The 142401-nt window shown below is 43.3% G+C and overlaps 5 protein-coding genes, 2 long non-coding RNA genes and 1 pseudogene across 15 annotated transcripts; 2 read left to right on the top strand and 6 right to left on the bottom strand.

Moving 5' to 3' along the window:
• Nucleotides 1–125: 125 nt before the first annotated feature.
• Scn4b (sodium voltage-gated channel beta subunit 4) lies at nucleotides 126–13199 on the bottom strand. The gene is made up of 5 exons (XM_046438676.2): nucleotides 12927–13199; nucleotides 5692–5864; nucleotides 4510–4738; nucleotides 2445–2574; nucleotides 126–651 (listed from the first exon to the last, which is right to left on the bottom strand). Exons 1-5 carry the CDS (start codon nucleotides 12985–12987, stop codon nucleotides 558–560), a joined length of 687 nt encoding a protein of 228 aa, XP_046294632.1. The 5' UTR covers nucleotides 12988–13199; the 3' UTR covers nucleotides 126–557.
• A 9562-nt stretch (nucleotides 13200–22761) lies between these two features.
• On the bottom strand, nucleotides 22762–35140 carry Scn2b (sodium voltage-gated channel beta subunit 2). Its single transcript, XM_046438753.2, has 4 exons — nucleotides 34859–35140; nucleotides 27600–27766; nucleotides 27102–27312; nucleotides 22762–26458 (listed from the first exon to the last, which is right to left on the bottom strand). The coding sequence occupies exons 1-4, from the start codon at nucleotides 34926–34928 to the stop codon at nucleotides 26259–26261; spliced, it is 648 nt and encodes a 215-aa protein (XP_046294709.1). The 5' UTR covers nucleotides 34929–35140; the 3' UTR covers nucleotides 22762–26258.
• Nucleotides 35141–43737: 8597 nt separating this feature from the next.
• Jaml (junction adhesion molecule like) lies at nucleotides 43738–73733 on the bottom strand. 7 transcript variants are annotated; one of them, XM_058577168.1, is made up of 15 exons: nucleotides 73307–73733; nucleotides 73098–73186; nucleotides 72853–72952; nucleotides 72589–72740; nucleotides 71261–71327; nucleotides 68703–68810; nucleotides 67644–67706; nucleotides 65161–65315; nucleotides 61538–61763; nucleotides 56880–56992; nucleotides 54018–54252; nucleotides 50761–50896; nucleotides 48107–48167; nucleotides 46394–46480; nucleotides 43738–44192 (listed from the first exon to the last, which is right to left on the bottom strand). In XM_058577168.1, exons 7-15 carry the CDS (start codon nucleotides 67684–67686, stop codon nucleotides 44124–44126), a joined length of 1125 nt encoding a protein of 374 aa, XP_058433151.1. In that variant the 5' UTR covers nucleotides 67687–67706; nucleotides 68703–68810; nucleotides 71261–71327; nucleotides 72589–72740; nucleotides 72853–72952; nucleotides 73098–73186; nucleotides 73307–73733; the 3' UTR covers nucleotides 43738–44123. The 7 variants fall into 7 exon arrangements, 6 of the variants coding, with proteins under 6 accessions (XP_058433151.1, XP_058433150.1, XP_058433152.1 ...); XM_058577167.1 differs by lacking the exon at nucleotides 71261–71327; XR_009226190.1 differs by lacking the exons at nucleotides 43738–44192; nucleotides 71261–71327 and adding an exon at nucleotides 47723–47968.
• Nucleotides 62864–64654, top strand: LOC131423955 (uncharacterized). The gene is made up of 2 exons (XR_009226191.1): nucleotides 62864–63186; nucleotides 63544–64654. It is a non-coding gene; the product is annotated as an uncharacterized LOC131423955 (long non-coding RNA).
• Nucleotides 73734–73866: 133 nt separating the features above from the next.
• Nucleotides 73867–92106, bottom strand: Mpzl3 (myelin protein zero like 3). Of its 2 annotated transcripts, XM_046438646.2 has the most exons (7): nucleotides 91920–92106; nucleotides 86470–86636; nucleotides 82806–83016; nucleotides 81263–81428; nucleotides 79400–79463; nucleotides 77871–77972; nucleotides 73867–76543 (listed from the first exon to the last, which is right to left on the bottom strand). In XM_046438646.2, exons 1-7 carry the CDS (start codon nucleotides 91990–91992, stop codon nucleotides 76517–76519), a joined length of 810 nt encoding a protein of 269 aa, XP_046294602.1. In that variant the 5' UTR covers nucleotides 91993–92106; the 3' UTR covers nucleotides 73867–76516. The 2 variants fall into 2 exon arrangements, with proteins under 2 accessions (XP_046294602.1, XP_046294603.1); XM_046438647.2 differs by lacking the exon at nucleotides 77871–77972 and having other exon boundaries at nucleotides 91920–92069.
• Nucleotides 92107–93076: 970 nt separating this feature from the next.
• On the bottom strand, nucleotides 93077–103827 carry Mpzl2 (myelin protein zero like 2). 2 transcript variants are annotated; one of them, XM_046438648.2, is made up of 6 exons: nucleotides 103445–103823; nucleotides 102450–102616; nucleotides 101942–102152; nucleotides 99748–99895; nucleotides 96704–96776; nucleotides 93077–94584 (listed from the first exon to the last, which is right to left on the bottom strand). In XM_046438648.2, the coding sequence occupies exons 1-5, from the start codon at nucleotides 103500–103502 to the stop codon at nucleotides 96716–96718; spliced, it is 645 nt and encodes a 214-aa protein (XP_046294604.1). In that variant the 5' UTR covers nucleotides 103503–103823; the 3' UTR covers nucleotides 93077–94584; nucleotides 96704–96715. The 2 variants fall into 2 exon arrangements, with proteins under 2 accessions (XP_046294604.1, XP_058433155.1); XM_058577172.1 differs by lacking the exon at nucleotides 93077–94584 and having other exon boundaries at nucleotides 96703–96776; nucleotides 103445–103827.
• Nucleotides 103828–111275: 7448 nt separating this feature from the next.
• Nucleotides 111276–112153, bottom strand: LOC124088825 (acidic leucine-rich nuclear phosphoprotein 32 family member B-like; annotated as a pseudogene).
• Nucleotides 112154–126164: 14011 nt separating this feature from the next.
• Nucleotides 126165–141990, top strand: LOC124088861 (uncharacterized). The gene is made up of 5 exons (XR_006850485.2): nucleotides 126165–126465; nucleotides 130895–130959; nucleotides 133745–133913; nucleotides 140842–140914; nucleotides 141604–141990. It is a non-coding gene; the product is annotated as an uncharacterized LOC124088861 (long non-coding RNA).
• The last annotated feature ends 411 nt before the right edge of the window (nucleotides 141991–142401 follow it).

Genomic DNA, 142401 nt, shown 5'->3' with positions numbered 1-142401 from the left:
GAGGGGAGCTCCCCATTTCAGGGTCTGTGAGAGACCAGTTATCCCACCAAATCAAGTTTGCCTCATATTGTGGACCCCCCCTCCAGCAGCACCCCCACCCCAAGGCCTTCTCCAGAGTCCTTTAGCCCCCTCCCACCCAAAAGGGTTTGTTCCCCACACAAGGCTCCAAGGTCCAGTTTTTGGGGCAGGCTCACTGATCCCCCAAGTCCCTCTTGAGGAGAAATCAGAAGGAAAATCAAGGTCCTGCTCACTCAGTGGGGGGAGCCAGAAAGAGCCCCCATCTTCCCAGGTGTCGGGGGACCAGCCCCGCCTTTCCCTTTCCTGAACTTTTCACAGGCCCCCTTCCCTGGCCAGTCCTTGTCCCTGGGAAGCCCTGGCTGGGGAGGGTGTGGGGCAGGCTGGGCAGGACACTGGTTTCTCCCTGCCCGGGAGGACTACAGTTTGAGCCAAGCAGCAGATGTCTCAGGCACGTGGGTTCTACAGACGGACGGGCTCAAGCTTCAGTGTCAGGATCAGAAAGCCAGGCCCCCTGCAGCTGCTTGGCCTGAAGCAGGGCCTCAGACTTTTGTGGGTGGTTTCTCTTCTGCCTTGGAGCCAGGCAACCCGTTCTCCGTGTTGTCATTCCCAGAGGAACTCACAAGACACTCCTTCCTGGGGAGGGAGAGAGAGGTGCACAGGTGAGCAGAACAGGGGATGAACTGGGGAGGGAGCCACGGTCTCTGACCTTCTAAGAGCTAAGGAAACCGGAGGCCAAGTCACCTGCCTCTCGATGCCTTGATTTGCTCATCTATAAAATAGATGGAACCCTGACACCTTCTTCATGAGATGCTGTGAGGAGTAAGCATATCTAAAAGGGGAAATGGACTCAACAAGGCCTCGCCACCACCTCCTTGTCTCAACATGGCCACAAGGGTCATGAGGGTCAGGTTCAGGCTGTACCACCCCAAGGGGAGGGTCCAGGCCAGCAAGGAATATTCTGAGGACGTAGAGCTCTTTCCCTCAGTCCCACCAGGCCCTTCTCCCTGAGCTCTGTGAACAAAGGCAGGGGCATAGCAGCCGTGGGTGTGGCCTCAAGGATGGCAGGTCGGGCAGAGGGTGGTGGGACAGGATAGAAGGCAGAGAAAGGAGACGTGGTCAGCTAGGAAGACACCTCGAGGGCCGGACCCTCACCCCTGGCCGCCCTGAGCTGGACAGGTTCTGATATCAGTTTACCCTTTGTCCACAGCAGAGTCCTGGAGGATGGAAAGAACTCATGCAAAGTTTCTCCTGGACTTTTACTGCAATGTCCCTTTCCTTGCTGTTCAAGGGACCCTCTCAGGCTTCCCTGAGGCCTATACTCAGGGCCTCCAGCCTCTCCCACCCAGTCCCTCTGTCCCATGGCCAGACCCTTTGATCTTGAGGAGTGGGGCTTGGGGGCCTGTGAGCCCTCACCAGTTCTCCAGTGGCGTCAGAGGGAAGCCACTTGCAGCTGGGCTCCCAGGCCCCCAAGATCTGACCTCAATCCCTTCACAGACTCTTCTCCTTTCCTTTACCCAAAACCCGACTATGACAGAAAAGGCCTTGCTCCCCAGACACGCGCCTACTGCCCGGCTCTGCCTTTGCTCTCAATGCTTCCTCCACCTGGGCCACCTTCCCCTCACTGTCCCAGGGATGAAATTATACCAACAACAATACCCAAATATCACCCTCTTCCAAACTCTGCAACAACACCTTATCACACCTGTTTTTGCTGGGATCCATCCCCTCTGTGCCTGGTATTACATTTACTTGTGCATGCGTCTTGTCTCTTTCACCAAAGGACAGAATCGTTCCTTCCAGAATGTCTTACAGCACCTGGCACAGTGCCTTGCACACGGTACCTCAAAAATAGCCACCAAGTGAAAGAATGAATGAATCAACTCTAGAGATACTCAATGAGCAAGAAGGACATGGTGGCAACAATTTTAGGGTTGAGGCCAAATGTGTCAGAGTTCAAATCTCTTTCACTTACTAGCTGTGTGGCCTTAGTCATGTCACTTAACTACTCTGAACCTCACTTTTGTTCATCTATAAAAAAAAAAAAAAAAGTGATAGGTACTCTATAAAATACCTGGTGGAGCACTTAAAGTGTGGTAGACATTTGATGAATGATAGAATGAATTATAATCTGTAGCAATCTCCTGGTGTACCAGTGTCCTAGCAAGAAAACACTTAGCATGTATTTATGTACATAACGATCCAGTGTGTTCCACTAATACAGACTGGGAGGATGGGGAAGAGCCCCGAGAGGGGGATGAGAGTTGCAGGGATAGCAAAGGTGGTGGTGGGACTCGGAAGGGAGGGTGGAATGAAGAGACGGAAGGAAGGCTGCGGCTACCAGGGGCAGATGAAGGTGAAATCAAAGGAGCAGGAGATGGGAGGGGGGTGAGTTGGGGACCCAGAGCCTGCCAGGGAGGTCAACTCACTTTTTCTCCCGGGTCTTCTTGAGGACAAAAGTGATGAACTTCTTTAGCAGCAAGATGAAGATGAGGAGTCCAATGACTCCACCCACCACGGCCAGGATGATGACTGTCACTGTGTTGTCCACTTCTTCCACTGTGTGGCCAGAGCAGAGAGGGGAGGGCGGGGAGGGGGAGGAGGAGTCACCTGGAGCCAGCACCATGGAGGGCCAGGGCCAGCACCACCCACCACAGGCCACCGACCCTCTCCAGGCCTACAGCAGGACAGAGGAGAAGCTGGAACATCCATCCGACTAAGGAACAATAGGACCCTGTCCCCTCACCCTCCTCATGCACACCCTCCCCAAAACTCACACACACGTTTGGGATGAATCAGAATTTGAGGTTTGAGCCACAACTTGACCCCCAAATTGTCATGTGAGAATTTCCTTGCCTCTTTCTAGGCAAAGACAACCTCACGGTGTCCTCTCTTGCCTCCTTCAGACTTTGGCCAGCGAGGCCTTTCTCGGCCACCCTGCAAACCCCCCACCCGCCCTGCTGCTTTATCTTTCTCTGCAGCACCAACACCACGCACGGATCTCTCTTTTTAAGTCACTCCTCCGCTGGCAGGAGGGGAAGGGAATTTCCCAAGGAGCAGGAACGTGCCCATCTTCTCCCGCTGGGCCTTGAGCATCTAGAACATCATCTGCCACATGGAGGGTGCTCAGTACACACCTGTGAGTGGATGAATGACTCAAAAGGGAGACCTTAAGGGACTTTGTGAGGAGCAAAGAAGAGAAGGTAAGTGAGAGCTCTTCACTCAATGCCTGGCACCCAGAAAGCCCCCATAAATGTTGGTCCCCTTCTCTCCTCTCCAAAAAGGCTGAGCACAAAGCAGAGTGACAGAAACCCAGACAGAGAGGAAGAGGTGACACTATACCAGACCTCACTCAGATGACTCCAGGCTCCGAAAAGGCTCCCCAGATCGCCTCTGGCTGTGTCCTTGGTACTGCCAATATTGAACCCATGGTGTCCCCCCTCTCCAGGCACTCCATGTCCTCCAGGAGAGCAGGGGACCCCCAGGGACACACAAAAGGCAGTAGAATTGGAGCCCTGGAGTAGCTGCCCTTCCCCTGTGCTCAGCTCCTGAGGCTCCCTAGTTTTGCGGGCTCTTCCGCAGGGTGAGGCCCAGCCTCGCTTCTCCCCTGCTGCTTATCACTCCCTGTTTCTCTAAACACCTCCAGCCTTAGGGTCCTGTGACCACCTGGCTCCTTATCACATCCATCCTTACTGTCTAATTGGTCCACCCACCATCAGACTGCAATTCCCTACTAGGAGATAAGCTCCCAGAAGGCAGGGACCATGTCTTCCATCTCCATTATAGGTGCTGCCATGGATGTATATAAGTCATCTGCCACATTCCAGTTATTCATTTTCTTATCCTCTGACCTACCCTGAACTGTACATGCCTCAAGTATACTGTGTATCATCCATAACATGTTTTAATACAATACCTGACATTCAACCAATATTTGCTAACAGAATACACAATAGTAACAGTCATCAGCATTTACACAGAGAGCTTAACTAGCCATTCATAGATAGTTCCTCCAGCCATCACAACAACCCTAGCAGAATGCAGCCATATTCCCATTTTACAGACCAGAAAAAAAAAGGTTCAAAGAGGCTAAGTGATTTCACAAGCCACTCAGTAGCAGAAGTGTTTACACTCCCGGATGTAACTCAGATACAATTCCAGTAACTTTTTTTTTTCCCCCTGTACTGGGGATTGAATCCAGGGTCACTTTACCGCTTAGCTACATCCCCAGTTTTTTCTATTTTTTATTTGAGACAGGGTCTCATTGGGTTTCTGGGGGTCTCAATAAGCTAGTGAAACTGACCTACAACTTCCAATACTCTTGCCTCAGCCCCCCAAATCCCTGTGCACCACCACACCAGGCGGCTCCAGTAACTCTTGAAAGTGTAAGGTCACAGAAAGCACCAGTGCAGGCCACCGTGCCATTTCACTGTACCACTGAGATACCCCCAGCCCTTCCCATTCCACTGCCCTCATCCCAACCCCACTACATACATTTATCAACAACTTGGAGGAAGATGGTGGCCTGGTGCTGCAGGTCATTCTCCTTGGGGTTTTTCACATGACAGGTATATTTGCCTGTGTCGCTGAACTCCAGGCTCCTCAGCAGAATGGAAATGTTGTTCATCTTCTCCTTAGTGGTGCCCTCCAGAGTGATGCGGTCATCACCTTTCAACTTCACCCTAGGGTCGGACTTCTCATTCTTCACAGTTCCATCTATGAGCTGGGTCACAAAAAATTCAGAGTGATCAAAGGTCATGACATCACTCCAGCCCCATCCTTGGGGGCCTTCCCTGTCCAGGTCCAGAAAGAGCCTCCCATGAGAGGTGTTTCACCTTCCCAATTTCCTCTGCCAGAGTCAACAGCTCTGCCTGTCAAACCTGAATTCTGCCTGTTTCAGGCCAAACCCAGTTCCTTTTATTAAGGTCTCCTTGGAATGCAGCACATTCTTACTGCTCTCTTCATAAAAGCTTTTACATAATGACTCTACAGATACCGCATGCATTTCCCTCTGCACTTCCCACCCTGTCTTTCTGACACTGAGTCCCTTGCTTCACTTAATTCTGCTCCTCCATCAAGACCCAAGTCAAGGCCACAGCTCTGTTCTTCAACACCCTCTTAGGTCAGTGTTTAATTCCATCCAGAGGAAGACATGTCACTTCCCTGGGTCAGCCTGAGGCCAGGTCCCCTGCCAGGCTGCACAGAACTCAGCCGGCTGATTCACCCCTCACCCCACGCCCTTACTGTTCCTCCAGAGCCCCTGCTCCACCCCAGTTTCCTCGCTCCTTCCCTTCCAAGTCCAGCCACCTCCTTCCTTGTTCGTTCTCGTCTCATTCCCTCTCTCCAAGGCTTCCAATGGTCTTTCAGTCTCCTGTTGTTTAAATTAAACTATCAATTTTTACACAAGCAATTCATATTATGGATATTTCATAAAACCAGACGGACAACTCTAGCCAAGAATTCTAACAGACCCCAAAATTCTGGTCCCACCATCTAAACGTCCCTCCTGCCCAGAGTCTGTCTGGAAGAAATCTGGAAAAAGGGGTAACAAAAGTTGGGCTCTGGGGACCATCATAGTGGGGCTCAGCCCAGAACGACCATAGTCTGGGATGGGAAGTGAGCGATAGAGAAGGGAAGGAGAGACTGGACTGTCCTGACTGTCCCTACACCACTTACAAGCTTGAATATGTCAGTGCTATTGTAGGTCCACCAGAAGCGGAGGTTCTCGAAGCCAAAGCAGCTGGAGAAGGTGCAAGGCAGCAGGATCTCCGTGCCATTGACAGCATAGATGGTAGTGGCCTTTCCCACAGACACCTCCAGCGACAGGGACATGGGGAGCAGGAGGAGACCTGTGTAAGGAGTACACTCTGCATTGGAAGCGGATCCTCAGGCTGGGCAGAGTGGCTTAGCCAGGAAGGGAGGCCTCTGTCACCCTCAGTGTCAGCTTCACTAGAATGATTCTTTTTACTCCAATTGAAATGGTTCACGTAGATGGGACTGAATTCTGGGCCCTTAGTACCTCTTGTGACACTCTAATTGGCCACCAGGGGTCACCCCAACCCAAGAAAAGGAGGGTCGGCCGTTTTGCCGGGGAATCCTCGCCCCCGCCCCGCCCCCTCACTTAGAGACGCAGTCCCCGAAAGTGCCCAGGGACCGCGGGCGGTGCGCCCTACTGCATGCCTGGGAATTGCCCTAGGACGGTGCACCTCGTTGTGTTTGCGGAATCTGGGGGTGGGGGAATGCGGGATAGGATAACGAGAAGAAGGAAAAAGCAGTCGCCGTTGTCCCCGCAACTGTCCTGCAGCCTCTCATCACCCAGCCCTGGAGACTCCTACTGGGCCCCGAGGATCTAAGAGAGACATCTTTGGGCCGGACCTTGCTTGATCATCTGAGGCCAGCGCTTTCTGTCCATCGAACGAGATCCTAACAGAAGGATGATGGACCGAGAGGGATGGCGGGGCGCGCACAGCTTGGAAATGGGCAGCAGCGAGGGCGGAGCGAGTAGAGCAAAGATGGAGAGAAAAGTAAGAGTGTAGAGACGCTGTGGAGGCAGATTCCCGAGGCACTGAAATGCACGCCTGCAAGCGGGGTAGCCTCGGGTGACCTGCTGTTCCCTCCCCCTCCCGAGAAGCGGGGCCTCCCCGCCACACCCTGCAGCCACGCTCTGCCCCTCATCCCGGAACAGCCGCGATGACCCCAAAGTTCTGCACAATCCCTCCGCAGTCGCAGTGCGTCCAAACGCCCCCGAGAGGCGACTCCACTAGCGGCCGGGATCCCTCCTCCTGAATCCTTGTAAGGGCACCTGGCCCCCCTCCCGCCCTGCACATTTCTCTAGGAAACCCCGCTCTCAAGGTCGTTGGGGAAAGGGGATCCGCAGCTGGACGCATAACTCTTCCTGCCCCTAGGGGCGAAACGAGTGTTTTCTCCCACCCTAACTCTCAGGAGGCCTTTAGGAATTAAGTTAGACAACTCCTGCCGCATCATACTTCAGTTTCCTCTTGTTTTGCCCACAGGAGAGTATGATGTTCTTGGTATTTTTGAACAATGCTTTCTAAATGACGGCGAAGGGGCTCCAAGGAGAGCTGGCAGCCCTGCTCCTGATCTCAAAAGGTCCACTCATTTTCGTGTCCCTTTTGCTTCTGGCAACACAGTGGAGTCCTTGTACCCCACCAGTTCAGAAATTACACCCATGGCCCAGTAACCCAATCACGACCCCTGCCACTGTCAATAATAGCAGTAATAGCTGATATTTATTGAGCATTTATTATGCGCCTGGCACTTTCCACCCTCACTCCTCTCCTTTGAATGGTATATACTATTATAGATCCATATTCAAAATGAAACAATAGAGACTCCAAAAGTTGGGTAACTTATCTAAGGTCAAGGAGAGAGACACTGCCACCATCCCATAGTTCCAAAGCAGGAAAATTTCTCCTTGCATCCTAAAATAGCCAGGTTTGCCCACCAGGACTCCAATTAGTGCTGGGATGTTATTTCAATTAACTGTCATTTTTTTGGTCAGCTCCTGTGTGCCAGGAATTGTTTCAGAACAGTAGTTTGCAAATTGAAAGGAATCAGAATCACCTGGAGGGCAGAAAGTCAGCAGGGCCCTGGAGCTACTGATTCTGTAGGTCTTCTGTGGTGCCAGACAGTTGGCATCTCTTCAGAGCACCCCAGCTAATGCCATGGGTGTGGACCACACTTTGAGAAGCACTGTGCTAGAGGACTTATACTGTATTAACCACAACTTTTATTAGGATGTCAAAAGGTAGGTATAATTTTTTTTCTCATTTTACAGATAATTAAAATTGAGGCTCAGAGAGTAGTGACTTGCCCAGGGGCCAAATGGTAAGTGGCCAACCTGGAACTGAACATTTACTGTACTACAGGATAGATGTTTTTATATAGTGTCCCATTTAATCCTTTAATAATCCTATAAGGTATTCATGGGCTGGAGATATAATTCAATTGATAAGAGTGCTTGCCTCACATGCACAAGGCCCTGGGTTCAAATCCCCAGCACCAGAAAGAAAAAAAAAGATAATACTATAAGGTAGTCATTATTTTTATTCCTAATAAACAAAAAGAATGGGTTCAAAAAGATTAACTTGCCAAAACCACACACCCAGGAAGTAGACAAACAACTTTCAGAAATATGTCTGCTTTTCACATCTCGAAAAGAGCAGTTGTCAGGGCTTAGAGTTCCTTGGAGCTCCTGGGTTTCCCTCCCTTTTACCCTCCCCTATTCCCACTCCCCCACCTCCAGAAGTGAGTGGGGGCGGGGCAGGAACCAGACACAAGATTCCACCCTCTTGTCTGGGGCCAACACCAGAGGATGGCTTTCTAGCCGGAGACCCCACACACACACACACACACACACACACCTCTGCTCCTCACCCCTCCAACAGCCTCCACAAGGCTCAGGAGAAAAACAGCTAGATTCCTGCTAGCTACAGGGTTTCCTTGGGACTCCAAGGGGGCCGCAGGTCCCACTCCAATGTTCATTGGCACTCAGGCCCGAAAACCTGGGTAATGGAAAAGATGTGAGAACTCAAACCCCTCCCCAATCCTGGCCAGGTATTCAAGAGCACAAAAGACGCACATCAAAAGGGAAATGCTTTGGGCTGCTCTAAATGGAAGCAAAATGGAGCAAAAGAAAGGTTCAATATAGAAGACACTATTGCTTTAAGGTCTGGCTCACAACACAGTGTGCATTTCTGCCTGATATGGATGACTTAAGTCTAACACACTCAGAACTCTAGGAGGAAAACACTGCCATTCCTCCTTAGTCTGGGGGTGGGGGTGAGGGAAAGAAGCAGAGATGGCTTCCACTGAGTCCAGGGCCCCACCCAGGTTAAGGCATCCTAGCTTGACTTCTCCACCATCCAGCTCTCCCAGCAGGGTGTCACCTGTGAGGCTGTGCTGCAGGGATAAGAGAGAAGAAGGGTGCATGATTCCCCTGAGGCCTCTCAGAGGGCTGCTTCAGCAGATTGACCAGGCCAGGGGAGGACTGGTCAGCAGACACCACGCAGGCCCACTCTCCCTCTTGACCTTGAGAAAATCAGAAGTACCACATCCAGCATGCCCATCCCTAAACTCCACCGCAAAGGATGCCTATAAACTTTCCTACCTCCTGAACTTGGTGTGAAGCCAAAACAGAGATTTTAAAACACAAGAAGGGTTTGAGTGAGTAGGCACCCCACAGAGAGAAGAGAATGGTGTTTGAATGTGGAGAGGGGGCACGGTTGTCCCCATCTTAGACTTGGGTATAACCAGGGCACTCCTAGCTTCCCTTAATGACCAGTGTCAGCCAAGAATGTCTCCAGGCTACTCACACATTGATCTACACCTTCACCATGTACCACAGCTTGGATTATTTCCATGCGGCTGTTTCCCTGAAGTAAAGGACTTTCTTTGCTTCATCCTAAATGTGATACTTTAGAATGTCAAGGTGCACATGTGTGTTTGGGAGTGGGAGCCTCTTTCTGATCCTGAGCTGCTTTGTCTGGATTTTCAAGTTTTATTAAAGTAAAAAAGTATTCAGCATACTAAATATTCACACCAGCGGGACTCTCATGGCAACAACCTTACAGACCAAAGCAAATGGCAGGCAGGAAATATTCTGCCCCCTTTCCCCACATCCAGGGATCAGTAACACCCCCCTTCTCGGGTCAGGGGGAAGAAAGAGGACAACATGGTGCCCACTCTAAGTTTAGCTCTGAGGCTTAGCTGGCATGGCAGGCGGAAATTCAGCTGAGACACTCTAAACCTAGGGGAGTCAGAGAGGCTCAGAGTGAGAGCTGGGAGGCAGAAAATGGGCCGAGGACAGCAGGACAGGACCCCTCCTGAGGGGGAGGCCCTGGGGGCTGTGGAGGCAAGGCTGGGCCAGGCAAAGCCCTTGGGCCCAGAGACATAGGAAAAATTACAGCTCCCTTGCCCTAGGCAACCTGCCTGCTTCCTGCCCACACCCAAGTGCTTTGCCAGGATAGAAGCATGCCCCTGAGACGACAGTGGATGCTCCGCGGAAACCAGCTTTGCAAACAAGTCCAGACAGTGTGCCTGTCCCACCTCTTATAGACCAGTGTGTTGGCCCAGACCATCCATAGCTTATGCAGATATCTCCTACCTCCCCTCAATGACCAGCCACAGAGCAAGGTGGTTCTCTGAGCCCAGAATCTACCCAGATGCTGATCCCACCAGGCAGTGGCCAATCAGAAAGGCTTCTCTTGTCCCCACAGGTCTGTGCCTCCAGAAGATTTAGAAAGAGAATCAACCATCCTTTCCAGATCCAAACCCATCTTCTTCCTCCACTGCTCCCCTTGCCTCTCCTCTTCTCCAGGAACCCTGGCTTCCCCTTGCCATTTTCTTCCTCTGAGTGAGAATGAACACCCTCTTCTTAATTGCATTCTCATTAAACAAGCCCTTAATAAATACATACCAAGGGAAAGAGGGTTGTGCAACACAGCACCCTCACAAGTGATAATTAAACACAGATCACAGCAATTAAGCAAATCAGGGAACAAGGAAGGGGTGAGCAGGACAGATATATTACCAGTTATATGCTTAGGAAACGTCTGGAACCCACATAAACCTCAACCACAATGATATGGCCTTGGAAACTACTTCTACTTTAACAAAGGGCATCTTGCTGGGTTGTCCAAACTCACTGTAGTCTCAGCCTATGGCACTGGGTTTGGTATGGGGAAAGGGGAAGAGGACTCCCAGGAATTGACCGCTCTGGACCCAATGTCCCCTGCTGTGAAAACAGCAGTTCTGGGTCCCCCAAACCTTCATCCTTCTATGCCATGCTCCAGAGCCTCGCTTTTCCTCAGCCCAAAGCCCAATGCCTACTGACCTTCCCCCTCACCATAATTCTGATAAAGGGAGGCAGCTTGGTGGGCCAAAGCCCAAGAGGCTGGATTCTGTCCCATTGGACCATTCATTGAATGGTCATGCAGCCTTGAGCAAATCACCAACCCTTTCTGAACCACGGCTTCCTCATCCCCAGAAGAGTTCCATGCTATGGTTTCCAAAGGTCCTGCCTGCTCTGATGCACCCAGGCAATTGCTACAGCTCGGCTATCCAGTCCTCTCAGCATCTCCCCCACAGGACCCACAGCATGGATGTCCACAGTCTCAAACTCAGAGCAATGTGTCTGTGAGGGTTCAATCAGTAACTGCTTGGGAAAGCCCAAAGGGAGACCCTGTTTGAAGTCCCTCTGCAAAGCAGAGAGGCAGGGGGCACAGTTGGTGGGGCCTGCTGGCCTCCACAGTCCTTGGAGGAAGTGGGGCTTCCACCTGGAGAAGTATACAAGATTCAGCCTCATTTCCCCCATTCCCAGCCACGCACGCGCTCGCTCACACATGTGCAAACACGCAGTTCCCAGGTCTCCTGATTGCCCACCGAAGCCTAGTTTTATGAACATTCTAATAGTCCTAGGCCTGGCATCCCACCACCAACCAAGCACAGGAGGCATAGAAGCTCACAACATAATGTGGGGGTAATTTGGCGACTGGAAGAGTTCCAATGTCTCAGTGACCAATGTCTCATTACCCCTGCCATAGCCACAGTGGGAACCTGGGCTGATCTGAGAGGGGATGAGGAGGAATTTGTGTGAAGTGGCACTCTGCCCACCCCATGAAGAGAAGCCTCAGGTGCCAGAAGCTCATTTCGTTAGGGTCCCTCTGAAACCCACATGACATCTGTACCAAAGGTCTTCTGTCCAACTGCAGGGATGTAAATAAGCCATAAGTGGCTTCCATCCAGCTTCAGGGATGTCAATTATCCAGTGGCTCCTGAGTAAAGATATCCTCTGGCTCCCTCCACCTCGAGGTACTGACATAACAGCTGGATGCAGTTTACAGATGCAGAAACAGTAGCAGCTTCCCTTGGAGGTTTCTGTCCCCAGTTTTCAGCACAAATACCTCTATCATGTGCCTGACCCAATGGGGAGGGGAGAGCTGCCCAAAGCCAAATCTGAGAAATATAAACAGGAAGGGGTACAGGTGCCAGAGATGGAGTCAGCTTACATTGAAGTCCAACTATGATTTATGAGGAGATTACACTCGGCTAATAAATATCATCCCCCAATCTTCTGGAGTTTGACCCTCAAAACTATCATGTGCATATTAATAGATATTTATAATACTCCATTCCCTCTGTGTCCTCTGGCATGTCCCCTTAATCTTCATAGTCACCCAAAAATGAAGATCCAGGAGCAGGATAAGCAGGTCCTCACTACAGAATCTCTTAACAGGAAAAGAGACAAGGCCCTCCCTAAAAGGTGGCTTTTGAACGGTCCTCCAAATCCTTCCAAGCTCTTCCAGCACCTGGTGTGGAGCTGTGGGGAAAGCAGTAGCGCAGGAACAGAGCGGGGGAACCTGAGGGGAGGAAAAAAAAAAAAAGGCCTGGGAGGAAGGAGATCCCCCTGGCCCCCGTAGCATGCCTGATGCCTGGGAAACACGCAAACCGCTCTGAGCAGGAGTGGAAAGCACCATCCCAACAATCACACCCACAACCCACCTGGCATCCCCTACACCCAAGGCACAGACCCCCTCCCGTAGCATGCCTGAGCCTCTGAACTCCGGAGAGCCCCGCTGCAGTCTCAATACTCAGCTCCAAAAGCCTGGAGCTGAAAGCGCCAGAGACAGGGAAGGAAAAAAAAAAAAAACTCATCGCGAGGCTGACGGGCTGATGGGCTGTTGCGGGGGGTGGGGGGAGACGTACGGTCCCCAGAGAGCACAGCCTCAAATCCAGGCGACCGGCGGGAAAAGGGTGGCCACCGTACTCATTCTGTGCAGCGCTCCAACACCCACCCTATCCAAGGCACCCCTCTTCTCCAGTGTCCCCTCCTCTGGGTGGGGTGGGGGAAGGAAGAAACGAGAGAAGAGACCAAGCTGGGGCTGCCTTACCCAAAAGCCCAGTGCCCAGCCATCTCGCCAGGGCTTTGCCTCGGTCTCCAGCCCGGGACATGGTCCTGTTCTCTCCGGAGCGCGCCGAGGGCGCAGGGATGGGATACTGGGCACCACCGCGCTCTCAGCCCGAGGTCGGCAGTCGGCCCCGCAGCTGCCTGGGAGCTCTGCGCCGCGGGTCCGGGCTCGGGAAAAGTTAGCTGGCAGAGAGCGGAGGAGGGGGAAGGAAAAGAAGAGGGAGGCGCGCTCGCCCGCCTCCTGGAGCCGGCTGCGGGAGCCGGGGCTGAAGCGAAGGAGGAGGAGGAGCCGGAGCAGGAGGGGGAGGACGACTGAGCGAAAGCCGCGGCGAGGGAGGCTGCGCCTCTGCTCTGGAAGCGCTCCAGCCGCAGGAGGGGCGGTGGCCGCGGCGGAGCCCAAGGCACCCCCGCCTGCCGCGTACCCTGCCCCGCGCTCCCCGTTTCGTGGTCCTGGAGCCCCAGGACCAGGCTGAGCACCCAGTTTCCTCTCCAGTCGGGCTAGGCTGTGCAGCTTGGCACTGCAGGGCCGGTCCGCAGCCTCCCGCATCATCCCATGAGTCGATCTGCCAATTAGGAGCATAGTTTAGGGGGAATAGTGGTGGAGCTTTTCGTTTGTTGGAAGGCTGTTTTGTTCTGCTTGGGGAGTCCAGGTACGGTAGAGATTCTCTCTCCCGGGACTGCCAAGGGACCACTAGATTGTCCGCAGCGGGCGCTGCCGCAGCCGGTGGGCGTGTGCCGGCTTGCCCACTGCAGCCGCGCCTCCGTGGCTGCTGGACGGACGCGGCGCGCGTGCAACTCTAGGACCCGCGCCCGCTGTCTTCAACCACGCTGCTCATCCGCTCCGCGAGTTGCTTTGGACCGCCAAAAATCCATTTCTTCCCATGGAAAAGGGCCCCTGCCCACTGCCCACCAACTCCCTCATTTCTTCATAGACTCCTTGGAAATCACCGTGAGAGAGATCCTGGTGATAGAGGTGGCCAGATGCTACCCATCCATCCCCGTCTGATCTGTGGCCAGCACACCCCTTTACCCACCCACAGCATCCCTACCCCATTAGTCACCTTCCTCCAAAAGCTTCCTAGTTTCCTTCTGAACCCAATCCACAGAGAGTCCATTTTGCCGCCTTCTTGAGGTGGGAGTGGAGGACCCCAGGGTCACTACTAGGTCAGAGGGCTAAGGTGACACTTGGAACCAGCGGGGATTTTCCCTGGTACAGTTCTGAGTTAAAATTAAGCAGTGCTCTCTGTGGTGGGTGTCTTCCTCAGCACCCCTGCCCAGCCATCCAAACCTCCAGTATGTATCCTCTTTGCTATCTGGAGACAGGTGCAGACTTAAAAACCTGGAGCCTCCACACCTTTCGGGTTCTGGCCCTTGCTGCAAGCACACCACAGCATCCTCAACCGACCACCCACCTTTTCAACCTGGGGGGTCCTTGGTAATTTTCAGAGACATCAGGAACCCATGGGTTGTATGCAAAATGATAAATATCTGTGTGAATTTTGCGGTTTTGCTTCCTTCTTCAGCATCACTGTTGCGGTAGTATGGTGGTACAGTGACTCTGACAGCCTCACAGTTACGAAGTACACTCACCCAATCTTCTGGAGAAGACTTTGCTCCACACCTGCAAGGTGGTGAACACAAGATACTTATCTGGTAGGATTGTCAAGAGAAATCTGACCCTCAGCCCTGGACTCCAGATTTTGGAGGACCTCATGCTGACTCTCCTCTGGCTATGCCCCTCCTCATTGAACAATAAATCCTTGAGACCACAGGGTGGTGGACATGTAGCTCCTCCCCTTCTAGATTGTTTCAAGGATCCAGGACTCTGAAATTTGCTCTTTAAATACCCCGAGCAGATCTCTTTCCCAGGTCCATCTGCCCTCTGAAAGCTGACTCTACCAGGCATACATGCACCCAGACACCCAGGAAGTGGTCAAGGGACAACTGTTTGCAAGTCATGGGGAATGGAAGGACTCTGGCTTGCAAGTGGAGCCTTCCCAAGCATGCACAACATCCTGTTGTTTCAGGACCTGGGGAAGAGGGGTGTGTGGAATAGGAAACCAAACAATGGGGAAGGGAGCTCCAACCCTGGATTTACTAGGTAAATTTACTAGGAACTTTCTAGGTAACCTTGGGCCACATCTCTTGGCGCATCTCTTCATCTGTGAGGTTTGAGGGTTTCCTAAGGACTCTTCCAGCCCTAAGAACGAGTGAGCAAAATTGTCTGAAAATCTCATTTTAGTACTGATCTTCCAGGCTATCATGAACGAAAAGACAAAGAAGAAAAGATAAATTTTAACACTTTATTATCCTAATTTACATTTCCATTTGCAACTCTTGCCCCAAGCCTCCAAAACCTCAGAAGTGGACCTGGCTGTGAAGACTTAATGTGATGTCACTGCTCGTCGGAGAAGAGCTTAGCAGAATGTTAGGCACAGTGCACAGCACATTTGAACTCAAAGAGGTCTGTGGCCCCAAAAGGGGAAGCCATGTCCAGGTCAGCAGACCTGCCCTCTGCTTCCCCCGGAGGTCCCCAAACTACATTGACCGGCAGGCATCCACGCTGCTGGCTTTATTTTTACAACAGCGTCGTGTTTCTCAGAGCAGTAGGCTGAGGTAAGAGAAGAGGTGAGCCAAGGGGAAGGAAAGTGACCCTGCCCGGAGAAGGGGGGTAGAGAAACAGAGCTCCAGAGATATCTTTAGATCCTGGTGGCTGAAAACAGTTGCCAGTTTCCTGCAGTGCCCTCTTCCCCACCTTCCCTCCTGTCTCCCTTCTCTGGTTCTTAGGGCTGGAAGAGTACTTAGGAAACCCCCAAACCTCATAGATGAAGAGATGGGCCCAGAGAGGTGGAATATGTGGCCTAAGGGCACCTAGGAAATTCCTGGTAAACCCAGGATTGGCGCCTCCACCATTATTCATTCGGTTTCCCCACTCCACACCCCCAACTTTCTTCTAAAGAACACCAGAAAAGCTCTGCAGCTGGGCAAAGAAAAGTGATTGGGAGATGCATTAGCGGCTAGAGGATTCTTAATTTATAGAGCACTTTCCTCAAAAATTCTCAGAAACCTAGTCCATTAGCCAGGCACGGTGGCACATGCCTGTAATCCCAACGGGTCAGGAGGCTGAGATAGGAGGATTGTGAGTTCAAAGACAGCTCAGCAATTTAGCGATTCCCTAAGCAACTTAGTGAGCCGCTGTCTCAAATAAATAAATAAATAAATAAGGGCTGGGATGTGGCTCCGTGGTTAAGCTCCCCTAGGTTCGATCCCCAGTACCAAAAAAGCAGAAATCTAGTTCCTTGATCTAGCTAAGAGGCTACTCCTAAGGATGCCAAGGGAGAGGGTGACAAAGGTCAGAAGTCCCTCTTTCCTCCTTTGGAAAACCCTTGATGAGTACTCCTGAATTGAGCCTCTCTTCACCCAGCTCAAGAGCCCCTGGATAGGGCAGAGGGTGAAGCACCTTGGCTCCTGCTGAAAAGTCTTCTAGACTTTGCAGGAGTGATGTGTGGGGACAGGTCCTGTGGCTGTAGCCCCTATTCCTGGGGCCTGACTCCTGGGGGTGGGGTAATGCACTCAAGTCTGGGTGGCCTGGCTCAGAAATACCTTAAAGAGCAAGTTTTCAGGAATGCAGAGGTGGATTGGGCCCTTGCCAACAATCTACCAGAGAACTGTCTCAGGCTGGTGGAGACAGAGCCTAGATTTAAGAGGGAGGAGGTGGTTTCCTTGGGGATTCAGGTAGGGCACAGTTAGCACAACAGTCTTCTCTGAGACCAGGCAACAGAAGCAGCTGGTTGCTTCCTCCCCTGTCCTCTTGGGGGCTAGATGAGGGCAGGGCTGAGGGAGGGAGGCGAAGGAGATGGCATTGCTGTTTTCTAAGTGGGAGGCAGCTTAGAGGGGAGTCAGTGTAGGGTCAGAGGTCGGGTGGGTTTTCATGGGGGCAGAGCTCCAGCTGCCAGAGTTGCTGTTACACCAGAAGGCACTGACTTTCTACAGGTGACCAGGGCAGGAAGATGGAAGGCCCCTTCCCCTGTCAGCTCTCAGCAAGCCACCAAGACCCCATGCAGGGGGGAAGGGAAGCAGAGAGCTGGATGAGGTCTCCAGAGCTATTTTGAGAGGAGTTCCTCCTAAGTAGCAGGAACCTGGCAGGGAACCTCCTCCCCCTCTGACTCCCCCCTTGCCCTTGCCCGCCGCCTCCCTCTCCCGCCTCCTCCCCCAGAAACCCTCGCGCTCCTGTCGGGGCATTGCAGGTAACCAGGCAGCTTGGTGGCGCTGACTAGGCTCCTGGAGCCAGAGGAAATGGCTCTGCAGAGTACTCTTCCACACCCCCACCTCGTCTTCAGCCTCCGATCAACACCAAGAGTCACCCCTGCACCTCACCTACCCTCCTCTTGTAAACAGAGCCCCAGTCTCAGAACAGTGAAACCGCAGGCTCCAGATTCTCTGCATTGAATTAACTGCCTGCAAATCCTCTGCTACTCAGGTCGGGATTGGACGGACACTACCTGGACCAATGTTGGGGATCCTCCTTCTAGCACACCTAGGTCTGTTCTCTGTCCCTCTCTACTCACCATCCCCTGTTCCAGCTCAGAGTGCCCACTGACCCCCAGCCACAGTCTCCGTTTTAGTGAAGTTGGGCAGGTGCTGAGGGGGTTAACAGGAGAGCATGCACCAAACCAAGCGGCAGGCATGTGGCTTAGCAGTCTAGTAAGGAACACTGCATGGCCACTTCAGCCTCGCCCTGGCTCCCCAGAGCCCCCCTGGCATCAGGAAGTTGGTGTAAACATAGACTCTTCCTGAACCCTCCTCCCAGGGAGGCTCCTTCCTTTCCTCTCACTTAGAGTAACTTTCTAGGGGCTCTGGGCACAGACAGGTAGGCAGCCACCTCCTCCGTTCTCCCTTCCTCTTCTGTTTTCTGCCAGGTTCTGCCCAAACATCCTTTCAAAGGGGGATGGGGAGCCCCAGACAGATGAGCTCATTGGAAAGAAGAGAGCAGAGGGAGGAGGGAGCTGAACTATCCCAACCACAGAGATGCTCACCGGACAGTCCCAAGCTGGAGAGGGGTGTGTGCCCACTTCCAGGAGCAGGCATCTGCTTCCCTGGCTGCAGCTCAGACATAGGGTGAGTCCTGGGCATCTCTTTATTCTGGGCCACATTGGGGTGGGGTATGAAGCCCCTGGTACATAGTCTCGGTCCGTCACTCTACCCAGCAGCCTAGAGCTGTGTTTACCTCTCTGCTGTGTGGGTCACTATGTCCCCCTGCCCTGTCAATGGAGGAGGGGGCTCAGGGGGGTTGGAGGATGAAAGCATTGGAAATGTTTGTCATTCATTGCAGCCTGCTGCCCATGGAACTGCCATGTCAGCTGAATAGCCAGTTGTCCTCCTAGAACCCTAGACCTGGTCCTGCCCCTGAAATGGGCACCTGAGACAGAAGCACAAAATGGTGTGGAGTACTAGGCAGGACTGCCTGGTCCATTTGTCCCTTGTGAACATTTTAGTGTGGGAGCAAGGGGTCTTACAAAGTTGGGGGGGTCTTCGAGAGGTGGAGGAGGAGAATAGGGAGAGAGGAGAACCTGAGAAGGAGGGAGGGGGAATGTAAGAGCAGTGGGGAGTCTTCCTGGGGTAAAAGGCAACTTCAGGAAGTTGGAGTGTGACTCAGGCTGAGGAGGAGGGGTAGGGACAGGGAAAGAACTGGCCAGAGGTGAAGAAGAGGATTCACAGGCTTTTAGTAAGAAGGGAGAGGAGTCAGAAGCCATGAGAAGAGAAGGTGACGAGCAGAGGCCACTGCTGCTTGCACAGAGCCACGGGGTCGAAGGGCCAGGCTGCGTGGGGGTGAGCTATCCGAGGCCCACTGGGAAAGCTTTGCTTCTGTTCCCAGACTCTCTTACCCTTTTGTTGCAGTCCTTGGTCATTTTGAGGTTGGTTCAATCACCCTTCCCCCACCCACCCCCAAGTCTCTGGAAGGACAGGAAGCCAGGCCACTGATCTTTCTCAAGGTGTGCTGTGGGGCTTTGGCCTCACATGGCCCTGTGTTTGACTCCTGCTGTTCAGTTGCCTAGCCATGTCACTTTGGTTATACTTACGCTTAATCCAGAAGAACAGAACTTCAGATTCCTCAACAGCAAAACTGAGAAAGGAATGTGTGTTTGGGAGGTCGCCCTGAGGATTCAGTAAGCTAATAGACATACAACACCCAGCTCTGTGCTGGCCGGGGTACCAGCTCTCTGGCTCTTCCAAAAGAGTCAGTTCCGGGGCACACATGCTACTGTGAGCATGCTGTGGGGGGCGGTGGCAGACTGGCACAGCTGAGAGGATTCAGGGAGGAGGTGGCAGAAAGGACTTTTATCTTTTGTATCCAGTCTTGCCTGGAAAGACAAGGGGAATCTTTTCCATGACTGGTGGCCAAGGAAGGCAGATAAACTGGGCCTGATCTTTAGAAAGAGGCTCCCCAAGGGCACTGGCTTCAAATTTCCTACCCTCTCCCAGTCCATTTCTTACTATATATAAGGGTTTGCCAACACGTCCCACCCCCACCATTGATAGATTGGGTAAAGAAGAATTAGGTAAAGGAGTCCAAGGATACTGAGGTAGCCTGGGGGAGACCAGGACTGAGTAAGATGGTAAAGGGACAGGCATGAAGCATATTTGTTTTCAGACAAGCAAGAGTTAATCTTGCTTCTATGTCCTAAAATAAGGGCTGCTGAGGGCCATTGTCAGTAATTTTGAAGGCCATCTAAAAGTATGTTCTGATATATGAATCTTCTCAATGACACCCCCGAGTTATGTTTAAATATCTTCCGGGATGGGGATCTCATTACCTTGGACAGTCAACACTCCGCACAGCTCCGATTTACATTCGATCAATACCTGCCTCTGCAGCCAGTCCTAGTGTTTTGCCCTGGGGCAGAATGGGACAAGTCTATTCCCCTATGTGTGGCCACAGTCAGGCCACTGCACTGGCAGCTCTGTCTGCTACACCCTCCCCTCCTGGCCAACACCACCTTCCCCTTCCACCCACTTCCCCACAGGAAGGGCTCTCAGTCTATTGTGGCAAACATTCCTCATCCCTTCGCCACCTGTTAATGGGGAATTCGTCCCAGTGGAGAAGCAGAGGCAGCTGTGGTTGGAGTAAAGGTGACTTTGCCGGAACTCTAAGGGAAAGCCCCTCCCATGGAATCCCAAGTAGCCAGGCTAAGTGTCCAGTGTCCACTTGCTCCCCTTTGCCAGCGCCTCCTGGACTTTCAAGGTCATTACTGCCAGAGAAAGGGGAAAGCTGGCCAGGCATGGTAATCCCAGCAGCTTGGGAGGCTGAGACAAGAGGATCATGAGTTCAAAGCCAGCCTCAGCAAATTAGCAAGGCTCTGTATCTAAATAAAATTTTTAAAAGGACTGGGGATGTGGCTCAGTGGTAAAGCACCCCTGGGCTCAACCTCTGGTACCAAAAAGAAAGAAAGAAAAGGAAAAGCTGCATCCTCAGGCAGCCCACCCTCTCACCTCCAGTTCATTTATCCTCCCACTCCCTATTCATCTCCACCACCTCCACCCCAACAGTTCCCCCCATTTTCTAACCAGAGGTCCCCACAGTCCTGCAGGAGATTGCAGTCCTAAGCCAGACCCCATTGACTTCCCCACCAGATCTATGGACCATGTTAGGATACCAGGATATGGGTCTCAACTGGGAGTCCTTACCCCTAACCTTCCAGGGCTCTAATCCACTAGGTAGCCAGAGCCTCTCCTGAGAGGTAATTGGCACTCTACACATCAGCAGGGCTTCAGGGAGAGAGCCTATAGGAAGGGTGGAGGACAAGCCACCTGGTGTCTCTGAGAAGCATGAGTGAGTGCATCTTCTAGATCAGGCCAGCAGGGGAGGGGCTGGGCAGGACCCTGGACTTCATGTGGCTGTGTTGTGCCAAGTGCTAGGCTCAGCCCTAAGTGTAGGCTGTGGAAGAACAGCAGATTGGGAGCCTGCTGCAAGATCCCAATTTTGTGCTGAATGCAGCATGTGGCCTTAAACAAATATGGCTCTCAGTTTTCCCTTCAGGATTGCAAGGGGTGCCTGGGGTATTTCCTGAGGTCCTCTCATCTCTGATGTTGTAAATATCTATTTTCTTTCTCCATTCTTTTCCTTCCAGATTCCTATCCCACTCTGGCTATCCATTGGGATGATGAAGGAGTGGGGATTAGACCTCCTTCTTAAGTCAGGGACACCGGAAGCAGGTGACCAACTCTGAGCACCTGGGTGGGAGCTAGTCCTTCCCCAACAAGGCAGCTCACACTGCAATGAAAACTATGTAGTTATCCCCGTGGCTCAGGAAGCTGAGGCAGGAGGATCACAAGTTCAAAGCCAGCCTCAGAACTAAGTGAGGCCCTACGCAACTTCATAAGACCCTGACTCAAAAAATAAAAAATAACCATTGAGCGGGGAATGTGCTCAATGGTTAAATGGTTCAGTCCCTGGTATCAAAAAGAAAAGGAAAATTATGGAGCTCAGTGGTGGAGCACTTGTCCAGCATTCATGAGTCCCTAGGTTTGGACCCTAGCACTGCACAAAAACAAAATCCAAAACAAAACCACCTCACCCAGCCCCAAGCAGACCAAAGAACATAATTTTAGGAGAGGTGTCTGAGCCAAATCCAACTCACAGAAGCCAGGCTCAGCCCAGGTTCTCCAAGTGTTCTTGGAGAAAAGCCCAATGAGTAAATTGCTGTTGGCCTGGCTGAATGTTGGGGATCTGTGTCTACCCAAGAAGGAACCAGAGACTCCCTCCCTGGTACCTCCTCTGCTATGTTTATGTCTCTTGATTCCATTTCCCTATCTGTTAGGTAGAGAAGCACCCTCCCTGACCTCCCACCCTTGGAAGGACTTGAGGTTCCAGAGAACAGAATCCTCCCACAGCCTGGTGCTTTGGTTCTGTTGGGCACCAGCCACTTTTGTTTGATGCTGCCACCTCCTTTCTGTCATCTTGCTGAGGGAGCAGCTGTAGTGATTTCAGGTGTTACAGCTACCAGTGCTGAGAGCCTACTGGAGTTATTCCTCACCACTAACCACTGGGTTACCATGGTCTCTGGGTCACTAGGGAGCAGACAGAAATGGAAGACAAGAGAAAAGTAGGTATTTCCTTGCTGTTTAGTAAGTTGAAGCTTTTCTTATCTATCAAGGTGTGTGTGTGTGTGTGTGTGTGTGTGTGTGTGCGCGCGCGCGTAAAGGAGAGAGAAAGGTCTTGAACTTCTTAAGGCTGACTCAGCACTATGTAAATAGGGTAGAGCTGTGCATATGGAGATGGAACAGGAGCAACCTGACACTTCCCATCAGCCACCCTCCTGGTGAAGTTGCATGAGGGCACACTCTGACCAGCTGTCATCTATTTTTCCAGAATCCAGAGCAGGCACAAGAGCTATCTGCCTGGTCAGACACTGTTGAGAAAGAGGGAGCAGAAAGGATGGCCCAAATGTCCATGGAAAGAACAGGCAACATCCATGGAACAGTTAGCCTTGTGCGTTGAAGGATTGACTCAGAAATAATCAAGAGCCCTCCCAGAAGTAGCAGCTCAGCCACCTTATCCCAGGGTAGTTCCCAGAGTGGGCAGAGTCCTGCAGGATTCTGGAAAGTCAAAGGGCTGAAACATCTGTAGACAACTGGGGAATAGATGGACATCCTTGTGAGGCAAAAGCTTTGAGTTCCGCAGATGCAGATCTGGCAGCATCAATGAGATGGCCAGGGAAAGTACACCAGGCTCCCCATCAGGTTCCCCGCCAGGTGCCTGGCAAAGGCTCAACCTACCCCACTCTGCACCCCTGAAAAAAAGCTATACTCAAGAGATGTTCAGGGGAGACAGTGTGTTTATTGTAGCCAACAGATCCAAGCAATCAGTCAAACTGCCAAAGAAACTCAGTCTGCTCCCAGAAGCAGAAACATCCCTGCAGTTGGGTCCCAGAGGACTGTTTAGACTTCTCTCCCCTCCCAACCACCAAGCAGCACGCAGCACGTAAACCCTAGAGGTGCAAAAGTACTACTTATGCAGCCAGGTTTCCCCCTCCAAGTGCACAAAAAGCAATAAGAACATTCCATAATTTGCCTTTGGTGAATCAACTCAAAACATTGAGAAGTGATTACACCCTCTCCCCGCAATGTAAGTTTGGGGGTGGGTGTCATGAGATGTTTTATATTAGTATATATAATATATCTATACCTATACAGAGAGGCTATGTACAAATGCATCAGCAAGCTTCAGTAAAGGAAGACATCAGCAAGAGGCACAACAAGGGACACAGGCTATCTTTCCTTAAGACACAAGTAGGAAGGAAGATTTCTTGATTCATCACCCGTTCCAATTTCCTATGACCTGGGACTATCTTTTTGGACCTGACCAGTATTTCCAATTATGAATCTGCTTAACCTAACCTTGTCAATATTTACCAGCCCAACTCCTCCAAGGAGACTCACAGAGAGAAATGTGGATCAAATCAACTTCTCCTTCTTAACAATTGGGAATAACTGTGATGAGTCCATAGCTAGAGGGGCAGATAGCTATTTCCAAAGCCAGTTCCAAGGCACCTCAAGGCATTTCAGTCCTGAAAAATTGTGCTTTGTTCTTATAAGCTAAATCCCATGAGTTAGCCAGCCCGTCTCTTTGCAGTGGCCCTTAATTAGGAGGGAGAGATAGATAGGGGGGAGGTGTGAGAGAGCAGGAGAGGCAGGGGTGGCTGAGAAGCCAGCAGACTGAAACCAGCAGAGTGCAGTGGTGGGAACATGCAGCCAGAAGTGGAGCTAGTGCTCCACACTGCAAGGAGAGGACCAGCTCGCTGGCCTAACCTAGGAAGCAGGGCAGAGTATCAGCTGCTGTGGAAACATCTCACCGGTTCCCCACCTCGACTCACAGAAGCCCCAGTTTGCTCCCAACCTCACTGCCTGGGGGAGGCAGCTCAGAGACCCCCAGAGGAAGGTCTAAGAGCATATGAGGGCCAGCTCCTGGGACAGAGCTGGCTCCTGACCCAGCCCCACCTGCTTGGGCCCCTGGGCCCACGGACAGGCATTGCTTTCCCTGGGTCCCACACTGTCAGGGAAAAGAAGGAAAAGATCCCAGGAGTCTTGGGCTTTTTAAAGGAGGGTTAGGACTTTTTTAATGAACCTAAGGAATCTTGCAAACAATCTGCCTAAATGTTATGAGTCCTGGAAAAAGAAAAGTTCCCAGCATTGAAGCAGATCCTCATATCCTGGGACAAGGGGACATGTACTAGACGACCCAAAGATTATATCTGCAAGCTGCAGAAGTATATCCCACCACCCTTGGTCTCAGTTGGCTGAGGTGCCCACCACCCTTTCCATTCCCAGCTGGGTGGCTTGAAGGATGGGTGGCATCACCTGCTCCAGGCATCCTGGTGGTGTGGCTCCCCGCCCCCATTGGCAGTGTGTTGATTGGCAGTTAGGTACTGAGCTAATGAATTGAGAATTTCCAGAAGGGCTGGACTCACCCAGGAGTTCTCTGGCTATTTACCTGTCCCTCGTCCTGGGCCCACTCTCCCTGGCCTCTGTACTCTTGTCTCAGCTGTACCTTCCCTCTTCCCTTCCCAAGGCCCAGATTCTCAAATCCCTTCCTTCTCCCCTAACTCTAGTTCTAGAAGAAGTGGCTACAGAGATGGAAGTAGATGCACCAAAAAATTAATGTTGGTCCTACAGTGCTGACCTGGCAGTCCCCAACTCTGTTATGGCTTTGTGTGTGCCCCTGGCACCCCACATGGTGCCTGGCACAGAGCAGACGCTCAATAAATGGTTGTTGAAGTGAATTAAGCTGAATCTCCCATATGCTATTTCCCTCTCCCCAAATGGACCATCTCATGGGCAGAGGCAGGGATTGGTCCCTGAGTCTGTCATGATGCCATCTCCACCCCCTTTCCCCAGACTCATTCCCTGCCCTGGACACCTAACTCCCTGAGCAGGACAGGCTGAGCTCCTGGGAGAGGAGAAGGACGAATGCCCCCCACCTCCAACCAGGCCCCAGAAACTCCACCTCCAGGAAAACTATGGCTCTGTGGACTCAAACTGGAAACCAAGGAGCCAGAGAAGGGGGCAGGACCCTCGGTTTCTGTCACTTGAAACCTCAGTTTCCCCATTCAAGGGATTTAGTTAGTTGACCTCTGAGGATCTTTCAAAGTCATATACTCTTGAGTCAGCAGTTTCTATCCCTGGCTTACTCCCTCTCTGAAGGCCCAAACCATTCCACTGTAAGGTGAATAAATGGCAGTGAAAGTTGGCTTCCCACTAATGCTACTTTGTTTCCCACAAAAGGAGCTGCTGGGGCTGCAGGAACAGGGCTCCAGATGGACCAGGCAGGCCACAGGGCTCTATGGCTCCATGGCCTCCTCTCACACTTCTCTCCAGCCTTCCCTTCCTTCCTCTTGCCAAAAGCTAGATGGAAACCCTATTGGGGACAACCCTGAAGCAAGCTGCCCTCCTACACGTACCTTCTCCTTCTATCTGAGCCTCGGGTACTCCTGGCTCAGGAGAGGACAGTAGCCCTGTTGGAGCAGGCACTCTGCTGCCAACCCCATTCACAATGGAACCCCACCTCTCAGTCCCTCAGCCAACGATGGTGGTCCCTAGGGTGGAGCACAGCCCTTCCCGGAGCTGCTTTTCCAGTACTGTCCTCACCCACATCCCCAAGGGATCAGTAGCCAACAACACACCCCATGCCTCCTGGGGGAGCAGCTAGTGATGGAAACCAGGGCCAGCACGAGCTCCCTGGGCCAAGGCTGAGTCCAGGTTTGTCCAGCCCTGCTTTCCTTCAGAAATGCACAATCATCCCTGTCACATGATCCCTCACACAACGACAGGACTCCATCCTCACCCCCAGCCTGACGGGTTGCTCTGGGCTTGAGCAGCCAGAGTAGCACACCAAGGCCACAGCCCAAGCCTTCTCAAGAAGGCTGCTCAACACAGGAGACCCGCCCTCCCCTCAGTCCCTCTCTGAAGCCATTGCCAGACCAGGCCCCGGCTGTACCACCACTGCCCACCTCCCCCATCCTCTGTGGGACCTCACAGGCCTCCTGCCTCCTCACAGAGACTGGCAGGTTGGAGCCCCTTCTGTCCTCTCCCCAGGGCCCACACATCCCAGACGCCATGGCAGGTTCTCAGATGGAAGAGAGGTGGGTCACCCCTGGTGCAGGGTGGTGGGGTACGAAGTGAGGGGTTCAGGAGGCCCCAGGTCAACCCTGAGGTCCTGCTCAAGAAAAGCACACCAAGAGGGCAGGCAGGGTCACGCTGTACAGGGCAGAGGTGGGAGGAGACAGGACGCGGGGAGGGGTTGCAGGGCGGCTGCCCGTTACTTGGCACCGTCATCCGCGTTGCCCTCGCCATCCGTCTTGCCGTCCTCCTCAGTCTTCAGGTCGTCCGTGCTTAGTTTCTGCTCCTTTTTCCTCCTCACGCACTTGACCACCATCAGCACTAAGATGACCACAGCCAGGAACCCCCCTACGGAGGCCCCCACGATCACCGCGACCGTGGAGTCCCGCTCCGGAGGCTCTGGTGGGGGGTGGGAAAAGAAAGTTTGACTCAGCTGGGGCTGGAAAGGGGGCCCCTGGCCAGCCCAGGTCTCCCGGCCTGTGTGTGCTGTGGGGGTCCTGACTTGACTCTCTGCATAGGAATTGAGGCCAAGCCAAAAATCAATCGGGGCAACTGACCTCCAAGAACCACACCAAATCCCAGCTCACCAAAAAGCCCCCAGAGGAGGCAGCTCTTATCTAACAGTGAGGACTTTGAGATCAGACTGACCCAAAATTGAGTCCTAAATATATGCCTTATGAATTGTATGACCTTAGGTTAACTTACCCTTTCTCACCCTGGTGTCCTCATCTGTAAAATGGGGATAATAATAGTCCCTCCCCCAGGAGGTTTTCACGAGGATAAATGCGATACAGCATAAATCAAAGTGTGTTCAGCCCGGTGGCTGGAATATATTTGGTGCTCAATAACCTAAAAATGTCAGGATCATTAAGGTGGTAATCACAGTCCACACCATTCTAGGGACTGTATTGACATCTGTTCCCTTGGGAACCAGAAGAAGAAAACAGATGGCCCATCCCCTGCAAGGCCTCCCCATGGTGCCCTGAGCTACTACTACAGAGAAAGGTCAGGGACCCCCACAGCAGCCTGGCTCCCCTCTCACCTTCCAAGAGGACCTGCAGCTGGATCCTGCCATGGCCGCGGTGGCGGTCAGGTGGGTTGGTGACGTAGCAGTTGTAGAAACCCTCGTCCTCGAGTTGCACATTTTTCAGCGTCACTGACACATCGTACTTGCTGGGGTTCCCCGAGAACTCCACACGGTCTCGGAACCTCTCTAGCTTCAGGTTAATGATCTTCATGCGGAACTGGAGGAACTGGGGAGTGGGACAGGGGACAGGATGGGTGGCTGCACAGGCAAGGAACTACGAGGACAGTGAGAAGTGCCCTCCACCCATGCACCCTTTCACCGAGATGGAGAGACAGTTACCCCCAGAAAGGCCACGCAGGTGTGGCAACATGCCTCCCGTCAAAGCCCTGTGCAGCAGACAGCCCACCCAGGTCCTCTGGGTCCAAGCGCACCTGCAAGGGCAGGTGGTAGGAAAGGGGGGCTTCATGCCGGAAGGCTCCTGCTTCCCCCACCCCTGCCCACCCGGGAACTCACCATCTCCTCTGAGCAGTTGTTGCACTCTTGGTAGGTCCAGTTCAGGGAGAACTGTTTGTGGTTCACGGTGTAGCAGGAGTTGAAGGTGCAGGACAGGCGGGCATCAGATCCATTGAGAATATTCAGGATGGTAGGGACTGTGACTTCCATACTCTGCCCTGGTGGCACTGAAGAAAAAGCCACAGGCTGATGAGGATTCTGGCTGACAGGGCCAGGGGGGAAGTGGAAGAGGTAAGGTAACCCTGCCGTCTGCCCCAGTCTGTTTGGTGCCATTTGCCAGCTGAACAAGGGACTTCACTGTGCTTGCCTCAGCCTCCCCCTTCTTCTTCACCCCTTTAACCATCTTTGTGGGCCAAAACCCTTTCAGCCAAGGCTGCAGCGACCCCATGGGCCAGGAGGATGCATGGAGATTCAGAAGGCACTGCTTGCTCTCCATGCCCAGGGCAGGGTGACACAGCATCCCAGCCCAGCCTGGCCACCTCATCTTCCCTAGGTCGACAGGCAGACAAGAGAGCGGATGAGCAGTGGGAAGGGAGGGTGCCCCAGAAGAAGAGGCAGCATTCCAAGGACCTGCTGATGGTAAGGGGACGAAACCAGGCCTGGCCACTTCACAGTGAAGAGCTGTGAGAGGCTGACAGGTGGCAGGGTGAGAACCACAGGTTCCGCACGGTCCTATAAGAGGCACCAGGGTTGGGCCAGGAGACTAGGAGTTGGGGTGTCACAGCTGAGAAAAGTCCCTCCCACACAAGCATTCTAAGTACAGCTGTCTAGGGGAGGCAAGTGAGGAGCATAGGAAGTGACAGTTAAGGAGACTCCTGCTTTCAGGGTCACAGAAATACCTCCATAAAAGTTGTGCCCCAGACACGATGCCTCCCTAGTCCTGGCCTTAACTGCCAATACTGTCAAAACCTCATCCCAAATGAGTAACCGAATATTAACAGGGCTGGAGATGTAGCTCAGTGGCAGAGTGCTTGCCTAGTGAGGCCCTGGGTTTCACTCCCAACATCGCCAAAAAGAATAATAACAGTAATGTGAAGCATCAGTCATTCACTCATTTATCAGATATCTTTAATTTTTTAAATTTTATGTATTTACTCATTCATTTTTGGTACTGGGGATTGAACCTAGGGGTGCTTAATCACTGAGCCACATCCCAGCCCTTTTTTGTATTTTATTTAGAGGCAGGGTCTCACTGAGTTGCTTAGGGCCTTGCTAAGTTGCTGAGGCTGGTTTGGAACTTGCGATCCTCCTGCCTCAGCCTCCTGAGCCACAGGGATTATAGGTGTGCACCACCATGTCCATCTTATTAGATATTTATAAATCATTTGCTATGTGCCAGGCACTTAGTCTAGGCCCTGGGGAATGCCGTGGGACAGAGTCACTGCATCGTAGAGCTTGTATTCTGGTGAGGGGGACAGTCAGTCACAAGGAAAAGAATCTGGATGAGACTGTCTGGAGTGCTCCTAGGCAGGAGCCTTAAGGAGTGAACTGATGGGCCGGGAGCTGTTTCATTCAGAGGGTTCCCAATGCTATGACCTGAGAAGCAGCCCTCCAGGCAGGGCCTAACTCAAGTGAGGAAGTGAACCTCTTGATGTCTTGAGGGAATGGAGTTCCAAGGCACAGGGAATGTCAAGGGCAAAGTCTCTGTGGCAGACCAAGCAGAGTGACCAAGGGAGTGAATGGCAAGACCTGAGGTCAGGGAGTGAGATAGGAACCAGGCCACAAAGGGCCAGAGCACAGAGTTGGGCATCTTCTAAAAGTAATAGGAAGACATTAAAGAGCTTGAGGGGGAGAAGGAGAGAGCTGAGGGCACCGTAAGAATTATAGCAGTAATTTGGTGATGGACAAGGGGACCCGATTAGACTTGGTCTACTCCCAGTTCAGACCTCCATCAGCTGCAGAACGCAGGAAGCCCCTCACCTCTCTAATCTTCCTCTTCCTCCTCAGTAAAACACTTGTTATGATAATTAAAATAAGCCCCAAGTATTCAGCTAATAGTGGCTTTTATTATCCTAGATTTTCCTTAGTTCTGTGGCAGGAATAGCAAGGGCTTCAGAGATGGGGCAGCAGGGAGCCTTGAGGCCTGAGAGTACATTGGAGACTGACCCCTCAAGCCAGTCCCTTGGAATTCCCCCAGATCTGGCAAAAGACTCAGATTGCAAAGCTTCCGGGTTTTCAGGTTTGTCTTACAAAGCTACTGAGCCCCACCCTGGAGGCAGCAGCCCCTATCAGAGCTCAGCTCCCATCCTTCTGCTCAACCCATCCGCATGGGTGAGGGACAAGGGCAAGCCACAGGACTGAAGGATAGGAAATGCCCTGAACTGCTGGTCCTGGGGGTCTCCACCAAGCCCTGAATGGGGGATAGCCTCTCAAACCTCACCTGAAGGGCCAAGGACTCCAGGTGTGCATTTAAGTGCTCATGAGGGAAGTACCAACTAGAGGGGCTGAACAGGCCCCAATCAGGAGGAGAAAAGCCCAGTTCCCAACTCCTTCACTTTCATAGCCATTTTGAATGGATGTGCCAGGCAAGTGTGCGGGAGATATCAACACCACCCCCACTCTGCAGAGCCTGAGAAATCTGAGGGAAGGAGCCAATGGCAGCTTGTCCTGAGTTCACCTTCTGTCCCAGGAATGCCTTGTTTCTCTAGCCCCTTCCCTTGGAAGGGCTGCCACTTCCCAGGGTCCACACCAAAAAAAGAAAATGCTTTGTGAAGCCTGGCTGGCCCTGTGGGTCCCACCCTCCTTGTTCCTCTGCCTCACCCCAGCAGCCCCAGGCAACATGCAAACTTGAACCCCACTGGACAGCTCCCCACTCCCGAGGGAGCCTGCACTCTGCTGCATGAGAGGGCAGAGCTGTCGGGAGAGACGCCTTTCCTGGCTAACAGCAGGGGACAGAGAGAGGTGCATTGCGGCTCCCTGCTCCACCCTCCCTGCGCCAGGAGGAAACAGGCAAGGCGCAGTGCCCTCTAGCGGTCATAGGGGTCAAACATCAAGTCCCATCTACAGAGAGAGAGAAGGTGGGTGGGAGTCACCAAATCAAAGGAATCCAGAGCTGGGGGAACCTCAGGGCTTGGAGATCTAACACCATGGTTTTACCTGTGATTAAAAAAAAAAGGATCACAAAAGAGACACAAAGAACAGGGACAATGGAGGCCAGAATGACAGTTCCTGAATGCTTGTCCAAGATGCTGCCTGAGGCCTCACCAGAACCATACCAGGCTCTGAAGTTTTGGGGGCTGGGCCTCCCCCCACCAGTCTAAGACCTATTATAGATCGGAAAACTAATGCTGGAGATCTGGGCTGTGAGCAAAATCCGGGTCTCAGGATTAATTCTGCTGCTTTAGGGAAGTAGCTCATCTAGACCCACAGAGAGGCTTTTATAATAAACATGAACACCAAAAAAGTGCCTCGGTACTCGGTAATGGTTTAGCACTATGTGAATATCACCTGTCATCACCCCACTTTCCAGATGAGGAAAAGGAGCACAAAGAAGTTAAGTGAATAGTCCAAGTTCACAGCTATAAATGACTAAGTTAAAATTTTCAGGTTTTACAGCCTGGCTCCAGTGCTGAGGGTCCAAGCAGAAGGGGATGTGATTGTCATTCCAGGTTGTCTGATGGCTACTTGGTAGGTCCAGCCCAAGCTCAAGGCACCTTCACCAGAAGGGTGTTTAAAGCAACATCTCTGCAAGAGGAACTCACAGTCTTCCTATAGTCCCCCTTGGGGACAGGTCTGAGGCCTGGGTCTCCTGATCTCCAAATGACATAAAGGAAATACTGATCAGCAGAATACAGTAAGGATGTGGCTTTTGCTCTTAGCTCCAAAACATCCCAGTGATGGGCACACCCTTTCCAAAGTATATCTGACCCCCACAGGCCACTTATCATCCAGTATTCTAACTGGCCTATCTTGCTGACACCCTGAAAATTTTGTCATCTGCCAAACACTATCTGTTGCAGAGACTAAAAGTGAATTTTCTTCACTCCTCTTTCCCATCCTGTAACAACCTAAGATGTAGGTTTATTTTAGTCTCAGGTTTAAAAAAAAAAAAAAAAAAAGAGAGAGAGAGAGAGAGAGAGTAAGCAAGAAATTGCCTCCTGGGCAGTCCCTGCCTCCCAGGGGTGTGTGATGTCCAGCCCCACCTCCTCACCATTCAGACCCTCCCACCGAGCTCTCCTCTCCCAGCCCTGTTCATTCCCACACAGCCTGTCCTCATCAACCTGTCCTCATCCTCCCTCACTTCCAAACCTCCCATGGCTCCCTGCTGCTTTCAGGGACTGAGTCCAGGCTCCTGTGCTCATAGCTTCCAAGCCCTTTGCCATCTGGGATCAACCTACATCCCAACCTCTTCTGCCAGCCTCCGTCCTTCCGTGCATCTTTGACTACAGTGACCCTGGAGTTCTGATTTTTCCTGAGACTACCATCTTATTTTCCTCCTCCAGGCCCTAGCTCATGTTCTTGCTTCAGGTTGGGAAGCTCTTTCACCCTCTCTCTGGGGCTCGCCTACACATCCCTCAGATGCCAGCTCATAAGGCATAGCCCGAGTGACAGCTTCCCCAGTGTTCTTGTCCTCCCCCCGCCGGGCCTGTTCCTATCTCTTCCCCACAACTGGGAGGCAGAATGGCACAGTGGCCAAGACCAGGGCTCCAGTGCTCTTGTCTGATCTTAGGCAACATGGTTAACCTTCCAGGGCCTGTTTCCTCATCAGTGATATAGGGACCATCAGTACAATAGGGTCTGCCTCCTGGGACCATTTTGAGGATTAAGTGACCTCCCTCTTGAATAAAGCTCAGTACAGTGCCTGGCTCACAGCCCTTGACGAAAGGTAGCTACTTTATTATCATTATTGCTGATATTATAGCACATACAATTTTGCATGGCTGTTATTTGTTTATGTGCCTATGGCCCTTAAGAAGCTCTGGGGAACTGATTCTTGTTCACCTTAGTATTCTGGACACCCAGAACAGCAGGCACTCAATAAAACTCTGTTGATAAAAAAAGAAGACTTTTTCTCCTCCACATCTAGGTCCCAGATGCCAGTAGCAGATACATGCAGTAAGCTTGAGTGAAGACCAGGTTCTACTTTATGAGCCTCCCCTAACACAGCCCAGACGTCAGAAATCAGGCCAGTGACTGCAGACTCAAGGAACTTGAGAAGAACTCTAAGGAAGAATGTTTTGAGCTAAAAAACCACCCTCCTGTGCTTCTGTGTGGGTACCAGTTGCCCAGTCTGCCCTCCTCTTCACCAGCTCTACAGTCATCCCTACAAGCCCCACCCTGATACAGTCCCCTCATCAACATTTGTGGCATCCCTCCATCCTGGTGATCCATGCTACTACAACCACCAGTTTTGTTGTTCCCAGAGCCCTCAGCCTTGGAGGTCAGGGGCATGCCTCATCGAAGGTCCAGCCAAGTTCAAGTTCAAAGTCTTTATTCCTATTCACTCAGGACTGTTGAAGCTTTAGCTTCCTCGTGACCCTTCACAACTTCCTCCCCATCTCTTCATCCCAGAGTCCACCTTCCCCTAAGCCAGGGTTCCTTGTCCTGATCACTGAACACTTACTTTCTTCGCTGAGGTATGGTTCTACATTGGCTGCCTTTCCCTGAAAGGAAGCTCCCCCTAACTCCTGAAGAAAGGTGCCTCTCCTCCAGCTCTGGCTCCTCAAATACAGGTTATTCCCCTAAATGCCCCCTTTATTCTGCACTTGAGATTCTACCATCACAGTTTGTACTGCAGTACCATTTCTTAAACATTGGGGGCAGTCGAGCCCAACATTTAAGATGATGTACTGAAGTCAGACTACAGGAGAGTTCAAATCTTAGCTCCCCTTTGGGGGCAAGTTACTTCACTTCTCTGTGCCCATTTCCTCCCTTGTAGCATGAGTATGATAATCATATCTATCTCATACAACTGCTGTGAGAATTAAATAAGATACACTGTGTCTGGGCTCATAAAAAGGGCTTAAAAGGTTTTATTGAGGCCCTGCTATGTGCCAGATCCTTAAACCAGCCAGAGAGACCCTCCAGTTAACCCACGAAAAAACTGCAACTCAAAGGGATTGAGTAACTTGCCCATATCATTAAATAAACAATTATGTTGGCTTCAAACCTGGGTCCAATTCTAAGCTTATTAACAATGTAACTGTACTGTTGTTACTGTGCCAAATAATTCAACAAAGCTAATAGGTCTTATATACAGTCCTAACGGGGGCACTGAATGTTTCTGCTTAGCATTCCTGCCCAATATCATGGTTCAAAGAGAGAGAGGGAGAGAAGGAGAAAGAAACTTGGTGATGAGGAACATTCCTACCAACAATTCTTGAACTTGACTCTGTCGCTGCACCAGCAATGAGTAAGTTTAGGAGCAAGAATGAAACTGTCTACAAGGCAGGTTGACAGCTAACTTTCTAGCCCACCTGCTCACCAGGAAGTCTATGAGTGGTTCAAAATGAAATCGACATTCGGGACCAATTTGACAGAGCAGTCCATGAGACTGCTGGACAGTTCCAAGCCTGGTTTCAAAGGGCCACACCCTTGCTTAGCTCATGGGTTCCATTTATCTCTCTTTCTCTTTTTCTGAATCTCTTCACCTGACCCCTCCTCATTCCATCTGGCCCAAACCAAAGGTGCCTTCTCCATCATCCCCCAGTGCCTGCTTGAGCGGTTCTCCCAATCCAGAGATCATTCCTCAAGCCTGCTTCCCACCTACTCCCACACACATTCCAACGAATCAGTGGGGCAGATTTTCCTGGGAACCAGACCCAGACTCAACTTTCCACTCCTCACTCTCCCTTACAGTCTGTTCTATACCCTAAGTCCACCAGATTTCAAAAATCAAGGTTCACGACAGAAACCTTAAAAGAAGCCATAAGTGCCAGGACCCCATATTTCCAGCAGCTTTAAAAAGATAAAAATTTAAACAACAACAACAAAATCTTCCAAGAGACTCTGCAGATCAGCCTACCGGCTGCCCCACCCCCACATCGGTCCACTTCAGAGAAATTAAAAAAAAAATCACCTCCCTTGATCATTTTCATCCCTGAGCAACACTCAGATACCCTGACCCAACATTTCTGTGACCAAGTTGTCCCAGCATTGTGCAGTCCCAGCAACGTCCCCCCAAGTCCCCAGCACCTCCTTTCCCAAGGACACAGAGGGAAGCGCTAACAATGTCTGCCTTCCTGCCCCCGCCCCCTCCTCCTCCAGCTGCAGCTGCACTTCTGAACCCTCAGGAGCATGCAGATGTGGGTCTAACTTACCCAAAGTGAAAAAGAGACTGAGCCCCGTGAGACTGAAGGCAGGGCGAGGTAGCCAGGCATCCCTGTGCATTTTCAGAGACTGAGATGTCAGGCGGGTGGGCTATGGGAGAGGGTGATTTGAGGGACCAAGGACTACAGGGGAGGAATGGTTAGATGCTAAAAAAGAAAATGCACGGATGTACTTCAAAGACATATACAACATTAAGGAAGCTTTATTTCCATCTCTCTAATATGGCCGACTTGTATGTTGCTGCTAAAAAGAGAGAGAGGGGGAGTGTGTAAGGGAGAGAGAGAAAAAGGGGGATGGAGTAAATATTATGGTTGGTGGATTTCAAAGAGCAGGTGGGAGGGCATAAAAAAGTCTTTCTGGAAAGAACAAAGTTCCCAGAAAGTTTCACCTTTCAAACAAGAACTAAAGCAAATCCTGCCTTTCTGTTTCTCTTGGAGTGCTTTTTAAATTTGAAAACTGTTAGAGGAATACATTTATTCCAAAGCTTCTGTAAGGAGGGAGCTCTTTTCATCATTTAATCCCCCCCAAAAAAAAAGACCAAAAAAGGAAATGCTTATTTTTATGTTGTTTGGGAAGGGTTCGGGGAAGTGAGCTGAAGAGACTTTTCAGGAAGTAATGACTTCCCTGTTGTTCTGGCATTTCCACGGAAAACAGAACATGCAAAAGGAGGCTGGTGCAAAAACATCTAAGAGACCCTATAGTCAGAAGGAGCCTGGATGCTTGGGGACCCTGATGCAAACAAATCAACAGGAAGAAGACATTTTTGAGACAATTTAAAAAATGAAAATATGGACTGAGTATTAGATACCCAAAATGAATAATTCTTTATTTTGGGAGATGGGATAAAAGTACTGCGGTTACGTTCTTTAGCATCTTGGTTAAAGATACATTGGAGTACTGATAGGAGAAATGATATGACTAGAATTTGTTTTAAAATATTCCAGGGGTTAAAAAAAAGGGTGGAAGAAGTAGGGGATCAACAGAGTAGACAAGGCTGACGATGGTCCAGACAGACTGGAGACCAGTGTGAGGTGTTCATTAAACAGTTCTCTCTTCTGTTATGGAGGTTTGAAACTTTTTTCAAAAGAAGGAGAAAAAAATAGGCTAAGGACACAAGTAGGTGAACTTAGAGGCAAAGTAGCAAGGTATCCCTAGGGAACATGGTCAAATAGAATACAGAGCCTCATAGGCAATCCCAAGCATTTGTAAAGGGCCAATTATGTGCCAAAGAGGATTGAGGAATATGAATTTCTAAAAGGATATGAACTCTGTGCCAAGTACGTGATATGTGATAGCTCAACTTGATCTTTACTCTAGGAGAGGTGTTTTCTTTCTTTCTTTTTTAAATTGCAAATGGGAAACAGAGGCTGCTGTGGCTTAACCTACCCCAGTTTAAACGTGGTAGTTAAGGGCCAGGATTCAAACTCAGATCTTTGTGAAGCACTGAGCCCTCCCATGTCTAGACTGCTTATCGCCCAAGGAGGGAGATGGGCCCACATTGAGGTTATTTTAAGAGACACGGGAAAGGGCTGGGGATGTAATCCAGTGGTAGAGTACTTGCTTAGCACGTGTGAGGCACTGGGTTTGATCCTCAGCACCACATAAAAATAAATAAAGGTAATGTGGCCATCTACAATTAAAAATATTTTAAAAGAGAGAGACAGGGAAAAGACTAGGTGGGGGTGGGGCAGATGAAGCAATCAGCCTCTGCAGATTTATGTAAACAGAGATGCTAAGGGGCAGAAAGTGGAGGTGGATGTGGGAGTCCTGCACAGTGCCTGGCAGAGAGTAGACAATCAATAAACAGGGGTGACTGACTGCACAGGGGCACGCCTGAAAGAATGAATGAATTTGGAGACTGAATAGGAGAAAATAGACATCATGGAGAAAGTGAAATCTAGCCAGACCCCTGAAGCTGTTCTAGGCAGGGAAGGAGCAAAGGAGGGCACAGTTTGGAGGGAGAGCTGCCAGGAAGCAGAGAGGTGGAAGATCTAGGCGCTCTCTGTGCTTGGCCAAGCCTGGACCATGCACAGACCGTCCCCAGGTGCCTCTGTCTCTTCAGTAGGGTCTGACTCTAGAGGGCTCCCCCCCCCCCCCCAGTGCACAGCCCAGGGGAGGAATTGTAGAGAAAGAGAGGAGAGCTTAGCCCAGGGAGAAAAGTCTCCTCCAGTGGCATTGCGGCCCTGGCCCCACTGCCCCTCAAGGCCGGAGGTCTCCTCCACTGTCAGCAGCTCACAGGTGTGCCCAGAGGGTCCACTGGCACATGCAGCGCCCCAGCTCCTGCTCAGGCCTGTCCCGCCAAGTCCCAGTCTGCAGCACCGCCATCCAGCCATCCACGCTGCCTCAGACACTTTTCAGCCTAGCCCTGTTGCCAGAGATTTTTGGTTTGACGTAGCCGGCTTCCTCCTTTTTTCTTACAGCAGCCAAGGGTGCTGGTGAGGCCCATCTGCTTCCCTGTCTCAATTTGAAATCACACTTAGGTCCAGAAGTTTCTGTCTTGGAGGCAACTGAGGCAAGAAATGGATCCAGAAGTTTTTAGACTTCTATTCAGAATTTGGCTAAAAGAAACTAAGTATCCGGAATTCAAATAGCCTTTATCCAACTCAGCTCTCCAGGACCCCAAGGGTCAGTAGAAATCAGATCAGAGGTGAGTGTAGGGGAGATTGGAGAGAGCTGTCTCAGCACCTCCATAGCCCACTTGGGCCTCCAGATTTCCATTTGCTCCAAAAGAGTAAGCCTTCCCTGGAAGCCAACAAAAGCTGAGGAAGCAGAAATTTCAAAGAGGTGTTTTACAGAATGAAGACACCAATATCAAAGATAGGCTTGGAGGGGGGGGCGGGGGAGGGGTAATAGTGAAGTTCTGTGGTTTTGGCATTTCTGCCTGGTGCCATTTATCACTGAAGCTTTTATTGGACAACAATCAATTACCTACCCTGCTGAGAAAAGCAGTGTTACAAATAATCCAAAGGAGGGCCCTTTCCTTTTGTCTTTGTCAAGGCTCCAGAGAGCCTCCCAATTTACTTTCGCCTTAGAGTCTAACTTCTCAAAGTATATTCCTAGCCAGCATCATCAGCATCACCTCGGGACTTGTTAAAAATACAGAGTCACAGGCCTAAGGAATAGAATCTGCACCTTTTAGCAAAACCTCTAGGTGATTTTTTTTTTTTTTTTGGTGTCCCAGTGATTGCAGCCAGGGCCTCATCCCCAGCCCCTCCAGGCTCTAGGTGATTCTTGAGCATGTTACATTTTGAGAAGCACTACTTTCAACCAGTATTAAATAGCTCAATGTGAAGCTCGGTTTGGGGGCTTGGGGAAAGGAGAACAGTACACAGGAACAGGCCTGGGATTAAATGCCAACATCGTTGATCTACAGAGCACACAGCAGTCTGCTCATGGGTTCAAGGTAGGGATTCATTTCACTCGCCTCTCTTTGCCACCCCTGGTGCATCTCAGGCCTTTCTATACCAAGTACACAATATACACAGCACCTAGCATCTTGTCTTTGCCTTTGCACTTTCCTTGTCTAGGAATGCCCTTCCTCTCTTGCCTGCTCAGAAGGCTCATGGTCTGTCTTCAAACATCTGTTCCAGCAGGGCATGGTGATACACAGCTGTAATCCCAGTGACTCAGGAGCCTGAGCAGGAAGATCACAAACTTGAGGCCAGACACAACAGCTTAGCAAGACCCTCTCTCAAAATTAAAATAAAATAAAAAGGACTAGAGATGTAGCTGAGTGGTAGAGTGCCCCTGGGTTCAATCCCTGGTGCTGAAAAAAAAAAAAGATCTGCTTCAAGTTCACCTATTCCTGATCTTCACATTACTTCTTTCTTCTGTGCACCTGTGTGTAGCACTGGGTACATTTACTCATTTATAAATCAAGTCACTCATTCAACAAGTTCAAATATTGTAGTCTCACATTATCTGTGGAAGATGCGTCCTAAGACCCTTGCTGATGCCTGAAACCACGAATAAAACCAAACCATATGTACAATCACTGTGAATTCCATGGCAGTGGATCTGCTACCCAAGAAAACTACTAATTAACTGATGGACAGGTCACATACACATCATGGATTTGCTGGACAAGGGAATCACATGTATGCTTCCTAGGAAGAAACAGGACTAAGTACAAGATTTCATCACATTACTCAATTTAAAACTTATGAATTGTTTATTCTGGAATTTTCCATTTCATATTTTCAGACAACAGTTAACTGTGGCTAATTGAAACTGCAGAAAGCAAAACCAGGGATAAAAGAGATTACTATGCCTATTTAATGGCCCGATGTGCTTAATACTGGGCTAGAAACTGTACACCTGGAAATGACTGAGAAACAGCTTCCCATGAGTGCTCACTTTCTAGACAAGGAAATAAGTGCACAAATTCAGGCACAGTACATCATGATGAGTGCAATCCTGTCTGCAGGGAGAGAACTAAGTTCTCCTGGTGTTGTAGGAGTTGCCATGCTAACAGGATCAAAGAGTATTGTCATTATTTATTTCCCAACTCACTTTCCAACTTCATTCTGAGTATGGGCTAGGCCTCTGATGGTCCCTGAGCAGAAAGAGAATGAGCAATGTCTATGTCATGACCCAGGCAAGGGCAGAAATTCCACCAGCCTGACCCTACCCAGCCAGGGTGTGGGGGAACTGGTCCAGAGGCTTCCTGTGCAGGCTGCTCCACTCCACTCACTAGGACTCCCATTCAAGAAGGATTGTACCTTGTGGAGGTGGAGGCTGCAAGAGTCACAGAAAACACCTAAAGCAGGGTCTCTAAGCGCTTAAGGTCTCTGAGAGAAGATAAAGTGCCACATCTATGAAACAATTAGAGGACAACAGAAGATAAAAATCTGATCAAGTGTAGACATATCGAGGGAGGTGCAAAAACTCAAGAGATCACCCAGGCAGGACTTTCGGAGACTTGGGCAGGCAAGAAGGGAAAGGATAGCTCATGAGGCAAGAATGCACCAAGAGCAAAGGCTTAAATGCAGGATAGACAAGATATATAAAGCAGAAGATTTTATTTAAAAAAAAAATAAAAGTGGGAGGATATATGGATGGGTAGACAAGATAGCACCCGAACACAGAAGGCCAGAAACATAGTTCCAGCACAGGAAAATCACCAGTGCTGACAAAACGAAAGAAAGGTCTTAGCTTTGGGAGAAACTCTGAGTTCCTTTAATTTTTGATTAAAAAAACAAAAAAAAAGATGTTTTGAGAGTCTGGTTTTACAGAAGTGGTCATGAATTGCCTGACCTCCCTTAAAGAAGCCTAGACCACATCTGCAAACCAGCTGGTCAGAAGGTCAGTGGTCCTGAGAAACTTTCTTTCAACTTAGGAAGAGGCTTACTGGTCTGTGTTGGAATGCAACTTACAGCCTAGGGCTCCTCAGCTCTCAGAAACCACTAATTCCGTGTCAGCATGGGCCCCTCTAACCACACACACACAGAGAGAGCTGGTATTTCACGAAAGGAAATTTCCAATGTAGACATGTGAGCACACTGTGGAGCCAAAATGGGAAAAGGAGTGGAGTTGCAAGGAACAGGGAGAGACAAAGGGTTGGCAGGGTCCTAAAGAAGGACCATCTAGGGGCTAGGGTTGTGGCTCAGTGGTAGAGTGCTCACCTAGCATTCACGAGGCACTGGGTTCAATCCTCAGCACCACATAAATGTAAAATAAAGATATTGTGTTCACCTAAAACTTAAGAATAAACATTAAAAAAAAAAGAAGAAGGACAGTCTATCTGCTAGTCCAGTGGACAGTCTGGCTATTTCCAATTCCAGTAGCAACATTCTGTTTGTTTGAGGGTTTTTGTTTTGTTGCTCATTTTTTTGGTGTTGTTTTTGTTTTTGTTTTTTAAGGGGGCAGGGTCTCACTCTGTTTCCTCTCTGGCCTAGAACTCACTGGATCTGCCTGCCTCAGGCTCCCAAGTAGCTGGGATCACAGGCTTGTGCCGCCAGCCTTCAACAGCCAAATTCTGGAGCTGCTAGATCCTGCATTATTCATGGGCGGCCCACCCCCTCCGGGCTTTCTCTTGGCAAGGACCTGTGTGCTTCTGGAAACCTTCAAATATGGGAGCATCTGGTGTTCTAGGGACCTAACATATTGCAAATTCAAGTAACAAAAGTGCTTGCTGAAGGATCTCCTACACCAGGGGACCCAGCTTGATCCCTTTCCAGCAGTTTTCCTGCCCTTCAGCATGTCACCCCTTGAACCCTTTGCCTAAGCTCAGCTTCCTAACTCTCTCTTTGAGTTAGAGGGACTTAGGTGTCTGAGTTTGTTTCCTGCCCATAGAAATAAAAATCAACAGGAGAGGGGCACTGAGTCACCAGAAGATATTGTCATCCATTCTGCTCAATTTTGTTATTAATGGCACAGACTGGTTAGCATGGCATTAAAAAAGAAAGAACCCGTTTCTGAATAGCAAGAGCTGGAAAAGATAAATCCAACTGAGGGCTCAGACCAGCACTGTTGTCTAAGCTATCTCATTTAGTAATTGCAAAAGAGAGAGAGAAAAAAATCCTACAGTCCCAAATTTACATGTACAGTCCCCAATTTACTATAGTTCAGTTTATGATTTTCAGCTTTTCAATGGTGCAAAAGCAATATGCATTCGGTAGAAACCATACTCTGAGTTTTGAATTGCAATCTGTTCTCAGGCTAGCGATCTGTGGTAAGATCCTCTCTCTCAGTGCTGAGCAATGGCAGCAAGCTGTAGCTTCCAGTCAGCCACATGATCCCAAAGGGGAACAACTCATCTTCCAGTGTTGCTACGTTATGATATTCTGTGAGTTATGCATATTGAATGCATTTTCAACTGATGATAATTTCAATTTATAATGGATATAACCACATCTCAGACAAGAAGCATCTGCATAGGGAAAACAGCCTCAGAGAATCTAGGAAAACTTTGCAGTATTGACGAGTAAGAGCCAGAACCTAGATTTGAACCAAACCATTTGACTTTGAAGCTTACTCCCTACACCGTCCACCTTTATGTTCCTGGATTTAATAGACAGTCCCTTGTAAGAAAATGACATAAGAGAACAAGTAAATCTTTTCCATGGTCTCCTACAGGAATGTGTTAGTTTTCAGCAAAGTTGGTATTTGACAACCATGGATTCCACCCTCAGCAGCAAATTCATGCCTAGGTATGAGAAGAAGGTTTGTGAAAGACAGGTAGGTTTCCTCTTCCTCCTCCCCAGACTCAACTGCTGAACCCAGAATGGAATCAAATTCAAATTTGGGTATGTTCACACTTCCACAATCAAAGTACCCTGAGAGGATGCCGTGGATAAGCTCTTATTCCACCCTCCAGCTCTTATTCCAGTGATTCTGTATCTTGAAGGCTGTCCAATGCATACATTTAGGGAAGTAGAAAAGGGCCCCTTAATGGCTCAGGAGGCAGAGGCAGGAAAATCATGAGTTCAAAGCCAGCCTCAGCAAAAAGCAAAGCACTAAGCAACTCAGTGAGACCCTGTCTCTAGATAAGATACCAAAAAAGGACTGCAGATGTGATTCAGTGGTCAAGTTCAATCCCCAGTTACTGCACCCCCCCCTTATAAAAGGGGCTCCTTAACCCAAAGAAAAAAATGTGGAGGGTGGCCAGAAATGAAACCACTTCTTCCCCATAAACACTCTGGATATGAAGAGTCCTTCCAGAGTCAAATTATAGTGCCAATATGTGTCCCTGGTATGTCTTGGACAGGATAGCACCTTCTATACGCATGTTGACATACTCCTTATTTAGAGCCAACAGAGCTCTGTCGCTAAACAAGAACAAAGAGAAAACTCTCAATGACTCTTCTTCATGGTTAAACAAGAAAAACTGGTATAAAAGAAAGAGCTCATAATGCCATGAGAGGGCCCCAATACTTGGAGGGCTTGAGGAATCATTCAAAATTGTAGCCCTGCTTGAGACTGGATCAGAAATCAGAGATGTTGAAAAGATCTCTTCTTTATTTGGGCCCTGAATGGCTCAATGTGGGGCAAAAGGGGTGCAGAGAATGAGAAAAGGCCTGTGGTAGCTGAGGAAAGGAGACAGGGGCTGAGTCCAGGCTGATCCCTAGAGACCAGAAGTCAGAGGTCAGAACCAAAGGATTTTTAAGACCAACTTATCAAATCTTACAATAGTAACCAAAAAGTGTTCAAACCTCACATTTCAGACCAAGAATTAAATCAGGGGTTGTCCATTTTTGCATTACCGCAGCATCACCTTTGAAAAAGACACACAAGTTGAGCGCAGTGGTGCACACCTGCAATCCCAGTGGCTCAGGAGGCTGAGGCAGGAGGATCACGAGTTCAAAGCCAGCCTCAGCAACTTAGTGAGGCCCTAAGCAACTCAGTGAGACCCTGTCTCTAAATAAAATACAAAAAAAGGGCTGAGGGGCTAAGGTTGTAGTTCAGTGGTAGAGTGGTTGCCTAGCACATGTGAGGCATTGGGTTCAATCCTCAGCACCACATAAAAATAAATAAATAAATGCATAAAAAGGGGAGTGGCTGGGGATGTAGCTCAGTGATTGAACACCCCTGGGTTCATTCCCCTGTACCAAAAAAAAAAAAAAGAAAAGAAAAAGACACTCCATGAGGAATTAGGAGGCCTATGGTGAGGCCCTGCAAGGACCAATGCTAATACCCAGGTGGAAGGAAGAACCACTGGTTCAAATCCCCAATCTGTGCTCAGACCTCACTTCCAACATGTTCCTGCTGTATGTTCCCAGGACCAACACCAGCCCAGCATGCAGAGTCACCATGAGGCTTCCCTCCAGGTGCTACAGTTGTTCCAGGAGTTCCAAACTATGGATTCCTTACCCAAACTCCACTTACCCCTCAGGCAGGGCATAAGAATGAATGATTTTCACAAACCATGTTTATTTAGGCATCATTTATTGATGGAATCATTTGCATTGGTTTTTATCTCTGTGATTCTTCTCAGTAGCTCAACCACAAAGCACATTGTCCATATGACGGGTCTGATCCGATGGAGTGCTTGAGGCCACCACAGTGCCTCAGCCAACTTCCTCTGGGCCCTTCTAGCCAGCCAAGTTCATTCTCTCCCTCTCCTCAGCAGAGCCTGCTCCTCCAGAGCTGTTCAGTCCTTCTGCCAGGCTCCAAACCCTCCATCTTCAGCCCTTTGATAAAAGCCAAGGATACCTGGAGGGCAGGGGTCTGAAATAACTGGTACAGTATCTCAGCAACACAGAGGGAGGACAGAGTCCCTGCCGCTGCTAAATTGAAGGAAACTCTCCTTTCTTCTCAAAAAGCATGCTCTGGTTTTGGAATTCCCCCAGCTGGAACTGACCTCAGAGAGGGCCAAACTGGGTGCTGTGGGGGAAGAGAAGAAAAAAGCAAAGCACTGTAAGTAGTTCAGGGCCAGAAAAACAGCTCAGTGACAGTGTTAGAGCACTTGTCTAGTATGTGTGAGACCCTGGGTTCAGTCCCCAGGACAGGGGGAAAAAAAGGAAGGAAGGAAGGAAGGAAAGCTGTTTTCATGTGCCTGGCCCTGTACTGAATTTCACATGCACTGTCCTATTTGGTCCTCACCCCTGGGAAGGTAGGAATTATTATTTCCATTTTAAGGATAAGGAAATTGAGGTTCAGAGAGGCTAAATGACCTGCCTCTAAGTTAACATCTTGCTGCTAAGAGTCAGGAGCTGGAGCCAGGTGTGCCCAGCTCCAAAGCTTGTAATCTGAACCATTGTGTGTCCCGCTTTAGAAAGGGAGATCAGCATGGTGCTGGGAATCTATGGGAGATCTGTTCCAAGAATCCACAAATACCAAAATCCAGGGACACTCAACTCCCTCATATAAAAGGAGTTGTAATATTTGCATATAACCTACATCCATCCTCCTGTTCACTTCAAATCATCTCCAGATTACTTATAATACTTAATGCAATGGAAATACTATGTAAATTAGTGTTATGCTGTATTGTCTAGGGAATATTGACAAGAAAAACCGTCGGCAAATGTCATTATAGATGCAACTTTTCCCCAAATACTTTCAGTCCATTGTTGGTTGAATCCATGGATGAAGAAAACACAGATACAGAGAAATAACTATACATTTAAGTAAATTTAATTGAAGCCAACAACAACAAAAATCAAAGGTTCTTAGTCAGACATAATTGTGCATGTCAGTAATCTCAAAAACTCAGGAGACTGAGGCAGGAGGAAGCACATTCAAGGCCAGGCTCAGTAACTTAGCAAGACCCTAGCTCAAAATAAAAAAAAAAAAAAATAAGGGCTGGGGATTTAGCTCAGTGGTAGAGCGCCCCCTGGGTTCAATCCCTGGTAGAAAAAAAATCCGAGTTTCTGTACTCTTGCTCTCTATAGAGAACACCTCTGCACTTGAGGTCTCATCCAAGTGTCCTGCAATCCAGAATTCATCCACAGGCTTATTTAGTTTGGCATAGAATGTTCTCAATTAACTTGAAGGCCTCTGAGTTTGTGGCCCTGGCCTCTCCTCACCCACCCTCTATTAGATGTGTTTCAAGGAGACGTGCTGTCCCCACAGGAGTTGTGATACATGGGGAAGGCAGCCATGAGAGCATTGTCACTCTTACATCATCTCCACCTTAAGACCTTCTGCAAACACCCTAGTGGGTGACACACCCAGCAGTAGCCACATCAGCAGGTCTGTGAAGGCCAGGGAGGCCCGACCAGTTACTGGAGCATCACATGGCAATAACGGGGGAAGGAGGTAGGAAAAAAAATGAGTCTATTCAACAGCAGCTTCAGAGCAGGACTCATGTTTCACTTGGTGGAACCAGGCCAGGTCCCTGACCTCACACTCCCCTGATCTCACATTTTCTCTGCTGCAGTCAGCTGGGAGTCATGTGTCCTCTGGACGGAATGACAAGAACAAACACAACCCGTCATTCCATAGCACAGGAAGCCAGCCTTTCTGACCCCAGCAGAATACTGCTCCTTCATGGGCCAGGTGCCTATAATTAGTTTACAAATAGCATCGAGCTATTGCCAGCTGACTCCTTTTGTCCCTACCCCTATTCACTGCAGAGCCACAGAAGTCTGAGCCAAGAAAAAGTAGGAATCAGACTCCATGCTATTCTCTGAAATTCAGCATGCAGACTGCATGCCAGCGGAATAGGCAAAAGCATTAAGAAGGCACAGAATTGAAAACTCCAAGGGTCAAAGGACTCTACTTTGGCCTTTTGATAGAAAAAAAATAATCCCTTATAGTGTAATACTTGTCCAAGGATCCTAACACACTCTCTTTATTAGGTCTTATTTAATCAGGGCTGTGCTAATGAGGCAAAGACCTCTCCCTGCTCCCAGTGAAGTCACTTGCCACCTCTAGTGATGACTTTAATCCTCAAAATTGGGTATGAAGACAAGTTTGACAAGACACTTTTATCCAGCAGAGTTTATTTTCTCTGACTTCCTACTACTTAGAAAAATCTCTGTCCTCAGCAAACAGCCTCCCTGGGTGATCTAGTCACACATCTGCCACCCACGGTTGCCGTACCCTTCCCAGCCCCTTCTGTGGCCCAGAACCATCCTCACCATGGTCATGTAGGTGGCCTCTGATTTCCCACTTGGTTCTTCTTCCTCCCTCACTTCCTGTGTAGTTATAGAGGAGTAAACATGTTTCTAGAGGGAGAAAAAAGTGTAAAAAATTCCTAAAAATCAAGCAAATCTCATATCCAGAAATAAGTCCACCCAATCCCATTCACAGGGCATCAGCCATCCAAATGCGTAAGTTCAGAGGGTTACTGAGAGCCAGAGAATGATCGTCAAGAACCATAATTCAGCCTTTAGGCTTGAAAGCACTCAGCAGCAAAGGGTTGAGATTCTTCGCTTCACTGGGCATGGAGTTAGCAGCAGGGACCCCTTATCTTGCTAAATTACTTGTATTCTGTGGACATTTCCTTCTAATTAGAGTCATAGCAGAATGGCATTGATTAGCAGCTAATTGTCATCATCTCGGAGGGTTTATATGGCAGGGACAGCCCTCACTGAATCTCACATCTGTGAGGCGGTGGCACTTAGTGATTCACAGTTCTGTCACTGTTTGGAAAAACAATATCATCCAACGACAAATTCTGGGCTTCTAGAGGCTGCTGCACCATGTTGGGAAAAAGTCTTCTTGGGACAAAACTAGCACAAAAGACAGAAAGGTAACTATTCAAAGAGTTTCTAAAAGTTAGGGAAAAGGAAAGGAGAGAGGAAGAGAGGAGGAGAAAAAAGAAAAGAGAATAGTAGTTCAGAGCTATCAATCCATTTCTCAGTCACTCATTTTTGTTTTGGTTCCAGGGATTGAACTCAGGGGCACTCGAACACTGAACCACATCCCCAGCCTTATTTTGTATTTTATTTAGAGACAGGGTCTCCCTGAGTTGCTTAGTGCCTCGCCATTGCTAAGGCTGGCTTTGAACTTGTGATTCTCCGGCCATAGCCTCCCAAGCCACTGCCGCTGAGATTGCAGGCTTGTGCCACTGCACCTGGCTCTCAGTCCCTGTTTATAACTCTGTTACAGACCAGTATAGAGGGAGATGTTCTTGTTGGTCCTCTTTTTCTAAAGGTTCCTGAATACTTCATCTTAACCATTAACTCCTCAACTACTGAATGTATCATAATTTCCCCTCATATTTACTCAATGCCTCATGTATTATGAAGCACTTTTTTTGGTATTAGAGATTGAACTGAGGGACTCTTTACCACTGAATTATACCCCCCAGCCCATTTTATTAATTGATTGATTGAGGCAGAGTCTCAGTAAATTGCTGAGGCTGGGCTCAAACTCACTATCCTCCTGCCTCAGCCTCCCAAGTCACTGGGATTACAGACATGCACCACCAGGTTCAGCTGCCTATCATTTTATTTGAGCCTTACAATGACACGGAGGAGGAGGCAGGGCAGATTATCTTCATCCTCATCCTCAACTTGCTGAGGTGGTTTCTGGGAGGTGGTGCTGGTTTCTGAGTCCAAATCCAGTGCCCCTTCCTCAGCCTGCTACCAGCACCTGCCACCCAGGACTGGTCTGGCCCAGCCTGCCCAGTCCCATCACTCTTCAACCACCCCTTTTGCAGTGATAGGGCCTTCCTGAGTTGCTGCTGTGTGCAAGCACTGGCCTGTGAGCTGAGACACACAAAGGATAATACATGATTCCCAGGGGAATGACAATGATAAGGACACCCTGTATCAACCCCAGTATTTCATGCTGGACACACATGCATCCAAGTCCCTTTCAGAGAACAAAAGGCAGAATTCTCTTACCTCTGGATAGGCCTTCTCCATGTTCTCCAGGCTTTTAACAAAGGCTGTAGAATTTAGTGAACTGCAAGGCATGTGAAAAGCACATGGAATTAACCAGTGAACACCATTAATTCATGCGTGCCTATATGAGAGCCCACCCCACAATCCCGCCCCACACTGCCTTGTGAGGAAAGAGACTCTGACAGAAGAATCATTCTCTCCAGACTCCTATACTCAGGGCATCTCTTACTGGAGAGCAAGAAACTCTTCTGGGGGCTGGGGTTGTGGCTCAGTGGAAGAGTGCTTGCCTAGCACATGTGAAGCACTGGGTTCCATCCTCGATACCACATAAAAATAAAATAAAGGCATTGTGTCCATCTACAACTGAAATTATTTTTAAAAAAGAAAAAGAAATCATTCTGGAGATGGTTTGGGCTGAAAATCAGCTTCACCTTCTCTATTATCACTCCAACAACTTTCTGTCCCTAATGGGAGATGTAATTTTGAGTGAATGAACTTTCATTCACTCCATTCAACTTTATCCACTTGACTTTAATCATCCTTTGGGCATTTCTTAGGACCAGGAATATGTATCTGAACCAGCAGGGGGCAGCACACACTAGGCAAGATCCCAGTTCCAAAGACTTCTTAGCCTTTCCCTGAGAGCAGTTCACCCTGGCTGTGAGCCCTGGCCACTCATCTCAGATCTCTTGACCATTTGCCTTCTGCAACTGCCACTAAATATACTTCTTTTATTGTTTTGGCCTGAGGCAGAGATTTTAAAAGAAAAGAAAAATCAGGTATAAGCTAGAAAATAAACCATATATATATATGGTTTATTTTATATATATATCTGTCTCAAAGTGGAAATTTTCAATCCCATTTTCTGATTGTAAAGTTGTATATTCTCATTGTAAAATGAATCAAATAATGCATAAACATAGACAGTTGGAAATGTCTATATTTATGTATTTCCTTTATCTTAAAGACCCTACCTACCACTGTTACCATTCACTGAATCATTGCCTTGCCTTTCTGATAGACAGTAATGATGATCCATAAACAATGTTACAGTGCTTTTTTTTTTGGGGGGGGGGGGTACATTTAACCACTGAGCCACATTCCCAGCCCTTTTGAAATTTCTGGATTGTTAAAAGAAATAATATCTGCAGCCCAGACAATGAAAACTAAAAATGTCAGTCTATAAATATTTGTCTTGGGCCTAAACTCTTAGATGTTTTCTGTCCTTTAAACAGATGCCACTATAGCCTAAGTTTGGAAAGACACTGGTTAACTAGACACTTTTTTTTTCTGGTACTGGGGATTAAATCCAGGGGTGCTTAACCTCTGAGGCACATCCCCAGCCTTTTTCTTTTTCATTTTTTATTTTGAGACAGAGTCTATGTTGCTTAGGGCCTCATTAATTTGCTGAGGCACCTTGAACTTGTGATCCTCCTACCTCAGCCTCCAGAGCCACTGGAATTACACATATGTGCCACTGCACCCAGCTGTAGCACTCATATTTATGCACAAATCTCAGCAGATCAGTTTTAATATTTCATTAAAATAAACTACCAGACAGAGAAATGCTGCCCTTCATCTTGAGGGAAACTGATGAGGGTGAATTAAGCTGATAGTGAAAACCACATGTGTAGCTCTTGGTTCTATGTTCCCAGCTGCCCAGAGGAAAGACCTTCAGAGAGGTCAACCAAGTTCCAAGCCAAACCAGAGAGACCTGGGGATTGCAAACTTAGCAGGCACATGTAATTTCTGTAGAATCCAAATTCTACTGGGAAAGGTCACTCAAAAGTCAGCATTATGGGTCTGGTGGTAGCACACTTGCCTAGCATGTGCCAGGTTCTTGGTTTGATTCCAGTATTAAACTTTTTAAAAAAGTCAGCATTACTTGGTCTTTGCAGGGCCCTTTCTCACTGATATGATTTCAACAAGAGAATAAACTTGCCCTACCAACATATTCCAATTGGGTAAACTGAGGGACACGAACCTGGCTACAGTCAATGAAACTCTAGCATCCACATTAGAGCATGTGGGTATTTCTGTGACCCTGGGAGAATTTCTGAGGGTCTTTAAAAACAAAATTTCAGGCCTTTAAAAACACATTTGACAATAATTTATTTAGAACCTAGGGTCATCCATTCAAAAACAGCCTCTCAGAATTAGAATATAGTTCTTTAAATAATAACATTGGCAACACTCAAGATCTAAACTTCAATATGAAGTGTATAGTGGGGATAATATAAGAATCCTTCTTCTCAAGTAGTGAATGATACAATTCTTGCACAGATTTATGTGCATTTTTTTTTTGTAGTGCTAAGGATGGAACCCGGCATGGTAGGCAAGTGCTGTACCACTGAGCCATAACCCCAGCCAAGATTTATGTTCGAAATTATGCTCCACTTAGACCTCCATTTGTAAGGAAGTTTGTAACCTCTGTATAACACCAGTGAGGATGATGTAGGATGTCCAAATCTTTTCAGGTGAGCAAAGGAATAGAGCCATCTATGATGAAATCTAATGTGATAATCATTTGATTCTGTGAAAATACCTACTCCTTTGAGAATGGCACAGGTTGGGTCCTATCACGTCATTTCCATGTTGAGTTAGAGGCAGTCCTGCATCCCCAGCCTCCCAACCCAAGAGGAAAAGCCCTGTACCTCTTATTCCAGTGGGTCCTCTTCACAATCAATATCAAAACAGGGAACAGCAGGAGAGTGGCACAGACAATCCCCACAATGATCACCAGCTGATTCCCGCCCAGGAGCTCAGGTCTAGGGATTTCTGGAATCAGGGCTTGGGAAAGGGGAAAAGCAATGAGAGGTCTCAGTACTCCAGAAAAGAGCTGAGAACCCCTTCAGTTCTGTGCCAAGTAGCAGCAGCTAGGTCAGGAAGCAGAGGGAGAAGGCCAGACTCCACCTCACATCAGGACACAGGGACACTGTCCCCATTAGATTGAGAAGTAAAGTCCTACCCACTTGCTTGCCCCTTGATATGCAGATTAAGGTGGGTGGGAGAAGAGGCTTATACTTCACTACTTTCAATTTCCTTTTCACATCAACAGTTCTATTTTAAATTTTGGGTTACAAAATGACCTAGAAATAAGAAGCTTTAGAGGCTCCTGTCTTTTCTATGAGCAAGTGATTATTTTTTTAAAAAAATGCTAGAACATTCAGCTATATAATCATAATGCCAAATAGGGCCTCCAGAGGCACTTCTGCCTGTATGATACCATTCACTCATCTCTATCCACTCTAAATACATACATCACACACTTTCTTGGTGCCAGACATCACTAGGTACAAAAGATGCCTACAAAGACAAATGAAAAATGGTTCCTGCCTCCAAGAAGCCAGACCATCATGGAAAAAGAAAACCATAGACTGCTACAAGTACCAGGACAGATATCTGTATAGGGTTCAGAGGGGCACAGAGAAAAGAGTGCCCAACTCTATGCAGGGCAGAAGGTGAGAATTTGCCAGCCCTGTTTAAAAGTTTCATCTGAGTCTTAAAGGAAAGGAAACATCTACCAGCTGGTTGGGAAGACACTATAGGGAATGGCAGAGGGGATGCTGTGCACAAGGTCTGGGGGCATTTAGGAACTGGGAAATGCTCAGCAAGTGTAGTACATAGACTGGATTTGAGGGGTGTGGGAGCATGGGGCTGGAGGGTAAACAGGGTCCAGGTCAGGAAAGACTCAATCAGCTCAAATAAGAGTTTGCCGTCTTCTTCTTCTTCCCCCTCCTCCTCCTCCTCCTCCTCCTCCTTCTCCTTCTCCTTCTCCTTCTTCTTCTTCTTCCTCTTCCTCCTCCTCCTCTTCTTCTTCTTCTTCTTTTCTTCCTCTTCTTCTTCTTTTTTCTGTAATCAACGGAGGAACTACTGCAAGATTATAAGCCATAGAACAGAATTTCTGATTTGTGACCTAAAAAGATGGCAGTGGCAATGGAGTTTTATTCAGTCATAATAAAGAATGAAATTATGCTATTTTCAGAAATGGATGAAACTTGAGAGCATTATGTAAGGCAAAATAAGCCAAACTCAGAATGGTCATATGTTTACACAAATGTGTAGATAATGATGAAATTAACAGGTTGGGGAGATGGGCTTGGAAGAGGTACACAAGGGTAGGTGTGGACATGTAGTATTTGAAGGATCTGTGGAAATTTTTGGTGGAGTTGAAATACACACACACACACACACACACACACCAACCCTCCATACCCCTGGGGTCCTCACCCATGGATTCAATCAACTATACATGACTGGGGGGAAAACTGCATGTGTACTGACATGTACAGACTTTTTTAGTCATTATTCCCTAAATAATACAATATAACAACTATTTACATAGAATTAGGTGTCATAAGTAAGCTGAAGATGAATTGAAGTACACAGGAGTAGGTACATAGGTTATATGCAAATACTACAATATTTTATAAAAGGAACTGGGCATCCACAGATTTTGGTTATCTGTGGGGAGTCCTGGAACCAACTTCCCACAACACCAAGGGACACATATATAAGTGGATTAATTACATCCAACATAGAATGTATACAGAATAGAGCATCCAACACTACATGGGAAAGAAGGCTGAGGAAGGCTAGAGTAAAGATAGCTGAAGCCAGAATGTGGTGCAGCGAGGAGTGAATGGGAGATGAGCCAGGAAGATGCCCAGTGCAGCCCCTTATAAGCTAGTTGGCTATGTTAAGAGAGAACTGTCATTGATTATTGTGATGGTTGCACAAATCAGAATGTATTAGAAACCACTGGGTTTTATACTTTGGGTGAATTGTACAGTATATGAAATATATATCAATAAAGCTGCTTTAAGAAAAATAAAGATACAGGATGAGAGCTAGAATAGGTAAGGACTCAGGTAAGATGAAGAATTAAGCATATTTATCTGCTGAAACCAACAGACAGCAAGAGCCCAAAGATCCCTGGTGTGAGGTTCCTGGGAGGGAGAGGATAACAGAAGCACAGAACAGGATAAGCCCAGGGCAGAAGGGAGCTTCTTCTCCCTCAGGACAGTGGGTAGAGATAAGATCAGGAACAGATACTCATGTGTAGAAAGACTTGGAAGTGAATGAGCCCCCACCATGGCTTGATTTTCTCTGTGAAGAGGTGGTAAGAATTCTGAGAGTGAAGCACATATAGAGATGGTAGTTCTTTAAGAGATGCATCTGTCTTATTTCCCTCTCCAACTGGGACCTTTGCTATTAATAAGAATCCACAGACTTAAGCCCCCAGCCTGAGGTTCTGGAATGTACCATCCTACGCCCACCTCTCCACCCCCAGTCAACCGCAGTCAGCTCCTGAAGGCCCCAGCAAAGTCCACAGGCCACATCCTGACTGCTAAACAAGTTATGGTTTAACGTTAACCCCTCACTATCAACCTCTCTCAGTCAACACAATTGACTCTTTCTTTTCCTACACACCACTGGCCTGGATGCACATTGTATGCCAGAAAACCCCTCCATTTTGGGCTTGGTACCTTCCTGTTTTCTCTTTGATCCTTGCTATCTCTCACCAGCTCAGGATCATTTTCCCTTCCATAACAGAGCACGCAGTGACTCCCTTTAAGCCAAATAAAAATGGGTTTGGACCTCAATTCCAAGCTGTCTCTGAGCTCTTGAATCTTTGTAGTAGTAGTCTACACTGGCATAGGGTTGGTGGTCTATACATTAGCTCCCTTTTCCTCAGCCCCGCAGCAGTGCCAAAACCAGGGCAAGGGAAGCCAGGCCCTTAAGGAGTCATGGTGAAGGAGGCAGCACTCTCAGGGCGGGGCCGGCCCACTATGAGTACCTAGGAGCAAGCCCCTTCCCTTTTTCAGCCTAGGAACCATTCTACTCGCTCTAGTCCTGGCCCTGCTACCAGCTAAGGTCCCTCAGCCCTCTCCAATCAAATGTTAGATACTTTGAGACTTTTCCGTAGTCACATGGAGCACAAGAGTTTTCCTGAACAGCAGGTTCCCCAGGTGGATACTGCAGTTGTAGATTCCTCCATCAGACTCTTTCACTCTTTGGAGCATGATGGAACCATCGTTGTGGGAAATGTCTCCCACCAGGTTTACACGGTTCTGGTAGCGACCCTGGTAAGGGAAGTATCTCTCAGGAAACTGGAATTTGAGGTCATAGTGTAAGACGATTTCCTGGAAGGGAAAGGCAAAAGCATGAGCTTTGGAGGACTGGCAGCAAGGGGATGTGGGGAAGCAGGGAGGGAGGACGATCTCAGGCCTCAGAAAGTGTTAGGTAACTCAAGGTTGGGCACACACAGGTGCATGTTAGTGTTATGCAACAAAGCTGTGTGCACACATGTGTGTATATGTGCTAGATAACAGCAATTCAAGTGCACACACATATCTATGTGCTTATGAAGAGCATCATGAAATCATGCATGCTGTTTCCTCAGAAGAGAAGGATTTTTTTTTTAAAGTAGGAATAGAGGGCTTCTGTTTTTTGCACTTCTCCAGTTAAAAAAAAAAAAAGTAAGAGCACATGTTCCTTTTTTTTTTCTTAGTACCAGGGATTAAATCCAGGGGAACTTAATCCTTGAGCCACATCCCCAAGCCATTTTATATTTCATTTTGAGACAGGGTCTTGCTAAGTTGCTTAGAGTCTTGCTAAGTTGCTTAGAGCCTTGCTAAGTTGCTGAGGCTGGCTTTAGAACTTGAAATCCTGTTGCCTCAGCCTCCTGAACCCTGCTGGGATCACAGGCCTGCACCAACACACCCAGCCACATGTTCACTTTTTTGGCATTTCCAGTTGGATTTCCAATAGGTACCTGAAACACATTTAAAACTGAACTCCTAATTGTTCCCCTAAGCCAGTTCCTTCAGTCCATCACACTGGTAAACAGCCATGGCCATGGCTTCTTCCAGAGGCTCAGGCTAAAAATCTCAAGGTCATCCTTAATTTCTTCTCTTTCCTGGAGAATTTGCATCTAACTTCTCAGCAACTCTGATCTCCTCTACCTTCAGGATACATTCTGACCCCAGCCACTTTTCACCTCCTGCTGTCCAAGCCTCCTTTGCATCTCTTATGCAGGTTCCCACAGGACTTTCTTACTGGCCTCTCTGCGTATTCTTCACTACAATCTATTCTCAGCAGATGAGCCTTTAAAAACCTAAGTTAACGTCTTTCACTTCTCTGCTCAAAACCTTCCCACGGCCTTTCATTTCTACTTAAAGTAAAAGGCCCTTCACAAACTGACAGTCCCATTTTCCTCTTGGGTTTCATCTTCTACTTTCTCTTCCTCCATCAGCTCCTTGCTGCTCCTTGAGTCCTGGTCTTAGAGCCTTTCACTGCCACTCCCTATGACTGAGACGCTTCCTCCAGACATACTCGTGGTTCACCCACCCCCACTGCCTTCAGACTACTGCTCAAGTGTCACCCACATAAAATAACCACAAAACTCGGCTTAATGGTTCTCTATAGCTCTAACTATTACTCAATGTATTATATATTTTTCTTTGCCATTTTATTATCTCCCCATTATCTTGATTGCAAGTCCTGCATCAGGACAGGGGCTTTGAGTGTTTATCACACAGTAAATGCTTAAAAAATATTTAAGTGAAGGAGTGTTAGAATTTTTTTTTATAAAGGTATGTAAATTTCTTTAAGCTTTTAAGAAAAGGTATTGGGCATACAGACACAAACACATATGGAGAGATCTGGCCCTTAAACCTCCCATCTCCTTCTGCGGTGAATCATTTGATGGACAACATTTAAATGCATAATAAAGCCAGCCCAGTGCAATGACACACACTTGTAATCCCCGCAGCTCAGGAGGCAGAGAAAGGAGGATCTCAAGTTCAAAGCCAGGCTTAGCAACTCAGCAAGAGGCCCTATCTTTAAATAAAATATTAACAAGGGCTAGGGATGTGGCTCAGTGGTTAAACACCCCTGGGGGTTCAATCCCTGGTACAAAAAAAGAAAAAAATGCATGACATGTAATTCCCCCTACTCCATAATGCCATCCTTTCTGACCCACTCAATCAGCATATAGGAATCAAGGGAGTGCAAATTACCTTGCTAGAGGGATGACTACCATATGTTTTAATTTATAAAAGTGAAAGCCTTTATAAACCTTGTACCTTCACTTTTATTAATAATAAGTTACCCAGAATGCCCCTCACACACAGCGTCATCCATAAATATATCACCACATATCATGGTGAAGATCTACAAGTCTAGTGAACTAACTTGCTGTTTATGGCTTTACAGAGTTCCCATGAAATGACCCTCACCCAGCCCCCAGGATCCACCAAATCCCAACACTTGAAAAAAATAAAAGGAAAATTCCCTCTATCACATAAAGGGAACAATGGAGCACAAACCAAAACTCACAAAACAATCCCAATAAGAATAAGAAAGTAATCAAATTCTTATATTTATTCCATAGCTTTCCTGGCTAGGCAAGAGAAATCATCCCTTTCATTCTCTCATGAACTCTACAAAGAGAAGAAGGAAACCAAGATGCCTTGGCTAAGTCATGTGCAGAATGCTTTACATCTATGTACTCACGCCAGTGTCTTGACAACCTTAAAAGTTAAACATCATCCTCATTATCTTCTTCTCCATTAGTGTCACGTTTCCCACTCGGAAGCCAAAGCTGCCCAGCCAAGCAGCTGAATTAGGAGCTGTTCAACAAGCTCTAAAGCCCAAGCTCTTGTAATGCCACCCACCTCATGCATCTGACAACTGACTGTCCCTCTCCCAGCTCTGTCCTGCCACCAGCCACAGGCTTCTACTACATGGTGATGCTTCCTCCTCCTACCTTGGTATGCTCTCCGGAAGAGAACATCCAGTCTACCTGGGTCAGGCGTTTCTTTTCTGTGCTGTGGAAAATACATCTCATCAGAGCTGAATCACCCACATGGACCGTGACCTCTGGGGATAAAACAGTAAATCAAGTTAGGCTCAAAATATAATCTGTAGAAGTAAAAGAATTTCTAGAGAATGTTAGCCAAAGACTCTCAACAGCAAAAATCACTGTCACCGCCAAACACTGTACATATTCCCTCCATAGATAATCCAGATGATTCCATGAGGTCAAAGTAACAGAGGCCCTTCACTCAAACCAACATGGCATCCCCAAGAGTAAGAAATACCCTCTAACTGCCTATAAATGGCAGGTCTGAGGTTTCTGCTGTCTTCATACTGCAATAAATTCTTTCTGGTGCCCTTTAATTCCTTTCTCTTTCCTTCTTTTCAGAATTCCTCCCATGAATTCTAACTTCACATCAAGTCTGTACTAAAGGATGTACAGAAAATCTTGAAGTCCCACTTTCTGTTCATCAACTTAAGATACCCACATCTCTTTAGCATAAACAGGAAGTGGAAAGTTATAAAACCTTAATTCTTATGTTTAACCCACTGGTTCTCTGAGCTTAAAAAAATGAATCAAGGGTAACTTTATTCAAATTCTTTTATTCTTTTACAAATTGTCTTAGGACTTGCTTAGGACCAGTTCTGGTTTCAGTATAGATCACCGAACTTTTGCAAAGTAGGACAAGACAGTAGACAGTTTTCCCTTGACTCTTCATTCTATTCCAACCCTGCCCTCCCCTACCCCTACCTTCTCCACTTGACCCCTCTCTACTGCTTCTCACTTTCCTACTCCTGGGCTCTTTCTGCTGCCTATTTTTATGAGCAGCTGACCCCACCATATGTTCATTGTGAGTCATTTCAAGAGGTCCCTGAACAGAAAACAATTGACACATGTTTTTGATTTTTCCAAATGCCCTACACAAATCAATCACAAAGTTGATTACAAATTGATTAAAGGATGATTGGATAAAGAAAATGTGGTATATATACTCAATGGAATATTACTCAGCTTTAAAGAAGAGAGAAATTTATGGCATTTGTCAGTAAATGGATGGAGTTGGAGAATACCATACTAAGTTAAATAAGCCAATCCTCCAAAACCAAAGGCTCAATGTTTTCTCTAATATGTGGATGCTAATTCACAATAAGGTGGGGGTCACTAGAGAAGATTAGCATTACTTCAGATTAGGTAGAGGAAAGAGAAGGGAGGGGAGGGGAGAGGATCTGGGGATAGAAAAGATAGACAATGAAAGACATTATTACTTTAAGTATATATGTGATTTCATGACCAATATAATTCTACAACTTGTACACTCAGAAAAATGAGAAATTATATCCCATCTATGTATGATATATCAAAGCGCATAAATGCATTTTACTGTCATGAATAACTAATTAAAACAAATTAAAATTTTTTTTTAAAAAAAGAATTGATTAAGGGCATATAGGGAGACACAAGCTTAGGTCTTATCTAGAGAGAGTTCCATTGAGAAAAGCCCATGAGTGCATAGCCCACTTTTCATCTAAACCCTTTCCTTGGGAGAACATGATCATCCTGCCCAGCAGGAGATGTGCACAATGGGAGGAAAGCAAAAGAAAATATTATGAATTCTAAATTCAATAGAGGGAATTATTTTGAAAGCAATGAAAATTGATTCCCAAAAATACCAGTAGGGAAGGTGCCTCCCTCTGATTTCATCAGCACATTAAGAGCTGAACTCTTTTTTTAAATAATATTAACTGAACATTCTAAGTCTTTTTAATGCACCAGGCACATGCTAGACACTTTATACCTAGTCTATCAGTTAGTCATACAGTATTTTGGGGTACGTCTATATCACTTCCCATTTTGCAGAAGAGCAAAGTGAAAGAGCCCAAAGCCACACGGCCAGTAAAGGATAGAACCAGCACTCAAATCCAGGCCCAATAAGTGAAAACAAACTCTATGTTCTTTCACTTACAGACTGTACCATCTCACACAAGTAGAAGGGTGGCTGATTCTAGAAAATTACAGGAAGTTAATATTATTAATTTTTTATTACTTTTAACCTATCAGTATTTAAAATAACTGAAAAAGTAATAGAATCATTAATAAAAATTATAAACTGAATGATTACTTTTCCAGAGAAAATTATAGATGACTATAAAAAGGAGTTTCCACATGGAAAAAGACAACCTCCATAAAGCAAGTTCCTACTGGGACACAGGGAAAAATTGTGAGGGGTTGTATATGGTTCCATTCTAACTGGAAGGGAAAGATAAATTCAAGCTGCTTTACCAACTACTGGGGAAATATCTGACTAATGTGGTTCTAGCATGTTTTCATGGCTTCTTCAACTCTTGAGATTGGCTCCTTTTTAAGCTCCCAATGTATCTCTAAGCAGGAAGAGGCACCCATTTTGAAGGCTATGCTTTAGACAAGTGTTTAGGCATTAAATAATAGCACTAAAGAATGAAGACAGAAAAAGGAAGCATAAAGATATCCTTGGGGCCTGATAGGGTGTAATCCCATAGACTTAGAGGCTGTAATCCCATAGACTTAGAGGCTGAGTCAGGAGGATTATGAGTTTGCCATCAACCTGGGCAACTTAACGAGACCCTGTCTCAAAATTTAAAAAGTGGGGCTGGGGTTGTAGCTCAGTGGTAGAGAGTTTGCCTGTCACCTGTGAGGCCCTGAGTTCAATCCTCAGCATCACATAAAAATAAATAAATAAAAATAAAAATATTGTATCTATCTACAACTAAAAAAAATTTTTTTTTAATTTTAAAAATGCTGGGGATGAGGGTCAGTGGTAGAGCACTTGCCTAGCAAGGGCAAGGCTCTGGTTTCAATCACCAGTACCACAAAAAAAAAAAAAATTTTTTTTTAAGAGAAAGACTGAGGAATACTAGCATCTGACCTTCCTCCTTTTCTTGAAGAACCATAGCTTTGGAATTAAGAGAAAAATTTCAATGAGAAAAAGTAGGAAACATGAAGGAGGTGCCAGAGACTACCTTCTATAACTCTTTTTAGAAATCAGACTCAGAGGGATGTTTAAAGAATTTCATCTTTACACAGATGTTTATTGATTGCTTTCTCTGTACCAGGTGCTATGCCCAGAGCTGGTCACAGATGAATAGAAACAGAGAAGCAGGGAAGATACAAATGAACAGGTGTTGTGGGTGTTCTAAAAGAGGAAGGAAGGCAGGGTGTTCCAGAGGAGCTCATTGGTGGAGCTGAGTAGCTACGGACCTAAGCCAGCAGCAGAGGGAAACCCAGATCTCCCTCCTTACCTAGATAGCAAGCTTCCCCGAGGCCACAGACTATTCCTTCTACACCACACTTGATAATGAATGCATCTTGTCCTACGACTTTCAAACATTTTTAATTTACATATTTTTGTTTAGAGATCAATACAATAAATTAAATTTTAGAGACATTGAATCTTATTAGTTTGGATATCATTAGTTTATTATAAAAGATTAAAAAATATTTACATGATGAAAGATTTCAGAATGTTAGTGGAATGGGTAACCATGCATGATGCTATTCAGTAGTGCTGTATTCTAGTCTACCTTTTTCCCAATAATGTTGCTCTCACTAAATAAGAAGGAATCCTTGTCATTTACCACTACTTTGGTGCCTTCATGCTCTTCTGGAGAAGAAATGAAGCTTCAGCTTCCACCCTACTGGTTGACCCTCTCTACCTCTGCTTTAGAGACCAATCCAGCAGCTACTGCTGCTGCTTAAAATACTTGTCCTTGAGACTGTTCTGGAAGCATAATGCCTTCTTTGATTGCAGTCTCAACTGCATTCCTTCCAGCTAATACCTAGTCAGAGAGAAGAAGGAACTTTCTGAATGCCTGTCTTTCCATGACTTGGCCCACCACAGATCACAATCTTACTTTAAAGATGCAGAATTCTTTCTTTAAACAAAATCTGACCTGGCAGCTCAATAAACAAAACAGGAAAAGGAAAAGGACTTTGGTTGCAATGGAGGTGGAAGCTGGGGTCCTACCTGAGTAGGTTTTCTACCAACCAATGCCCCTCATATAGCACCCTCTGTGCTATCAGTTCCTTGGAGCTTAAGGCATCTACAAAGGAACAGTTTAAAAAAACACCAAAACACTGATCTCCTGAAGCCACTTCCTCCATCTATGAATGGGAAAATGAGATGTAAAAAATTTAGAGAAATCTGTTCACTTCTTTTATAACCTTCAGGACACCTAACATAGGTAGCTATAAAATATGGATTGGCATCAAAGTGGCTAACTGATAGATAGGAAGTGTCAAGGAAAAGTGAAAGGAACATGGACTTTGTTGTCAGAGGCATCAGGGCTTAAGTACAGCTTATGTCATTTAATAAATGTGTCCTTAGGCAAGTCACTTAACCTCTCTATGCCTCAGTTACCACATGAAAAATGGAAAAAATAATATACATTTCACGGGACTTTTGTGAGGAAGAATATGTTTAAAGTATAATTATCATGATTTTTATTGAATAAAATAATTATCATTTATTCAAGACTCACTTGGTGGTAACTACTTAGCCAAAGGCTGGCATTTGCTCCATGAAATCAGTACCCTTGCCCCTTGCCCTCAGCCCCATCTAAGCATCCCCATACCTTTGGGCTCCTCTGGTAGCACATGCAGCACGACTTTGCTTTTTAACACCTTGCTCTCGCTTTCAAGGCGGATTTCACAGGTGTAGGTTCCCTGGTCAGCCTCTTGCACATCTTGGAGCAGCAGAGAACCATCTTTTTGTAGGAGGTCTCCCGCCAAAAACACACGGTTCCGGAAGCGCCCCACAGGCACACTGAGGTTGCCATAATAGTATAGCACATATTCATCCTGGAGGGCAACACAGACAGTGTTAGAGAAAATCCAAAGAGGAACCAGACCTAGGAGTCTGTAGTCAAAAGACCCTGTTATGTGGAGGTGGCATAGTTATCATCATCATACATGAATAAAGTGTTCTTTGTAGCTAATCGATGGTAATAATATGCCAGGCAACATCCTAGCTTACACAAGCTCTGTGGCTCATTTTCCACAAAGACAAAGGGAGAAATACAGTGCACACATTTTTATTTCTTACAGCTAAAGGAATCAATGCTACACCCCATCTGAAGATCACTCTGTAGATTCAAACTCACAACTCTTTTTGGCAGTGAAGGGTGCTACCAGGGATTAAACTAAGGGGCACTCAACCACTGAGCCACATCCCCGGTCCTATTTTGTATTTTATCTAGAGACAGGGTCTCAATGAGTTGCTTAGGGCTTTACTGTTGCTGAGGCTGGCTTTGAACTTGCAATCCTTGTGCCTCAGCGTCCCAAGCCGCTCAAACTCACAACTTTTGAAAAACACTTCTCATTTCACCCTGTTTTCTGAAGGCCCCCAGATTACATAGCATTCAACTGTATGATGTAATCCCTCTGGTGTTGTGGGCTGGGGTTCCCAGAATGCTGGCTGCCTTTCCTCTCATTTCTGCCCTCCTCTAACACAAAAGGAGGAGTTATTAGTAAGAAATGGTTACAAGCTAAGAGGGGGAAGCCTGGAAGATCCTTATTTCTATTTACACCATAGCTATAGCCTTCTCATGATAATAAATAGTAATAAAAATTTGAGTGAGAGTAGCATTGCAGGGGTAAAAAAGAATGTGCTCTGAGTTGCAAAAACTATTTCATTTTCAAACATTGGGACTTTATTACTAATAGCAAACTACCTGGGACGTATTTCACAAATGATCCTGACATCCAAGTAGCTCCACAGAATCTCTGATGAAGCTTAATACTGTTTCCTAATACAAAGAGCTCCATGAGAGACCCTCACCCAGCCAGGTGCAGTTGCTAATCCTAGTACTTCAGGCGGCAGTAGAATGCTGAAAGAGTCTGCCCCCACCCCCCACCCACACACATACCCTGTTGAAGTCTGTAAACAAGTCAAAATAACACCTGGCATTTTGCCAGGGGAATGTTAGAGTTCGTAAACAAGTCTGGATGGTACCTGGCAAAATGCCAGAGGGAGTGGTTTGAGAAGTAACAAAAGCGAGCCATTAAGTGTGGAGATTCCTTATTGGTTGACTGATGTATCTAGTTTATGCTAATTAGATAAGCTGTGTGGAATGTATAAATACTGCTCCTGTCCTGCAATAAACGGCTCCTACTCCTGCTGTATCAATCTACACAAGTTCTTCGTCACCCCCCGGTTATTTTGCCCAGCCAGCCGGGCTGCGGCAGATGGTGGCCCGTACAGGGAGCCCCAGGACACTCGGGGGTAAGTGACGAAAAAAAGCTGCCCGTCCATAGATAGGACGGGAGCAAATCTGCTCGTCCCTAGGCAGATAGGGCGAGAGGAAAAATGGCCATTTCAAGAAAATGGAGAAGATTGATACAGTATGTTTGTGTCTTGTTTTGTCTCAGTGTATTGTATTGTCTTTGTGATGAAAATATGGAAGGGGTGTTAAGTAAATTGATAAGGGAAAGAGACACCCCAATGGAACCAAAAATAGTTAGGGCATGTGTTGATGGAAGCCCAGGAAATCTAGTCAGAAAGAAAAAGAAAGTTCAGAAGAAGGATTATCAGGAAAAAAGTTGCAGCAAAAGGCTATTACTAAATACTATTCGTTACCAGAGGGTGCGTGAAGCGGAGAGGCGGCTGCCGAGTGTGCAAGCCGGTCACAGCGCAGCAAGGATTTTCCAAGAGGAGGCGACGACTGGCCCTTCCCTGCCTCCTGGCCGGGGAGCTGGCTCTTCCACTGCCTGGAGCCCAAATCTAGACCTGACCTGGAGGCACAGTCTCGCAGGCTCTTGCTCCCTGTGCCCAGTAGCAGTTTGAGTCCGGGACACTCCCCAGGGCCATCTGGGGCTGCCCAGGCACTACAGCCAGCAGAAGACGCTACCAGCATCCCTGATGTTTGCTCATTTTCAATGCCAATAACTAAGCTACAATGGTTCTCCCACACCTGGAGGCTAATGAGTAATGAGCACTATTAAGGCTTATTTCAAATGTAAAAAACCTTGAGATAATGTACTAAATTGTTCAGAAGGTTGTTTTCTTAGTGGAACGCTACAGGATTTTCTTTAGCCATCTGGAGTTCCTGCCTTTGTCCCAGTGCCGGTGAAGACGAAGGTGGAAGAATTTCCAGTGTTGCTGAAAACCGGACGGAGACTTCGGCTGAGAACCGGACGAGACTTTGGATCAAGCTAGCTGCCTGCAGAACTTACCTGGACTGTGATTTAAGCTAGCTGCCTGCAGAACTTACCTGGACTGTGATTTACCTGGACTGTGAGTTAATCTATTTGAGACACTACTTTACCTGGACTGAGACAACAAACTGTAATCTACAACAAATTGTAACTCGGTATCTTTGCAAATGGTGTCGTTGCTGGTAAAATTTTTCCAAGGGCTTCTTGCATGGAGCCACCAATTGGCTTGTATTGTAGCATTTTGTATCCTCCCCTTCTGCTTGTAGTAGATTATTTATGGTGTTTCTGTGAAAACCACTGTGGTCGTTATTTAAATTAAACAAAAGGGGGAAATGTTAGAGTCTGTAAACAAGTCAGGATGGCACCTGGCAAAATGCCAGAGGGAGTGGTTTGTGAAGTAACACCAGCAAGCCATTAAGTGTGGAGATTTCTTATTGGTTGACTGATGTATCTAGTTTATGCTAATTAAGATAAGCTGTGTGGAATGTATAAATACCGCTGCTGTCCTACAATAAACGGCTCCCACTCCTGCTGTATCAACGTACACAAGTTACTCGTCACACCCCCCCCCGCCCCCCCGTTATTTTGCCCAGCCAGCCGGACTGCAGCAGACAATACCCAAAGATAAATGTGACACTCATGCCTAGCTCAGAGGTCTTTTGTCTAAGCCACAGGAATTATCCATGTCACCCACCTTTACCGCTCTACAAAGGCACAGAAAAAGGAAACTGAAAGAACTTCACATGCATGTCTCCAATTAGCCCCTCAACTACATGAAAGTTAAGCATTGCCATTATCATAACTACCTTCCTGAACACAGATCAGGAAGTTGAAGCTTAGCAGGGCTGGGTAATCTGCCTCACTGATTGCACAGCCAAGTAGCCAAGCTAGGAGGAGTCCCAGTTAGGACACCTCCAAAGCCCAAGCTCTTGCAACAACACCATCTCATGGTACTTGATGAGTGATTCTCCCTCCTGCAGTACCACCCTGACAACCACAAATGTGGGGCTTCTAGGACATAGTGAGGCGCGCTCTTCATTACCTCAGCATGCTTTCCAGGTGACAGCATCCAGTCTACTTTGGTCACGTGTTTCCCTTCTAGGTTCCGGAAAACACATCCCATCAGAGCTGAATCACCCACATGGACTGTGAGTTCAGCGGGGGAAGTACTAAAGTCATTCAGGCCCAAGGAACAAGCTATAGAATCAAAGGCAAGAGGATGAATCATTTAGACAAATACCTTTAGTAACAAAAATCAGCATCAGTCACCAAGTACTATCCACCTCCCTTCCCTCGATGACTCAACAGGGACCAAGTGCTCAGAGGCCTCTCACTTGAACCAGCATGGAATCTCTAAAGGTAATTGAGGTATCCTCTAGTTATCTGCATGGCTTAAGTCAGAAGGGTTCCGCAAACTTAGTACTGCATTAAATGTTATCTGGCTCCTTTCCCCTAACTAGGCTCTTGCCCTTTTCTAGAATTCTATCTCCCAACTTTTTTAAAGAAACAAAGGAAACCCTAAAGTCCCTCCTTTTGGATCACTAGTCACCCAATTCACTTACCATAAACAGGAAATGGATATTCTTGTTCTTAAATTTCCTACTAGTTCCCTATCTGAATGGCCAACTCACAGTATTTTGTTTGTTTTCTTCCTCTTTTCCCTTTCTTTAGCTCCTTCACAAAAGTTTACCTCTGCATTTGTCGGCTAATTCTGACTGGTGAGCAGGCCCTTGTAAGTAAGTCAATGTGGAGCACAGCTTTCCCCTTGAATTCCTTTGTGTTTGCCTTTTCCCCACCTCACCCCCTCCAGCTTTGCCATCATCCCTAGCTTTTCCTCTTTGAGGCATTTGCACACGTGGACTTACACCCACCCACCCACACATACAATCATCTGATGTTACTTAAGGAATTCCAAGAGGTCACTAAAAGAGAAAACCATTTTATGGATATTTCTGTTTTCATAGGACATGCTCCATGCATAGAGACAACAAAATCAAGAGAGACAAATTTAGATGCTGCCCAGTTTATATCAAAGAAGAGCCAAGAGAACGCATATGGGAATGAACAGAAAATGTGCCAGTCTTTTCATCCAAGCTGTTTCCCTGAGAGAAGACAGCTAACTTCCTGCCCAACAGCAGGCTCACACAGTAGGGAGGACAGAAAAGAAAACATGAACTCTAAACCCTTTGGAAAGAGTTATTTTGAAAGAAATCAAAATTAGCTCCAACAACCATTTGGAATTTTCCTGTGAGGAACAGTTGAGCAATTGTACTTGTGGTTAAAGGTACAAGAAGTGAATTTAGTTTAATTCAATATTATGTAGAATTAAGTGAAGGACAACTAGAAAGCAACTGCAGCAACCAAAGCAAAGGGAAACTACTGTCTGGAGGTCTGAGGGGTGATCTTAGTAGAGGAGTAGCTGAAGAGAAGGAGATATTCTTAGGGAGGGAAATCTCTCCACACAAAAGTACAAACCCCATGATGCCTTCAAACCACTACATGCAGGGGTTGGCTTGGAAATTTACTGGGAAGAAGAGCAAAAGTCTGCAGGTTGTTTCATACATCTCTGTGGAAATATCTAAGAACGCTCTGAGATACTTATAACACTGTTTCTGTGAAAAAAATTCTCTAACACATATCATTTGTGTGTGGGGGTGTGTGTACACATGGGCACATACCTATTTGTGCACACTCTGTGTTGCCTAGAACTGGAGCAAAGGCAACCTATTTGTGTTCTTTGCTAAGTCAGTGTTTAGTTCACTGGCCACAATTCAAAAAGTAATAATAGAAGAACAAAAAAGCAATGAGAGCAAAGCACCAAATTCATGTATTTCTTCCTACAGAGTTATAGCCATGGAATAAGAAGAAAGGCATGGGGTAAAAGGGAATTTTAAAAAATTAGCAGTGGAGATGAACAACAGGAAGCAGCCCTGAGCACCTGCCTAAGGTATAGACACGGCCTGAGACCATTAGCAGGCTTCACAGAAGAAAATGGATCTTAATGGGAAAGGGAGCAGGCTCACTAGTGTGAGGTGCCAAAGAGAGGAAGGAAGCTTCCAGGCAAAGGAAACCACCATATTGGGAAAGAGCTCAGGCATTTGAGGAACTGCAAGAAGGCTGGCGCTGGCATGGCTACGAGTGAAAACAATGAAAAGGATTCTGGCGTGTCTGGTCGTTTCAATTCTGGATCTGAGACTAGCTGTGGTTTTGAAGACAATTTAAAGTGGAGGAAGGCCATAGAGAAACTTTTTTTGTACACACAAGAAGGTCCTAGAACATCCAGGATAAACCCAAGACATTCTGTGACTAATAGAAACAGGAAGTTTCAGCTTCCCAAGAAAGAGCCCACTACCTGCTTCCAAAACAGCTGTTTCACTTAAACCATGAAGTTCCAGGCTAGGGTTTTCATTTTCCAAAAATCAAAGGGAATTAAAAACTACCAAAAACAAAACAAAAAGGTTTTTAAAAATGCACAAGAGTTATGAGAAATCAAATACCTCCCATGGTTCCTTGGCTTCTACTTACCCAGTAACGTTGGGATCAGGACCAGCTGCAGTGGGCAAAACATGCTGCTCTCAACTTTTCAATCTAAAGATAAAAATCAGAAAATTATGTCCAGAGAAGTTTATTAATTTAACAAACAAACAGTGAGTACCTGTGTGGGCAAGCCTCTGAGGCACTGGGGCGCAGCATTGCTCAAGAAAGACATGGTCCCAGCTCATGCAGTTTACATGTAGGGCAGGATGGGCAAAAAAGAAGCAGATGAATGTGCAAATGAGAAACACCAGCTGTTGATAAGGGCTGCGATGAAGCAAAACAGGGTGATGTTTGGAAAGACACTTGGGGGCTGCTTTAGATTGGCTATAATGAAAGATTAGATAAAAGTTGATGTTCCGGAAAAAAAATAAAAAGCAAATGATTGCAGGATTGCCCTGGAGATGACAACCCCAAACATACCACAACTGGCACATTTAACACAAACAAAAAATTACAAGATATACAGCCTGAAATTTTCACCCTCTTCCAACTAAATCAGAACTACTACTTTGAAATATAGGAAGAATATTCAGTGCATGTGGGAGAGGAGATACATAAATATGGGGAAAGTTTAAACTCACTTAAGGAATTAACCAAATTTAGGACATGAAGCTACATGAAAGGTCCATGGTGAGGTTTTTTGTTGTTATTTTAAAAGCAAAGCAGTGTGAGTAGAATAAGAACTGGACCACACTGGGCAAAAGTATTTCTCTGTTTATATTATCTCTGTGGTATTGATTTCACTGCACTCACCAGTTCCTACAAAAGGACTCACTGTTCTCTACATAATGCCCCCACGTTTTCTCAGCTTAACAGAAGAACCCTAATGCCAACAAGTTACAATTCATCCAGTTTTGGGTTCCTATCTACTACTGTGCCTAGTCTCAGCCATAATCCCTGAACACCTAGCCACCTGGCACTGTAGAAATTCCACCTCCAAATCTGTAAAGGGGAGAGGTCTGTTGTTGCACTAACAACAAGATAGGCCATCTGGCACATAATGGTGGCCATTTTAACTTGTAAAAACCAATTGAAGAGATTCCTTACCTGTATTCTAATCAACAAAATCCTCCACCTGGAGAATCTGGATCCAATTGCTCAAGGAGGTTCCTGCCTTAGGTCCCACTTGATCTTACTGAGCCTCGGCTTCCTCGTCTATAACACAAGGATCAAATATGACAAGGTAGAAAACAGTGCTTTGAAAAATAGGAAGCATTACCATAGAAGATCCTATTTTTTTTATACCTCAAGAGTCAGATGGAAAATGATTTGTAGCTTCAGGGAAGATTTGGGTTCTTTATAAGAATGGCAAATGATGAATCAGAATGAACTGAAACTTTTCAGTTTGCATCTTGAACCCTCTATAACAATATCGATAATAATTACACTGAGTCAGATATAAAGGGAGTCACACTGAGTTCCCCTAAATAGAAGTACCTCTCGTGAAAACACAGTCTCTCTATAGCCACAGCCCTATTCCTGCTCCACACCACCCACCTCATCTCACACCTACATGGATGAGGGTCATAAAAAGAACACGTCTTAACTTCAGTTCATCCTAGTGGGACATGAAATCTTTGTCACCCTCTGAATGTATCCTTTTCCAAAAAATCGGTTGTGCTCCCTCCTCTGCCCAGCAAATAGCACTCAGCACTAGAAACCCCCCGCCCCCCCCCCCCCGCCCAGCAGTGCACCACCTATATGAAAGAGAAATGGTTGATTTCCATGTCTGTCACCAGGTCTGTGTATTCTCAAAGACAAGATCATCCATGTCTTGCTTATATTTGGGCCCCATTCCTGCACTACAACAGCCGTAAAGTGTCTGGCACATACTGGAAAGATGTCTTCACTGCCAATGTGACCATTACATGGAAATCAACTGCAAGGCATCCTACAACCTCATTAGCAACTCTCAGAACCACACCCAACCACTTTCAAATAAATTATTTAAAAGGTGCAAACAATCTGATAAATAGAATATACCGATTTTCAGCCCCAAATACTCAAATACATCATTAGTGTTCTGAGTGAATGAAGAGAAAAGCAAAGATCTTAGCAGAAGAGCACTAAATTAGAGTTTAAAAAGATTATCTTCTAGGCTCAGACCTTCCATTGACTAACTCTTTGATCTTCGGGAAAATCACTCAACTTCCTGAGCAAAATCTTTAACATTAAAGAATCATACTTTTATTTTCCCAGTTAATGAGTGCCACAATGGAAATCAGGAGTTGATATGCAATAAATCAGACAAGGCTATATATCAGGTACTATCTGAGCAACAAACATGTTCACCCGCTTAATCCTCACAATCTGAGAGATCTAAGAGATAAGAAAACTGAGGCACAGATTGGTGAGGTGACCTACATAAGAACACACAGCAGGTGGCAGAGCCAGGATCCAAACCCAGGCACTCTGGACCTGAGCCTGTACCCTTGTCACACTATACTGCTTTTCCATGTTGGTGAAAGTAATCACTATGTTAGAGGGAAGCGTCCCTGAACTTAATATGTCAAAACAATACTCACAGCTGGTGTGATGGTACACACCTGTATTCCCAGCAACTCAGAGGACTGAGGCAGGAGGATCATACGTTCAAGGCTAGCCTCAGCAACTTAGCAAGACCTTGTCTCCAAGCAAAAAATAAAAAGGACTGGGGATGTAGCTCAGGGGTAGAGCGCCCCTGGGTTCAATCCCTAGTACCGAGAAGTGGGGGGACAGTATTTGTCTGCTCCCCCTGAATAAATCCCTACTGCTCATACCTTCATCCCACTAACTCTTTTAATCTTTCTAATGTCAAGTGAAATGTCATTTTCTCAGTGAAATATCTCCTCAATCGTCCATCCTAAGTCAGATCCCCAGCCACATGTCTTAATAGTACAATATATCTTTTCAGGGCACATGTCACAACTTCTAATTATTTATTAGCATGCTTATGTGGTTAAAGTCTTGCTCTCACCATATTCACCAAGACTACAAGCCCCATGAAGCCAAGAGCTGTGCCTGTGTGCCACTAAACCTCCAGCAGTAGCATGGTGCAAGGTGCAGAGAAGCACTCAGTAACTACTCACCGTATGGGTTCAAGACACCTTGAACAGTAACCAAGAACTCTCGAGTCAAGTTCAATTTCCTAGCTAGAAAATGTCCAGACATTCTTTCATATACATTTATTCATTTATATACACACGCACACATATATACACACACATAGACACATGTATCACTTCACAATGGAGATGCATTCTGAGAAATGTGTCACTAGGTGATTTATTTCACCATTGTGAGGAGAATCATAGAATGTACTTATACAAATTGAAATTGCTACAATGCAACTAGGCAGTTTAACCTTATGGGACCACTGTTGTGCATTGTCATTGACTGAAATGTTACTTGGCACATGAATATATATCACATACACACATGCACATATATATGTATACCCATACAAATGTATTCTGAATACATATATACCTGAACACCAACATTCTGAAATAAATATACATAATACATATATTTTTAAAATGATTATCTACTCATAAATCTGTTTTTAAAACTCCCAACAAAAGCATTCAGAAACAGCTTGATAATAGATACCATTAAACTCTTACCTCCACCCTACTTCCTTCTCTTTCCAGATACTGATTTATCTTCTGCAGTATAATTCTTGAGATAATTCTGCATAGGAAATTCATATGTTGACCAAAAATTTGGACCTGAACTCATGGCTTTTTCACAATATAACTCCTAAATAACACCTCCTGTCACTCCTTGGGTGGGGTGTGTGTGTGTGTGTGTGTGTGTGTGTGTGTGAAAATATCAGGATCCTTTTCCTATTTCCTAGTGTAGGAAATCATATATTAAATGCATGACCAATGTAATTCCACATCATGTACAACCAGAAGAATGGAAGTTGGATTCCATGTATGCCTATCTAAATACATTCTACTGTCATGTATATTAAAAAAAGAACAAATTAAAAAATTGACTTAAAGAAAGAGAAAATATAGTGTAGGAAAATTGTTATCTGTGGCATAATTATGACAGAAAAAAAAACTTTGGAAAAGTGACTTATGACAATGAGATTACCATAAAAGACGTGAAAATGACCCCCAAATATTGCAATATTGTTTGACCCAAGTGGGCAACCCACCACTGATCAAGCGACAACTGTACATTCTCCCCTTGCTCACAGCCCACTCTGCCGTGATGCTAAGACCCCTCAACTTCCCTGCATGCTCCTGTGTACCTCAACAGGCCTCTTGAGTATTTGTAGGTATACAAGTCCACATAACCACTCTGAGACATGAATCTCTTAAAATATGCCCTTGTTTTCCCCTCTGAGACCACGTAACACAGTCTAGGCTACATCAGCCAGCCTTGTCCTCGAATGGGACCTTGGAAGTCATTATGTACTCCTGCTCCCCCCTTCAGACCACATTATACCTCAACCAGCTTGCATCAATCTTGTCCAAGGTCAGGACCATGCCAGGTTGTGAAAAGTCAGGACAACAGCCTAGCCCTCTTGGGAGGTTTGAATACCTGCCTTTGAAAGGTTAAGTATTGGCTTGTCTAGAATGGGGAGAAAAAAACAAAATAGCAAGGAAAGAGTCCTGCCAAAAGCTCAAGGACAGCCACTCACAGCCCTGCTCTAAAGCAATTTAACAGTGGAAGCCTTGTCATTTCCCTCCTTGCTTACTCTCTTATTACCCACAAACTCTACCCTTCTTCTCTCTGAGGATCTTAACATAAATTACAGAAACTAAAACTGCACTCAATGGACTACCTTATGGCAGTCCCCCTGCTAAGAACAAGAGTTCTGCAATTGGCTCCACAATGATCCTGAGGTCGCCAATTAAACCAGCTTTCCTCTGAGTGAGAACAAGCCTTCTGAGAAAAGTTCCAATAACAGCTCACAAAATACAAAGCAGTATCTTACCCAAGATGAAGATACCCAGGACGAGCAATGCACTTAAATCCTCCACTGCTGCAGGTCCCACACCAGACTGAAGAGACTTCTGCCAACACACTACGTCAAGCTCTAAGCACATCACAGCAAATGTGCATGCATGCATACATGTCCCGGGGTGGCTGCAGAGACAAACAGGAACCTCCAAATCAAGGTTCTTGTTTCAGTCATCTGGCCCATTACCCACTTTTAATTTGTATTTTCATTCTAAAAAACATTCTTAATTCAACTTACTGAGGTGGGCCTCACATCCCAGATCTCTGCAGGTGTCATCTCCCCTTCCACATTACAAACTTTCTGAGGGTAGGATCTTGAGTGGCATCAAGTAAACTTGCTGAGAAAGAAATCAGTTTCATGAAAACAAAATCAATAAAGATTGACACAAAACATCTGACTGAGCCAGGCACACCTGACATTACAGTAGCCTGGGAGGCTGAGGCAGGAGGATCATGAGTTCATAGCTAGCCTCAGAAACTTACCAAGTTCCTAAGCAAGTTAGACCCCGTCTCAAAATAAAATATAAAAAGGGCCAGGGATGTGGCTAGTTAAGCACTCCTGGGTTCAATTCCTGGTACAAAAAAAAAAAAAAATCTGTTTTAAGATATAGCAACCTCTCATTTTTTCTCTCAATACAGAGGTGCCACATAGCCAGTCAATTATCCCATCCCTGCTCAGTCCTCCAACTCACCATCTAGCCGTGTAGATTTCCTGTGACGGTGAGTTATCAGCATTTCCAGCATACAGACAGTCAGTTATTCTTCCAGAGAACCACTTGGGTGACTTGGACATCCCAGATAAGAAGTCAAGTTTTCTTCAGTGTGAGGGCTCTCTCAGTCTAACTCACTACTTTAAAATAAGCATTCTCAATGTAGCCTTCAACCTGAACTCAATTGACTTGACCAATTGGCCTGAGTATACTTGCCTTATGGAACTTGTCCATATCACATGAAAGGCTTGTGAATGTTTGCTTTCCTCAAGGACCATGCTGCATGGTCCTTGAAAAGTGATATGCTGGTAAGGCAGCAATCTCTGTAGTATGAATATTTCCACCATTAGGCAATTTCAAGTCACCATCAGCGTGGCAACCAGCTCACAGATTTTCGGAAAATTTATTATCGGCCCTGCTATGTGAGCTGTAGGTTCTTGCTGGGTTTCAGCTCAGACAAATCTTTTACTCAATGCTGAAAACCACAAACCCCCCCTTTTCCTCACATAACAACTCTCATAAGTAAGACATACACCAAGAGGTAGCCAGAAGGTACAAAGAACTTTATTAACTGTGATAGAATAAAGATACCAAGAGTTACAATCGTGTGCACATGGCCTAACAGTGCATGCCCTCCTACAAAACAAATGAACAAAAAAGGCAACGAGGTATAGCAGTTAACAGTCCAACAACATTCCTTTGCAGGCAAAGGAATGCAGCTGCCTCTTCTAAAAGTTTTGAGTTGTGTAATTAAGTAATAGTCTTGCTCCATTCCAATGGATATTCTTACAGTTCTCCTTTATGACTACAGCTGAGTAGTTCATTATGCAACATTCAAGTTCAGGATGTGGTCCCCAGAATTTTGTTGTTGTTGTTGTTGTTTTAAAAACAAGCACGTGCAAGCTTCTCTCTTGAAGCAATAGCACCCAATTCAAGAGAATTAAGATGTTTCCCAAGTGACCTGCAGTAACAGCTAACAGGGGAAACACAAAGCACTTTATAAATTTACATTGTGTAACAGAATTAAGAAACCTAATGCATAAAATTGGTAAGATAACGTAACCACAAGAAAGCTTGAGAAAGCAAAGAAAAAATCTGAAGGTTTTTAATGCCTTTTTAATGAAATTCCCTCTCTAGATAAGGCTAGTCACCACATGGTGTGACAAGTGCCCACAGAGCAGCAAAAGGAAATAAATAGACTAAGACCTTAGAAGTTATTAAAACAGTACATTAAACAAACAAAAAGAAAACACTTTATCTTTCTTCCATCCTCTAAGAAGGCACGGGTCTATACACTTTTCTGCTCCTTTGGAGGTAAAAAGCAGCAACTCAAGTGTCAATACACAGGAAGGAAACAGGGCAGCCTGGACTGGGATGTGACCACAAACCCATGAAGCAGAATAAAGTACCAACTTATTCCTTTACCATGAAGGATTCTACTGTTCTGTCATTTAAAATAGAGGGACTGGGTCAAATCATGATAAAGGCTACAAAATAACATGTCTGAGTTTTCACAGAGCACCATTTACCTAAAGCAGCAAACATCCAAGACAGACTAATCTTTGCAAGAAAACCTAACCCAAACTCTGGTTCCTCCTTCAATGGGATGTGGCTTCAAATGGGTTCCTGTAACGTGATCTCTTCTCTCTCTCTCTCAGAGAAATGAGACCCACAAAAAGTCCCCCTCAGTATTTCATCTCTATTTTTAAATCTTCAAGATCAGCTGCTCAAATTTTCCTCTCTTTTGAGGCACCAGAATGGTCTCGTTAAATTGACCACAGAGAATCACATAATTAACAAATGGTGAAAAAAAAAAGTATAAAATTTAATCACTGGAAATGTAAACATCAGTCCTGTCTTGGCCTCTGCAACAGACTGATGTGACCAGAAACAATTCAAAAATATCTATCAAATAACCAGATTTTCTAATCTGTGCACTAAATTAACAAAAGAGACGAGGCCAAATCATTGGGATGGAATTAATGGCACAAATTTTAGAAATTAGATCTTGGCAGAAAATGTAGAACTGATTTTTAAAAAAACATATATAGTATATAATACTACCATAGGAAAGCCTCCTGAGCCACCTAGGGAAGAACCATGGAAAGGGACCATTCTCTGCTGAAACAACAAAGATGGGAGAAGGGATAATCAAAAAGTGAAGTAGGTTGCTGTAGAATGGAGGAATGTGTTTTGAGGTATAGAGAGAAGAGAAAGAAGACATAGATGTTGTGCATAACCTTACTTCCTCCTCTCCAATATTATGCAAAATAGCTTGCAAATACCATAGTTCACTCATAATTGGTGTATTTTAGACCAAAAAAATTTGAAGGACAATACAAGTGAAAAGATTTAATTTCAACTAACTGTTCAATATATTCTATAAGTCCCCACTTAAAACCTTTTGAGGAGTTTTTCTTGCCTCTGACCTGAAAAGTCAAGAAGGAAACCACAAATTAGTCAACTATAGGAAAGTAGAATGACAAAGCTCCTTGGCCCAAATTGCACCTAGCAAGACAAACAAAAATAATTCCTCTACCTCACTAGTCCTTTCCTTAAGTGTAAATGATAATACTTTAATAGTTTAAAAACCCAGTCAAAGCAAACCAATGACTCCTGATCCAAACAACTCTAAAAAAATTAGGGGCTCATTCCAAGTCACCCAGATACAACCAATGATTATATCATTGAACCAAGTAGTGTATGTTGTAGACTCACAGCTGGAAAAGTTCATGGCTAATGGACATCTATCCCAAACAAGCCTTTTGTCTGGTAGCCCATCATCAGGAGCTGCAAGCTTTGCTTCAGTAAAAAATAGCACTTTGGCATCAGCAGTGTGGCACACATTTAGGATTCTCCTTCAAACAATTGGAAGAAAACATAATACATTCAAGAACAAAGGTAAACCAAAAAGTTATCTTTCTCTTCAAGGAAAGAATTTCTTCATTCAATTAGAGTGTAACTTTTTAAAAGGGGAAGTCATGAGTCTCTTATGAAAGTTTCTGAACAGTTTATAAATACAAAAAGAAGATTTCTTCAATAAATAAATGGTTCATAGTCTTTACTGAAGACCTCCAGAATCCTCCGTCACTGCTGTCCTGGCCAGCTCCCCTCCTCTGGAAAGGCTACAGCTGCAGCAGAATGGATGTTTTCTGTTGTTAGGTGACTCTTCTTACATTCTGCTGACTTTCATCAGTATGTCTCTTCATAGTCTGAATCCTACAGAGGAAAGAGCAGCATGGGGGGTGTACACGTGAAGTGCAACGCCACAGTTAGAATCTAAGCAAAGATCACACCTTTGGATCCTCCAGTGAAAGCTGACTTTGACAATAAGATTGAAATGCCACTGACTCAACCCACCTAAATTCCCATGAAAGTTCACAAGACCTCAATGAAATGTGTTCACTGGGATATTTTCCTCCTCAAAGCCCTAATGGCTCCCTTTTCCTTGGTGAATATTTTTTGAAAACCACAACACACAAGAAAAGGTGACTGCCTTCAGCAGAATGCACAAGACCAGGGTTAGGAGTTTAGAGTAGGAGTTGCTCTAACTTTGAGTTCCACCCTTTGCTGTCTGTGTAACTTTGGATAAAGTTCTTTGTGGTTTGTTGTTGTTGTTGTTGTTGAGGATTTTTGTTTTGTTTTGTTTTTTGGTACCAGGAATTGAACTCAGAGTCACTTAACCACTGAGCCACATCCCCAGCCCCTTTTTTATATTTTATTTAGAGACAGGATCTTTCTGAGTTGCTTAGGGCCTCGCTAAGTTGCTGAGGCTGCTTTGAACTTGCAATCCTCCTGCCTCAGCTTCCTGAGCTGCTGGGACTACAGGTGTGTCCACTGCACCTGGCTAGATAGAGTTCCTCAACTTCTCTAAGACTCAGGTTCCTTATCTATGAAATGGGGATAATAAAAATACACCTCACAGTACCATTATGAGAAGTGAATGAGACAATAGATGTAAATTACTTAGCTGTGCCTGCCACCTTTAACACTCATTCAAGCTTAGCTCCTATTACCATGATTCTTATTCTTATTACAGAAACTCACATACATTACTTCTAACTTAAGTTGGGCCATGAGCATTACCTGGCATTTCACAGGTCATTAATTCTCCTATTCTCCCAAATGTCTATTTCATAACTTAACCTCTTTCCCTTATCTTCTAACACCTCCTCCCATCATTCTCAGCTGATGGTACTGCTTTCTCCTACCACTGGGAATAGAGAAGCAGTCTCCCATCATCGTATTTACCACTGACAAGCATATGGCCCCATCTTTTTGGCCTTCCCTACTCTTCTTTCACACTCCTACTGCCTTTGCCTCAATCCAACATCTCCACGTGTGCACTAAATCCTGGCATCACCCCCAACAACCCTCCTTCTCTCTTCTGCGGCATCAATTTTTCCTTCTTGACTGGATCATTCCCATCAGCTGATAAATTTGCTCAATTTTTCCCATAATAAAAAAAATAATTCTTGACACATTCCTCCTTCCATGTATTGTCTATTTCTCTGAATCGGGCTACAGCAAGGCAAGCTATACACACCCACATTCTCCAGTGTCTCTTTGGAATCTTTCTTGACCTCCCCGAGTCAGGCTTCGACTCCACCGTTCCACTGGAGCCACTTTTACAAAGGTCACCGGTGGCCTGCACATTATCAACCATCAACAATCACTTCTCAGTTCTCATTTTATTTGCCCTCCTTGAAACACTTTCTTCCCTATCTCCCAGTATGCCAAATTCACCCAGTTTTCCTTCAACCTTATTGATTATGACTTCTCAGCCTCCTTGGTTAATTTTTCTTCATCTCCCCAATCTAGAAATGCTCCTCCACAGTGGTCATATGGCTTGCTATCTACTTCTTTTAGCAGTTTGCATAAATATCATCTTAGTGAGGGTGTCCCCAACCATCCTCATACACCCCTATCCAGCCGTCCCATCTCCCTTTCCTGTTCTATTTTTCTTCATAGCATTAAAACTACCTGGTATAGTATATATTTTACTTATTTTTAAGATTAAGTCAGTGTTTGTACCCCAGTTTAAGCAAAGGTGACATTTCAGCTGATCTGGGAGGATGAGAAAGTTTATCAGGAAAAGAATGTTAAGTTCTTTCTTTGAGGGCAGAAGTTTTTGTCAGTTTTTCTTCACTGCTGCTTCCTAACCACCATTCTACTGTTTCATAGCCACCTAGAATGGTGGTTAGGAAGTGACATGTCCTTCCCTACAAGAAGGCATGTGACATGTGTCAGACGCTCAACAAATAATAACCATAAGAACACTAACTTATTTTGTGTTATAAAAATATTCAAAGCCTGAAGAGTTGGCATCAGGTACTCCCTCTTCCCTAGCACTAATAATCTTTCCCTCATCTTAATATGTTACTCAAGGGCTGGAGAGAAGCAGAAACAAAGATTACTGCAATAAATAATTAGGCTACACTCATGTGACCAAGTGCCGAGCTTGGCAGTAAGTACAAAGAGGGCTCAAGTTTGGACCTTGAAATGACAGGTGTGTTTCACACTAGATCACAAGTTGCTTTTGACCTATTTCCAACTGTACCACATCAGAGAGCCTTCCCTCCTCCTTCGATCCTAGGATAGCTACACATGCCTATTAGTCACAGCAATTGCCCAAAGGGGGAAGGATGATAGTTTTTTGAAATTTAAATGAAAAATTGGGCCTTCCAAAATAGTGTTTCTTATTGATAAAAGACATTAAGTTACCTAAAACTCTAACTCCCTGGAAAATACCAAAGCTCAGCCTAAAAGTTAAATTCAAGGTTCTGGATCCAGTGAGTTGAAGTGTCTTAGTATGAATTCAATGGCATGAGACATTCCTCTTCTAGCCCCATTCCTGACCTAAGAATACCACTCTATGCCCATGAGGCAGGAAAAAAAAATCATTCTTAGAATTGGTAGAGATCCCCAGAGGCCAAAATGCTTTGGGGAAATACTGGTTCATACCTTCTTTGGACCTACCTGTATATTCTCTGCTGCCTTTGACGACATAGAGTCCCCTTAAGCAGGGAGGAAAGTGAGACACCACAGTCAACAGAAGAAATGGCAAGGACTTACCAGACACTCGGCACAATGGACACAAAGCCTTGCCATGCACTCGTCTTTCTCCTCCTGGTCAGTGCTGTGGAAAGGGTACAAACCAAATCCCTATTGTCACTATCCAGTATAGTGGGCCAGTTAAAAGCTCAGGTCTTAAAGTCAGACAGGTCTGAGTTTAGACCCCAGCTCTTCCACTTACTAGCAGGATAACTGGACAAATCACTTCAACTCCAGGAGCTTCTTTCCTCATCTATGAAATGTAGATATTACCACTACATGCCCAGCACATAGTAAATGCTCAATAAATAGCAGCTAGTCATAACCATTCATTCATTCAAAAAAGTACTAAGCACCAACAATGTCTGGGGCATTGTGCTGCACTAGGGATAAAAAGATAAATAAAACCTGGTCCCTCGAAGAGCCAATGATCTCATGGCGGGGGTGAGGGGTCTTCTATAACTTAACAAGTATTATATCATACAATGTGATAAATGTCTTAATAGAATTAAGGTGAAACTGCTGTGGCAGTAAAGGGCAGAGAGTGACTGATTCACCCTTCAGAACTCAGGAAGAGTCAAGAGAAGGGGATATTTCAGCTGTTCCCAGAAGATAAGAAAGAGTTTCCCAGCAAAGAAGAGAGGGAAAGGGCTGTGGGGACATATCTCACTTGGTAGAATGCTTGTCTTGCATGCACAAGCCCCTGGGTTCAATCCCCAGCACCACTTAAAAAAAAAAAGCAGAAAGGAGGCAAGGAAAAATAAAAACAATATGTCTATACTTAAATGTAGTATGTCTAGTGGGAAAAATAAGCTCACTATAGTTGAGGTGGGGTGAATGAGAAGAAATTATAGAAAGCAGTGTGTGACTTAGGATCAGTTGATGAAAGGTTTTGTATACCATATTTTGAAATAAACATTGGGATTTTGGTCAATAGTTCTTTATTTTGGGGGAACCACAGATTATTTACTAAGGGCATTCTCTCTCCACACACACACACACAGAGAATAAAAATTTTGGACCCTTTAAGGGTCAGACTTTCCTCCCCATGTTAAAGACTCCTAATACAGATAATAAAGAACTCACAGGGTTTTTATGTTAATTTTTATTACTTTTTTTAGTAGACATCTTTTGAGGGAAAATACTGGATCATGGCTGCTCACTGGCAGAATGATGTTTAATAAATGCTTTTGATAACCACAATCCACTTAGCCCTTTGGAGCATCTGCTGACCAAGAATAGATCTTGCTTATTTAAATTGTCCTTACCCTCCATGGCTATTCTTAAAGCCTCCCTCATTGCACATGTATTTTCTTTCTGTCAGGAGAAATCAGCTTAGTGCCAAAAAGAGAAACAGAGAAAGAAGGGGAAAAAAACTGACTTGGAGTTTCCCCTAAACTTTGAAAAAAATGAGATATCTACTTTTAAAAAATGTCAGTGCTGGGCATGGTGGTGTACGCCTATGATCCCCGTAGCTCGAGAGGATGAAACAGGAGAATCATGAGTTCAGAGCCAGCCTCAGCAAAAGCAAAACGCTAAACAACTCAGTGTGACCTTGTCTCTAAATAAAATACAAAATAGGCTGGGGGTGTGGCTCAGTGTCGTTGAGTGCCCCTGAGTTCAATCCCCAGTACCCAATGGGGAAAAAATGTTTAGAACCACAATATTGCACAATCTGATTTCCAAAGGAGAAGGTGAGGAGAATACTATCAGTCCCTCCAACTCCCTCCAAATCAATATCCACAAGTGTCACTTTCAACCAGAACCATCCTGTCCAAAAGGAAACTCCACCAGCAGAACTAAACTCAACATGATAGAATTCTGGATAGAGGGGTGCAGGGCCCTGAAAAGAAATAGGTTTACTAGGGCTGCAGCTGGACTTACTCATCTGAAACTTCAATAGATGACTTCTTATAGCCAGACTTGCTCCTCTTCTTCAGCCCCGCAGCCTTCCTCCCCATTCTCAGCAGCAGCAGAACCACCACCACCACTGAGGGAATGAAGACAAGAATGGAAAGAAGGGCCACAGAGGACAGCATGGTGCCAAAACCTAGAGGGAAAAAAGAAAAGGTGTAAAAGTGCTTCTTCTGACATGAGAGAATTTCTGCTTTTGCACTTGTACTTTTTCTGATTACAAAGAAAATGAATTCATTGTGGAAAATGTAGAAAATGCACAAAAATGCAATGAAGAATAAAAATTCTCCCATAATTCCACTACCTAGGAATAACACATTGGTATTTACCGATTCAATCTTCTTTCAAGGGGTATTGTTTATGGGGGTGCATTTGAAGGTAAGGTGCATATTCCTAGATCTAGAAATCATGCTACATATTATTTTAACATTTTTTTGCTAAATATAATAAACATGTTTTCATGTCATTAAAAATCCCTTCTAGATGTGATGTTTAATGGCTGCATAGTATCCTGCCATATTGAAAAAATTTATTAAATCAATCCTCTAATGCTAGGCATTCAAGTTTATTTCAAATTCTTTTGAGTTCGAAAGTCACATTAGGATGAACATCCTTGTACATAAATCCTCATGTTTACCTCTATTTCCTTAAAATTAAATTTTGAAATGAAATTACAGGATCAAAGGACATATACTTCTAAGAATCTAATTCCTATTCTCAAAATGCTTTCCAGAAAAACTTAATCAGTTTCTAATCATTCCAGCATTATGAATGTGCTCCTGTCTTTGAAACCTGTCAGTTATTGTTGAAGAAGATAAAGACAAAAGACAATAAAGAGGAAGAAGGAATTTGAGGAAGAAGAGAAAGGGAAGAAGGGAAAGAGGGAAGAAGGAAGAAGGAAGGCAGGGGAGGGAAGATCCAAGAATGATAAGGTTACTATGATGAATCATAATGTATCTCTAAATCTTTGGTTTAAATTCAATTAAGAACTAGAATAACCACTTAATAGTCACCAAGGAAAAATGTAGAAAAAAAAGGTCAGTCCTCAACTTCCTCTCAACCTGTTTTATACTAAAAGGAAATTGCTGCCCTTGGTAACATAAAAGAAATGTACCACATCCATCAACAGAGGAAATACCCTTTCAAGACATAGGCAAGAACACTGTCTCATAGCTGGGAATGTGAACATATTAGGAAAACCCGAGTGACTTCTGTTTCACAGAGATGCTAACCTTCCATTTACTAAAGGGTTTGTCATCTATTCCACAAGACCTTTGGTTACCTGAGGCTAAAATGAAAAGGGGATAATGGAGAAACTATGACAAAATTTGAAGAGAAAATTCAGTTTTCAGAATAAAGATGAAAAATTCATCTTAACAGGGCAGCAAGATAAATCACTTTGTCACAATGATCCAATGACTCAACTGGATCCAATGACCCAACTCATTGCTTTTCAATGAGCACTCCAGAACAATCCCAAAGCACTGCAGAAGGCTGATGTCAATAAGCTTACCCCTTTCTGTGACCGTTAGCTCTGTCAGGGGGATATTATGGTGCACGTCTGGGGGATTCTTCACAGCACAGCTGAATGTCCCATTGTCCTTAAGGGTAGGATTGCTTATGCTTATAGATGCATCCCCTTTGTACACATTTCCAACCCAGGAAATCCGATCCCGAAATGTGCCTGCTGTGGTTGGGTACTGGAAAGACTGATAATGAAAAATCTAAGAAAGCAACACCATGAGAGAAAAATGTTAATTTGGAAAATGTTAAGCTAAGTAGTTCCAAAGTAAAATACAACTATATAAATGGGTTCTTGTAGTTGGGAAAATTTTTAAATGCTTTTTTTTTTTTCACCTTCATCCTCTGGTTCATCCTATTATCCTAAAGGCCAATTCAAAAAAGGAATAATGAAAGAATCCTGGGATCCTAACTCTTGAATCTCTTCTAAATTCTTAACATCCTAAAGTAATAGCTTTAAACCAGGGCAACTCTGCTCCTCATAAAACATTTGGCAATAGTTGGAGACTTTTTTCCATCTTCAAAACTTATTTATTTATATTTAATTGACAAATAATAATTATTATATTCATGGGATACAATGTGATTGTTTTTTCTGGCAGTGTTCTACCACTGAGCTATATACCTAGCTATTTTTGTTTGTTTGTTTAGTTTTTTTTCAGATGGATAGAATATCTTTATTTTATTTATTTATTTTTATGTGGTACTGAGGCTCAAACCCAGTGCCTCACACATGCAAGGCAAGTCCTCTACCACTGAGCCACAACCTCAGCCCCTATTTTTAGTTTTTTAAGAGCCTCCATATTATTTTCCAAAATGGCTATACTAATTTACATCCCCACAAACAGTATACAGGGTTCCCTGTTCTCTAATCCTTCCTACATTTTTTATAACTTGTCTTTCTTATAATAATCATTTTAACAGATGTGAGGTGATATCTCATCGTGGTTTTAATTTGAATCTCCATAATAATTGATATATGGAACATTTTTCATGTATCTGATAGCCATTGATAGCTCTTCTTTTGAGAATTATCTGTTCAGATCCTTTGCTCATTTTTTAATTAGGTTCTTTGTTTTCTCACTGTTGAGTTGGAGACATTTTGTTGTCACAGTGGGGAGATGAGCCTACTGGAATCTAATGAATATTCGAAGCCAGAATTACTGTTAAACTTCCCACAATGCATGGGATGATGGCCCCCACAACAAAGAATCATCTGGCTCAAAATGTCAACAGTGCCAAAGTTGAGAAACCTTGCTCTAAAGTTATGTCTCATATTGTTATAGCACTTTATAGTTTACAAATGACTTCCACATATTTGTTCACTTTAGCCTTATAATAACACTAAATGATATGTGTTATAACTAACACATAACTAACTATTCCAAATTATGGAAAGGGGAACAAGACCAAAAACAAACAAATAAACAAACAAAAAACTGACTTACTCAATGGTACCTATTATTAAGTAACAAAAGGGAGATTTTTGTTTATTCTCAAAATCACTGGCATAGTGTAATATAATCCAGTCTCTCTCACATTATCTACCCTGGAAGTTAATATAAATCCAAGTCAAATGCATAAAAAGGACTCAATGAATGTATATTGAATTAAAACAGTGCTGGACTGGACTTGGTGATCAGACACTTCATCATCAAAAGCCCCTGATTATACCTGGAGGTGGGTCAGCCAGGTACACAAAACAATGTAAGTTTTCTCTCTTATGCAAGATTCAAGATACAAACAATTCCTTTGTTTTCTTGGTAACTTCCCACTTAAGCAACTAGGCATTTATAACCACTGAATTTCCCAACTGATCAGCAATTTCCCAGAGAAGATGCTGAATCACTTGTTGGTTCATTTGTTCAACAAATACTACATGCAGAGTGCATTCTAGGCAGTATGTTAAAAAAAAAAAAAAACAGTACACTGGGAGCCACACAGGCACAGTTCCTACCCTCATGGAACTTACATTCTAGTGGTAAATACAGTTATCAAGAAATAATATGTGAGATGAGTGTTCCAAAGGGAGGTAAAGAGAGCCTACCACTGATTACCAGCATCAGGATAAAAGGGTTTGAAAGTCCTGATTGACAAAACAAGGCTGCTGTGTATCTTCAAGGTTAATCTAACCAATAAGTTCCATACTAAATTAGTGATACTCAAATCCTTACTAATTGATCAACGCAGTTACACTAACTGTGTAACTGCAACATTACATTATGTGACTTTAAAGGTCTACTGAGTCCAACTTGGGTGGGTTTGCTGGTTTTCTACCAGTCTCACAGAGATCCACTGTTTGTCTATAAGGTTTCTTACCCAAGAAGATCATTGCTTGCTCTGTCCTACTTTTGGCCAAGGAGGTTGAGCCAAACAAGGGCAGCCATGGTTTCCTGAATACTCAGAATAAAGTTAACTGTTTTAAAGAAAAAGGAACCACGAATGCAGTCTAGCTTCCTTCCCTAGAATTAACTGCCTAGCTCCAAGCTACGTGGTACTGAAAAATGACTCCAAAACAGAATTCAAAGCTTACACATTAAAATGAAAGGGAAAGTTTTCCCAACAAAGGAAAACAGCATAAATAAGTTAAGAATACTTTCAAAAAACTAGTCTTACATATATGGTTGTGAGATTCACATTGTTGAATAGCACTTATACTGAGCTAAGGATACTGCTGGAATCATAAAGAGAAAGGGTGTCTTATAGTATCTAATCTTCAATTAGATACCCGCAATGGGATTTGAACCATAAATGGTTTCTATATGTGTGACTAAAGTATATTGCTTCTAATATAGCAAGACCATCTGTCACCAACAACATCTATCACCAACACAAGGTGCCACCACTTTCTTCAAAGGCAGCTATATAAATCACTGCAGATGTTTACCTGCTGGGAGAAGAAGCCAAGATAAATCTACAAAGTACAGCTATACAAGCAGATACACCCACTGAGACAACTTTATTTAACAGGAAATGAGCAGCTAGTTTTAAGAGAAAGGATGTCTGTGACTGGGACCCATAGAACTGTTTTAGTCAGTGGTCCTGGAGATACACTTCTTAGTAGATCAAATGTGAAAATGAAGCTATAAAAAAATTAAACCATATTTCCTCTAGTTTTTTGGCCATTTTATTCCTGCAAATTATATGCAAGATTCTCTCTCTCTCTCTCTCTCTCTCTCTCTCTCTCTCTCTCTCTCTCTCTCTCTCTCGGTATCAGGGATTGAACCGTGGGGCACTTAATCACTGGGCACATCCCTAGCCCTTTTTAATTTTTAATTTTGAGATAGGGTCTTACTAAGCTGCTTAGGGTCTCGCTAAATTGTGAGGCTGGCTTTGAACTTGCAGTCCTCTTGCCTCAGCTTCCTAATCCCTGCTGGGATTACAGGCATGTGCCACCACACCCAACTTATATGCAAGATTCTTAAATGGAAGAATAAAACGTTATATGCAAGATTCTTAAATGGAAGAATAAAACGTCCTCTGTGATCAAATAAATGTCACACAGGGCAGAAGCTCATCTCCTTCCCTTTACATAGAAGTCCATCTTCTGTTCTAAGAGGAGAAGGCTTCATGAATGCCTGTTATTTGCAATAAAAAGATTTCAAAACTGTTGACCCAGAAGACTCAAAGCAGCTTTCTGAAAAGTACACACTTACAGACTCTGTGCGACTGCTGCTGGGAGGGCGGTATGTCCAATCTATGGTCAGTTTGTCAGTGACTTCCGAAGTTGACTTAAAGGTACATTTCAACTTGATCTTTTCTCCAACATAACCTCGGACATGAGCATCTGCATTAATCTCCAAGGAAAGGACGATATGAACACCTAATCAAAGCAAGCCCAAACATTTAAAGTGTATTAATTTTGGTGGAATGTACAGATGTCAATGAACAACACAGGCATGCTATTTATCATTTTCATGGCTCTCATCAAAAAGTCAGGGCAATCAATGTCTTCTCAGGCAATCCCACAAGGGACAAGGACCTGATATCCCCATTAATCTAGGATAGCATTTTTATCTTCTGTAATCTTAAATCATAGATTGAATACTTGGGTAAAATTTAAAACCTAGTCACACAAGCATTTTTTCCAAAATGCAAGTTTATGGTTAAATTAAGTACAAGTGAGCAGGGCTGTCCACAGTAGGCAAAAAGGCAAAACCATTCACCCTTTTCCATTTCTCAAATCCCAGAGCACACACATGCTCTGGGAATATGACAGTTTTCGTGGGGTCTAAGGGACTTACCCCAAGTACAGCATAAATGTAGCAAGAAGCTGTCACTGTCTCAATCACCAGTAAAATGAGAATAGGAAATAAGAATAGGAAAAATTTTCAAAGAATTTTAAAAAACTATTCCGTGGCCTATCTGGTTTTCCCCTCTTTATTAAAGCTAGTTAATTAATCACACATTTGTTCAAATTTACTTATGGGGAGGAAAACAGAAAAACTGGATGCATTCTACAATGCAAAAATAAGAGAGCATTTTTAAACCCTGCAGAGACCTACTCATATTCGCTCATATTCAACTTTGACACGACATCTCCCCCAAAAGAGCTGGCATTTTTTTCTTATTAATTTCTGCTTTCAGAAAATAGTAGAAACTTATTTTCCACTAAAGAGTCATATTTTAGAAAATTAAGTCTCTAGCACTTTGTTTTTCCTGCTTCTTTATCCACCTCAATGAGCCATGATTCTTCTGTTAGCCAAAGACACACAGAATGAAGAGGGTTCAAGTCCCAGTCCAAATCCCAGTTCAAATCCCAGTGATACTGCTTGGCCCTCAGCAAGCTACTGTATGTGCTCCATCTCCTCATTCTTACAAGGACCTTATGGGAAGGTCACTATGAAGATTAAATGAGTTAAAACATGTACAACACTAGAAGCTTACCAAGAGCTACTGAGTTATCGTCCAATTCATCTTTGTACCATCCGTATCAACATTCACCTATTCAGTTCTTCTACACTGTCTCGACCTTTCCTACCACAGACAGCTCTGAGTCATCAGTTCCCCTGCCTCTACCTCTGCCTGCTTTGAATCATTTTTGTCACTCCTCTCTAGACAATCTAGTTTGGTCACATTCCTCTTAAAAGGAGGAGACCAAGATTGAGCTCACTAATAACAACTTCAATGACACATTAATGTGGAAAAATCCTTACCTAAGTCTAAAAACTAGAAGGTGGAAACAAATGGGTAATCTGTATTGTCCCCTCATCCCACTCTTTTATTCTAAAGCACAAGTATTACAGGTACAGTACAGAATTTAAAGCATGGATTAGAATTAGCCAGACCTGAACTTAAGTTCTATCTCAGCAACTTTCTGTCTGTGAGACCATGATCAGTTACCCAACCTGTTCAAACTTTAATTTCCTCACTTAGTATGTAGGAATAATAACCAAATCTGCTTCATTGGATTATTGTGAAGATTCAATACAATTAAAATGATAACACCTAAAATGCTTAATAATAAAATTTTTCAATAAATATTATTATTAAAATGAACATTATATAGATTAAAAGCCTTCAGTAATTCCCTGTTGCATCATGGAATAAAACCCAAACAACAATTTGGCCCCAAACTTCTGCCACTCTGCCACCTACCCATCCCATCCCCTTTACCATGCCTAAAATGTCTTTCCATTTCCCAAAGGCACTGTGTCCTTTCAAGACCTGTGTCTTTCCTTGAATATGTCTCTGTCTGGAAGGTTGTCCCCATCTCTACCAATCCTGCCTGGGTTTTTCTCCATCACACCGTACCCTCAACAATCACACTTCTTAAAAAAACACACACATATTAGCCCCTTTGTGATGCTTTCCTAAGTTTTCTGATAAAGTTCATCACTATTTCTTCAACATTCTCATAATACTTAGTACACAGAGCTACTCAAGTACATATGCCATTGATTGCAAGTAAATTTAAATGCTATTTATTTCCTCCATTAAATTCAAGCACCTCTGGGGCAAAAATGAAGACAGAGGGGGTCAGAAAAAGAGAGACTGAGAGAAAGAGATGAATGAGTCTCCATAAATTCTAGTACAGGACCAAAATATACTCATTAATAACCCACCCACCCCCTTTCACCTTCTTTACAGTATTTTCAACACTTTTAACTCCCCTATTCTTCTGTCTTTCTATTGCATGACCACTTCTAGACTGAGCTGGTATAACCTGAAGGAGAAAAATCACACAATTGCAACATGAAAAATTAATGTAGGGAAAGGGTAGTGTCAAGAATGACACCACCTGACTTGGTGATGCTAGTCACTAGAGAGGGAAGACTAGAGATGTACCAGACTTGGAAAGGGAACATGAATTTGATTCTGGATAAATTTGGATGTATGTGAGATACCCAAGGGATACTATCAAAGGAGCAGTTGGTTTAGGTTAAAGGTCAGCAAACAATGGCCCATGGGCCAAATGCAAATGGGTCTCATGAGAGGAGCAAACTAAGAAAAACTAGCAACTAATCTTACCCTTTGCTCTGTGGGTTATCCAGATGGAGGTAAACCAATTATAATCTCTAGAATTATCCTGATACACAGATAAAAAATTCAACGTATTTATGTAAACAAGGTTTTATTAAAAAACAGCCATATTGGGCTGGGGATGTGGCTCAAGTGATAGCACGCTCGCCTGGCATGAGCGAGGCACTGGGTTCAAACCTCAGCACCACATAAAAATAAAATAAAGATATTGTGTCCACCTAAAACTAAAAAATAAATATTTTTTTAAAAATAGTCATATTCATTTGCTTACGTATATTGTCTATCATGGTGTTTTGCACTTTTTGCAGAACCAAGTAGTTACAACAGAGACTATGTGCCTGAAAAGCCCAAAATATTTACTCTCTACCCCTTTATGGAAAGTTTTCCAAAGAGCAAAGAAGAGACCTGGATTAGAGTTATAAATCAGAATTCCTTTATTCTCTCCCCAACCAACACCCCACACTGATTGTGCTATATACACACACACAAACATGTAAATTTCACATCTCTGACAGTCCCTACCAAATCCCCTTCTAAGTCTCTTCCCTTGTAATCCAATATTACATTCATTCAGAAATTTCTACCTTAGACTAATGACTTTGCAGATATTTATTTTTCTACCTGAGTCAAAGAGCATTCTGGACAGGTAAAAACAGTAAACTAAAGAAATATCCACAAAAAAATTTTTAATTGGGGAAGAAAACAGGAAAATCATATTTAACATAATTTTATAAATGGAAGAAATTAAAGAAATATGACAGAATAAAGTTCCTAATTTTATAAACTTGATTTTCCAAAATATGCAACTGCCAATCTTTTGTTCATATAATGGCACATTTACATGGAAAAGAGAAGACTATATTACCTACTCAATTATTTCTATACATTTCAACAACTGCTATAATAGGATTAGACTTATAACTTAAGGAGAATTTGAACAAACTAATAATTAAATATGTCCTATCTGTGAAGAGGAAAGGCAAATAAATATTGGTATGAAAACAAAGTCTATTACCTAACAGATTCAAAAGTCAGGCCAAAAAAGAAAGAAAGACAAAGATGAAACATCAAAAACACACTAAGTGAAAGAATTCAGTCACAAAAGAAAATACATTGTATGATCCCATTTATATAAAATACCTAGAACAGGCAAATCCACAAAGTTACAAAGTGGACTGGTGGTTATCAGGGGTTGGGAGAAGGTGGGAATGGGCTTAGGATTTCTCTTTGGGGTGGCAAAAATATTCTAAAATTGGTTGTGGTGATGATTATGCAACTGTATGACTCCTATAAGCCACTGAATTGTACATTTTAAATGGATAAATTGCATAGAATGTGACCGTATCTCAATACACCTGTTATTTAAAAAGATATAAATCTCCTCAACATACAAGAAGATGATAAAATCAACTTTAATGTTTGAATTATTTGGTCCACTGAATTTGAAGCAATTCTTCAATGTGAAATGGCATTAAGTTCAAGAAAACACCAATTATTTCTAGAAAATTTTTTTCCTTGATAGAATATTTGACATTTCGTGTGTGTGTGTGTGTGTGTGTGTGTAAGAGAAAGAGAGAAAGAGATCTGGGTATATTTGAAGTGACAGGTCAAACTAAATATTATATTGCAAAAGGAATTTAGATGAAAAACTGGACACTTATGATGACACAGGCAGCTGGGAGGAATTGGGGAGTGTGCTGGCAGCAAGAATATTAGTCACCAGATAAATAAAAACTTCCCAGTCTTACCTGCTGAGAATTAGGGCACCTGATTTATATTTATATAATATTAAAGGTTCATTTCAGAAATATCCATTACTTACAGGGAAGATTTATGAAGTCAAAAATTCACTCTAATGCTGCTGTAATTATATTTGATTTCCCCAAAAGACACACACACACACAAAAAAAAAAAAAAACAGGAAATAATTACACCCTAAAATGAAATTAATTAGGTTGGACAGAAATATACGCAATTTGAAAATTACATGAAATCAAAACATACTCAATTTTTACAAGTGTTATTGTGTCCGTATGTATTTCTGATATCACTCAGACGATTAAGAACCGACATAACCTTATATTTTTAAAAATGTTTTTTTAAATGCTAAGGCAGTTGCTGCTTCTTCAACAATATACTTCTGTATAATAACAAAATCACATCACGACCTGTGACAAACGTTTTATTTCATAGCCCAAGATATTCATTTACAAAAAATAAAATTATCAAGTAACGATTTTGTTTCCCAAAACTAAAGGGACCCACTATGGCCACTAGAAATTCCTTTCTGTCATCAGGGTAACAGCAGACTACCACAGATTATCTCATACAAGATAACCACGCGTTGCCCCCAAAGCCTGAACTTTGTGGTTCCACCTAGTCATGTCATCACCAAACTACAGCGACAAGGTGGTCGAGCTCAGGAAAGGACTGACAAGATAGCAACTCTCCTCTGTGGGTGGCGTGAACCAAGAGAACATCCTCCGCGGCACCCTCCCTTCCTTCCTTCCCAGAAACCGAGCGGGGGCTTTGATGAGACCCCCCCCCACCCGGAACCGGAAAAGCGACCATCTTCCCTAACCCCCCCAGCCGGAAGTGGGACACAGCCAGCCGGCGAACTCACCCTGGAAAAATAGGATACCCAGCACTGAAAAGAGCGCGCAGCCACGGCCTCCAGCCGCTCCGCTCTGCTGCATCCCGACAGCTCTTCAGATACTTGTACACCTTGTTTGCGGCTCCCGGTAACGACTCAGGTAACCCCGGAAGTGACGTCAGCGAGAAAACTTAAAATGGCCATCCGGAGATGCCATAGGCTGTGGCTACCTTCCAGAATCGCACCTGGTTTCACTGACCAGCGATTCTTTGACTCGTGAGAGCTCGTTGCTCTTTTGCTTGAAAATGAAATCGGTTACAGACTTAGGAAAATTTTCGGTTTTATTTTTATAGAATTCTGCACGACTAAATAATCTTGAGCAGCTGTGTTCCAGATGTTGTCTATACGTTTAGAGATTTTAGTGGAACTCTCTCGGAATAGATTCTCATAAATTTAGAGTACAAAGAGACCTGGGAGCATATGCAGAGTCAGTCAGTAAATAAATATGTATTAGGCCCTGTGGCCAATACTTGCCATAGTCTCTGATTTTTGTCTTTTTCAATGTAGCTATTATAGCATCCAGAATTGGATGTTTATTAAATTGCTGTTTACAGTCTTAATGATGGTCACATAATTACATCATATATTAGGGGTGAAGAGGAACTAGGATTTTGTATCTTTTATTTGGAAAAGAAAGCTTTGCTATCAAAGTACTTGAAATGAGATGGCATCACATCCTTCTGAAAAAGATGGTACAGAACCTTGCTTTAATTATGCTATCCTAGTCTGGAATCGCACATGATTAATGAAAGCAGGAGAGAGCCAAAAATATGCTTCAACTTTTGGAAAGATTTAATAACTTGCCACTATCTCTTTACTAGACCTGAAAGCTAGTAGTTTTCTCTGTTGAGCGAGTATTGCAGGAGTACCAAATAGAATAGTTGATACCTTTCCTTCAGGAGTCCACAAACTAAGTAGTGTTGTTATGCCCAATTCCCAGTTATCCAAAGCAGTGTAACAATTCTGTGGAAATCCATATAATTTTACTTACCCAGTAGAAACTAATTCTATCCATTATTGACTCCCAGGTTGTCTCTACTAAGAAAACTTTTCAGTGAAGATAAAATATATACCTCTGTTTTGTTATCTGCTATGTAAAATTTCAAATTTGGAATGTAAGCAAATCATTTCATTTATAATTCTTTATTACTAAAGGTTTATTTACATGGTATTTAAGGCATAATAAAAAATAAATTACAATACAAAAGTTCTCTTTAGGAAAGAGACACTAAACAACATGCTATATTACTCCTTGAGTATTTAGCCAAGACACAAGCTACAAGTTTGCTGGAAAAACTCTCCATGAGTTTTTAACTACTTTTTCATTATAACTATAGAACATGCAGTCTGTCTGTTTAAAGAAATATCCAGTTGTAATATTTTCAAAGTTTAATTATGAAGAAAAATGTAAAATGTGAATTAAAGGTAATATAGACTTCAGATCTAACTTTTAGTTTCAAAATTGACACTGGCTGTCTAGACACTTTTTAAAAGAGACCTCTATTTCCATGGCCCACTTACAAAGTTTGTTTTACTTACCAACATAAGGGAAAATAATAAAGTTTGTTTCATTCAGTTAAACTAGTTTTGATATTTCTTTGCTATGTACCCAGTTCTCTCTTCCTTAAAATAAGCAAGTGACTTACAACTAAAAAGAAGAAAAAGAAAAATTTAAATAATTTCTTCCAGTTCTCAGAACTTTGCACAATATTGTACAATATTATCATCATTTAGTGTTGACCTTTCTTCACCATCTTTAAATTTTAAGAATTGTAATAGACTATTTCAAAATACATCTATTAAACTGCTTAATGATTTCAGTCTGCAAATGAACTTAGCTTTGCTCTATTTTAATATTTTAACTGGGGGTAAAAAACATAGTAAGCAAAACAGTCATTGCTCATGAAAGACCTAGACTGTTGAAAAAAATTGACAAGTGATTCATCCTGAGGTGGCATTTGCCAATGTATTAGAATTTATGTAACTTTTTGTAGTCACTGTGATTTAGACTTGTACTATTGTAAACCTTGGATTAATTACAAAAACAAAAACAAAACAAAATTTTTTTTGTATTCACCTGGAATACTGAAAGAAATTCAACAAAAGCAAGATGTGTCTCATACTTAAGGGGAGCCATTAAAAACAAATCAAACTTAACAGTTTGGATTTGGGATTTAATGTTAATCAAATATAGCTGGGAGACCTTTTAATTAAAAATGTGAGAAGGAAAGAGAATAAACATTAACTTTAGTAGCAAGATTACTGGTCTAAAAAACAAGTGCTTGAAAGGAAATGTCATGACAGGCAGATTGGCTTCAATATATGTGGATATAAGTCATACTCAGATAAGGGGTGTTTAAGGGCAAAAATATAGCTTCTTAGTTTATAAAAGCTAATGCTCATCTGAAAAATATTTGCACTCTGAAATTAAATAAAACCTTAATAATAAGATTGTATGTGAGTCTGATGGTATCTGCTCAAGAGGAGTCTTGTGTTGCCTGCAGAAGATGTTGGATGGGTATGTGCTGCATAATTGGTGGAAAACAGGTCACAACTGGAAAAGCCAAAGAAAGGTTTCCATTAACTTCCATTAACTTCATGTATCTAGGGTTCTTGTTCTTGAAAATCTTGTTTCCTATAATAGAAAACAAAAGTTTAAATGGATAATGTATTTTGGAAGAATGCAATAAGAATACCTAGCCTTATGAATTATATACATATTATTAAATGAATTCTCCTTTTTTTTTTTTTTTTTTTGGTATTGGTTATTTAACCCAGGGGTGCTTAATAACTGAGGCCCATTCCCAACCCTATTATTTTTTATTTTGAGACAGGGTCCCACTAAGTTGCTTAAGGCCTCAAACAAAGTTGCTGAGACTGACCTCAAACTTGCAATCCTTCTGTCTCAACGTCCTGAGTTGCTGGGATAGCAGGCATGTGCCACCATTCTGGGCTATTCTCCATTTCTTAAGGAAAATATTCTTAAATTTAATACAAGAAGTTTCCTGATTCTTAATACATGGTTCTCAAAGTCAGTATCCTTTATTCATAGCATCCTAGCGCTTTAGCATGGACACTTGGAGGATCCACAGCTCGCTCACATACATACGTTTTCTACCCACCCTCATTATAAACAAAATCAAACATATAGAAAGGTAAAGAAGATGGTGTATGGAATTCATCAACCATCTAATTTTAAAGTATTCTTTTTTTATTTACTTTTTTTTTGGATGAAGTTTTTAAAGGAATTTACTGGCATTACCCCTATTTACTCCTATATGCATCTTTTTAAATGGGGACATTTTCCTATGTAACTACAATATCATTATTGTACTTTATAAAATCTAACAATTTCCTGATATTATCCATATGCAACATTTTCATATTCAAGACTTTCCCAATTGCTCCCACCAAACTGTTTTACATCTAGTTTGTTCAATCTGTATCCATCCAGGCAGGGATTACACATTGCGTTTGATTGTGTTAGCCTCTTAAGTCTCTTAAATTTCTTTTAATCTAAAACAGCCATTTATTTTCCATTACCCTGACTTGTTAAGAATCTGCTTGATTTTAAAAAGACAAATAGCCTTTGGGAAGAACTCCCTGATACCAAATTTGGATTTTTGCAGGTTGTTTTGTTTTTTTTTTGGTTTTGCAGCACTTCGCCATTGAGCTACCTCCCCCTTGCAGTACTCCACCTCAGTCTCCCAAATAGTTGAAATTACCGACATGCACTACCACATCTGGCCAGTTTTGTTTTTTCAATCCAATCACATTTATTCATATTCTATTTTATAAATCCGTGAGGTTTTTCACTGGAGCTATAGCATATAAAATGTGACTCTCTTTACAACTAATAACAGTCTATAAAAAGTTCCTGCCATGTAGATGACCTGAACTGAGTTTCACAGGTTAAAGTAATTAATGTCAAAAATATTCTGATAGTGTAAAATTCAGTTTACATTACTCATTTTACAATAACTAGAAATTAAACGTGTAGTCCTACTTTAGAGAATGGGAGAAATTCTGAGCATAGGAAAAATAAATAATCCTACCTTTTAAGCCTGATAAACCTGAAAGTTGGAAAAATAAAGTTATTCACTAAACTAGATTTATAGAGCAATAACTAATTTAGAGGAGTGAAACCAATTCCAAATAATACAAAGTTTCTCCAGTCAAAATACCAGGCAGATCTTTTAAGGCACTCTCTTATTGCCATACTGGTTTACAATAAAAGAAAAAGAAGAAGAAAAATCTAGGGCTGGGGTGGTAGAGTGCCCACCTCACACATGTGAGGCACTAGGTTTGATCCTCAGCACCACATAAAAATAAATAAAGATATTGTACCCAACTGCAACTAAAAAAATAAAAATAAAGACTAGGGCTGAGGATATAGCTCAATTGGTAGAGTGCTTGCCTCTCATGCACAAGGCCCTGGGTTCAATCCCCAATACCACACACACACACAAAAAAAGATTTATTTACATGTTGATAGTTTATTCTTGGTAGTGATAAATATAACCCCAAAGCTTAAAAAAAAAAATTCTTTGAGCTTTAATGGCAATAGAGTCTAGCTTCTTAATCCTTTGTACAAAATTCATAGCCATTCATGAGACTGGAACCCTGACTGGGAACCTCTAATTTCATATAGGAAATACCTAATGACCATATAAAGTAATCTGGGCAATCCATGTTAGAGGTGGACCAGACAGGTCAGAAAACTGAGAAAAGAGAGAACCCATTTTGAGCCTCACCATCTAGGAAAGTTAGTCTGTGTCTTCTAAATAAACAGAGACCTTCTCTTGGTTGAGCCTTTCTTCTTCTTTTCTGTAACAAAAAGCAGGAAAAAAATGTCAGGTAAACAAAATTGGGAGGGAGGCAAATATTTTTCAGGTAATGTATTTTCTCCCCCATTTTTTGAGAATTACACTCAACTGGAAGTAGATTAGTTTAGCATTAAACAGCTACTGCCATCTGACTAGAAATACTTATGCCTCCACCTGAACCTGGGTAAATGAACCAAGACTCTTCAGAATATGAGGGAATACAATTGGGGACCTGATTTGGGAACTCCAGAAGCTTAAAGCAAACACCTTACTTTACCATTAGAATGCTAACTCTTATTTCTACTCCTGTTCATAAAAGAAAAAGTTTTATGTTGACCTAAAAGTTATCTTTATTAATTATGTTCTATTCAAACCAGAACCTCAGAGGTGGGTTTCTTAGATTCCTTAAAATCAATTATATTTGTTTTAGCAAATATTTACTGAGGAAAAGAACCAAATGATTCTGGGACAACTATATGTCCACATCCAAAAAATGAATTGGGACTCCTACCTCAACAATATTCAAAAATTAGCTCAAAATGGATCAAAAACCTAAATGTAAGAACTAAAATGATAAAACTCTTAGAAGAAAATGTAGGTGTAAATCTTCATGATGTTGTTAAATCTTCATGATGATGATTTCTTAAATGTGACACAAAAACCCTAGCAACAAAAGAAGAAACAGGCAAGTTGGACTTCATCAAAATTTAAAAACTTTTATACCTTAGGACCAAATGGTTCAACACAGACTGAGTGAGATATTATGGATATCTCCACATACACCTTCATATATTTTCAAGTTCCATATGGTATCCTGTACTGATTCCTAGGAACAGGTACCAATCTATAATGTTAAAAATGTTTCTTGCATAACTATTACCTGTCAGGCACTTCCTGTTGTCCATAACTTCTCAGCTGTGTTCATTCAATCTTTTGTCTGACCAGAGGGGGTTTTTCCAGGCCCATAGAACTGTGGAACATTTCTGCTCTGAGCAGAAAGTGCCCAAGAAAGTTAAAAAAAAAAAAAAAAACACATGGGAGAATGGGAGAAAACAACTGCAAGTCATGTGTCCAATAAGGGATTAGTTTCCAAAATTCAAAAAGAACGCTTACAAGAATGAAAAGTAACCAGCTGGGCACAGGGGCACATGCCTGTAATCCCAGCAACTGAGGAAGCTGAGGTAAAGACAATAGCAAGTTCTAGGTCAGTCTCAGCAACTTAGTGAGAATTTGTCTCAATAAATAAAAAATAAGAAAGGGATGGAGATGTAGCTCAGTGGTAAAATGCCCATGTGTTCAATCCCCAGTACCAAAAAAAAAAAAAAAGGTAGCCAATCCAATTTTAAGGAGGACAGACTATCTGAAGAAATATCTCCAAATTAAATATGCAAATGACCACTAAACACAGAAAAAAAATTAACATCATTAGTCATTAGGAAAGTTCAAATCAAAATCTTGTGAGATACCACTTCATGTCCACTAGATGGCTATCATTAAAAAGACAATAACCCATGTTAGTAAAGGACATGGAGAAATTAGAATCCTCGTGTATTGCTGATAGGAATGTAATATGCTGCTGTTTTGAAAACTGTCTGGCAACTCCTCCTAAAATTAAACAGAGTTCCCATATGACCCAGCAATTCTACTCACTCCTAGGAGAATTAAAAATATATATCTATGAAAAAAACTTATAGATGAATGTTCATAGCAACATTTATTATAACAGCCAAAAAGTAGGAAAAAAACTAAATGCCCATCAGTTGATGAATGAATAAACAATATGTGATATACCCATTTCAATGAAAAATCATGCAGCCATTGAAAGGATTGAAGTACTGAGCTGGGGTGTGACTCAGTGGTAAAGTGCTTGCCTAGCATATGCAAGACCCTAGGTTCAATCCCTAGCACCAAAAAAAAAAAAAAAGGAATGAAGTACCAATATGTGCTATAACACAACATGGATGTACTTTGAAAACATACTAAGTGAAAGAAGCTGGATGTAAAGGCTACATACTTTATGATTCCTTTTATAGGAAATGTCCTGGATAAGCAAACCCCCCATAGACAGATAATAGATGTCAGGGGTTGGTGGGAGGGGAAACTAGGAAGTGATGGCTTAAGGATATGGGGTTTCTTTGGAGGGATGTTTAAAAGGTTCTGGAATTGGCAGTGATTATTGAGCAACTTTGTGAATATTAAAAGGGTGAATTTTATGTCAATTTTAAAACAGGTCTATTGAGCACCTACTATTAGCACAGCACCCTTTCTAATGCACTGATTCATAGTGACCCTTTATTCTTAAGCATTAATGCTTCACTTTAAAAATAAAGGATATTTTAGGAGTTGGAAATGTAGCTCAGTGGTGAAGCATGTGCTGAGAATGCTCAAGGTATTGGGCTTAATCCCTAGTAATGCTAAATTAAATGAGTAGGGGAGGGGAGGGGAGGGGAGGGGAGGGGAGGGGGGATAGTAGAGGATAGGAAAGGCAGCAGAATACAACAGACACTAGTATGGCAATATGTAAATCAATGGATGTGTAACTGATGTGATGCTGCAATCTGTATATGGGGTAAAAATGGGATTTCATAACCCACTTGAATCAAATTGTGAAATATGATATATCAAGAACTATGTAATGTTTTGAACAGCCAACAATAAAAAATTAAAAAAAAAAAAATTAAATGAGTAGGGGATGTTTTAGAAAAGTTTTACATAAGCAGATTTTTATGATGTGAAATTCCACATAGTAAAGAAATCCTATGATGAAATCTTTTTGTAAAGATCAAGAAAGCTTTTGTCAAGTTAATATTCACAACCTAATTTATCTGTCCTGTGACTTAGAAGTCTTTTACGTAGGATTTATTCAACAGAAAGAACGTGTGTTCAACAATTATTTAGCCCCATTTCGAAATACCAGGAGTCACCATAAGAAGGTGTTAGAAGGAGACTTTCCCCTAACTTCCCAGTCTTACGATTTTATCTCCACCACTTTGTGAGCTCTTTCAGCCCATCGCTTTTTCCGGAAATGCTGGAAGAGGACCACCACGATTACTATTATCACCATCAGTGCACAGGCAGAGCCAATAGCCAGAGCCAGGAAGTAGATCTCCGAGAACTGTACTATGAGGAGAAAAAGATCAAGTGATCAACTGAGGATTCTTAGAACTGTGAAGAAATCTAAAGACATAATTGGGATGCATTTCATCATTAAATGGAATCTTCCTTTCTCCTACCTTTATGTAAAAAATACCCTATGACCTTGTAATTTCTAGCAGCAGTGGGAAAGTCACATAGTCTACTTTAGTGCTTCTCAAAATGTGATCCTAGGAATAGCAGCAACAGTATCACTTGAGAACTTTGAAATGAAAATTCTCAGGCCCCACCCCAGGCCTATTGAGCTAGAAACAATAGGGGTGGGGCCCAATAGTCTGCTTTTTAAGTTGTCCCCAGGTGATTATGATACATACTATAGTTTTGAGAATCACTAAGTCAGCTAACTGCCTAATGGGATTATTGCTAACCTAACCAAATCTAGGGCCCAACCCATTTCTCCCCACCCCATCTCACCTCTGCCCTTCAGTCAGTCATTTATTCAGATTTATTAAGGTCCTACTGTACTCCAGGTACTGTGATACAAATGAAAAGCCAAAAAGGACATTACTCTCAAGGAGCTCTTGCCACCCCCTCAGAAGTCAGGCAAGTAGATCAGTAACTAGTGGATAAATGGTGAAAGAGGGAGCCCAGGGGAAGGAACCCCTAAAGATCATAGTCTGTGAAACCTGGTTCTCCTGTTCCTTAATTTGATTTCTAATTGAAACTTCAATAAACCATTAGATCCAGAAAGGACATTAGAGAATGTATAGCTCAGGAGTTCTAGCCTGGAGCCCATCAAGAAGGATGGAGAATGGAGAGATGATCCACAGTACCAAAAACGTGTGTTTTTCCCACTTTTTGTGGGAAACAGGGCCATGACTTTCATTTGATTCTCAAGAGTAGTGATTCTAATAAGTTTAAGAACAAATGATGTCTTGTCTAATCTGAGAAGAAACTGAGGTCCAGAGGCATTATATTACTTCTTTCAATATTCAAATGACTTCTCCGGGTTACACAGCTCTTTCTTGTGTGATTTGGGGTAATTAACTCTCTTTAGCCTCAGTTTCTTCCTGTATAAAATAGAGGTAACAATATCCATTTCTTGAATTCTTATAAAAAATAAAAACAATACATGTAAATCATTTCATGCTGTGCCTGCCCATAATAAGCACTCAATATATGGTAGCTATTGTAATTTTTCAGTACAGGTCAGCATTTAGAGATTTTCACATTTATTATCTCAATTTGTCCTCACCATAATCATCATATTATTACCTCCAATTTGTAGGTGAGGAAAATAAGATTCATGTACGGTTGCAGTTGGTAGCCATGACTCACACACAGTTCTACAGCAGTTCAAAACTGTTGTGATTTTTGTTCTTTGTGACCTGCCACTATTTTCCAGGTTGTTCTTCACAGGGGTGCAGGCAATACAATGCATTAGTTTACAGTACAATTTTAGAGTCAAAGATGGTTGGGTTTGAGTCCAAAATTACTCCAGTTTCCAACCACATGACTTTGGGCAAGTGACAACCTCTATGAGCTTCAATTTCCTTTGTTGGTAAAATGAGAGACATTAAGTGCAAAATAAACTGATGAGATATGTAAAACACAAATAGAATGTGTCATGTAAGGACAGGTGGAAAGTACTCAATAAACATTAGCTACCATTATTGATATCTGTCTCTGAGGATGGCGTGAGGATGAAGTGAGATAGGACATGTTGAGCACTTTGGACAGTGTCTGGTACACAGCAGGAACTCAATAAGTATCTTGAATAAATGAGAGAATGAACAGACCTATTGTTGGCCTTTTATCAGAGAGTCGCTTCCTCTCCCTTTTACCATCTCAATGCCATTTTGTTACACATTCCCTGGATCCTTTTGCTTTACTCTGTTTCTTTCCACAACCAAACAAAGCCTTTCTCTTTTTACCCTAGGACTCCTAGTCTCCCTCTGCAGTTCCCAGCACTAGGCCCCCTCTCTACCCTTTCAACCATAACAAGAGATTGCCTCTCTTTTCTACCAGCTCTCTCACTCCCAAAACCCCGTTTCCCCCCCCCACATAACCTACCAGTGTGCACAACGCTGAGCCGGACCGTCCCTACCAGCCCATCAACATCAGGTGGATTCTTCACCTGACAAGTGTATGTCCCATTGTCATCAAACTGCAGTTTCCAGAGAAGAATGGAGACATCATACCGCTCAGGGTTCCCATCCCAGACCACCCGGTCCTTGAACCGCCCACTCATGGGTGGGAAGGGATCCACATGGTAGTAGAATACCTGGAGGGGGGAAAAGCAAATGTCACTTATTCAATACCCAGGCAAGGAGGCTGCGATGATGGGGGCAGAAGAGAAACAACAGCAAGCCCAGCTGTCCCATCCACAGCTCTCTCATAGGAATCTTTCTTCCCCCTCCACTGGCCTCTGTCCAGTTCTGTCAGTCTCTGTCCCAATAATTATTTCCCAGCTTACCCCTGTGCCTATTGCTAAGAAAAATACAGGAAGGGTAAGGAGAAATACACTGGTTTAATGCCTGACCAAGGGTCCCCTAGAAATTAATGACAATGATTTACTTACAAACTGTTCAGGCCCCCCATCTCGAGGACGGAAATTCCAAGTCACTGTTAGTGCATCACCCACAGGAGCAAAACTGGAGAAAGTGCATTTTAACCGAGTATCTGTCCCGTTCATAGCCTCCACTGCCCCAGAGGTGTAAATTTCCACAGCTGTTGTAGGCCAAAGAGCTGCAGTAAAAGGAGTAAGAAGGGTTAATAGGGGATGTGGGCTTGAGAGGACTATGACACTTTCAAAATAAATGTCTGAGTAGGGAACAAGGCAGAACCATGATGCCCAGCTCTCAAGCTTACTCACCCACAGTCCCACCCACCTACAGGCAGCCCAGAGCTCCCATCCCCTCACAGCTCAAACACCACATGGGGAACCTTCCTAGTGCTTCCAGGGCCTCAGGACACTGACTTCAGAAGTGCTATAACAAACTACAAATATTAAAGTCAGGAGCCCAGAATTAAACTTCATAGCAGATAAGTTTTCCAGAGAGTTCTCATGATGTAGGTTTCCTACACTGCAGAAGTTGTCAGCTGCCGGCAGCCTGTGTTTGCCTGCACCCGGGGACCTTTATACCACGTGGCATATTTTTACCATGATATTGACGTTCAGAATGTGTGTGTTGGGGCAGTTTCAAAACCGCGGTGGGTCTCTAACAGTCTTGGTTTTCCTGGTGCTGCGCAGAGTTCCACACAAGACTCACACACAGAAATCAAGTGCCAAGTCCTACCAGCAGCAGGAGGCTGAGAACAGCCACACAAAAATGGTGTGTAACCTGAGATTAGAAAGCCCTCTCTGTACCTGGATCACTGGCAGCCAACACACCGAAACTTATTTGTCCAAAATAATTCCCCCCAAACAACTACAGTTTCAGTAAAGTCCAAACCAAAACCAACTGCAACTGTGTCTTGGGCTCCCACGCAGAACTCCGGCGATTTCTTCTACAATTAACTATCTCTGTTGTGTGGGCAATAAAGGAGGAAACGGGAGGAGCCGCCAGGTCTTACCTGTGAGCTGTAAGCCAAGGAGGAGAGGCACCAGGCGCGCAGGACTCTTGCCATACATGAGGGAAACCCAGCCCTGGTCCCAGAGACCAGACCGGGCAGACCCAGGGCTCTAGCACCTGCCAAGATCCGTGCGGGAAGAGCGGGCGCCGCGTTTTCCCCGAGAGGGGAGTCTCGGTCCCTCACCTACGGGAATCTGAGCTCCGGAGCAAGCCAGTCGTGACTCATCCCGCCCCGCCGGTGCACTGTGCTGGAATGAAAGGTGGGGCCTCCTCTCAACGCCCTCCTTCCCTTCCTCCGTCCCACCCTCCACACTGGGAACACGTCTGCACAAAGGTCCCAAACTCAGCAGTCCTCTCTTGACTTTTCAGTTCATCTGACCGGGCCCTGGCCTCTGGATGGCCTCGGAAACAGCCAGAGGAGGTGGTGCCAGTCTGCAGTGTCCCAGGCTGCTTTGGGCTTGGTCCACACACACCCTTTTAAAACAGGCTTGAGAGGTGGGAGGGAAAGGGAGAGAGAAGGGAAAATGCATGGAAATGGAAGGAGACCCTCAGAGTTATACAAAAGTACATATAAGAGGAAGTGAGGGGAAGGGGAAAAATAATATAAGGGGGACAAACGAATGTCAGTAGAGGGGGCAGAGAGAGAAGAGGGGAGGGGAGGGGAGGGGAGGGGGGATAGTAGAGGATAGGAAAGGCAGCAGAATACAACAGACACTAGTATGGCAATATGTAAATCAATGGATGTGTAACTGATGTGATACTGCAATCGGTATATGGGGTAAAAATGGGAGCTCATAACCCACTTGAATCAAATTGTGAAATATGATATATCAAGAACTATGTAATGTTTTGAACAGCCAACAATAAAAAATTTAAAAAAAAAAAAAAAACAGGCTTGAGGCCGCCCTGGGAAGTGAACCGTGAAAACACCTTGCAGGGATTCCACATCCCAAAGCACCGCCCCCGGGGCCACCTTAGCCTAGAGCTGGAATCGCAGCAGCTCTTCAAAACAAGAGTCCGAATTCCTTAGGACCCTGAGTGGACACAGAGTCCTAACAGTAGTGACACCCTCAGTTTTAGCCAAATGTTACCACAAGGATTTCTGCACCTTTTTTTAGCTTGTAGTTTTCGTTGATACCCAGCAGAAGCAAATCTCAATATTTAATTTTCCTTTTAACGATTTAAAGAAGAATCAGGACAACAGCCCTGCTCATTTACTCCACCGTCTCAGTACAGTTTGCAAAGTGTTTTCATGCTCAGCCTTTCATTTCCACAACTCCCCACAAAGTAGTCCCATTTTACCAAGGAGGACAAGAAAAGCCCAGGGAAGGTAAGTGATTTGCCTGAGGTTGCACAACCAACCAAACTTTTCTAATTCTCAAGTGTAGTGCTCTTGCCACAAAATTCCAGCTGATATGAATAATCAGAGATTCTCAAGGGAACATCTTATAATACCTTTTTGTGCTTCACATTTCATCTGCCATTTTTAGGGCAGCCATCTGTCTGAGAAGTCTAAAGAGTTGAGGAATTAAAATGAGAAAAAAGGCCTCCTTGTCTGGCAAAGAAGCAGTGCTGAACTGGGAGGATGAAGACTCACCTGCAGCGAGGAATTCTGCTAGATCAGGGGTGAAATCCTAGCAGAGTTGAGTTGCCCTTGCGCCCAGATTAGCAGTCTGGAAACCAGTGATTCATCAAGTCTCCTAGCTGAACCCCGGAACAGAAAGGTTGCCAGGAGAGGGAGCAAGGAGCAGGATATGCAGAAAATAAAACTTGGGGCTGGGAGTGTGGCTCAGTGCTAGAGCACTTGCTTAGCATGCAGTGAGGACCTGGGTTCAATCCCCAACACTGAAAGAAAAAGAAAAACAGTAAAACATCATAAAGAGAAGAGAAGATTTCACGAAAATAGGCAAATTATAGAAATTAAGAAAAAAAGATAATGGTGTCGGTACGGAGGGAAAAAAAAACAGGTGTCAGTGTGGAGAAAAACCAGGTAGACACCAACAAAAATCTATTATGTTAGAACCAAGAAGCCCAGGAGCTGCCTCAGATGGAGACTAGTCATGTGCTAGCATGAATGTGTTATTGTGATGTTTCTGATAAAGGAGTATCTGCCTTCTTTATCAGCTTCTAGGTCATTCTGAGCAACCTAAACTCAGAATGTTGGCATACTAGTGGACCTTTAAAAATGGTTCTAAGTAAAATACAGCCCTTTGGTATGTAGGTCAGAAGAGGTCAGTGATGGAGACTAAATAAAAAAGAGATAAAAGAAACTTAATCTTCTTTGGTTGGCTTTTAACTCTACAGGAATATGCAGCCCTGGAGGAAGGAGAGGTAGAGGGATTTGAAATTGCAAAATTTGGTGAGAGGTAGAACTACCAAAGAGCTGAAGGACAGAGTGACACGCAGAGGAGAGTAACCAGGGCAGGAAGATCTGAACAAGCTGGCCCGTTGTAAAGCAGAAGAACCCCTCCCGCAGCCAGACACCCTGAGAGCTGGCTGCCAGCCCTGCTCTGAGGGCACAGCTGCCCAGATCCCATTCCTCGGCAGAGGTCAGTTTCCTGGCTTGGTGCTTGGCAATGCCCAATTCCTTCCAGTTAACAGGAGAGGATCCAAGACACCATCCCCTCCCTGAGTGAGGAAGGAGGCCAAAGGCTGAACTCGTCAACAGAAAATGCTACATAAAAAGGATGATCGGCCCTCAGAATTCCCAAGATGCCAGTCAGCAAGGCTTTAATCAAAACTGGAGGCATCTGCATACAGCTTAAGTAGTATTCACATCTAGGCAAATGAGAGAAAAGGAGAAGGGATTCTGGAGATTTAAAAGAAGAAAACTGAGGGGCTGGGGATGTAGCTCAGTGCGATAGTGCTTGTCTAGCCTGCACGAGGCCCTGGGTTCAATCCCTAGCGTGCGTGCACGCACACACACACACACACACAAAGTTCAATTTTCAGAGACACCAGTTTTTTTCCCACACTTTACCAGAGAAAAAATCCTTATTGTCATTTAGATTTGTGACATACCCATAGCTTTGAAAGCATCTCATAAAGGATATTACAGAGGCTACAGATGAGGAGATGTGTGTGGCAAGGCAAGGGGAAGGGGTGCAGAGCTTCCATGCCCCCTCTTGCTGTAACATATTAGCCAGCCTCAACTGGGATTAGTCAAGAACAAGTTCACACTCCTTAGACGACTAATAGGGGCCCTGCCCACATGGGCCCAATCACCCACTGGCCTGCTGCTCCTCCCAGTAGAGGAAAAAGTAGAGGGTTTTGAAGCCCACAGCAGATTGCAAAACTTGGTGAGAGGTAGAGTTACCCAAGAGCTGAGGGACACAGTGAAATGCAGCAGGAGAGTAACCAGGGCAGGAAGATCTGAACAAACTGCCTGTCTGGAGCAAATCCCCTCCCGTCACCAGACCTCCTGAGAGCTGGCTGCATCTTCCACCCATGCTTTCAATTGAGGGTCCCTATGGATACTCATTTGCCTACATTTCCCAAAAATTTTTCTGATGGACATCTAGACCTCAGACAGTGCTAAACTCACCAGGAGCTCAGCAGACATAAAGGACAGTTGACTCAAATCAGCATTTGTAAAAAATTGTCTTTTTCAACATCCTATGCAAAATGTTTTTTGTTTATTTGTTTTTTACAAGATGAAATCAGCACTCTGCAAAGCAAGGAAAACAATTTACCTTTTAGTGTAGTTCAAATAAAGCACTTGTTTACTCAAAAGTTGCTGATCAAAGGTCCAGCATATTAAGAAAATTTTGGTTGAATGTCTGATATATGCTGATGAGACATACAAAGTAAAATAAGGCATTTCTGCTGAGGAGGAAATCAGAGTTTAAAAGAGAATGGAGAGAAGGAGTGTGTGTATAAACAACTAATTACCATATTTGTGACTCTTGAATTCAGTCCTACAAAGATAAATAAGAATCCTGGCAAGAGGAAGGAGAAACAAAGGCCTTCCTGTCAGGGCAGATGGGTGGGCAAATAGGTATTCACAGGGACCAGCATTGACTCTCAAAGTTAGAGCATGGAGAGAAGCAGCAGGCCAGTGGGTGGCCAGGCCCATGTGAGCAGGATCTCCCATTGGTCACATAAGGAGTGTGGACTTGGTCTTGACTAAGCCTGGTTGAGAGTGGCTAATATGTGACCTGATGATTCATTTAGCACAAGGAAGCTCTGCACCCCCTCCCCACTTGCCTTACCCCATCTCCTCCTCTGTATCCTCTGCAATATTATTTATCATAAACCAGTAAACGTGAGTGTGTGCGCCTTTATGCATGTGTGGGCACACATGTGTGAGTGTATATGTGATGTGTGTATGAACCAAGAAGAGTCTCCCTAGGAATTACTTTGGAATGTCCCAGAACCATTAAAGAAAAATGAAGAAGGGAAAGGAGGAGGAGAACCCAGAGACTTCTACCATCACACACTCTTCTGGCTTTCCCATGGGCCCCTGGGCTAGGAGCCAGTCAAACTACAGATTTAATATCTGTTTCAAAAGATTCGGGAACTCCCAGCCTTCCCTCATCAACAGCTCCAATCTGCAGCATCATTTTTTGGTTTAGAGAGCTTGTTAAAGACAGGAAGGTGAGGATGGCAGAGTTCCAGCTGAGAGGAAAGGTGTGTTTCCTGTGGTCCTCCGCCCTTGCCTCAAGTTTCCTAGACATACTGCAAATCAGATCTGGGTTCTATGAGTTTAGAAAAAAAAAAAAAACCATGGGAGGAAACACTCTCCTGCCTCCTTACCTCATGGCAGCTTACACCCACCTCTCCAGTAAACCCTGGGGCTCCTCTCCTAATTATAGAGGAGAGGTGGCAGCTCTCATTTAACAAACCCAGGGAAGAGACTCTGAAGTTTAACACTTCACTTACTCTCAAGGGAAGCTAGATGGATTGCACAGGGCTGGAGATGAGGTATTTTTGAAGATAACTTTGAAGAATTTCTCAGAGGCTAAAGGTACTTTACAGATGCATATGTCTATCTTCCTGAGAACCATACATGCCACACCCCAAGTGATAGAGCACAATTTACATTTATATTATTTATTGATGAGCATGGTATTTCCTGTTATTCTATCTTGTTATCTCTTGTTAAAATTGGTTACCATGACCAGTTTTCCTTCTTAAAAATTTATCTCCAAAGAATAAAAAAAGTCTTATTATTTTTTCTTACTATATTCTAGGAGGCATGAGCCATAGAAGCAGGAATCTAACCTGCCAAGATCTAAATCCAAGCTCAGCCACTTACTAGCTGTGTGACTTTGGACAGTTATGGATTTCTCTATGCCTCAATTATCCTTTGTGCAAAATGTAAATAATAGCATCTGCTGAATATGAGAATTAGGTGAAATACTGTATTTGAGTAAAGTTCTATGCACAGTGCTCACAGAAAATATTCAGTAAATTTTAGTTGTTTATGGTTATACTTAGTTAAGACATTAAACTGTTCCCATGACCCTTTGGGGAAAGATCTGGCATTTTCTTATATAGCTAAATATACAACCTCCCTAGCAATTCCACTACAAGGGATCTATCCAAAAGAAATGAAATCGTATATCCACAAAGAGATTAGGAGGATAATATTCATAGAATCTTTGTTCATAATAGCCTAAGTCAGAAATAGCCCATCTGTCCATCAACAGAAGATTCATAAATACACTACAGAATATTCTCAGACTACTACTCAGCAATAAAAAGGAATAAACTGCTGATATGTACAGCCATATTGATGAACCTCAAAAATATGCTGAACAAAATTAGCTAGTCACAAAATAGGGCATATTCTTTGGTTCCATTTATATAAAAGTCTAGAACAGGCAAAACTACTCTTTGGTGGCAAAAATCATAAAAACAGTGTTCGCCCTTGGAGAATGGGGGCAGGGATTGACTGGAAGGGCCTAAGAGAAGATTCTTAATGATATGAATGTTCTGCATCTTGACAGAAGTTTGGGTTACACAGACTCAACACAATTGTCAAAACTCTTTGAATGGTATTCACTATAAAATTTTTGTACATTTCATGCACATTTGAAGTTTTCCATAATAAAATATTGGAGAGTAATCTTCTCTGTCATTCACAAAGTTTCTTTAGTATTATGTAAATGATAATACCAAATTCAGTAATAGTGTTTGAGATTTATTATTTTACATCATTTTTATTAGAACACTGGTAATATTTATTTATTTATTTAGGTACTGGGGATTGAACTCAGAGGTATACCAATAAAGTACATCCTTAGCCCCGCCCCATTTTTTTAACCAAAAAGTAATGTGTAGTATGCAATGGTGCATGCCTGTAATCCCAGCTACTTGGGAGGCTGAGCCAGAAGAATCACAAGTTCAAGACTAGCCTCACTAGCTTAGCTGTCTCAAAATAAAAATTAAAAAGGGCAGGAAATGTAGCTCAATGGTAAAGCACACTGGGTTTAATCCCTGTCCCTCCCAAGAATGAGTAATGTGTCTATTTCACTTTAAGTCTTGAAAATAGGGGCTGGGGATATAGCTCATTTGGTAGAGTGCTTGCCTCACGTGCACAAGGCCACGGGTTTAATCCCCAGCACCAAACACACACAAAAAAAGTCTTAAAAATATTTTTTAATTTCTTTTTTTTTTTTTTTTTTGGCAGTTGTCACACAAAATGTCCTAACAAGTTAAAAAAAAAAAAAAAAAAAAAGAGCCTTTAAAAAGTAGAGTATGACCGGATATGGTGGCACACACCTGTAATCCCAACAGCGTGAGAGGCTGAAGCAGGAGGATCACAAGTTCAAAGCCAGCTCTCACCAGCTGCCAGCACTGGCAAGATGAGCTGGGTTCTAACAGAGCTGGCTGCAACATTAAACTAAGAAAACAGCAAGAAATCACCCAACACACGGTCATGAGTTTCTCAGGTCGAGGGTAGGACTGCTCAGATGTGGAGGTGAATGGTGTGGCCAAAGAAGGGGAGAATGGAGTTTCTCAGGTCGAGGGTAGGTCCTCTTCCACTCTGGAAGGCAAGAGAGCAAGAGAGCCAGTGCACCTGGTACCCCTGTATTTATTAGGGAAAAGACATTAGATAGACTGTTCCACCCAAATAAGGCAGGGGATAATGTTTCCAAAGGTAGGTTGTCCAATCCCATCAGGAAATGCTCAAGCCCAGAGCTGAAGCATTTCCTTGCAGAGCGAAGGTAAGGGCCACTTGCTTCGCACAGCGTGTGGCGTGCAATGCCAGTCCAACACCCCTTTTACTCAAGGCTGAGGGGGTTGCTTAGCTCGTGCTCATGGCGGCCCCTCACAACCAGGCTCAGCAACTTAGTGAGGTCCGAACTTAGCAAGACTGTCTCAAAATAAAAAATAAAAAGGCCTGGGGATGTGGCTCAGTAGCTGAGTGCCCTTGAGTTCAATCTCTGGTACCAAAAAGAAAAGAGTATGAAAAAACACACCCAAAATGTTAAGATTTTATTTACATAGCTTTTTTGTTGTACAAAAAGTAAAAATGCTGTTACACCCTTGGTAACCGGTAGTCACAAACGGTTGACTCACAAGTCACAGCTAGCCATGGTACAGCCAGAGTCTTCCATAACAATGTTTACAATCTTCTTGGGGCAAAGTCCCTAACCTTGGTGGTGAATTACCAAGAGGGACTCAAAGGAGGAAGGTAGAATGTCACAGGAACTATTCGTTGGCTCTTTGTGTGGGCAGATGTCCTGGGGTTTGTATGACAGCTACCTTCTGTTGTTTTGTTTTTTTTTTTTGGGGGGGGGTTCTATTTTTTTTAGTTGTAGATGGACACAATATCTTTATTTTATTTATTTATTTTTATGTGGTGCTGAGGATTGAACCCAGTGCCTTGCAAGTACTCAGCCCCGCCCCCGTTGTTTTGTTTTGTTTTGCTTTAACAGATATCAAATCCACAAGCAGTCCAACCAGTTACTGAACAGACCTGTTCTAGCAGTTTATTTGGTATCCTAATCATCTTCTCCTTCATCATCTGCTTCTCTTTTCCTCTTTTCACCTTTTCCACTTTCTTCTTCCTCTTCCTCTTCACCTTCTTCATCAACTTCTCCATCACATCCAAATTCTTCTTCCTCCCCGCTGACTTCATCTTCATCTTTTTTCCTTCTACATCTTCTTCATCTTCATCTTTATCAAAGTCTTCCTCCTCACCATTCTCATCCTGCTGGTCCTCATCTTCCTCCTCTGTCCTCCCCTTCTTCAGCCACACCATTTACCTCCACATCTGAGTCGGTGGCTTCCCCGACTTCTGGATCATAGGCGTCCAGGTAGGTCAGCGGGGCAGGAGTCTACTACTCTTGGTAGTCATTCAGGTTAGTAATCTCACAGTTGAATAGATCCAGGCTTTTCTGATGATCCAACTTTTTCAAAGGTTCCAAGGTGCTGATGTCCTTCAGTTTATTTCCACTTAAATTTAGAGGTGTGAAATTCTTAAGTTTTTCTGCTAACATATCTAGAATTCCAATGATTCAGTGAGCTCAAGCTTTTTCAATTTAGGTAGCTTGGGAAGAGGTGAAACTGAAATCAAGCCTATACTTATTAAACCGAAGAATTCTAAGTTCACAAATTAAGCTGTTAATCCCTCATTTGATTTGCAATTGTCCTAGAAAAGTTCTTGAACAGCTTCTGGGGTCCTGTTCCTAAGCTCCAGCTGGATCCTCCTTTCCATGTCCAAGTTTCCCTCGTCCAGTTCTTCAAACTTTACTTTCAGTGGTAGAATGGATCAAGGAGAAGCATCCTGTCCTGCGCAGTGAGGGCCATTAGAGGGTGGTTTCTACCAAGGGAGGTCCTGTGTGTCATCCCAGCAGACCACAGCTAGCCATGGTACAGCCAGAGTCTTACATTTTTATTTTTTATTTTGAGACAGGGTCTCATTAACTTGCTGAGGTTGGCCTCAAACTTGCAATCCTTTTACTTTAGCCTCTCAAGTTGCTATGATTAGGGCTGAGGATATAGCTCAGTTGGTAGAGAAGGCCCTGAGTTCAATCCCTAGCACCACAAAAAAAAAAAAAAAATTGCTGTGATTACAAGCACAGTGCATCCAGCCAGTATTTTACAAATAAAAATCGCCATTAATAAGTGAAAATTGCCATTTATCAAGTGTTTACTATGTGCCCAGCACACTGTAGGCATGTTACATGCATTGTTTGTGTAAGATAAGCAGGTATCTCCATTTTATAGACAAGGAAATTGAAGTATCTTGGGGGAAGTATCTTGATTTCTAGAATTCAGTTTTGTTTGTTTGTTCATTCGCAGTACTGAAGATTTACTCATTCTAATACCCACCGAACCCTTTCAGTAGATATTGTGCTAGGTGCTAGAAAAGAAATTAGTTTTTGGCCTCAAGTTGCTGTCTGTTGGGAAACACAATCAAATAAATAGGTGATTACAATACAGTGTGACAAACTAGTTATAATAAGAGAAGCACAGAAGAGGGACCCTCTGCCAGCTTCGGAGGTCCCTCTGGCAGCTTCGGAGGTCTAGGGAAGGCTTTCCAGGAGAGAAAACCTCCAAAGTAGTTGGTGGGAACCAAGGAGTCTGAGGTCAGATGAGCATAAGTGTGAGTCGAAGGTCTGCATCATTCATTCATTTTTCCAACAAGCAAGCTTGGAGCACTATGACATGCCAGGCACTTCCTAGGCACAAGGAGTACAATAGTGAATGCAGGGGCATGGAGGATCAGAGAAGGCCTCTCTGATAGGAGGATGCTTAAAAAGATCTGAATGAAGTGAAGAGGAAGAATTTTTCAAGCAGAGGAAACAGAAAGTACAGAGGCCCTCCTGAGGTGGGAGCATGCTTGGAGTTTTTGAAGAAAAGCAAGAAGGTCACTTGTGCCTGGAACAGAGTGAAGGGGCAGTGGCTAGGAGTTGAGAACAGAAGGACCCAGGGAAGGCCATACCAAATGGGACCTGGTGGGCTCCAGAAAGGACTTTGCCTTTAGCCATTAAAAAATGATGAAAGGCAACCCACAGAGTGGGAAAAAAAAATATTTACAAATCTATTTCTGCTAAAGGTTTATTGCCCAAATTATATAAAGAGCTCCTATAACTCAACAACAATAAAATATAAAGTGGTCAAAGGACTTGAATAAGCATTGCTCTAAAGAAAATATAAAATGGCCAATAAGCACAGGGCATGGCTGGGAAGGAATATAAAATTATTACAGCCACTATGGAAAGCAGTTTTGGCAGTTCTTCAAAAATGAAACAGATTTACTATATGATCCAACAATTCTACTCCTGGATATATATGCACAATAATTAAAAGAAAAAATTCAAAACAGATTTTCATACACTCATGTTCATGGTAACTTTGATCACAATAGCCAAAAGGTGAAAACAACTCAAATATCTACCAAAGTATGAATGGATAAACCAAATGTGGTATGTGCATACAATGTTCATCATTTGGAGATGAACGTAGTATACACATAAGATCAGTAGTACAGGGATGTAATCTAAGAGGGTCAGCCTTAGAAAAGGAATGAAGTTTGGGCACAGGCTTTAACATGGATAAACCTGAAAACATTATGCCAAGTGAAATAAGCCAGTCACAAAAAGACAAACATTGTATTATGACTTTACATATGTGGGGGTACCAAAAGTGATCAAATTCATAGAGAAAGTGGAATGGGGTCAGGGAAGTAGATTGTTTAATGAGTGTAGAGTTTCAGTGTGCAAAGATGAGAAAGTTCTGTATATGCATTGTGATGACATTTGCACAATATTGTGGATGTGCTACCACTGCTGAACTTAAGTACCGGACTGGATTTTTATTACAAGAAAAAAAAAATAAGTTCTTAGAGAGTAAAGTCATCAAACACATGTATAAAATGATGGCTCTGACTACTATGTGGGTCTCTGGGTCTCGGTCTCGTCAACTCATCAGTAAGGATAATGATGACTCCATGGGGCAGTTATGGGATTAGAGAAGACAATCCAATACATCACTTAATAGCCACAGTATTACCAATAGTTATGCCATGTTCTGAATGAGGTAGGTTAGAAGAGAGAGGGATAGGTAGGAAGGAAGCGTACAGGACAAAACGAGAGTGGCCTTGATTTCAAGTCCACTTTCACATGGGAAAAAACACATGTAAAAATCACTTTTACATATGTTGATCTCAAACAGCACTATTAAATCAATTACTAGACCTTGTCCATAGGTTCACCAATGTAGTACTGTGTTCACAAAGCAGAATGCATCAAAAACAAAGAAGAAAAGAACCCCTATCCTGATAACGGCCAATGCATCAGCAAATGACCCACACTCCCATCCTGGTAACTTGCGCAGTTACCGACACAAAGGAGAACTGAGCACCCTCTTAGATCACATCCCTGTACTACTGATCTTATGTGTATAGTACTATCCCCAAAGCCCATACTCTGCCCTGTCTCTCCGAGGATGTGCTTCTAGTTTCTTTCTCTCAATAAATTTGATCTGTGCCTCACTTTGACTTATCCTTAAATTCCTTTATGCACTGAAGCTAAGGACCCTCATGGCCTGAATTAAGATCTTCCTCCCTTTCCTGGGGATGTGAAGGTATCGAGGGAAGCAATGGTGAGGGGAGCATTTGAGAGGTAATGCCAGGTAAGGGACAGAGTAGGTGTGACACCCAGGAAAGAAGAGAAAGCGGGGCCTTTCTGACAGTTGAAAATGTGGAGAGTGGAAGGAGAGAAAAGGGCACAAAGGAGAGTAAATGACCAGAGATGGAAGCTGGAAACCTCGTCAGAGGTTAGACTCTGAAAGGCCCCTGATAAGGGTTAAGGAGTTTGCACTTTATCTTGGCGACACATGGAAAATGTTTAAGCAGAAAGTGACCTCATCAGATTTGTGCATTGAAAAGATCACTCAACTGCCGTATGGAGAAGACAGGGAGAGGAACAAGGGAGACAAGAGGTTACCTCTGGGAGCAGCAGCCCAGCAGGCTGGCACTGCCACCTCAACAAACGGAGAAGCTAAGGATTGCAAGATATCAGGGAGATGGAAGGGGAGGTGGAATGGAAGGGGACTGGCTCATGATTAGAACCGGAAGTGAGGGAGAGCAGGTGTAGGACACAGTTTTTCAGGTTCTAGCACAGGTAACTGAGTGGAAAGCAGCTGCCTTTCTCTGAAATAGAGAAGCCAAAGCAGAGTGGTTATATTTGATGCTCCTGTGGGCCAGCCAAGTAGAAGTATTCTAAGTTTACGAGAAGCCAATGTTTTGGACTGGCCTCCTGCACTACACCGCAGAGACCAGAACAAACCAGAATGGAGTTGCTTCAGCAAGGTGCCATGTAATCAAACTGAACTCTGAAATGAACCTATTTTAAAAGACCAGTCCAGGCATGGGGCCTCATACCTGTAATCTCAATGAATTGGAAGGCAGAGGAAGGAGGATCACAAGTTAAAGGCCTGCCTCGGCAATTTGAGACCATGTCTTAAATTTTTTAAAAATACAAAGGGGTAGGGGCTGGGGTTGTGGCTCAGCGGTAGAACATTTGCCTAGCACGTGCGAGGCCCTGTGTGAGGATGGCCTTAGGCCTGAGCCTAGCAACTCCATTTTTAAAACTCCAGTTAGAAACCTGCAGTCTCACCAGGCACACCCACAGAGCCCTCCGGGATGGCCTCAAACAAGTTACTTCCCCTCACCCTGATAAACAGAGTGAAGCCCCTGGCTGGCTGTCCTCATCTGATTAGAGGGAAAGGCAAGAAGATCAGGGTGGAGACCACCAGATCAGATGTTTCTGACCCCAGGGTAAATGATGTCATGGAGAAATATGGTGGGAGCTGATAAGGATTGAAAGGGGGATCAAAAGCCCCAAAACTTAGTATAAATAATAGAGCTGATGAACAGGGATTCAGCCAGCCGAAACAAGGATGCACTCGAGCTGGAGAGCCTGATGAGGACCTGACATCCCATCACTTGTCATTATTTCCTGAGCCTCTGTGTGATCCTCACCACTCTCAAACTCTACCGCCTCATTTGGACCTTGAGCTGCAACTTCTCCCTACGACCCTCTCTTCAACCGGTAGTCCACTCCATGCCAGGAAAAGCCTGCCTTGGTTCCAGACCTGATCACCGTGGTCTGAGTGAGTGTGCATCTGCTGGACATAAAGCCTAAGGCTTAAGACTTCTGAACTTAGCATACAGAGGGAATGTCTGTCATTAGCCTGTCATGATTAAGTGTGTTCTGCAGTGCTTAGAATTAATCTAGAATTGTTTGCTGTGAATTGATTATGTCTATTGCAGTGCCTAGCATTAAGGATTGTCGTTTTCTTGATTAAGAACTTATAAAATGAAACTGTATTGAGTAATTTGAGTGAATAAAGCATTGAAAGGGGCAGAAGCACGTGGACATTCTTTATTTCTCCCCTCGACTGCATACCTCGCAATTTTGCCCCCTCACGATACTCTGGGTTCAATCCTCAGCACCACATAAAAATAAATAAATAGGGTTAGGGCTGTGGCTCAGAGGTGGAGTGCTTGCCTACCATGCATGAGGCACTGGGTTTGATTCCCAGCACCACATATAAAGAAAATAAAGATATTGTATCCACCTGTAACTAAAAAATAAATATTTAAAATAAAGAAATAAATAAACAAATAAACAAAATAAAGATATTGTGTCCAGCTTCCCTGGATTCCATCCCTAGGACTTAACAAACAGAAACCCAGCAAAAACCCAGGAGATTAGCAGCAACCAATCAGAAGGGATACAATTTACCTGAGTCAGTATAAGTAAGTTCCTGCCCAGACCAGGTTCTAACCCTATTAGGGAGCAACCTTCAAAATGACCAAACTGCTTTCTGTTTCTACTTTGTTCAGCCCTTTTCTGCCTGTAAAGCCAGCCTATCTTTCTCCTATGTGGAAGCAAAAAGTCAACTTGACTGTAGGCAAAATAGATTACTAGAGCTGGGTGCAGTGGCATACGCCTATAATATCAGCAGCTTAGAGACTGTGACATTTCAAAGCCAGCCTCAGCAACTTAGTGAGAAACTAAGCAACTTAACAAGACTATGTTTCAAAATAAAAAGGATGAGGATGTGGCTCAGTTTTTAAGCACCCCTGGGTTCAATCCCTGGTACAAAAAAAAATACAAAGCAAACAAACCCAAAAAACCCACACAGTTATTACTAGAGGTTGCAAAAGGGTGATGAGAAATAAAGGGGTGCTGGATTTGATTAGTGCTTCCTGTATACATGTGTTGAAATATCACACTAAACTCCATTAATATGTATGACTAATACACGTTAATAAAAAGTAAAGTTTTAAAAAAAATAACTCCTAAGATGTTCCACTTCAAGAATCTCAAATAAAAACCAATTATAGGGCTGGGGTTATGGCTCAGTGGCAGAGTGTTCGCTGGCTTGGCATGTGTGAGGCACTGTGTTTGATCCTCAGCACCATATAAAAACAAATAAATATAATAAAGGTATTGTGTCCATCTACAACTAAAAAATGAAAATTAAAAAGCCAATTAGAACTTCGTTGTAAAGTTGCTTATCATCTTGTCTTTTTGACAGTATTCAATTGCACAAATGGATCTAGTTTTTAAAGACATCTCTGGGCTGGAGATACCAGTCCAAGATCTTAAGTTCTTCTAGAAGATAATTGCAGGAATGAGAATAAATGAGTAGACTGGAAAAGGACAAGGTCCCAGGACAGAATCTAGAGATTGCACAATTTTTAAAGAGGATAAAAAAAGAAGATGTCTCAAGAGACTGGCTAAGTATGTCCAGATGAATGGGAGGGAGAGAGGAAAATCAATTAATTACCAGGAGAAAGTGCTATCACAGAACCAAGGAAAGAGGGGTGTTTCAAAGACAAGCAATATATACAAAATGTCAAATGCTGCTGAGAATCTATACAGCCACTGAAAGTCCTCAATATTGGAGACCGGAGAAAGCAAGGTTCCAGAAGACTCATGAAGGCAAAGCCATCTCACAGGAGGTTTGGGGAACAAAAAGAGGTGCCAAGGAAATAGTTTTCTCTTTAAAGCATAGACCTTTTAAAGGGGAACAGAGAAGGTAGTAACCTGAAGGAGACATGGATAGGGAGAGATTTTCTTTAATTTTTGTTTCATTTTTGGTGTTGGGGTATACCCAGGGATTTGCTTATGTTTGGCAAGTGCTCTTCTGCTGAGTTGCACCTCAGCCTTTATTTGTTGATTTTAAGACAGGAAAGAAGCATGCACAAAGCCCTGGGTTCAATTCCCAGCAATGTAAAAATAAATAAATAAATAAAATAATTGGTGGTGGGGGGAAGGATAGGGAGAAAGAAAGGAAATGTTAAAATTCTCACATTTGGGGAATGAGATTGGATCAGCTGATGTTACCTGCATGCACAAATATGGCATAATGAATCACACTGTTAATGGATAATTATAATGCACACTTTTTAAAAATGCTTACAAAGATGATCCAGTAGATGGGAGAAAGTGCCTCTTTATTGTTAGCAAGAGGTAAAGAAGGCTAGGATGGTCCTGACTTGTACCTATATTCCATTGTCATTTTTAAAGTACCTCTTTCACAGTCCATCTGTGAGTCTGTCTGAGGTGTCACAGTTTGGAAGATAACTCATGTGGCCAATGTACATAAAAGGTATCTGAGGATGGGCACAAATATGGCTAACTTTGAAGGCAAAATTGTTGGGACAGAAAGTTGAACTCTGTGTGTATTTGTGTGTTTATACTTTTCTTCCTCCTCCATGAGGGCATTCTCATCTCATCAGAGGTTTCTATTTTCTTAGTAGAAATCTAATAGGAAGAAAGTTCCAAGAATGAGGGAAGGAGATGGGGAGCAGAAGTCTTGAGGGAAGAGGAGGGCTGGTACAACTGCTGACAGGAAAGAGAGAGGAAACCGGCCCAAACCTAAGCCTTGTAGATCAAGTTACATCATCATGACTACATAGCTAGTGACACAGGTTCAAAACCAGGCCTGCTGACTTGCAAGTCAACTCCAGGGCCAACTTTGCTCTTTCTCTGCCACCAATCTCTCTTCCCCAATGGCCTCCACCAGTCAGGTGGTGCGTTGACCAGCAGCACCTCTCCTCCCTCCTCACCACTGCCACCTCCACCATTTCTAAAGACATTTGAAGCAAAAGTAGATGAAATAAACATTAGAAGAAATTTTCTTCTCAGCATCTCTTCCAAAAGAAAAGGTTTGGTGGGAAAACACCTGGAAATTTTGTCTCAAAATTTAGATAAAATTAAATTCTGCCAACATATCATTTTGTTCCTTCCTCTTCCTAGTATATTTTTTGTTTAAATCGGTTTGAGCAACTACTGAATGTCAAGCACTGTCTTTAGGAATTCAAGGGTGAAAAATAATAAGACCTTAATCTTCAAGGAGCTCTTACACTAACAAAAATGGTGATTAAAAAATTAGTCATATTTCCAGGTGATGTGAATAATGAAGTACATACCAGGAAGAAGTGACAGCACAAGAGGAAGGACAACTCTGTTTGAGAGCAGTGGGACACCTCCTCTGAGAAGGCTACATGCATATGCATCCTGAAAAATGAAGACTAGCTGACAAAAGAGCAGGACCTGGGTCCAAGTTCCAGAATTAGGGATGAGCTTGGAGGCCTGTGTAGGAACTTCAGGTGCTATGTTAGAGCATGGGAATAACATTCACTACCAGTTGGTTAAATAGATTCCTTTTAATATCTTTACATCTCACAACAACTTTAGAAAGTATTTTATTAATCTTCCCATTTTACAAAGGAATAAAATGAGATGAGGACATTCAAGAACTTGCCCCAGATGACATACCCAGGAAGTAGCATTTAACCCCTACAAAACAAGCTTAAGATGCAAGAGGTTGTGGGGTGTGATGGCACACACCTGTAATCCCACCAACTTGGGAGGCAGAGGCAGGAGCATCACAAGTTCAAGGCCAGCCTCAGTAACTTAGTGAGATCCTGTCTCAAAAAAAAGGGGTGGGGGGTCTGGGGATGTTGTTCAGTGGTTAAGCACTCCTGAGTTCAATCTCTGGTATACACACACACACACACACAATGATGCAAGAGGTGGAACAGCCAAAAAGAGATGAGAGTCTTTTGTCTCCATTGTGTTCAAGGTTTTTCATGAAATTCTAATAATTCCAAGGAAAATCTAATAAGTAATGAAAACTTTTAACAAGAGTGAAACAGGAAGGCACTAGAAACTTGTCAGTACTTATTTCTTCTAAAGGTAATAGGGATTATTATAGGGTTTTCCATATAAGGATTTCAGCCTAGGTAAGCACAAGTGGTTGCATGAAGCAGTCACTGAATCAGATCAATAAGAGGGGTGGAGGAAAATGTTGGTTAATTAAAAGATAGAATCTCCGCAAGGACCACACCGTGCCAGGCTGAGTGGGGAAAAAGCTTCATCTTTTCCAACACCATCAAACGCCTTGCTCTGTAAACACCACTGTGACGGTGTACCTACCTCTGAAAACAATTAGACCACTTACAGACTTCCAGCAAGGGGAAGCGTGCTGTTCCAGCAAGACCTGACTTGCATCTCACCAGCAATTCTGTTTTCTCTGGCTCCACCTCAGCAGCTCTGTGTGCAGGGTCCTTGATTTACTGGAACTCCTCCTCCAGTTCTTTATTTTCACAGCCATCAGGGAAGAAAAGGGTTCCAGACACACTGGTTTATGGTGTCATGGGTAGGTTGACATCACAGGTGGGAGAAGCGTGGAATATGACTGAAGCAATAGGAAGGGGAGGGCTGTTCCCTGGGGTAAAGGTGGGCAAGAAAAAGCACAGAATCAGGGGTCCAACTCTTAGAACTGCAGAAAACCTTGGGGACCTGTGACACTAATGTCCCCTAAGTTGGCACTGGGACAAATGCCACTCCTTGAATGGGAAAAACACAAAGATTCCAGACTCAAGAGGAAATGCTAGATTAAACAAAATGAAACAGAGCTTTGTTTTGTTTTTAGCCACGGTACATCTCAGAGCCTTTCGTATGCTAACCTGGAACCAGTTTTTCTACACCTTCCCTATTAATCTTTTCAGAACTTTCTGTCCACTGAAAAATTTGGGACAATACATCTCCAAGTATTGTATGCAGACTACCCAGGAAGTGTCTCTGGTCCTCAAGAGATAAATATAAAAGCTGAGAGTAAGAATTTAAAGCATTTAAAGGAGGCACATGGAATGAGTCTCACAGTCCTCATGCATCTTAGAACCACTTATCAGTCTACCAAGAGTGGAAACAAAATTAGTCCTACACCAGAATTTGCTGAGCACTGGTGGCCCCTACCTTTATTATGCACAGGGGATGATGCCACCCACAGAGAGAGTGACTTCAAAGCCAAGGTCACAAGCTTCAGTAGCAAAGGGCTGACCCTAAGGGTTGCCAACTGGCAGCAAGATGGAAGAATAGCCAGTTAAGGAATTAGAAAAATAAAAAACCAGGGTCTAATGCCACTGAAAATGATTTACTGATGGTGATTCTGATTTTAAATGGCATCCAGCTACCAGAGCTCCATCCAGCCTGGCCCACGATCCCTACAGAGATATAAAATGAAAACCAGAGTCAAGTAGACAAAGCTAATGCCAAAATCCGGTGAAACACTCCATGCTGAAAAATAAAACCAGATTGAAGAAATCCAATCCTGAAATAACACATAGATGAAAAAAGTGGAGATACAGTTTGTAAAATGGGTGTGGTATTACAGGAAGCTAAAGTGGGAGGATTAAAATTTGAGACCTGTCTCAGCAACTTAGCATGGTACTGTCTCAAAAACACTTTTTTTTTTTTTAAAGAGCTGGGAATGTAGTGGTAGAGCAACCCTGGGTCCAATCCCTAGTACCGCAAAACAGAAAATAAAAAGAAGTAGTTTGTAGCTCCCCACTCTATCTGGCATTGACTCAGACCTGAAAGTAGGCAGGTAACAAATGAGCAGTGCTTAGCCAAGTGTGTGACAATAAGTGAGTGAGGACTATAGCAAGTGAGAGAGCACATGTCACCATCCACAGACTGTCAGCTCCAACCAGCTGTTGCCATGAGAAAAGGCAAGCCTAGCATTTTTCTTTCTTCCTTCCATTTTTGTTTTGTTCTTCAGTATGTTATTTTTCGTTTTAATTAAACTTTTGTTTAATTAAACTTGTATCTTTATATGCAGCTATTAGAAACAGGCTGGTTGTTATGGGGATTGTGAACTGAAATTGAATTCCAGGCATGTATGATTTTGTCATGATGAATCCAACTACTATGTACCAGTATAAAGCACTAATTTTTAAAACTAAGTAATAAATAAAGGAAAAAAGAAATCAGCTAGGTGTGGTGGCACATGCCTGTAATCCCATCTACTTGGAAGGCTGAAGGAGAAAGATAGCAAGTTCCTAGCCAGCCTCCACAACTTGACAAGACCCTATCTCAAAATACAAACAAAATTTTTTTTTTAATTTAAGAGTCAGAGTGTAGCTCAGTGTTGGAGTACTTGCCTAGCATGCAGGAGGATCTAGGTTCAATCATCAGCACCTGAAAAGAAGGAGGAGGAGGAGGAGGAGGAGGAGGAGGAGGAGGAGGAGGAGAACAACTAGAGAGAAAGGAAGAAATTAATTAATTCAGATATTCCCTGTGCCCTTTACCCATTTCCCCCCCAATGATAACATCTCATAAAACTCTAGTGCAATATCAAACAAGAATGTTGACATTGATTTAGTCAAGATACAGAACATTTTCATCACCAGAAGGATCCTGTCACATCTTTTTAAAAAAGAAACAGAAAATCTGGATTTTTATGTGAGAAATCCCACTCTGTAAATACTGGCAATGAATTCACATGTTTCTAAAACCCTGTGAATATTCATTATGTGATGTCATTTATATTGACTTCAACATAAGCTAAACTAATTTCTAATCAAAAAAGGTAAGATAGTGGTCATCCTTGGTGTGAGCACAGTAACTGAAGAGGGGTACCTGGGTGCCTTCTGGGGTTCTGGACCTGCTATTTCTTTTATTTAATATATTTTATTTTATTTATTCTAATTAATTATATATGACAGCAAAATGCAATTCAATTCATATTACACAAATAGATCACAATTTTTCATGTCTCTGGTTGTACACAAAGTAGAGTCACACCATTCATGTTTTCATACGTGTGCTTAGGATAATGATGTCCATCTCATTCCACCATCTTTCCTACCCCCATGTCGCCTCCCTTTCCCTCTCTCCCCTTTGCCCTATTTAAATTTTGTCTATTCCTCCCATGCCCCCCCACCCATTCCCCATTATGAATCAGCATCCTTATATCAGAGAAGACATTCAGCATTTGGTTTTTTGGGATTGGCTTACTTAGCATTCTATTCTCCAACTCCATCCATTTACCTGCAAATGCCATGATTTTATTCTCTTTTAATGCTGAATAATATTCCGTTGTGTATATGTACCACATTTTCTTTATCCATTCATCTACTGAAGGGCATCTAGGTCAGATCCACAATTTAGTTATTGTTAATTGTGCTGCTATAAATATTAATGTGGCTGTGTCCCTTCAGTATGCTGTTTTTAAGTCCTTTGGCTATCAATAGAGGAGTAGGATAACTGGGTCAAATGGTGGTTCCATTCCCAGTTTTTCAAGGAATCTCCATACTGCTTTCCAGATTGGTTGCACCAATTTGCAGTCCCACCATCAATGTAATGTCCCCACATCCTCACCAACACTTATTGTTGTTTGTATTCTTGATAGCTGCCACTCTGGAGTGAGATGAAATCTTAGAGTAGTTTTGATTTGCATTTCTCTAATTGGTAAAGATGTTGAACGTTTTTTCTCATATTTTTTTTGATTGATTGTATATCATCTTCTGAGAAGTGTCTGTTCCTTGGCCCATTTATTGATTGCATTATTTGTTTTTTGGTGTTAAGATTTTTGAGTTCTTTATATATCCTAGAGATTAGTGTTCTATTTGATGTGTGTGTGGTAAAAATTTGCTCTCAAGATGTACGCTTTCTATTCACCTCACTGATTGTTTCTTTTCCTGAAAAGAAGCTTTTGAGTTTGGATCCATCCCATTTATTGATTATTGGTTTTTGTTTTTTTTTTTAAAAGAGAGGGTGAGAGAGAGAATTTTTTAGTATTTATTTTTTAGTTTTCGGCGACACAACATCTTTGTTTGTATGTGGTGCTGAGACTCGAACCCGGGCTGCACGCATGCCAGGAGAGCACGCTACCGCTTGAGCCACATCCCCAGCCCCTGATTATTGGTTTTAATTCTTGCACTAAGAGGAGACTTATTAAGGAAGTCAGGGCCTAGTCTGACATGACTGAGATTTGAGCCTACTTTTTCAGGTGCAGGGTCTCTGGTTTAATTCCTATGGACCTGCTGTTTCTTGATATCAGTTCATGTCACATGTGTGTGTTCACTTTGTGAAAGTGCATCAGGCTGAACACTTTTGATTGTGTACTTTTCTGAGGTATACAAATAAAAACCTGACTAGAAAAAAAGAAACGATGCCATCTCTACAGTCATAACTTTTTATTTTAATGAAAGTACACAGGAACAAAGAGAATTCCAAACGATGAGACAGATGTGACATTCTTATAAAACATTTATAAGAGTTTGCAGAAACAGTTAGTCATTAGAAGTTCACTGGCTTCTTGAAAAGAGGCGTCCTTGTCTCCCTGGCTCCACACAATACTTGACACCCTGAAGGTATTCAGTGAACTTGTGTGAGGGAGGAAGCAGCTCAGCTCAGCAGAAGGGAGCAGTTTTATAACAGTGGAAGTGGAAGTTTTGCCTAAAAATGCTTTCTTCTTGACAAAGTCAAACTCAGGTTGTTTCACCAAAAAGCCACTCCCATTTTGGTTTCCACCTCCTTTATTCTTTAATGTTTTTACAAAAATAGTTTGTAGTGATTTGTTCATAACAGCCAATGGAATTTAACCATAGTATTTGTAATAGGAAACCCCAAATTAACCAGGATTTTTAAATTTATGACTTTCCCTAGCAATAACCTATGAAAGACAATGGAATTTAGCAATAAAATCATTGGAAAAGTCTGATGTGCTAAATTCATTTCTCAATGTATTTTTTTCATGCTGTTTCTTTCCTCTAATATTTCTTTCTCATAGATTTTTTGTTTGTTTGTTACAAAGGATTTAACCCAGGGGTACTTTATCACTGAGTCACATCTGCAGCCCTTTTTATTTTGAGACAGGATCTCACTAAGTTGTTTAGGGCCTTGCTAACTTGCTGAAGCTGGCTTTAAATTTTTGATCTTCCTGTCTCATCCTCTCCAAATTGCTGGGATTGCAGGCATGGGGCCACCACACTCAGCCATACACTTTTTTTTTCTTATGGTAGGGTGTATATGACCATTATAATTTATTGTCCAAATGGGGGCATTTTGAATATGAAAAAATAGCATTTTTACTTTGGGGAAAAAAAGAAAAAGAAAAAAAGCATAAACCAGGACTGTCCCTGAACATCAGGATGAAATATCACCCTATTTTAAATATTTAGGTTCTCATTTCCATATTTATAGAATGATGGGATAGAACCTAGTGACTTCTAAGGACCCTGCCAGCCCTTTACATTTTTAAGAATCTATTGTTCTGATTTAAAAAGCTTCACAGTAGCAATTCGGGAGACTGAGCCAGGAAGATTCAAGTTGAAATTCAGCCACGGTAACTTAGCGAGACCTTGTCTTTAAAAAGGTGGGAGCGGGGGTGCTGGGGATGTAACTCGGTGTAGAGCGCCCCTAGGTTCAATCCCCAGAACTGGAGGAAAGGAAAAAACAAAAGAAACACACAAAAACAGCTTAATAAACAAGAAACTCCTATCACCTTTGAAATCCAGCTACACTCAAATCCTCAGAGGGCACAGTGAGCACTGAGCTTCCTGGTGGATCTGTTGAATGCTGCAAAGCAGCCAGGTGTTGAGCCACAGCGTCCCAGCCTCGCTGCCCTCCCCACCTTTTCCCTCGGAGGCCCTTGCCTTCGGGGCAACAAGCAGGTTGGACTCGTCGCTCCGAAGTGCTATGAGGTGGAAAGGGAGCCATCTGGCTGTCCCAGCGAAGGAGGTGTGAGTCCTCTTAGGTGAGTCAGTGTGAAAGAGGGAAAGCCCTCGGGCAGGCTCCGTGGGGGTCCAGCCCAGCTTCGGAAAGAGAGAATCAGGAACCGTCTCAGCATCAGCGCCCAGTTCTTCCACTTGTTCCAGGGGTACATGTCCTCGGAATGTCAGCATCTGCTGAACTACCTGTTACAGTACTAGCACAAAGGAAAGCGCGGGAGGAGGGGGGGGCTAGGGTTGTGGCTCAGCGGTAGAGCACTCACCTTGCGAGACCCTGAGTACGATCCTCAGCACCACATAAAAATAAATAAGTGAAATAAAGGTATTGTGCCCAACTACAACTAAAAAAATTAAAAATAAAAACTTTAAAGAAAAGGAAAGAGGGAGTTTTAAAGTTAAGTGGGGGGGGGGAGTTACTTTGTCACCTTAGGAACAAGCTTTTATTCTAATGATGCTGACACTATTTCGAACATTGCTAGAATGACTCTTTTGAAAATGCCCTAGAAGCTTGATTTTTTTTAAAAATCCTTCATGATGGCAAATCTTCATGCTTTGAAAGTGGGCTTGATTTTGTGACACATTGAAGTCAGATCAAATCCAAAGCAAGCAAAAAAAAAAAAATGACCAAACTGGGCACTTATTATAAAATCTTAAGAATGGTGACCTTGTGAAGTATATTAATGGTTCTGAAGGATTATTTAAAAAATAAATGCCCTAAAACTTATTTTGTGCATAACTAAGATTAGAGAATAATCCCCCACACAGTTATCCAGTTAGAGGTATACATTAATTGGCACTTTTCTTTTGGAGGATTAAAGCCTTTTATGATCTGGCTGCTGCCCACTATTCAGCTCTTCTTCCCCTATTTTCCAGACTCTTGAAACTTTATATATATATATATATTTTTTTTTAATCATGCCAAATTAATTACTTGCTTATGGTTACCTCCACGTATTTGTACATATTGTTCTGTCTACTCTGTCCATTTGGTAACCTTCATTTGTCTTTCAAAGCTGAGCTTCCATTCAGAGAAATATTCCCTGACCCCTGGAGCCAGAGTTAATGGTTCCCTTAGCACAGGGCCACATTTTATTATAGTCCTTGCTGCAACACTGTCATTATTGTTTACATGTTTGCCCCACTCTAGGCTGAGTCCCTTAAGGGCAGGACCCATGTCCTTTTCCTCTGTGTACCTCCAACACCTAACACTGCTATGCTCACAGCAGACTTTCCCAACACCTTTGCTAAACGAGTCCCTGCCCTCAAGAAACCCTCTCCTGTGTACCCCACATCTCAGCGACACTAGCAGCATAAAGCGCCCTCTGGTGGAATCTAGAAGAGCTACAAGGATAAATACAAAAACAATCCAGTTTTCACTTGATTTATTTTTGCATGCAAGATTGTCTTTAGGACTGAGATACCTCTACGGAACAAGACCTTCTCATTTTCCACTGCTTTCAGCCTAGGAGAAGCCACTAAGGAAGGGGAGCAAAGAGAATCTGTAATATACACTATTTATAATGTATACCATATATTTTAAATAATAATTTTCAGAATGTGTCTCCTACTTTGATTCATTCACTTTAAGTTTTAATCATTGAATCAATCAAGAATGGTGCTGTGTTGGGGTATAAAACCTAGAATTTGGGACATGCTCATTCATTCATTTATTTGACAAATACTGTTTTAATTGAATAAGAAAACTGAGGCTGTTTTTCATGTGTTGAAAAGACATCAGAAGATGTCATGTTTGACTATAAAGGACTCACAGTCTGGACTGTGAGTCCAGGACTTTTCCATCTGCAAAGAAGTGGAATACATGACATCACTTAATTCTTACTACTTTATTTTACAGATGAAGAAAATGAGAATGACAAAGATGAAGCAATTGACCCAACCAACTCAGCTCACTTTGGCTAGAAAATAAATAGAAAAACGAGGGTTTAATGTGGGCCCCACAGAATCAAAGCAAAAAATATTTTAGCATACATGTAGTAAATGGAGAAATTCCAAACAAACACAAAAATAGACAAAATAGTATAATAAAACCCATGTGCCTATCACCTACTCCTAATTACCATCAACCCCTAATTTCCATTTATAACTTTATCCACCTGTCCAGCATTATTTTTAAACAAATTGAGGATGTCATATCATTTTGCCCATAAATATAACTTCTGTTAAAAGATAAACTTTGGGCCAGGTGTGGTGGTGCAAACCTGTAATCCCAGAAGCTTGGGAGGCTGAGGCAAGAGGATTCCAAGTTCAAGGCCAGCCTTAGCAACTTAGCAAGGCCCTCCTTAGCAACTTAGCAAGGCCCTAAACAACTCAGTGAGACCCTGTCTCAAAATAAAACATAAAAAGGGCTGTGGATATAGATCAGTGGCAAAGTGCTCCTGTAATTGCTAGTACAAAAAAAAAAAAAGATTTAGCATTTACTAAACCAAATTAGTGCCAAAATTACCAATTATAGTCCTCAGTATCTGTCGGAGATTACTTCCAAGACCAAAATTCATGGGTGCTCAAATTCCTTATATAAAATGGCAAAATATTTGCATACACATCCTCTTATATTCTTTAAATCATCTCTAGATTATTTATAATACATAATACAATGTAAATGTTATGTAAGTAGTTGTATTGCTTAGGGAATAATAACAAGAAAAAAGTCTGTACAAGTTTAGTACAGATGCAATTTTTCAATTAAATATTTTCAATCAGCAGTTGGTTAAATCTGTAGATGCAAAACCTAAGAATACTCATAAATGTTATAAAATATTTTTAACCTACTCATTTGAATTAGGATCTAAATAAGGTCTAAAATGTGCATTAGGTTGATATATTTCTTCTATCTTTAGTTTATGAGTTCTCCCTTCATCTCTTTTATTTTCTTGCAATTTATATTTATTTAAAGAAACATTGTCTGATAGAATATCTTAAGTATGTTGGTTGGTTTGTTTTATCCAATTGTCCTATGTTCCTCCATATTTTCTATAAATTGGCAGTGTATTGGCACTGAACGGTTCTCAATCATTAGTGAGTGTTAGAATCACCTTATGTTTGCTAGGACAGGTTGTAGGGCCCCACCCTCAGAGTTTCTGATTCTTGTCTGAGGTGAATCCCTAAAATTTGCATTTCTAACAAGTTTCTATGTGACACTGACCACACCTTGAGAACCACTGATGTAAACTAGACTGAGGCCCAGTCACATTCTAGCTTTTCCAAAGCATGACTACCTCAGATGGTGTTGCGTTTTTCCTACGGGGGTGGTGGGGGGAGGTTAGTGTGATGTTTTTGTACATACCGATGTGTTCTTTGTGATGTTAGCAACCTTTGATGCTCAGTGCCTAGACCACTCATTCATCAGATGTTGCAGAATGCTGCTATTCTTTCATTCCTACTTCATTTACCAGCTACTTCTAGGAAGAAAAACTTGCTCATCTACTGAATTCTCCTACATCCCACAGCACCACAACAAGAATACATGTGTCTAGAGGATGTGGGGGAAAAGGTACACTCATACACTCATACATTGCTGGTGGGACTGCAAATTGGTGCAACCACTATGGAAAACAATATGGAGATTCCTTTAAAAAACTTGAAATGGAACCACCATTTGATCCAGCTATCCCACTCCTCAGTCTATACCCAAAGGACTTAAAAACAGCATACTGAAGGGACACAGTCAATCAATGTTTATAGCAGCTCAATTCAATAGCTAAACTGTGCAACCAACCTAGATGCCCTTCAATAGATGAATGGATAAAGAAACCATGGTATATATACATAATGGAATATTAGCCTTAAAAGAGAGTAAGATTATGGCATTTGCAGGTAAATGGGTGGAGTTGGAGAATATCATGCTAAGTGAAGTAAGCCAATCCCAAAAAGCAAAGGCTGAATGTTTTCCCTGATAAGTGGATACTGATACATAATGGGGGTGGGGAGGCTGGGAAGAATGGAGGAACTTTGATTGGACAAAGCAGAGGGAGAGGAGGGGAGGGGAGGAAAGATGGTGGAATGAGACAGACATCATTACCCTAGGTACATGTATGACTGCACATATGGTGCAACTCTACATCATATACTACCAGAGAAATGAAAAGCTGTGCTCCATTGGCATACAATGAACCGAAATTCATTCTGCTTTCATGTATTAACTAATTAGAACAAATTTTTAAAAAGAATACATATGCCTAACTGAGATGGTGGTACACACCTATAATCCCAGCTACTCGGGAGGCAGAAGCAGAAGGATCTAAAGTTCAAAGCCAGCCTTAGTAACTTGGCAAGGCCCTAAGCAACTTGGGGAGACCCTGTCTCAAAATGAAACAAAAAAAGGGCTAGGATGTGGCTCAGTGGTTAAGTGCCCCTGGGTTAAATCCTCAGTAAAAAAAAAAAAAATACACGTGTCTGATTTCCCTGTCAGTTGCTTCATCCTTCTGTTCATTTTAGGAAGAAACTGGAGGCTGGGTCCAGTGAACCAGGAAGGAGGAAGGCTTGAGAGTAATGATTCCCAGGTGAGAATCTCAGCTATTCACTAAAATGTGTTTTGGAAATGTGAGGGATTATTTGCGTGGGATGCTAAAGCAGCCAGAGGCTAGAAATGTTGGCATTTTGCAATGCACTAGAGCAGTTCAACAAAACAGAATTCTTCTACATGACATTCAAATAGTCCATGGGACATGACATGCATGGAGCTCATAGATGGTTTTAATATACATTCTATTTTCCAGGAATGCAACTCCCATACAATTTGAAGGAAGACTGATTCGTTCAGAACTTCATCAATAGTTGTTGATCATTTTGGAAAATTACATCTCTAGACCCCCTGTGGTATTTAGGTCGACAGCCTAACCCAGCATTGTGCATTTATTTGAAGTGGAGCATTCACATTGATTACACATACACAGATGAGCACCTGACCCTCTTATTGTCTTCTAAGGTAGTCTTGCCAAAGGATTTATTTTGTTATGTCCTCTTTTCTTTATATTTTTCTCTATTTAGTGCATCATCTGGACCAGAGTAGAAACTATGAGTATAGGTCGATTTTATTTTCTATGATTTCCTTTCAAAACATTAAAAGATACCTTATTAGATAGTTGTTATAGAAAGGGACAATTGAGTGGAGAAGTCAAATGCCCCTTTTGGATAGCCACTTATTATTCCAGGCTGTGCTATCCCAAATAACTGGGAACTATTTGGTGCTGGAGAGGAAATGACCCCAAATTAAGAAGAGACCTGGGTACAGAACTATGAAAGATAAGGAAAGTAAGATGAGTATGTCTGCATGCTGATATTAAAAATACATACAAATTAGATGCATACCTATTTGAAAATTAGTATCAATTATCCTTTTCTTTGAAAACACTTGTCTTTAGCTGGTTATATGTTATACATATTCATTATAGAAAAATTTCAAATATGTAGAAAAATATAGGAAGAAAATTTGAATTGCTCTATTTATATTCATGGGGCATCTTTGTAAGCATTTTGCTATAGATTTTTCTATAAATTATGCACTCATAATTTATATGGCAAAAATTCTACTGAGAAACTCTATGTTACATTGTTAAATTGAATTGATCATGAAATTTTACTTAAATTTAACTTGTAAATTCCTTTTGGTTTTATAATTATATAAGAGATACATAATGGATTCATGCTTAGTTTTATGTATTATTTTAAAAATAATTCCCATGAAATCACATCACTTCCAAACAAACCAAAGCCCCACTTTCTGCTCTCCTTCATTGCAAAACTTCTCAAAAGAGTTATCTGCATTCTGACTCTGCCTCCTTTCTTGCCTCTCATTATGTCAATATCTTTAGTAAAGAAATATAAGGCCAGACACAGTGGCACATGCCTGTAATGATTCCCAGGTGAGAATCTCAGCTATTCACTTAGCTGAGGAGGCTGAAGCCAGGAGAATTGCAAGTTCAAAGCCAGTCTCAACAACTTAGGGAGGCCCTAAGCATTAGCAAGATCCTGCCTCAAAATGAAAAATAAAAAGGGCTGGGGATGTGGCTCAGTGGTTAAGCGCCCCTGGGTTCAATCCCTGATACAAAAAAAAAAAAAGGAAATACACACACACATATACATGTTTATGGCTTTTTAAAAATCAGTTTGCTGAAGGCTTAGAAAACCCAAAAACCAAAAACCAATCCTGCTCCTCTTCTCTTTGTTCAATCTATTTTCTTTTACTCTAACCCTGCTGTATAGTCATTTTACTGTGTGGTATGTATGTGTGCATTTCTTTTTTCCTTTTCTTTCTTTCTTTTTTTTTTTTTGGTTACATCCCCAGCCATTTTGTTTTATTTTATTAGAGACAGGGTCCTGCTGAATTGCTCAGGGCCTCACTAAGTTGCTGAGGCTGGCTTTGAACTCACGATCCTCCTGTCTCAACGTCCCAAGTCACTGGGATTACAGGCATGAGCCACCGCACTTGGCTGAATTTCTTTTTTAAAGCATGATCTACATACAATAAAATGGACCCATTTCAACCATACAGTTCACAGGAGTTTTCACAAATGCATACACTCATGTAATAACCACCACCCCAATTAAATTACATAACATTTCTATTACCCCTAAAATTCCCTTCAGGCTCTTTGCAATCAATCTTCCACCTCAGGCCATACATAATCTCCTTTCTAGAGCTATACATTAAATTTTGCCATTCTAGGATTCCATATAAATGGAATTACATAGCACATGCTCTTGCATCTGGCTTCTTTTGCCTAAAAATAAGGTTTGGAGATTTGCCCATGTTGTTGCACATATCAAAGTTTTGCTCCTTTTCATTGCTTAGCATATTCTATTATGTGAACATGCTGTGATTTGTTTATTTATTCATCTGTTGTTGGGTTATTTTCAGGTTTGGGCCATTATAATAAAAGCAGCCATGAACAATAATGTGTGGATCTTTTTCTGGATACACATTTTTATTTCTCTTGGGTAAATGCAAAGGTATACAATTGCTGCTCTGTCAAAATAAAGCATATTCGCTGTGTAAGAACTGACACAGTTTTCCCATTGTTGCATCGAGTAGCATTGCACACTCCCACCAGCAACGTACCAGAGTTCCAGTCACTCCACACCCTCTCCAACACTTACTGTTGTCAGTCATCCTAAATTTTAGGCATTCAAGTGGATAAATAGTGGTATCTCATTGTAATTTGAATTTGCATTTCCCTTAATATAATGATATTGAAAATATTCTCATATGCTTGTTGACTATTTATGTGTCTTCCTTTGTGAAATGTCTATTTATATCCTTTGTCCAATTTTCTTTGTCTTTTTCAGTACCAGGGATTGAACCCAGGTCCTCGCACATGCTAGACACCTGCTCTACCACTGAACTTCATCCCCAGCCCTTTTTATTTTTATTTTGAGACGGTCTTGCTAGGTTGTCCAGGATGGTCTTGAACATGCCATCTTCTTGCTTCAGACTTCTGAGTTGTTGGGATTTCAGGTATGGGTCCTTTGCCCAATTTTTAATTGGGTTATTTGTCTTATTATTAAGTGGTAAGACTTTTTATATATTTAGGATACAAGTTTTTGTCAGATATATGAATTGTGAATCTTTTCTCAGTCTGAGGCTTACCTTTTCATTGTCTTAAATCTTTCAAAAAGCAAAAGTTTTTTTTTTAATTCTGGCAAAGTCTAATTTATTCTCTTTTTTTCCTTTTATGATTCCTATCTTTGTGTCCTAAGATATCTTTGCCTACTCCAAAGTCATAATGATGTCATCATTTCTTTTCTTCTCAAAGTTTCATAGTTTAAGCTTTTACATTTAGATCTGGCTCATCTCAAGTTAATTTTTTTAAAAATATTTTTTAGTGGTTGATGGACCTTTATTTTATTATTTATTAATATGCAGTGCTGTAAATTGAACCCAGTGCCTCACACATGCTAGGCAAGCGCTCTACCACTGAGCCACAACCTCAGCCCTCAGGTGAATTTTTATACATGATTTGAGATAAGGGTTGAAGTTCATATTTTTTCCTTACAATATCTATCTAGTTTTTCCAAGACTATGTGTTGAAAAGACTATCTTTTCCCCCATTGTACTATCCTAGCACCTTCATTGAAAATCAATTGGTTATATGTGTTAGGACCTATTTGGGGCCTTGCAAAATTGCTGAGTTATTCAGCTCTATTAAATTCCATTCTTATGCTAATTTCAGCAATACACTTTGAAATATCCCAAGGGTCAATAACAAATCAGTGGAAATGAGAATATATTTTAAATGAACAAGTAAAACAAGCATTCTAAAATTCATGGAATGTTACATTTGTCTAATCCCAGTGATTCAGGGGGGTCTCAAGTTTGAGGCCAGCCTCAATAATTGAGTGAGACCCTCAACGACGTAGAAAGACCCCATCTCAAAAGAAAAAAGAAAAAGGACTTGAGATATAGTTCAGTGGTAAACTGTCCTGGCACCAAAATAAAATTAAATTAAAATTAAAAATTCACAGAATATACTCAGAACAGTCCAAATGCATATACAGATGTTCTTTAATGTATGTCCTGACAACCCCATTTTGAATTGAAATATCTCTAGTCAAAAATACATTTAAAATACCTAACCCGCCAAGCACCAGGGTGAGCCTAGCCTGCCTTAAACATGCTCAGAAGATTTGCGTTAGCCTGAAATTGGACAAAATTTCTACATAAAGCCTGTTTTATGATAAACTGTTGAATATCACACTATCCAAAAACCACCAGGAACACAGTGCACTGTGCAGTTGTCAGTGGGTCTGGTACTCATTTCACTGGCTCAGGAAGAGATCAAAATTTTACATTTGAACCAAGTGCCCTGGAATGTGGTTGTAATCCCAGGGACTTGGAGGCTGAGGTAGGATGATTACAAATTCAAAGCCAGCCTCAGCAATTTAGCAACGCCCTAACAACTTATGGAGACCTTGTCTCAAAATAAAAAAAGAAGGGCTGGAGACTTAGCTCAGTAGTAAAGCCCACCTGGGTTCAATCCCCAGTACAAAACAAAATTGTTTGTAATTTGAATATGGTTGCTACTGAATATGTATTGCTTTCATATTATCCTAAATTCAAAAAATCATAACTATAATAAGTCAGGGACAGTCCGTATTAGGAAGTGGTCTTCACATGGAGAAATCCAAGGGCCCACATATCCTCTCCAGTAATTCAATTAATTAGTGCAAGCAACAACCTCATAAAACCTTTCCATACTTTAAGAAAGAGCATTTCCCCAGTAATTTTATGAATCTAGTGCAAACTTGATACCAAAACTAAACAAGGATATTAGCTAGACTGTGGAACCAACCTAGATGCCCTTCAATGGATGAATGGATAAAAAAAATGTGGCATTTATACACAATGGAGTATTACTCTGCATTAAAAAATGACAAAATCATAGAATTTACAGGGAAATGGATGGCATTAGAGCAGATTATGCTAAGTGAAGCTAGCCAATCCCTAAAAAACAAATGCCAAATGTCTTCTTTGATATAAGGAGAGTAACTAAGAACAGAGTAGGGTCGAAGAGCATGAGAAGAAGATTAACATTAAACAGGGATGAGAGGTGGGAGGGAAAGGGAGAGAGAAGGGAAAATGCATGGAAATGGAAGGAGACCCTCAGAGTTATACAAAAGTACATACAAGAGGAAGTGAGGGGAAGGGGAAAAATAATATAAGGGGGACAAACGAATGTCAGTAGAGGGAGCAGAGAGAGAAGAGGGGAGGGGAGGGGAGGGGAGGGGAGGGGAGGGGAGGGGGGATAGTAGAGGATAGGAAAGGCAGCAGAATACAACAGACACTAGTATGGCAATATGTAAATCAATGGATGTGTAACTGATGTGATTCTGCAATCTGTATATGGGGTAAAAATGGGAGCTCATAACCCACTTGAATCAAATTGTGAAATATGATATATCAAGAACTATGTAATGTTTTGAACAGCCAACAATAAAAAATTTAAAAAAAAAAAAAAGAAGATCAACAAACTATGCAGATGAAAGAGACCTAGAAGAGTGACACTCTCATTGAGCAATGGGCATGATTCACTTGGAATTGGAAGACTTGCATTGTGTAAGGAGAGGAGGGAGAAGAGAGTCAAATGGATGGTTCTACTTTCAAAGATTTAAAGGGAAATCTTAGGACTTAATGTGATTCTATTTACTATGATTTAATGTGATTCTATTTACTCTGACAGAAGTAGGGAAGGGGATTTGTACCCTTGACTTATTTTCAAATATATGAAGTTGTGGAGAATGGAATAGTCTACTTTGTAATTTAGTAATCATTTGCTCATGGGAATTATTCAAGATGAATCTGGATGACCAAAATAATTTGATTCTTGGAACTTCATTGAAATTAGTCTCAATGACCTATAAGATCCATTTGAACCCAAAGAGTCAATAATTGTTTATAGTAGTAATCATTGTCATGATATCAAGTAATATTAATTGAGAAAGCTATCATAGTATAATGATGATACAGATCATCATAGTATCATGACATTATTATATTTAGCCTGACAAGAACTTTATAAAGTTTTTATTAATCCCATTTTATAAATGAGGAGACTGAAGTCTTAGGCTAATTTTGACAAGAATATATGGCTTATAAGTGCTAGAGCTAGCACTTAAACTAAGGGTGCTCCTAATTCAGGGTTTCTGATACTACTTTTTGTCCTAAATTCTTTTAGTTTCTATGTAATTTAATGAGTTATAGTAGGTGATTAGAGTGAGATTTTTAGCCCAATTTCTATCTGCTTAGAGTGAATATATATGGGGGAGGTGTTGTGTTGTTAGACATCTAAATAATTCAAGGTCAACAGGAAAAAAAAAAAAACTAAACAAGGATATTCAAGAAAAGGAAAATTACAGGCTAGTATCACACATGAATGTACATGAAAAATGTTAAAAGAAATATTAAAAACAAAACATAGTAGTGCATAGAATTTATTTATAGGATTTATTCCAGGAATACAAGGTTAGTTTAACATTAGAAAATCAAGCAATATACTTTATCAATTCATAGAATAAAGTAGAAATATCATTGATTACTTTATAGCAAAATGGCATGTAATAAAGTTGACAACTGTATGTGATTAAACTCTTTGCAAACCAGAAAGAGAATGGAACGTGTGTGTATGCACACTAGGGATCAAATCCAGGAACTTGTGCATGCTAGGCAAGTACTCTGTCACTGAGCCACATTCTCATCCCTAGAAGTGACTTTCTCAATATCCTAAAGATATTTCTACAAAAAGAAGAGGGAAAAACTTACATCAAACGTCATATCTAATGATGAAATAAGATCTGAAATGCGACAAGAATTCCTACCCTAATCATTTTATTCAACATGTGGTATAGGCAAGAAAAAAAAATAGACTGGAAAGTTTCTCAGATGACATGATTCTGTATATAGGAAATCCAACATCATTTAGAGGTAAACTATGAGAATTAGTAGATGAATTTAGCAAAGTTGCTATATTTAAGGTCAACATATTAGAGAGAGATTTGATCATTGTTGTGGTTTGGATATGAGGTATCCCCCAAAAGCTCATGTGTCAGACAATGCAAGAAGGTTTAGAGGCAAAATGATGGGGTTATGAGAGCCTTAACTTAACCAGTGCGTTGATCCCCTGGATGGTAACTGTAGGTGGGGGGTGTGATTGGAGGAGGTGGATGCCTGGGGACATGCCTTTGTGGTATATATTTGGTCCTTATTGAGTGGAGCTCTCTGTCTCTGCTTCCTGGTGTGATGTTCTGAGCTGCTTCCCTCTGCCATACTCTCCTGCCATGATGTTCTGCCTCACCTTGAGCTCAGAGCAATGGAGCAGCTATCTATGGACTGAGAACTTTGAACCCATGAGCCCCAAAATAAACTTTTTTTCTTTAAAATTTTCTAGTCAGCTGTTTTGGTCACAGCAGCCAAAAAGCTTATTAAAACAATCAGAGAAGAAAAGCCATAGGGATGATATAGAATAAAGGATTTATTTTAGAGGTTTGACCTTACACAATTGGGAACTGATAAAATAGTGTCTATTTGGCTGCTTCTTCTGCAACTGGTGCTGAGAAAGTGACCAAGAAGATGGACATGAACTGGGAAAGAGAAAGGACAACTGGAACCCACAAGGATATCTCTGGAGGCTATTTTTTTCTTGCTCTCACCAGAACTCACATAAGCCTTATCCAGTCTCCAAGCTTCCAGCCTCGATTCCATAGGTGGCCTGCCGTGGAACCAGTTACTTTGGCCCAGTATATGAAGGAGCCAAAGAAAAAGATCCCTCAGAAACTTAAGCAAATGTGCGTCTAGCTGCTGCCCAGACCAACAAGGCAAGCCAGCAGATTTGCAAAAACTAACTTGAGCTACAAAAATTCCTCACCTATGTCAATCTTTTGAGTAAGCATAGCTACTACTTTACTTTTGCCTTGGGAAATTGGTGCAATGTTTTCCCATGGCTGACCATAACCAGAAATCTTTACTCGCAGTATGCAGAACTTCAATTTATTTCTATACAACTTTTATCAAATAGCATATGAAAAAATTTTAAATATCATTTATAATATCATCAAAAACATAATATGCCTAGGCCTTATTCTAACAAAAGGGATTTAAAAGCTCTACACAGAAAGCTATAAAACATTAAAGACATGAAAGACTTCTAAATAAATGAAGGTTCTAGGTACCATGACCATGGAACTGAGGACACAATACTATGAACATGTCAATTTCCCCCAAACCTATTTTCAGATTCAATGTAATATGAATACAATTTCCAAAAACCAAATCTTGACAACTATTTTAATTATTGGAATGTGACAAGCTGTTTCTAACTTTAAATGGAAATGCAAAGGGCTGAAAATGCCAAAGGAGAACAAGAAAGAGAAGAAGAAGAAGGGGTTGAAGAAAGAGAGGAAGAGGAGGAAATAACAGGTTCAGATCAATTAATCACTAAATTGCTTAAGAGCTTGAGGCCCTCCTTCCTCAGCAGCATGTAAAGAAGACCTCATCTTCTACAGTCAGAAGGCAGACTGAGCCCCCATACAGGTTTGTTGTTGGTTTGTTTTGACCAGGGATTGAACCCAGAGGTACTTAACCACTGAGCCAAAACCCCAGCCCTTTCTATTTTTTTCATTTTGAGACAAGGTCTTGCTAAGTTGCTCAGATTGACTTTAAACTTTTGATCCTCCTGCCTCGGCCTCACAAGCTGCTGGAATCACAGCCATGTGCCACCACATCCAGCCCCACACAGGTCTTAATTGTAAAAGTAGAATTTCAGAGGAGAGATTCAAATCTCAGCCTAGAAAAGTTGCTTATGCCAAAGTCAGAGGCATAATAAGGAAGAACAAGGACTCTGAGACTGGTCAAATATGATGAAAATCCTTGATCCTCCTGATTCCCCTGAACCTTTAGCCCTACAGAATTAGCTCATTTATTCAGAGGCCTCATATAAGTAGCTGATTTGTAAGACACCATTAGCCCTCCTTATGATCTGCCCTCACTCCCCTCTTGGCCATCAGATCAGTCACTAGAGTTAAATCTCAAGATGACTCTACTGAGGAAGTGCTAGACCTGTTAGAAGAGAGAGATTAACGTGCCAGAGCTTGCCAGACCTGGCTGACATGTAGTGGCAAGAACTGGGAGCTTCTGCCTGTGAGTGGCATGCAGATCAAGTTGGGAAGAATGTAAAGTTGGGTAGAGGAGGCTTTATTACTGTGGGCCACTTTTATGAACCAGTATGCGACTGAGAGGCTGATCTAATAGCTGCTAGTTAGGCTCTTGGGAAGTTTGGTTAAAGTGGTAGCTCATATTAAATGAAGCAGAGAGTCAGAATTGCTACAGCAAATTGTGGACCAAGTACTAAAGAGGCTCAGAGAACAGACCATGCTAGGATGAATCCTCTGTATAAGACCAGAAAACCCACCATCTATCTGACTTTGTCCCTCAGGGGGTTAACTAGGGAATTTGCCAAGTGCATTCCAGTGAGAGGGCACTAGTATTGTTAAAAGGCTCAACACTGGCCATGTTCTGTAGGCCAGATGCTCTCCTAGGCCTAGTTCCCTAGTTTGCAATGGGAATGATAGGGTCCCGAGGAGAAGAGGCCAGGTGGCAGCACTAACTTCCAAAGAAAGATGGCCAAATTGTCTAACTGCCAGCCAGGAGGCCTGATTCACAAGGATCTATGGAAATAGCTGATGGGCCATGGTAATCCTAAAGTCAGTGTGTCAGATTTAGCAAATAAAAATTTAGGCCATGGATGGTGGTGTGTGGTAGGGCACTTGCCTAGTATGCCTGAGGCCATAGATTCAATCCCAGGACTAGAAAAACAAAAATAAACATATATATGTATTTAATTTGTATAAAATATTTGAGTATTTAATATTGTTAAATATATGTTTAATTTCAGATAAACAACAAGTAATTTTTTAGTATAATGACATTCCCAAAAGAATCCAAGAATGGACAAACAGATGGCTGAGGTGAGTTTCCCCAATGGGAAGTCACAATTTCCTTTTGAGTGTCCAGAACTGAGTCAATTCTTACACCAGGACCCATCAACAAAACTAAAGGCCAGATCCCCATAGGTCACTTCAAATGATGGCATGTGTATAAAATATAGTAGTGATCCCACAGTGTCCTCCCCTGCCAGAGGACCTAGCAGGGTCCATATACTAGTAGAAGCTGAGTGACTATGGGACATCGACTAATCATTAATCCAGAACTGCCTGTTATTAACCGGGCACTGTCAGATCCATCAAGTCATAAGGTCAGATGGGTGGAGTGATAAGATGGAGTGAATACAACTCAGATCAAGCATGAATGAGGGTAGAAGCTGTAGCACTGGAGTAGCTGGTCCTGACCCCTGTGCTGCACCACTGCTTCACCCTTGGCCCCGCCTTGTGGTGGGCTGCACCAGCTGACAACAGAGAATAAAGCCCAAGCTTTGCCAACAGATCAGCTCAGTGTGTGAATGCAAGCCAAAAACAGAATGCTATAGGCCCGCAGCCCCCACCCAGGGATGGCCTTGAAGACAGCAGTAAGGGGAATTTCTCCCAAAGGTCAGAGTATCTAGCATCTCACCTGGTCATCCACTTTATTTGGAAAGAGAAGTAGCCTAATGTTAGAATATATAGATTCATGGGTTGTGGTAAATGACTTAATTTATCAGTCAGGAGCCTGGAGCAAATAACTGTAGAAGATTGGGGACAGAGACGTATTATGAAGTGTGAAGGTCTTTGTGTCACATGTTAGCATCCACCAGAAAACATCTATCATGGAAAATACCTACAACACGAAGTAGAAGAAAATAACTTGGCAAGTTAATGTCAACTAGCCTCTGTCCAGAGCCATCTCAACACTGGAACCATGGGAATAAGAATGTAGTCACCATGGTGGCAGTGGTGGAGGTTATGCCTGAGGATGGCACTGTGGGCTGGCCAAATCTGACCTAGCTACTGCCACTGTTACAACTGTATCCAATGCTGAGTCCCTGATTTGGCATCATCCTGGAGGAAAATAACCAGTCGCTTCTTGGTAAGTGGATTATAATGGATCCTTTCCAAAGAAAACCTGGAAAAATCTCAATTCATTTGATGGGACACATCAATTCATTTGACATAATCTGGGTATGGGTTTGACTTTCTTGCCTGCAGTGCCTCAGCTAGCTCTACAATCCAAGAGTTCACATGCTGCCTGATCCAACATTACCGGATCTTGCATACATCAAAACAGAACAGGGGACCCACTTACAACAAGGTGTCTGTGGACATATGACATGGGATCCTCTGGTGCCATGCTGCATTGAAGCTGCCAACCCAATAGATCAGTAGAATAGCCTTTTGAAGACATAACTAAGGTATCAACTCAATAACACCCTTCCAGGATTGGGCACTATCCTTTAGAATATGTTATCCTGAACTATCCATCTTAAACTAATGACTGTTGTAAGGTAGTGTGTCTGCAGCAG

Source organism: Marmota monax, unplaced genomic scaffold (assembly GCF_021218885.2).
Source record: "Marmota monax isolate L192 unplaced genomic scaffold, Marmota_monax_Labrador192_F-V1.1 WCK01_AAM20220418_F8-fsc00081, whole genome shotgun sequence".
Lineage (NCBI taxonomy): Eukaryota > Metazoa > Chordata > Mammalia > Rodentia > Sciuridae > Marmota > Marmota monax.
The sequence above is the reverse complement of the archived record's forward strand: the minus strand, read 5'-3'. Positions and strand labels throughout refer to the sequence as shown.

Excerpts from the sequence above, each read along its gene's own strand:
- Scn4b (XM_046438676.2), bottom strand. The coding sequence starts at position 12,987 with ATGTCCCGGGCTGGAGACCGAGGCAAAGCCCTGGCGAGATGGCTGGGC. Across the intron at positions 5,865-12,926 it reads GCTGGGCACTGGGCTTTTGG|GTCTCCTCCTGCTCCCCATG; the intron begins GTAAGGCAGCCC and ends CTCCTTACACAG. Across the intron at positions 2,575-4,509 it reads CCTCCAAGTTGTTGATAAAT|TGGAAGAAGTGGACAACACA; the intron begins GTATGTAGTGGG and ends CTGGCCACACAG.
- Scn2b (XM_046438753.2), bottom strand. The coding sequence starts at position 34,928 with ATGCACAGGGATGCCTGGCTACCTCGCCCTGCCTTCAGTCTCACGGGG. Across the intron at positions 27,767-34,858 it reads CAGTCTCTTTTTCACTTTGG|TGCCACCAGGGCAGAGTATG; the intron begins GTAAGTTAGACC and ends CTTTTTCTTCAG. Across the intron at positions 26,459-27,101 it reads GCTGCAGGTCCTCTTGGAAG|AGCCTCCGGAGCGGGACTCC; the intron begins GTGAGAGGGGAG and ends ACCCCCCACCAG.
- Jaml (XM_058577168.1), bottom strand. The coding sequence starts at position 67,686 with ATGTTTTGCCCACTGCAGCTGGTCCTGATCCCAACGTTACTGG. Across the intron at positions 50,897-54,017 it reads GACTACGGAAAAGTCTCAAA|CCCTGATTCCAGAAATCCCT; the intron begins GTATCTAACATT and ends CCCTTTCCCAAG. Across the intron at positions 48,168-50,760 it reads AGGACCCACTGGAATAAGAG|TTCACTAAATTCTACAGCCT; the intron begins GTACAGGGCTTT and ends CATGCCTTGCAG.
- Mpzl3 (XM_046438646.2), bottom strand. The coding sequence starts at position 91,992 with ATGCAGCAGAGCGGAGCGGCTGGAGGCCGTGGCTGCGCGCTCTTTTCA. Across the intron at positions 86,637-91,919 it reads GGGTATCCTATTTTTCCAGG|GTGTTCATATCGTCCTTTCC; the intron begins GTGAGTTCGCCG and ends TGCTTTGATTAG. Across the intron at positions 77,973-79,399 it reads TCCATTGTGCCGAGTGTCTG|GCCACCGGTGACCTTTGTAA; the intron begins GTAAGTCCTTGC and ends GATAATGTGCAG.
- Mpzl2 (XM_058577172.1), bottom strand. The coding sequence starts at position 103,502 with ATGTATGGCAAGAGTCCTGCGCGCCTGGTGCCTCTCCTCCTTGGCTTA. Across the intron at positions 102,617-103,444 it reads CCTTGGCTTACAGCTCACAG|CTCTTTGGCCTACAACAGCT; the intron begins GTAAGACCTGGC and ends CTTTTACTGCAG. Across the intron at positions 102,153-102,449 it reads ATGGGGGGCCTGAACAGTTT|GTATTCTACTACCATGTGGA; the intron begins GTAAGTAAATCA and ends TCCCCCCTCCAG.